The 144179-nt window shown below is 41.0% G+C and overlaps 1 protein-coding gene and 1 long non-coding RNA gene across 4 annotated transcripts; one reads left to right on the top strand and one right to left on the bottom strand.

Moving 5' to 3' along the window:
* Window positions 1-53477: 53477 nt before the first annotated feature.
* On the bottom strand, window positions 53478-106368 carry Eva1a (eva-1 homolog A, regulator of programmed cell death). 2 transcript variants are annotated; one of them, XM_090336601.1, is made up of 4 exons: window positions 106208-106368; window positions 70925-71087; window positions 69504-69682; window positions 53478-54804 (listed from the first exon to the last, which is right to left on the bottom strand). In XM_090336601.1, the coding sequence occupies exons 3-4, from the start codon at window positions 69601-69603 to the stop codon at window positions 54395-54397; spliced, it is 510 nt and encodes a 169-aa protein (XP_090192727.1). In that variant the 5' UTR covers window positions 69604-69682; window positions 70925-71087; window positions 106208-106368; the 3' UTR covers window positions 53478-54394. The 2 variants fall into 2 exon arrangements, with proteins under 2 accessions (XP_090192727.1, XP_090192728.1); XM_090336602.1 differs by lacking the exons at window positions 70925-71087; window positions 106208-106368 and adding an exon at window positions 69966-70265.
* On the top strand, window positions 96819-107851 carry LOC150060503 (uncharacterized). Of its 2 annotated transcripts, none has more exons than XR_016536235.1 (3): window positions 96819-96938; window positions 97637-97867; window positions 107801-107851. It is a non-coding gene; the product is annotated as an uncharacterized LOC150060503 (long non-coding RNA). The 2 variants fall into 2 exon arrangements; XR_016536234.1 differs by lacking the exon at window positions 107801-107851 and adding an exon at window positions 99141-99508.
* The last annotated feature ends 36328 nt before the right edge of the window (window positions 107852-144179 follow it).

Genomic DNA, 144179 nt, shown 5'->3' with positions numbered 1-144179 from the left:
ATGCATGAATTCCTGGGTTTGATTCCTTAGTACCACATAAAGAAATAATAATAATCATAATAGCTTTATTGTTAAGTAGTTGTATAAAGAGGTTACAATTCCATAAGTCAGGTTATAAGTACAATGCTCCTTGATCAATGCCACCCCTTCCATCATTCCTCCCCTTTCACGTCCCCCTTCCTGTTATTACCCTCAAGTTACATAGTTTAGTTTTTACATGATTGCATTTGCTTACCCTCCTTTCCTCCATTCCCAGGCATCCTCTTTCATTCTCCCCCCCCCACCACCATGTACTTCTGTTTCCTGGTGAGAATACAATATATGTTTTACATCATATTTCAAATGTCATGTTTAATAAACAAGTATTCAAGAAGGGAATCTCTTAATTAAAATTAAGCTGAGGATTTGAATGTCATAGATACATATCAATGTATATAACATTATATCTATAGAGTATATGTCCCATCATAGATTTTTATGTCTATGTAGTTATGTTTATATCTCCAAGACCATGTCCATAATCTTGGGTACCCAAATACTGAGTCATCGCTCTTGTACTGTTTGGATCTAATATCCTCATATCAAGGAGACCATGTGTTTTTTGTTCTTTTCATCTTGCCTTATCTTATTCAACATGATTTGCTCTAGTTTCATCCACTTCCCAGCAAATGATATTATTTTATTTTGCCTGTTGGCTATGTAGAATTCTGTTGTTTATGTGTACCACATTTTTGTATCCATTCATCTGCAGTAGGGCATCTGGGTTGTTTCCATCGCTTGGCTATTGTGAATAATGTAGAGATGAACATGGCTGTGCAGGTGTCTTCATCATATCTTGGGTTATGATGCTCAGGTAGATGCCCAGGAGTGTATGGAGGGATTGTAGGGGAGGTTTATTTTCAGTTTTTTTTCATATATTTTTATTGTAATTAATAGAAGGGTTACATGCTATTTGCCAGATAGGACGTGCATTAATTCACATACATTGATACCCTTTCACATGTCTTGATCCCCATTTCCCTCCCCCCCACCCCTACCCCGCATCTTGTTTTCCCCCCTTCCCTATCCAATTTCAAATAACCAAATACAAATATATCCAATATATCAGGTAACAAAATGGAATACTGTAACAATATGAGATAACCAAGGGACAGCAAAAGAGATGAGAGATAACATAGTACATTAAGGACAACAATCATTCCTTATATGGCTTTTGTTTCTATATACTAGAGGTCCTTTCATTTAGTGTCATACTATATGGCCTTATGTATCAAGGTTTTGCTCTGTGGCAAATCTCTGCTAGTAGAGCCCAAGGTTTCTACTGATTATGACAAATGAGGGAAACCATTGAGCCTAAGTTCCTTTGAGTCTGGCTTACTTCACTTAATATGATTTTTTCTAAGTCTTTCCATTTCCTAACAAATGGGGCAATATCGTTCTTTCTGACAGCAGCATAGAATTCCATTGTGTACAAATACCACATCTTGTTGATCCATTCATTAACTGAGGGACATCTAGGTTGGTTCCATGTCTTTGCTATGGTAAATAGTGCTGCAATGAACATTGTTGTGCTAGTGGATTTTTTAAGGAACCTCCACACTGCTTTCCAGAGTGGCTGAACTAGTTTACATTCCCACCAGCAGTGCAGCAGGGTTCCTCTTTCTCCACAACCCTGCCAGCATTTGTTGTTATCTGAGTTCAGAATATTGGCCATTCTAGTTGGGGTAAGGTGATATCTTAGGGTTGTTTTTATTTGCATTTCCTTTATGATCATGGATGATGAGCATTTTCTCATATGTTTTTTTTTGCCATTTTAATCTCTTCTATTGATAACTCTCTTTAGTTCCCTTGCCCAATTAGTGATTTGTGTTTTGGGTCTGGGGGGGATTAGTTTCTTGAGTTCCCTGTAGATATCAGATATTAAGTGAGAATACAATATTTTTTTAAAACACCAGGAGCAGCAGTAAATTTACTCCAATGTATAAGTCAATATTTACAAGGTAGGAATTATAGCAAGAAATGTTTTTACGTGATGGTACTTTCTTTACTTAAAAAAAATTGTAGCTGCTGTATGGGATGGTTCATGTCTAGCTACTCAAGAGGCTGAGATCTGAGGCTGGTGGTTTAAAATCAGCTCAGGCACTAAAGTCCATGATACTCATCTCCAGAAATCACCAAAAAACTGGAAGTTGTGTTGTTGCTTAAGGGGTAAGGCAGTAGTCTGGAGCTGAAGACTTCAGGGACAGGGCCCAGACCACAGTTCAAGTTCATGACCAACAGGAAGTAGGGGGGTGGGGGCAGAAATGTAGAGATAGCCTGGGAATTTTCTGAATAATTTAGTAATCATTGGTTTTCCATCCTATTTTAAGAATGAAGTGTTACATACCGTATTGGATGCTCCCTAACCAGGAGAAGGGCTAGTTGATGAATTTCACAATGGGTGCTGGGAACTCGGGCTTTTCTAGTAGGAGACATCCTAAATATTGATGTGTTCAACGGTTACGATATCAGCCAATTTCCTAGTGAGAAAACTTCTAGTATCCTCTCTGGAATGAGGAGAGGAGAGACAACACCTGAGGGATAAACTTGGCACCCAGACTTTTGGGAGCTAAATAGGGTCTCATTACTACTGAGTTGACTATAGTTGATCCTGTGTATCTAGTATAACCAAGCTCTGAGTTCAAGCCTCAAGACTAGCCAGAGAAGAAGAAGAAGAAGAAGAAGAAGAAGAAGAAGAAGAAGAAGAAGAAGAAGAAGAAGAAGGAGGAGGAGGAGGAGGAGGAGAAGGAGGAGAAGGAGGAGGAGAAGAAGACTGTTCTATTTTCCTTCCAAATATTATCATCCAAGACAAGTCCTCTTTTTTTGTTTTCTAACATAATCATTATTTGTTTAACTCTTTGTTGGCTTCTTCAGAAACAGAAATAAATATTTGTTCGATTATATCTATTTAACCAAAAGTTCCTACTTAATACTTTAATAAATCTCTAATGTATATTTGAAGGCAAGATTTCATTAATAGGTCACATCTCGATGGCAGGTTCTACTTACAACACCTAATAGAGCATTGCAGCACTATTTACTGTAATGAAGATATGGAGTCAACCCAGATTCCCCTTGGTAGATTAATGGATCAAAAAAATGTGGTGCATATGTACAATGAAATTCTATGCTTCCATCAGAAGGAATGACATTGCCCTATTTGCAAGGAAATGAAAAGACAGAAAAAAATATGCAAAGTAAGCTAGACCCAAAGAATCATAGAGTGCATGGTTTCCCTCATTTATAATAATTAGACTGTACCTATAAATCTACAAGTAATAATTAGAATGTGCCTATAAATCTACAAGTAAATCCAATGGATAGTAAAGAGACAAATACACTTGGGTGTGATTCATTAAACAGCCCTCCAAGCATTCACACAGTGAGAACAAAGGAAGATACCCTTTGGAAAGGATTGCAAGGGCTCAATAGCTATATAAATATGATCATATAAAATGATGTTCATTGAAACAAACTCCAAGAAATTGAAGCAAGAGGTTTTTTATTTACTATTTGTAGTTATTTTTACCCTTTCAGTGTATTCCCTTTTGTCGCTGTCTTTTATTTCTACATCCTTTGTCTTGTATATGTTTCTCTGATTTGGGGTGGGTCAAAGGAAGAAACAATTCAGCAGTAATGCTCACTAGACATTATGCTGAAAATGAACTATACAATTTGCAATAGCTGGGGGAGCATGGAGGGGATTCGGCAGGGAAAAATCGGGAGAAAATGAGGGAGAGAGCGATACTGTTCAAAAAGAAATGTACTCCTTACCTGACTTATGTAACTGTAGCCCCTTTGCATGTCACTTTTACAAAACAAACAAATAAATAAAAAGAACCCTCAATGGTCCGCCTGTCCAAATAGCATCTTGTGCTCTCTCTCATTTATTTTAATTGGTTATTTATAAAAATAAAAGTGATTTTTCTTATTTCATACTGTAGTTTTTACCATTTAATGAGATAATGCATGTGACAATACTTAACACACTGGGATCAGGTAATGGTTGTTTCACTAAATCTCTAGAAGCTTTTGGGTTAAATAAAGTCTAGGCCTGAAAGATATCCACTTCCACATAGCATGCTGGGGACAGCTTATTTTATCTGTATCTCTGACTGTTGGAAAGGTAGATCTTTGTGCTGTAGCTTATTTTATTACCCATTCATGCTTTAGTTAGCTGAGTTTATCAGTGATGGAGAAGGGCTCTATCTCTTTGTGGAACTCATAATCAATGCTATTTTTATTCTTGCTCGAATCTCTGATTTCTTTATCTCATCATTTTCCTTAGCCTCCACATAAACAATCCTATCAGGTATGAGGCAGGAACACCTCCTTTCTGAAGGTTTTAGGCTAGAATAAGCATCCTAGATTTTTTTCTGTATCTAAAAGCAACTTGCATTCCTTGGCTCATAGCTTCTTTCTCTGTCATCAAAGTCAGAATAGCATGGTAAAATTCTCCCTACTTCCATCTGAGCAATCTTGCAACATTATGTCTCCTAAGAACTCTGACATTCTCCATCACTTTCTAAGATCCTTGTGACTATACTGAGTCTTTCCAGATAATCCTGGATAATCTTTTAGGAAAGATTATCCTAATGTCAGTTGATTAGCAACCTTTGTTTCCCTTTGTTTTGGACACTTAACAGATTCTAGAACTTAGAGTGAGACTATCTGTAAAAGACCTACCCTAAAAAAGCAAGACTTTGAGAATACTGGCAAAGAGATAAGTTGAGGATCATAGCCTCAGGGAAAATAGATTAGTTTGTGTTAGAGCTCTCAATGCAGTGAGAAATTAGAAATGTAATTTTAGAGCCAATATTCAGTGGCTTAAGAACCTACAGAAAGTTTTGGGAGAGATTTATGTTGGGTAAAAATAGTAATAGGCTAGTTTCTGCTCATTCCTGGCTCCATTGTTCCAATTCAAAAGCAAGCAAAGTCAATCAGCCTTTTAGGGTGAAAAAAACAATAAAGGAGTTGCAAAAACAGCATTTTGCTATCCATCTCAAGGATGAAACTCATGGGTCACAAAAAGTCACCTTAGAAATTGATGAGAAGCAACAGGCCTATTTCAAGCTCTGAAATAGAAATGGCAATTAGAGAACTTCCACCTAAGAAAAGCCCAGGGCCAGATGGATTCACAGCTGAATTCTATAAGGTCTTCAAAGCAGAGCTCACACCAATACTCCTCAAGCTCTTCAACGAAATTGAAAATGAAGGTTCTTTACCAAACTCATTCTATGAAGCCAGTATAACCCTGATCCCCAAACCAGACAGAGATTCATCAAAGAAAGAGAACTATAGACCTATATCTTTGATGAACATCGATGCAAAACTTCTCAACAAAATACTGGCCAACCGTCTACAACAACTCATCAAAAAAATTATACACTATGATCAAACTGGATTCATCACAGGGAGGCAAAGCTGGTTCAACATAAGCAAATCAATTAATATAATTCAACACATCAACAGGAGCAAGGACAAAAATCACATGATTGTCTCAATAGACGCGGAAAAGGCATTTGACAAGATCCAACACCCCTTTATGTTAAAAGCTCTGGAGAAACTAGGAATCCATGGAACATTCCTCAATGTAATAAAGGCTGTGTATGAGAAACGTACTGCTAGCATTACACTTAATGGTGAAAAACTAAAGCCATTCCCTCTAAAATCAGGAATGAGACAAGGATGCCCACTGTCTCCACTACTCTTTAACATAGTACTAGAATTCCTAGCCAGTGCAATAAGGCAAGAAGCAAGCATAAAGGGGATCCAAGTAGGGAAAGAGGAAATAAAACTATCCCTCTTTGCAGATGACATGATTCTGTATTTAAAGAATCCTATAGACTCTACTCCCAAGCTCCTTGAGCTGATTCAAAACTTTGGAAGAGTACCAGGCTATAAAATCAACCCTCAAAAATCAACTGCCTTCCTTTACGCCAACAGTGAGAGGAACGAGGCAATAATCAGGAAAGCAACTCCTTTCACAATAGCCTCAAAGAAAATAAAGTACCTAGGAATTAGCTTAACTAAGAATGTAAAGGACCTTTTTGACGAAAACTTTAAAACCCTAAAAAAGGAAATTAAAGCAGAACTAAGGAAATGGAAAAACCTCCCATGCTCCTGGATTGGAAGAATCAACATTGTGAAAATGACAATCTTGCCAAGAGCTATCTACAAATTCAATGCAATACCCATCAACATCCCAATGTCATTCTTTAAAGAAATAGAAGAGGCAATCTAAAATTTCATATGGAATAATAAAAGACCCCGTATAGCAAAAACACTTCTTAGCAGAAAGAACAGCCCTGGAGGAATTTCAATTCCAAACTTTAGACTCTATTACAGATCTATAATTCTCAAAACAGCTTGTTACTGGCACAGGAACAGGCCTGAAGACCAATGGAATAGAACTGAGGACCCAGATATTAAACCACAGATCTATGGCCACCTAATCTTTGACAAGGGAGCCAAAAAAATAGAATGGAAGAAAGACAGCCTCTTCAACAAGTTGTGCTGGCAGAACTGGTAAAGCACCTGCAGAAAACTAAAGCTGGATCCTTCTTTGTCACCTTGCACTAGAATTAACTCCAAATGGATCAAAGACCTGGAGGTAAAAGCTGACACACTGAAAACTCTACAGGAAGGAATAGGAGATACACTAGGCCTCCTTGGCACAGGTCGAAACTTTCTTAATAAGGACCAAGAATCACAACAAATCAGAGAAAGTCTGCATAAGTGGGACTGCATTAAACTGCAGAGCTTTTGTATGGCAAAGGACATAGCTAGTAAACTAATCAGGAAGCCTACAGAGTGGGAGAAGATCTTCACCAACCGAACAACGGACAAAGGCCTCATATCTAAAATATATCAACAACTCAAAAAATTGAATCACTCCAAAACTAACCTCCAAAGTAACAACCATCCCATTAAAAAATGGGCCAAAGACTTAAAGAGAGTCTTCTCTGAAGAAGAAACAAAAATGGCCTATAGACACATGAAGAAATGCTCAACATCTCTGGTCATAAAAGAAATGCAAATCAAAACAACTCTAAGATTCCACCTCACTCCAGCTAGAATGGCCAGGATAAGGAAAACGAATGACAACAGATGCTGGAGGGGATGTGGCCAGGAGGGATCACTACTACACTGTTGGTGGGAGTGCAAACTCGTCCAACCACTATGGAAAGCAGTGTGGCAGTGCCTCAAAAGGCTAAACATAGAACTCCCCTATGACCTAGCAATTCCACTACTCGGCATTTACCCAACCATCCAGAAACAAGGACATACTAAACCCACTAGCACAACAATGTTCATTGCAGCACTATTCACCATAGCAAAGATATGGAACCAACCTAGATGTCCCTCAGTTGATGAGTGGATCAACAAGTTGTGGTATTTGTACACAATGGAATTCTATGCTGCTGTCAGAAAGAATGACATTGCCCCATTTGTTAGGAAATGGAAAGACTTAGAAAAAATCATATTAAGTGAAGTAAGCCAGACTCAAAGGAACTTAGGCTCAATGGTTTCCCTCATTCGTCATAATCAGTAGAAACCTTGGGCTCTAGTAGCAGAGATTTGCAATAGAGCAAAATCTTGATACATTAGGACATATAATGTGAAGCTAATTGAAAGGACCTCCAGGATATTGAAACAAAAGCCATCTAATGAATGATTGTTGTCCTTAATGTACTATGTTGTCTCTCATCTCCTTTGCTGTCCCTTGGTTATCTCATATTGGTATAGTATCTCACTTTGTTATCTGATATATTGAATTTATTTGTATTTGGATATTTGAAATTTGATAGGGAAGGGGGGAAAACTAAGACGGGTGTGGGGTGTGGGGGGGGAGGGAAACGGGTACCAAGACATGTGAAAGGGTATCAATGTATGTGAATTAATGCACCTTCTATCTGGCAAATATCATGTAACCCTTTTACTAATTACAATAAAAAAAAAAGAAATTGATGAGAAGGCCAGGAGTTTGGCCTAGTGGTAGAGTGATTGCCTAGCATGCACAAAGACCAGGGTTTGATTCTTCAGTATCACATACGTAGAAAAAAGCTGGAAGTGGCGCTGTGGCTCAAGTGGGAGAGCTCTAGCCTTAAGAAAGCCCAAGGACAGTGCTCAGGCCCTGCATTCAAGGCCCAGGACTGACTAAATAAATAGAAAAAGAAAAAGAAATTAGTGACAATTGAGTAGCATATCCCTAATATTATTCCACCCTTTACATTTTTGGGGGGTACAGGAAAGTAGGGGAGAGCAGCCTTCTCACTTTACCCCTACCTATTTCAAACAATTTCTACTCAATCTTACTGGTAATTTCAGGCAAATGACTCCAAATTATTGACTGAATATTCTTGTCACTATTCAATAGTGACACTTCTCAATAACACAAAAATGTTAACCTTCACTTTCTCATCACCAGTTACATTCTTCCTTAGATCCTAAAAAATGCTGAAATTGAACTAGAGATTCAGTTCATTCAGTTGGGATGCATTTTCAGAGGCTTACTGTATTTTTCTCTTCAAAAGCTCAGGGCCTGAGCTTTTTTTTTTTTTTTGCTTAAGTCTGGCACTCTATCACTTGAGCTACAACTCCACTTCTGCCTTTTTGGTGATTAATTGGAAATAACAACCACAAACTGTCTTGCCTTGGCTGGCTTTGAGATGGGATCCTCAGATCTCAGTCTTCTGAATAGCTTGTGTTAAAGGCATGGGCCACATGCCCATAGCCAGAAGAGAAGTTTTGACTGCAAATCCATCTACCCACTGATGAGGCTAATTCAACCATAGAGCTAATACTTGGAAGGAATTTGGCACTGGCCCTTCCTGAGCTGTGTTCCATCACATACTGGAATTGCAAATATGGGGAATGGACAACCTTTCTTGTCAGAACCTAAAAGTGCATGGCACACTCTTCCTTGGAAGTAAGTGGACCGTAGGAGAAATGCTTGTAAAAGTGCCAAGAAATAAAGCTGATTAGAAGCTGACTTGCTACTGATCTCATTAAGGAGCTAATTTTTCAAAGCAACACAGTCTATTTTTTTTTAATCTCCTATTATTCAGGAGGCTGAGATTTGAGGATCAGGGTTTAAAAGCCAGTCCAGCCACTAAAGTCTGAGAGACTGGAAGTGGTGCTATGGATCAGAGGTAAGGCGGTAGCCTTGAGCTCAAGAGCAGCAATGCCCAAGCCCAGGTGTAGGACCGTAAACTTGAGCTGAAGAACTCAGGGACAGCGCCCAGGCTCAGAGGTCAAGCCCTGTGATCAGAAAAAAAAATCTATTATAAATTGTGTATAATTTATACAATTATAATATTCTATATCCTAAATGAGATTTCACAGCCCTTCATCCAAGAGAAACAAACCCTGATATAATTTTACTCTGAAGTCCCTAACTAGTATAAAATCACATTATTACTGGGAGAATCAATAACTTTTTTCCCCAATAAATGAGTTTAAGGAAAATTTTTAATTTAATCTACAACTTTATGAGGATAATTCTTGCTTGTTTTCTGCAACTATTACCATACTTCTTTTAGGTTAACTGTGTGAATAGTATCACTAAACTGTTTCTAATGATTGATCTGTATAATTCTTTTAAATCCTGCATATGCTATTCTTTGGATGAAATTAAAGAACTTTGTTGGCATTAGTCAAAATCTCACAATCTGTACTGTGAAATGCTCAGAGCAGTGGGTTCTGGATTCCATGAGAATGGAGTCTCGATAAAGTTCCAGTGCTCCAGTGATAGACAGCAGGCAGGATTTTCAGTGGAATGTTTTCACTTCTCTTCCCCTTGTGCAGTCCCCATCTCTCAGTGCTCTATGGCTCTCCTCCCAGGATTCTCTACCTTCTTCCCTTTTCTCCTAGTCATCCTCCAACAGGATTTACTGCTACCCCTCACTGTCTCTTGTCCTGCACCATTATTGTATGGGAAGACAATGTTTTGAGGCGCCAACTTTCTCCTCTAGCAGAATTGCTAAGGAAAAATTAAGGAGGATCTCCATGATTCCAAGATCAGCATTTTTGAAGAAACTACTCTTTGACTAAAAATAAACACTCAAAAAGCAAAGTATAAGAATTTTCTGTAATTGTCATTTCTGTAATTGTTTATAGACTCTCCTGGGTGAATGTGCAGCATGCCCAAAGCTAAATGCACTTAAGGTTATGTCGTCTTCCTGGCTAAGAAGTTGTAAGAGGGCATGGGCCCCCCCACACCCCCACCAGGGGAACTGCAGAGCCTAAGGTTATATAGATAACAATACTGACATCTTTTATTGTTCACTTTTTGATATCACTGCCTGTGGCTGTGAAAGAAAAGTGGCTGCAATTTTTAAACTCTTCCCCTAAACATTAACCAAATCAAACACTCTCAAAGCAGAAATAAGCCACTCTCAAAGAAAAAATAAGATAGCAAGCTCCAGGTCTCAAGTATTGGGAAGACAAAACTATTTAACTTACTAGACTTGAATAACTGTCCTGTATTACTAAAAGCAAACAATCATTTATTCTCCTGACAGATATAAAGTTTTGACATTTGGAGAATGAATTGAGTTTCTGTTTCCTCCAGTAGAGATATTATGCTCATGGGAATGTTTAAAACGAGTCGGTGCCTTGGCAATCTCAAACGGACTCTTATTATTGTGACAATATATCATCTGATTTTAGATTTTGAAGCAAATCTTTCAGAAAAAAATAATGGCTTCCCCTTCCCTACATTTATCTTGTAATTGAAAGATATGAGATTCTCCAACACTCAAAAACATTTAGTGACCCCTATGTGTTACAACTGAGATGACAGAGCCAAAAGAATCGAGTAAATGTAGATCCTAAAAGAACCTATTTGACGCAGTATTGTGTATCTACTAGTATTTCCATGAAACAGCCTTCCTTTTTGGTAGGAAGTCTTAGCAGAAAGAGGCACTTGGCATATGTTAATGACAGTCCATCTGTCAGTGAAAGTTCTGCTATTTGTGTGTTTTGTTCCTTCCACCTTTTCATTAAAGCATTTCTATGTTTCAGGTCTTTTCTGTGGACAGAGGAATAACAGGGTTTGAACTCAGGCTCAGACTTGGTAAGCAGGTGTTCTATCATTTGAGCCATTCTTTTTATGTTGATATTTTTTGTCAGTTCTGAGGCTTGAACTCAGGGTCTTGGCACCGTCCTTGAGTTTCTCAAGGCTAGCACTCTACCATTTGAGCCACAATAACACTTCTGGCATTTTCTGAGTATGTGGTACCAAGAAATTGAACCCAGGGCTTTGTGCATGCTAGGTAAGTGCTCTACTACTAGGCCAAACCTCTGGCCCCACATGTTGATTTAAGATAGGGTCTCAATTTATGCCCAGGCCAGCTGGAACTACAATCTTCCTGTTTCTGCTTCTTTTGTAGCCTTGACAACAAACCCATACCATCATTCCTAGTGATTGGTTGAGATGGAGTCTTGTGAACTTGTTTGCCCCAACTGGCTTCAAACTAACATCCTCCATTTGCCACCTCTTAAGCAGCCATGCTTGAGCCATTATACCCTGACTTCAAATCTGAGCCTGAGTTCAAACCCCAGTACTCTCCACCAAAGACCTGAAACATAGAAATGATTTAATGAAAAGACTGAAGAAGAAAACCATACAAATGTCAGTGCCTTTCACTGATAGATGGACAGCTATTACCATACACTAAATGCTCCTTTCTCTTAAGCTTCCTACTAAGAAGCAAGTCTTTCATTGTTACATAAGAGTGGTAAGATTTAGCTTTCAAATTTTGAAATTCCTCTATGGCTTCATTTTGCTCACTCAGTCATTCATACAATACAGCTTTGAATGTGAACGGCATATGCTGGTTGCTATGCCAGGATGGAAAGACAGACATCTGATGAAATAATCACCATTATGGACTACAGGTTACTGGGGATTACGTATATGGAATTCGGTGGACTAACTATAATTAAGGTAGTTCTCTGTCTTTCTCATTCTTCAGAGTTGTTATTGGAACTCTCTTCAAAGTCACTGTGTAAAATATAAGCAGATGGACTACTATGGTGATAAGGGATTTTTTTTGTGGGTGGAGTAGAGCTCTGTGTTTTCAGCTGGATAACCTTTGTAGTCCTATTAAGATATTTTAATGTATAAAATGTGGTGCAAATACAGCTATTATAAGAAACAGTACCACTGATAATTTTCCATATGTAGTTTTGAAGACTAGTTTATTGCCAGTTTGAAAACTAGGAATGAATATGAAATTCATCAACATGATTTTTAAGCTATTCGTCTTTGTGGTGACACATTCAGAGCACTTCTGTCAAAATGAGCAGCAAACAAATTACCTACACCGTCAATAGTGCTGAGTTATGTGATACTCCTGTAGAAGTTATGGCTAATTCAATAAGACATAAAGCAAAAGCATTCAATAAATAGTGAATTATGTAATTAGTTGTCACCTCCCCTGTGAAAAATACAAGCTCAGGAAAATGGTAAAGTAGGTTTATACTATTAAAGAACACCATTGCTCTGCCAAATGCCTCTTAGCAAGAAAAAAAAAACCTGCTATTTATTGAATGCATGAAACAAGACTTCAGGGTATTTCCAAAAAAAAAAAAACCAACCAACTATAAAACTGGACAAGAATGACAGAGAAATCATCTCCATGCTCTTGGAATCTTCCCCCCAAACAAACCACAATTTGAGAACATGAGTTCTGGAACAACTGCAGAATCTAATGACAATTGGGAGACTATGGTGGTCTTTGTTGAAGCAGTTCCATTCTCCCTCCTACTCTGTTGACATAGATACTTTACCAGAACAGAACACACTGAGATGGCTAGCAGTTTTGCAATTGTCGTCCTGTTAAATGTGCTTAGCTTGGACAGGTGGCCATGCTTGTGGCCCTAAGCCGGCAGAAGTGACAATCTCAGCAGAGGCCCAGTAGTGGCTGGAATTTCCCACATATGTCTCATCAGCATGGGGGAAGAAATGTAAAACAAAGAAACAAAAAACGGTGGAAAGAAAAATCTGAAGAAAATTCTAAAATCTCCTAAACTTTGAATGTAGTCACATTGTCCTCTGAAACCTTATCAACAAAGAAAAGAAGCCTGCCTGAGTCCAGAGTTTTAAGTGCATCTTTTGCCCAAATTGACCAACCATTAGGCCCTACAGAAAGAAGAATGACTCTTAGAACAGTCAGAGTCACAAAGAAAAACAGCAATGGTTATTTTGAAAAGTAACAGAGACACAAGAAGTCCTTAATGAGACTAACATTTCACAGATTTAGCTCAAACAAGTTACAAAAAGAAAAGGTTAGAAAAAAAAGAATAGGAAACATGACCTGGAGTTGCCACAATATATCATCTAAAATGGTCTAGTTTTCAACAACAATGAAAAATTAAAAACAAAACAAAACAAAACAAAGAAATTTACAAAGAAATAGAAAAATGTGACCCCTATTCAGGGAAAGCTTCAGTCAATAGAGATGATGTTGTAATGTCTCTCTTCTCTGCCATCCCCCAAGCTTTTCTTGGTCTGACTCTTGCAAATCACAGCTTCCTTGTTGGTTGGTTTCAGTTGGGTTCAGCCAAGGATAGACTTACTTACTAAGACAGAAGACAGAGAAGAGCCTGCCCTTTCCTTTCAGCTTCAGTTTATGTCTCTGGCTACATACTCTAAAAGGATCTAGGCCCATTCTGCCTTTGCCCTTTGTCCTCTCCTGGCAGGGATGATAGTGGTTGCCTATTATTGACTACTGTGGTGTTTCTCAACCCTCCACATCCCCGTTGCCCTTTAATTAATCTTATACCCTTTTTCATTTTCCTACAACAAATTCTCCCTCAGTAGTGAACATGTCATCTGCTAATGGACATTTCTGTTATTTTATCTTTTCCCATTTACAATGTACTATAAAACATAGCCTTGTGTATGTGTGTGTGGTGTGTGTTCTTAATTATTTTTCAGTTGCATATTTGCAGGGTCGAGATTGTTGATTCTGAGGAAATAAATGCATAAAGAAGCATGTTGTTTCAAGCCAAAGAGTCATCTAAAAAGTATCAATTATTTTAAAATTTAGAAGAAAAAAAACTAAAGTAACTTTGATAGAGGAACAACTTTTATAGTATTTCCCTTTAGAGAGAAGAAAACGTTGGCATGTAGAGGAGATGCACATTTGAATCCCCACGGAAGCTCATTTCCCACAAAGTTTCTTCCAAACCAGGTTTTAGATCTGAGTACATACGTACAATCAATCGATCTCACACCAGCAGAGGACCCACGCCAGGCTAAAGGAGATTGCGAGTCAGAGGGTGGTAAGAGGATGTGCTTGCCTCTGATGTGCTGGGATCAGAACTACTCCCATGTCCACCGCTACACAGCAAAAGAGAGGTACACCGCTGTATGCCTACCCAGAAGAGATGGACGAGAAGCCTTTCCCCGCTGTGCTGGCACTCTGTACCTTTAGGATCATTCCAGCCAAATTTCTTCCAACACCTGCCCAGAAGAAGCTGGAAGTGAAGGTATGGAAAGTAGGATTGGCTTGCTCCTGCAGCCCAGTGTTAAACTCACGTAGGGCATCACATACTCCTGACGTGAACTAGGGGTGGGTGTCTTTTGGTACACTTGTGTAACCTGATCTGCCAAGTGCTTGCTGGTCAGTCACTGAACCCATTCAAGGTGAAAAGGGAATACTCAATGAATGCTTAATTCCTGTTGCATAAAGGCAAGTTATGCCTTTTCTGATCCAACCTGTAAAATTTAGGGAGTGGTTCCAGAGATTTGAACACTAACAGTAGCGGGAGGATAGGCAGAAAAGACAAGAAAGGAGGAGGTGAGCCAGCAGGATTTCCCTGATTTTCTACTGATCCCTGCACGGAGGAACTGCCACAACCCCATAGATGTTATTAAGGTAGATGGGTTTGTTTTCTCCGCCCATTCAAGAATTGAAAGGTAAACGGTGTCTGAAGCATAAAGGGAAAGTTGATTTGGAAGTGAAAAGGAAATCTGCGAAATCAGGGAGCTATTCCACAGAGGGAATACTCCCAAGAGAAGTCCAAAGGCGTCCCCTAGAAGGGTAGATTTTATAGTGTAGCCTTCCTCTCATATTTCCTTTTTAGGGCTTTGTGCCGATTGTTTGATGGCTGCCCCGGCGTTTTTCATGATTTGAACACCCAGGTCATTATGGGAAGATGGGTTTGTGCAGGCACCTGAAGCACGGTGGGAACAAATGCATCATGATGAACCATGAGTTACCTCCCACATGTTAAGTCCATTGCTTTTTATCCCCAGCTACCTAACAATTCTCCTTTCTTCCCTCTTAGTATCACATTTTGGGGCAACAAGAGGAAGGAGAGGAAGCTGGGTGGACTTGGGGAACTAGAGGGAAAACATGGGTGCAGTAGTCTGTCCTTTTTCTGCTTTCCCCTACCCAGAGGATGGCTCCTGGAAAGACGTGAAATCTGGAGGCTACTGGGAGGGTAATGTCAGTGAAGGGAGCTTTCAAGGGGGTAAAAAGTCTTGGTGTTGAAATAATCTGCTAATTTTAGTTTCTCTGTTTCCCACTTTATTTTTTTTCTCTGCTTGAGAATTGTGGTTATTTTTCTTCCAGTACATAAAATATGTTTCCATTACCTTCTACTTGCCTTGGCAGCTTGCCAGTGCCCTCCAATGAATGGAGTTTTGTGTTTTATCTGGCATTTCTAATTGTCTTGGCAAGAGCCGTGGTATATAGCAAGCTAGGCCATCAGAGCTGCATGCCAAAGCTTCCGTGCTTACTTATTGGAAATGTATAGGCTTTCATAGTTATTTTGTAGATCTCCTATAACAGAACCAGTTTTCAAGTTTTGGAAATTATCATTACCTATTACAGTTGCATACTCACTTTAGAATCTCTAAGTGTTATATTTCTATAGCTCAACTTATTAATTTTACCAAAAGTATAGATTTATTTGGAAATCATTTTCAATATTCTCTATCATGGTTCCCTCATTTATTAAGCCGTTTCATTTTTTAAAAAAAATTGTATCTTTTTGTGTGTTACTTTTTTGGAACTTTATTTTAATCAATCCCAAATATTCAAAATAGACTTAAAGGCTATACTCATTTTTTAAACAATTTTTCTGCTCTTCATTGCTTCATATGTACAAAAGAATTTAATTTTGTGGGTACTTTCTAGGCCGGTTTTCTTAGTAAACTTTTATTAGTTTATGTCCTTTGGTTATATAGGCCTTCCCTTGGAATGCCTAACTTCCTTGCGCCATTTTCAATAATTGTTGTAAAGAACTTGTTTTTGTTAACTTTTAGGGGAGTGATAAAAAATAGTGGTCAGGGTGGTTCTTCCATGCTTCCCTGAAATAGGAATAGTTTAGAGGTGTTTTGTTCTTGTAGTGTGTATGGGGGGAGGGGTGCCTCTCATGTTAGCAATCAAATAGAGCTATCATCCTATTCAAAAAAGAATTTAGCCAGAAATTAATGTTAAATTATACAATTTGCCCATTCAATGCCTGCTTAAACAATGGTTTTCCCACAGTCAATTATCATCTCAACCCTGATACAAAACCCGTCACTTTAAAAAGTGAAGATAATAAGTATTAGTGAGGATGGAGAGAAAAGGCAACTCTGACATGCTGGTGATGAGAGTGTATACTGATGTAACTGTTAATGAAAACAACTATGAAGGATTCTCAAAAAAAATGATCCAGGCTACTTGGAAATCCAAAGTAACTAAAACTGAGATAATAGTTCACTGTGACATTCTTCAAAGTAGCCAAGACACAGCAGCAACCTTAATATCTATTAATAGGATAACTAAAAGGTCATGTACAAATGTACCTACAGTGATACTATGATCTGATATTGAAATCCTACTTTCCAGTGTGCTTATATTAGGACTGGTTAGATCCCAAAGGGAGGCCTTCTAATGGGATCAGTGAGTACCGTTATAATGCCAATTCCAGAGAGATCTCTCAGGCTTCCACCCTGTATAACTACAATGAATAAACAGACTTTCCCATACTCTAAATCTGATCATTGCTTGATTTGGGGCTTCCCCAATCTACAAATGTGATAAATAATTCCCTGTTGTAGTTGTAGATTTTGTTATAACAGCCCAAGTAGATTAACATGGGAAATACTCAAAAAGAAAGAAATCCTATCATTAGCAACAGCATCCATGACCCTGGAGGGCATGATAGTAAGTGAAATAAAGCCATACACGAAGGTGCAACTACATAGGCTCACTACACAAGGAATCTAAGGGTCAAGCCCACAAAAACAAAGAGCAGAACAAATGGTGGTTTCTAGAGACTAGGAGGAGAGGGAAATAGGGATATTAGGCAGAGTAGCAAGTTCCAATAGCACAACTTGTATGAGTTTGAAAAGTGTACTGTACAACACATGGCCTATAGTTAACAATACTACATTATATAGTCAAAATTTGTACAGAAGGTAGATCTTTTTTTTTTCTATGTACGTGGTACTGAGGAATCGATCCTGGGTCTTCATGCATGCTAGGCAAGCACTTTAACCACTAGGCCAAACTCCCGGCCCCCCAGAAGGTAGATCTTATGCTGAGTGTTCTTACCTAGATAAGGAAATGGAGGTGAAGCATATATTTATGCCATAGATTGTAATCTTGGTTTAATGTAAGCTATAACTCAATGACATTGTTTTACAATATGACTTTTTCTTTGATCTAATATGTGACAAAATATATTTGTAAAATTCCTTCTATTGGGCTATTCTGGAATAAAGCCAGCTTGCTTATGGCATATTATTCTTATATTATACTTCCAGGTTTGATTTATTACCATTCTACCAAGTTATTTCTACTTTTACAATTCTTAATTATATAGGCCTAGAGGTTTTCTTCTTTATCAGTATTTACAGAACATGGAGTTGGCAACATTGAATACCGCTTGTAACTTTTGTTCTTTTGTCTAACTCAGCTTTGGACACTGCAAATTTCAACAATTTCCCAGACTTCTTTGAGACTAGAATTCAGTGCATAGCCTACTTGTGATTTTTAACTCATATAAAAAGTAAATGACTTCGATATCTTGTACATGTACTCCTTATTCTTGATTCCTTCACTTTTCTTCTTCTATCTGGGCAGATTCCAGCCTGGAATGTAAAATCTGGATGGGTAGAGGCTGTCACAGGACCATGTGGTAAATTTTTAAGCTCATTAATGAAGTGTGAGGTAGAACACAAAATTAGATGCTATGGATTGGAGGTCTGACATGTTTGGAAGTTGAATTTGATCATTAGAAATTTGATGTTGATGTTTGTTATGGAGCAATGCCAGCCCAGGATCCAGTGACCAGCCAGAAGTGAATAGAGACGGGTATTGACTACATGCACATTTTTCTTTTAATTATCAAGAGTCTCAGCCATGTTCATCTCTGCACTATTCACAATAGCCAAGTGATGGAAACAACCCAGATGCCCTACTGCAGATGATGGATACAAAAAATATGGTACAATGGAATTGTACCATATATATACAATGGAATTCTACATAGCCAATAGACAAGATAAAATAATGGCATTCAAGGTGAAGTGGATAAAATTAGAGCAAATCATGTTGAATGAGATAAGTCAAGACTAAAGGAACAAAAGGTGCATGATATCCTTGATATGTGGCTATTAGATCCAAACAGTACAAGAGCGATGACTCAATATTTTCATACCCAATGCTATGGACATGGTATTGGATATATAAACACAACTACATAGACATAAAAATTTATGACTCTATAGACATAATGTTTTATTACATAGATTAATATATATCTATGACAAACAAACCCTCAGCCTAATTTTAATTATGTTCTAAAACCTAAGTGGCAGTGATTGCATATAGAGACTCCCTTCTTGAATACTTGTTTAAGATGTCATTTTAAATATGATGTAAAAATCAATGTTAATGAATTCTTTAATTAAAAAAAAGAGTCAGAAAGGGAACAGAGAGAGTGGTAGCTAGATTTTTTTAAAAACTTCAAATTTTAAAACAATGTCTTAAATTATAATAAATTGAAGCATCACCATACACTATGTGAGAGGAGATGTCTGTCACTAGCTGGCATGGGATGAAATTTGTTTCCTTGTTTGTTAGCAAAATATCAGTCATAGCATTGTAAAGGCACAATTGACTACAAATAATCTATCTCCTATTCAAAGGAAACAAAAAATTGGCACCAAGACTCGAGTATGTGCGTAAATGCAAAAGCCTTGGATTTCTAAGCTTTTTATAAAACTCAAGGCTTTTTTTTAAACTACTAAAGGCACCTCCCATTCTCCAAAATAACCAATTCCATTTAGCTGTGCTCTAGAATCCATAAAATGGGTTTACATAAATAGACAAACTAAATAGAACAAGGCTGTATTTTGGAAGTTACATATAAGTCTTTTAGTTTAGCCTGTAATGTGGCTAGCAAGCCTATATGCAGCTTTTGTTTTTCAACTTTACACTAAAATACCTAAAGATACAGGAAGAAAAACAAAAACAATTAATCAACTAGAAGTGAAAATCAATCTATCACAGACATGTAGAGGAATAGAACTTGAAGAGTCAGCCCATTTGAGCTTTGTTATTAGAAATAGTACAGACCTACAGACCTGCTAGAAAATGTGGTGTGTGTGTGTGTGTGTGTGTGTGTGTGTGTGTGTGTGTGTGTATAAAAGAGAAGGGGGGGAGGAGGGGGAGGGGGCAGAGGGAGAAAGAGAGGAGGGAGGGGGAGGGGGAGGGGGGAGAGGGAAGGGAGGGAAAGAGAGAGAGAGAGAGCGAGAGAGAGAGAGAGAGAGAGAGAGAGAGAGAGAGAGAGAGAGAGAGAGAGAGAGGGAGAGAGAGAGAGGGAGAGAGAAGGGGGAAAGGGGAAGAGGGGGAGAATGGAATGGAGAGGGAGAAAGAAGAGGAAGAAGAGGGAAAGGAAGAAAAAGAGAGAATAAAACATAGCTTTTCAGTCCCCACTGTCAATATCTTGATGGAAAGGCCCTAGATCAGAACTCCCAAATCCAAGCTAGCTGCCTCATTTCTATAGACTTAGGACTGATTTCAGAACCACTGGTAATGCAGTCCCTCTTTCATTTCAACACCTTCACCTATCCCTGAACAATTCCTCTTTAAATGAATTCAGAGTCCATGATCTGCCTAGAAAAAAAAATGCTATACCCATGGTAAGATCTAATTGTGGAGACGAAATTCTCCCTGGGTAGATCCATAAACACAAACCACAAACTGAAAATGTAATAGTCTGATAAAAGTTCATGCTATTAAAGCATCGTTACACAATTGTTTTCCCTGTTCCCCAGAGACATGCTGAGTAGATTAATAAGACTGGGAGCCGGCACCTTAAAGTGCTCTCCAGTTGTTGCTTTTAGAGTGCCCTGAAGATGACAGATCAAATAGCAAAAACAGCCACAGACTCAAAGCTCCCTGCCTAGGGTGTGTAGTTGCTTGGAAGAGATGATGTGGAAATTTCAGGTTGAAGAAGAAAGTTCTGCTGTGCTGCAGTCGGTGGTCATCCTCAAAGGCTGTAGAAATGGGAGTAGTGGGAACAGGACAAAATTAGAAAGCCTAAAGCAGTACTTGTGCCTATGGTAGAGGAGTCTGGCTGGGCTAAAGTGAACAGGCACTCCAGATCTAAATTGTGCATACTTTCCTGCTGCACACCAGGATGAACTACCCACCAGGATGAACTTACTTCCTCCCTATGTATGTGTTACAATGCCCATTCTCCTCCAAGATTCTGGCCAATGGTTGCAGCTCCCTTTGATAATATGAAGAGCGCCTGCTGATGACATTGTTGATCTTAGAAAGCAAAGCCATTCAGCAGTACTGGCAGTGAGCCTAGCTAGGAATCTGACCAAATGGTGCCCAGCAACCTGGGAGCAGCACATTCATGTAGGCAGGAGGAGGACATGGTCCCCTGGTTTTGTCCAGTCGGCCTACATGCTTAAAGTAAGCACTGTCAGCTAGAGCCATCCTGTCTGTCCCACTGGGAAGGCCATTTTGAATGCAGAGGCTGTTTGTGCTACAGGTAAAACAGCAAGTGATGGACGAGAGTGCTAACTTTTTTAGTGAATGTGAGATTTCATCTGTAAATGCATGACAAGGAAGCACCAGAAAGCACCAACAAACTGTGGATAGGAAAATCCACCACAGTCCATCTTTCCATTTGTCATGCCTCTTTATGCCTCCAGTGGAAGAATCAAGAGGAATTCATTTTCCCCAGGCAATCTGATGTGTAAATATCTACACATCTAAAATTCTTAAAATTTCTGCCACTTTACATGTCAAAACCCAGGAGGGAAGATAAAAAAAAGACTTAGAAAAAATCATATTAAGTGAAGTAAGCCAGACTCAAAGGAACTTAGGCTCAATGGTTTCCCTCATTTGTCATAATCAGTAGAAACCTTGGGCTCTACTAGCAGAGATTTGCAATAGAGCAAAACCTTGATACAAAAGGCCATATAGTATGACGCTAAATGAAAGGACCTCTAGAATATAGAAACATAAGCCATATAATGAATGATTGTTTTTCTTAAGGTACTATGTTATCTCTCATCTCTTTTGCTGTCCCTTGGTTATCTCATATTGTTACAGTATCTCACTTTGTTACCTGATTTATCAGATATATTTGTATTTGATTATTTCAAATTGGATAGGGAAGGGGGGAGAACAAGATGGGGGTGTGGGGGGGAGGGTAATGGGTACCAAGACATGTGAAAGGGTATCAATGTATGTGAATTAATGCACCTTCTATCTGGCAAATATCACGTAACCCTTCTATTAATTACAATAAAAAATATCAAAAAAATAAGGAAATTGAGGATGAGATATCAAAGAAAAGCTGGAGTGTCAGGAGAACTCTAGCTTCCACTTGATCCTGCAGTACATGCACCAGAATAAATAGTGATAATGTTTCCCTAATTTTAAGTGAGGACCACAGATTATATTCCCTTCAAAGTCAGTAAGTCATTGATTACAGCACAGCTATAAGCAGTAACCTATGTTCGCAAAAAAAAGATTGACTAAACATGTAAAAACTCCCATCAATAAAGAAGAGATAACATAAGACTCCAGAATCTGAAAGGGAGTTTTCCATTGGCATGTAGAAGAAAGCTCCAGAAAAGGAATTGTTTTCCCCAAATGGCAAAAACCATATTTAATCCATCTAACATGCCATCACATGGAAGACTTGCTTTTATCACAAATATAGATTAAAAAAGTCTACCAGGATGCAGGGTTTTTTCTAAGAATGTTTATCTTATTAAGTGAGCTTTTACAAACATGTTATTCAGATACTTTTATCAGCTGTCATCCGTATGTATTTTTCTAATAGTACTATGGCCTTGTTTAAAATAAATCTGCAGGAAATGCTGAAGAAAATATGGGGGAAATGTAAATGGTTTATGCCCCAAATAGTAGAGCTTCCCTGCCTCCCCATATTGACATTTTGGGCTAATTGATTCTTTGTAGATCATTACTGGTCTCTACCCACTAGATGCCAGTAGCATACCATTTCATTCATGTAACAATGTCTCCAGAGATTGTCAGATGTCCTCTGGGGGTATTCTAGTTAAGAACCATTGTCCTAGGGCTGGAGATGTAGCTCCGTGGTCTAGCACTTGACGAACATGCACAAATCTCTGGGTTCAACCCAGCACCACTAAAGCATTGTCCTAGAATATAAATGATGTTACAGGTTATTTGCTGCTGGTTTTGATCTCTTCATAATAACAAGTTTGAATCTGAGGCTCAGTTCAGTACCTGCTCTGATTCCCTAGCAGTATAGCAGGAATAACTTCGATATTCCTATAGATAAATAACAGCTTATTGAACCATCTCTCAGTGCTGGAAATGAAGATTGTTCCCAATTTTTACATCATTTTAAGTAATGTCATGATGACCACCTTGCACACAAAATACATTTGTAACACTGGTGATTTCTCTAGGCTAGATGTCTCATGATAGAATTAACAGATTGAACAGAGCTAAGTGTGCATGCACAGTTTGATAACCGTCTGGGGACATGGTGCCCCATGCTGCCTCTTAAAATATACTCTCCAAGATGGACTGTATTTCTTGAGCTACATGTAATCATAAAAACAACCTTTACGCAATTAATAAAAGATTTAAGGGATAAAATTTCCCATTCAAATGTTTTATCCAGTAAGTCTTTCTCTTTCTTAGGCACTTGCCTTTGCTTGCTAACAGTAAGTCCTCACAAAAGTCAAATGAAGAAGGAAGAAACTAGCATTCAAGGAGAGGGAAGAGAAAATGTGTTTTCATTGACTATATACATACATGTCTTGCTGACCTTTCACTGCTCAAAGCTAAGTGATCTTGTACTTTAATCAAATTGTCCAAGAAGCAGATGTGAAGGCAGATCTAGAATACAGGGGATTCCTGCCCTGCCCCCGCCAAGAAATCCTAAAAGGACAGACCAACCATCAATTACCTATGATGAGGAGGCTTCAATCTGGAGCAGGAATCACTATCTCTTGGAGACCAGATCATTCCCCTCAAGTGATAATAGTGATATCAACTGGCCAATAACCCTTGGTGAGGACCTCTGGCTGAACCAAGCCACAACTGCATAAATTTGGTACCAATTCTTCCTCTGTCTAAAGATAAGACTCATGTCAATATCCCATATGTTTGAAATATTTGTTATGCCTCTTCCTACATTATACCTAGGTGCCATAATAAATCTCCTTTCTCTGCTCTTTGCCACTATTTGTGCTTTATTTGGCTATTGGGTAACAAGTGGAATCTCTGGCCTAGGAATCTAGTCACACTCACAGGACTGCTGTAGACATCAAGTGAGCCAAAGACTGAACACTTAGCACTGTGATTGCTAGATATAAAAACTAAGGGATTGGGGCTGGGAGTTTGGCCTAGTGGTAGAGTGCTTGCCTAGCATGCATGAAGACCCAGGCTCGATTCCTCGGTACCACGTACATAGAAAAAAGCCAGAAATAGTGCTGAGGCCCAAGTGGTAGAGCTCTAGCCTTGAGGAAGTCCAAGGATAGTGTTCAGGCCCTGAGCTCAAGCCCAAGACTGGCAAAAAAACAAAAACAAACAAACAAAAACCTGAGGGATTGCTGCTGGTGCAAATACTACTATTACATTCCCATGTAAAATTCAGATTATCAAAGGCACCAGCCAGATTACAAATATTTCTGATTCAGTAAACTATGATTACAAGTATTTTTGATTAAGGATGGATGTGAGACAATATTTCCTTTTAATTTGTCCCTTAGTTATTTGTTAGTTTATATCTATCTGTCTGTCTGTCTGTCTGTTTGTCTGTCTGTCTGTCTGCCTTCTCTGTCTATCTATCATCTATCTAGTGCCAGTACTGTGCTCCAAAGGCTGGTTGGTCCTAGCATTCTTGTTTGGCTTTTTTGCTCAAGGCTGGTGCTCTACCACATGATCCAGAGACCAATGTGTGGCTATTTGGTGGTTAATTTGAGATAAAACTCACAGGCTTATCTGCCAGGACTGGTTTTGAACCACTTCTCAGCCTCCTGAGTAGCTAGGATTGTAGATTACATCTATATCACTATCCATCTTCTCTTCATTGAATCTTCCCTCCTTACTACTTAGCCGTTGCTGATCATTTATCTAATTATGTCTACAAGGAAGGACCACAACATGGATGAAGAGGACAAACCTTGTCAGGTACACTTTTAGCCCAGAGAAAGCTATGGAGGAAAAAGCTAAGCAATCCAAGGTACAGTCTCATCATGATGTGATCCAAACCAACTCAAAGTTACCTCATATCTGGGCAAGACAGCAGTGCAAGTAGATGAACGAAGATCACATGCTAAAGCAGGTGCTACTGTAGTCCCATGGATAGCACTCTCGATCTGTGTGCTTCTCCTGCTCCTGATCCGACTCTGAAACATCCTAGAGAATGCAATCACTCAGCTATTCATAGTTTTCAGGATCACAACAAAGACTGAGCTTTATAAGCGGCACCTTCCTTTCTCACATGGAGATACTTCACATACCTGGCTATAAAACTTCTGGCAGCACATGCCCAGCATACACTTGCCTAGAGCTTTGAAATCTATCATCCTCGAGATGACAGTCTGTGAGAAGCACACTGGGATGTTTTCAATAGAGACTCATGAAGGACAATCACTGCTGATTGGAATGCCATCCCACCCAACTCAGGAAGGGGCTGTAGCATAATCAACTCAACATTACTTGATAGTACCCCTCCATGATGATATCATGCTCTGAAGAAATCTGTTGAATATTGGAAACAGAAGCTAGAGAAACCTAAATGTTCTAACTGGATCTCAAAATGAGACTGAAGTTAAAATGGAAAGGCATGTTAAACACAGCCCAGAGTATGAATTACTGGGGTAGAAAACACACCTCCATCTGGCCATCTGTTCTAAGTATGACTGCACATTCAGTAGAGATCCTTCTGCTACAGTATGATCACCTGTCACTCAGCTCTGCAAAGTACTGCAGATAGAGAACTTGTCTCAAAAACAAAACAACAACCAACAAACTACTAAAGAAATTCTTAAATATCTATCTGGGAACAAAATACTTAAAATGTGATGTTCAAAAAAGAATGCAAATCGACAGCAAAAGTTGGATCCCAGGAGCTACCATTCTGTTTTAAGTAACTAGTAAATTATTTTGAAAGCTAAACATGGCAATACATGCCTTAATCACAGATACTCTGAAGATAGAGGTCAAGATCTGATGCCACCCTGAGCAAAAGCATAAGATTTTTATCTGAAAAAAATCAAAGCAAAAAAGACTAGAGGATGATTTGAGTGGTAGAATGCTTGACTGTTCTTCAAGCCTTAATTTTAATCCTAGAGTTAAATCCAATTGACAACACACACACACACACACACACACACACACACACACACACACACACACACACACACACGGCTGGTAATTAAATTCATCTTGCCTGCTTTACCATGAATATTTGACCAGTTTTTATAGCCCTAATAACTTACATTCTCTAAGTACTTTAATACGTTTTATAGCCCTATCAGCAGCCACAGCCATCACTTCTGCAGTTTACCACTTTTTACTTCTATGTTGGTAACTAGCACCCATGGAGGAAAGAACTCTTATGTGCACATTTATAATTGAGATAATTCTCTTAGCCAATGCATCCAACTTGTAATTCAAATCAGAGTATGAGCTTTCAGTAAGTTTGGAAGAGAGACACTTCCTCATTTCCTGGACTTTATTTCAAGCTGAAATCTGCTCTGCTCTCGAATATCTTCCAAAGTGCTGCAGGGAGCTCTGTTATTAGTGATGTTTCTACTTTATGAATTACCTTTTCCAGTGTTCAAGTCAATAATTTAAGAGCGGTGGGCAATAAGTTAAAATTAATTTAGTTTGGTTACTCAACAGAGTTCCTCCCATAGAAGCACCATGAGGGTGTAATGCTGAGTAAAAGGCAAGGCAAACCATACTAATGATTCAACTCAGATCTCCTATTTGCAAGTCAGTCACTGTATGACACAAGCCACCCCTCCAGTTCTTTTATGCACTGGTTATTTTCAAGGTAGGATCTGGCTCAACCTTTAAAGTAAACAAGAATTTGATCTAAGGACCAAGTCCGACCAAAGAATTGCCATCAAGTTCTTTACTTAAAAAAAATTAGAGTTGGGCTCCAGTGTCTCATGCCTGTCATCCTAGCTACTCAGGAGGCAGAGGTCTAAGGACGGTGGTTTGAAGCCAGCCTTGCCAAGAAAGTCCTTGAGACTCTTATCTCCAATAAACTACTCTAAAAAAGCCAAAAGTAGAGCTGTGATTCAAGTGATAGGAGTGCTAGCCTTGAGTAAAAATGCTTAAACATAGCACCAGGGCCCTGAGTTCAGACCCCAGAATTGGACAAATAATAGTAATAGATAAATAAATTTTTTTCAAATGGAATTAGGAAACTTGAGTGGATGATTGGGGTTGGAATGAGTGAGATGGGGGGATGAAGTTGGAATGTGTGATACTGGTAAACATGCATTGTGCTAATAAATTGACATGTTCAATTAAAACTTCTGCATGCAACTATTTAAAGATAATAAAATTTAAAATCTGACTTCATCAGAGATTCTGTTTAAATGGATCTGAAGATCTTTAGGTGCTTTTTCTATGCATTCTGAGAGTTAAATTTCCTAGAAGAAGAAAATATACACACCTGTACAATAAGTTCTTACAACTCATGCCGTAAATTCTATCATCAAAGCACCTATGAAGTGCAATGTGACTATCCGTGAGTATTGATTAAGGAGACGACATCACAAATCTACCAAGTAGAGACATGCCATTTAGACTGGGCAGTGATGGATGAATGGAACACATTTGCTAGCTCAGGAACTGGCAAGAAGGGAGGTACAAGAGCTTGAGTACAGATGCTAAAGAGGAAGATTTAGTATGTTCAGTGGCCAAGTTTCCACATGCTGTGATTTGAACATAGACAAGTAGGAAACTGAGGGTACGTGGACTGAGAAGAGCAAACTAGGAGAGATGTCAAGAAGCCTTAAGATAAGCAATGCACTAAGGAAAGAATGCATTAAGTTCCTAACAAAAGGTTTTCATTTGTTTGGTCATTCAACATCTGTTTATTGAGCAAACACCACTCATTAATTCATTGCACTTACTCAGTGAATAAATCGTTCACTCAAATAGTTAACAAAGTAGAGGACAGAGCAGGAGAAAATTGTGTCTTCAAGCACAGAAGGTGATCCTTTTTAATGTTTCAGTTCAAGTATTTGAATACCTTGGGTGAGAGTCCCAGGACAAGAGATTCTTGAAATGAAGCTAATTTATACCTGAGTACAGGAACTAGAATTAGATAATATCATAAGCTAATCATTTGTGATAATCATAAATGTTCTGACTGTTATATGGTCATAAAATATAATGTGTAGAATATGAAGGGGGTCTGGGCCTCGGGACAGATCATTTACTAGAGTGTGGTTTCATTCCTGGCAGGTAGCTTATAACCATGAACTTTAGAAGCAGGAGTTGACAGGACATGCCTGAAGAGGAAGATGTTTTAAGATCGGACTTTTGATCCTTTAACTCTCTTATCATTAAATTTCCCATTGGAGTCTCTGGGCTACAGATAGTGAATCTGCTCAGGAAAATCTCATTCATTCCCAAATGACAGATTGAAAGCAGAGAATTTATGTGTTCTTTCTTGCTTTCGGTTATGCTCTGACCTCCAGTTTGCACTGATTGCAGGTACACTGGGGAATTTTCTCTTCTGTTGCTTTGCTCTGGCTATGAGTGCTGCTGTTTTAATTGCTTTAGGTGACTTTCTGTTCTGGAGAGGCGCGATTTGGACTCTGCTAATGACCAGTGAGGCGAGGACAAGGAGGCTGTCAATATCGCTCAGCCAGCATTGCAGTTGTGCTCCCTGAGGCTCAGGCACTCAGATCTGTTTATCTTGACCTTCACCCCCACAGGCAGATGGTCAACTGGCACAACATCGGAGGCACGGGTGTGTGCTGAGTAGGAGGGGGCTTTTCTAAGAAGGCAAGAAGACAGAATTAATGCATCTGCCTCATCCTTACTTTCCCCCCCTTTCATTGAAAGAACCAAAGAGGAAATCCTCTGTGTTAACACTGGAACCCAGAGGTGGCTCAAATGCATGGAAGAACTTTGTAGGCATACAGTAGAAAAAGAAAAAGAACCATTTGGGCCTCAGAGTGAACACAGAAGACAAAGTCATGCCAAGGGAGGCCCCTGGGCTAGAGGCTCTGTCCCATGGTGCATTGCAGGAGTGTTTTACTTGCCTAATGATGTCATTGAAAGGTTTCAATCCTTGTAGTAATATAGTAGACTTCTTCACAGGTTAATCCAGCTACTGTAAGGAGCAGAGTCTGTGAACATACAGCAGTGCCAATGATGTGCTTGTTAAGACACCTGGGCAAGGATAGCAGAAGATAAAAAAGCAACTAAATGGACAGACATTCTGTGTTTTGAAGGTACAATGGTAAGGATGTAGTGTTGGATATCACCTGTTTCAGGTGGTGTGATTAGAGTTTCTTTTATGTTATATACAATGAACATTAATATTACATTAATATTTCTAAACTCAACAACTAATAATAAAACCTTCAAATATATATATACATATATATATATATATAAATACATCAGACAGCTACACACAAGCCAGGTGTGATGGCTCACACCTGTGATCCTAGCTACTCTGGAGGCTTAGATCTGAGAATCGAGGTTCAAAGCCAGCACAGGCTCTAAAGAATATGAGACTTGGATCTCCAATTAATCACTAGAAAACAGGAAGTGGGTCTGTGGCTTGAGGGGTAGGGTGGTAGCCTTGAGCTGAAGAGCACAGGGACAATGCCCACACCCAGAGTTCAAGCCCCATAACACACACAAAAACATGCCACACACACACACACACACACACACACACACACACACACACACACACACACACATATCATGTAGATCCTGGGGAAATAACTTCCTCATAAGAAGAAAAGGTTTTGAAAAAGATGATGACATTTTTGTGTCTGTATTTGGCTGGGGTAGTGCTTGTCAGATTGTTTTCCTGCAGCATTGAAATTCTTTCTTTAAAAAGAATCTACAGTGGAGCCCTGTGTGTAGTGGAGATCACTGGGGGGGAGGGGAACAGGTGGGCATTGCGCTAGTTGAAAGAATTGACAGCTTGAGCCCTACCTGCTCCACTGATACCTAAGGTTATCCCCCCTCAAATCCCCTTTCCCAGAAACAAAGGCCAAGATATCTCAAAGAGAACCTCAACAATGTTCTCTTTTTCTTCTCTGTTTGCTTGGCTTTAGGGATTTTTGGCAGAAGCAGCTCCCTTTGATGCATATGATGTGTGAGTGACAGATGGCGCTCAGAGGAAGCCTGGCTTCAGTCCTTAGTTGGTCTCAGCCATTACTGTACACTGGCTAGAAAAAAATGTTCTGCCAAGGCAGGACTGCACTGATTAGAAAGGTGTCACAGAGACACGTTCAGACAAACAAAATTTGGTGAGAAAACAAGAAAAACAAGCATTTTTCATTCCTACTTTCAAGGTAAGAAAAGACAAATGAGAAATGCAAACATGACTGGAAAGCAAAATGCCTGCCTTAGTTTGAACTCCATGTCAGTGATCTTCTGTTTGAATCCTGGTTATTACTAAGGACCCTAAGTAGGCCATAGCACTGAGGGAACCCCTGGCCCCATAAGCCCACTACCCCTTAAGTGTAATCAGTCAGACAATGGAGGATGTGATTGCACCTGCAACAATCACTTTCCAGCACAGATTTAAGAGTCTATGCACTAAGGTGGAAACTACACCTTTTAAGCTGGAAAGTACTTAGTCTAGAAAGGAGTTTGATGAGGAGCAGGTACCTGCTCATTCTTTCTCCACCTTATACTCCTCTTCCAGCCTTACTGTTTCCATGGTAACTGTTCTGTTCTCACTTGACTTTACCCTCCTGGCCACAGGTGATGTGCAGGGCTGAGCACATTCCCAACGTGGATCCGTCCTAATACCTCATCCCCACTAGCCTAGCTGATTTCTCCAAGGAGGGAAACCTAATCCCCGGTGAGCCTCCAAGCAACTTGCCAAGGTTTCTGGATTTGAAACCATAAAGCTAACCTTTCTCTGGAAATGAAAGAAGCAAGCCTATAAATTCCATCTCCTCCTTCCATAGGTGAATAGATAAACAAAGCTTGGCAAATCTACATAGTAGAACATTGTCCAGCTATTGAAACAAAAGACACCAGCACCAGATACAAGTATCTCACGCCTGTAATCTTCATTACCTGGAAAGCTGAGTTTGGGAGGATCATAAATCAAGAACAGCCCAGACAGAAAAGTTCATGAGGTTCCATTTCCATGGCAGAAACTGGGCCTGGTGGTACATAACTACCATCACAGCTCTGTTTCAGGTGCATTTTAGAAAATTCATTAATCTTTTTAAAAAATATGTTTAATTATTGTAAAAGTGACATAAAGAGGATTTATGATTACATAAATCAGATAATGAGTACATCATCCCTTCCCTCACTCCCACATTTTCCCTCCATCCACACCCACACATGATATAGTTCATTTCACATAGTGTCTGGTGAGTAGCATTGCTGCATTTTTTTTCTACCCTTTATCCCTCCATTTCTGGGTCTCTCTGCTTTATCCTCCCAAAGAAAAAAAAGTTTCTTAAGGCAAAAACACAAAAAAGATCTATTTTACTGTATGATATCAAACAAAGGAAGACTATTTAGTAAAAAAAAAAAATAAGCCTTTCCGAACTTCCAACGAGAAAAAAAGATGGCAATTTGCAAGAGAAAGTAGCCAATGAAGGCTTCAGCGGGGTGAGAAGGTCTGAGGATGAGCCACGGTCCTGAAGTGTCCAGCTGTGCCAGGATGGACTACAGGCTCATTCGTGGATTCTGTCAGATGCTCTTACTGTCTTCTAATAACTTTGCCCTGTGTTTTTACAAAGGTCAGCCAGGCTGTTTCACTTGTCCTCTAGAATCTTGACTCAAGAGAAAGAAGCAACTGGTTGTATCATGTACTAGTTCGTCTAGGCATGAGATCTCACATTTCCAGTGATCACATCGTGAAAAGACAGCTCTTCACGACACTGTCACTTGAGCATTTACAAGTCTGACCATATGGATATTGAAAATTCACATTCCAAACTCCTGACCACAAAGTCCTAACCATTACCAGGAAGTCTGCTGTTGCCACATAACACTGTTAGTGTTCACTAAATCTAAATTCCTAAGTGGCATTTATTGTCATACATAGTTTTTTTTTTTTTTACTACCCTTATGGGGTAGTTTCCACAGAATTTGCCAGGAACAGTCCTCTGTTATAGGCTGCTGTTAAGTTTCCCTCTTGGGTGGGGCTGGGGGTAGAGAGAGATCTAGAATGGAGACTAGTCTTTCTTGTTTAGAAAATGTTATTAGATTGACAAATCATATTTGTATATATTACTTATGGAGTAGCTAGTAATATGCACATATGCAAATGTGATCACATGAATTAAAAATGGCCATCATCTCATTTACCTTTAACTCTACACATTTGAAATATATTAGTTAATTTGAAATATATGATAGTTTATTATTGACTATCCCATAACGTTTGTGCATGCAGTACATGTCCAAGCCTACTCCCTCTGTTGGTCTGGAACTTTCTGCCCTTCCACCAAACACTCCCCATTTCTCCCCCCTACATGTAATCTTGTGAACTACCATTTTATTCTCTATTCCTATGATCTCAGCTGCTTTAGACCGACCACACATTTTAGTGAGATGAGGCAGAATCTGTTTTTCTGTGTCTACCTTATTTTACTTTGCATGATGCCCTGATGATGTGTCTTTTTGTTAGACATAGGTGGCAGAATTTCCTTTTCCATCCATCCACTATTGGACACAACTTGATTTGGTTTCTTGGTTGTTATGAACAAGGCTGCAGTGAAAATGGGGTGCAGATATCTCCTTGACATTATTGATTTCAGTCCTTTTGGATGGATACCTGTTCGTAAATTGGATTACGGAGTCACATGATTGATCTATTCATCTCTTGAGGGAGCGTCATGTTGTTTTCCACAATGGCTATACGAATGTACATTCCCTTCCTCTACATCCTTGTTAACACTTTTTATTGTTTATCTATTTGTTAAATCCTTTGCATCTAGAGAAAGGTGACATTTCATTGTGGTTTTAATTTGCAGATTTCTGGAGAAATATATATATATATATGTATCTCAAGTATGTGGTGTGTCCAGTAGGCTTGGCTTATTTTTCATGGAGCTTTAGTCTATCAGGATGAAGTGCTGGCAACATCTCATTTATTGAGGGCTGTAGTTTTCCCCACTAGCATCAAGGATTAGATGAAGGCATTTATTCTTGTGCTTATTTATTTACATGCCAAAACTTCTCATTTTGTCCAGTACAGCTACATTTGCTAAGAAACCAAGATGAGTGAAGCTTTGGTTAAGGAGTTCACAGCCACTTAAAGGAAAGGGATTTTCCAATAAACATCTATTCATCAGAGGCAGAAATAACACTGAATGAAGGACAGATGGCATGAGGCAACTACTTGGAGGACATGCGACACATAGGCTTTACAGGAGAAGGAATTTGCCATGTTTCCAACCAGGGAAGACCCATCAAGACTGGTGCTGCACATACAATGGTGAGAGGGAATTCAGCTGTATATCGGACCTGGGGAACTCAAAAGAGTCTCATGCAATCAGCAGCAAGGCAAAGCTCAAACTTTGTTTGGAAGGGGTTGAGAATAGACAAAGGACACAAATTCACATTTCAGAAATATCACTGTAGTGACAATATCTGATTACCAGTGGGTGCAATCTAAAGACAGGGAGACAAGGAGTAGTGCAGGCTGGCCTCAAACTCATGATCCTCCTACTTCCACAGAGCTGGAATTACAGGTATGTGCCAGCATGATTGGCTCCTTCCTTCATTAATTTTATGTGAACTAGAAGAGATAAGTGCAAGATGATGCAGATAATAAAAAATTATTATGATGCAGATAATAAATGACATATTATGAATTATGATGCAGAGAATAAATTACAAATGTGAACAGCATCCTGGTCGCTTCTTTCTTCCAACCCCATGTCAAATTTATTAGCACATATAAGCTAACAAAAAGCAAATGTTTTTCTGATGTGGACAGCTGCTCTGTGTCACAAGACTTGGTATTACATTAAGATCACTGTTTGACTAGGAAGTTTTTTTTTCTTGTTTTTAATTTGAAAAAGAAGGTAGATGCCAGAAAGCTTTATGGCAACCTAGAATAAGCCAAAAAAACAAGTACAGAGTAAAAACAATTATGTGATGGTACCAAAGTAAACTGCCATAGTACTGTGGGGGGAAAAAAAACCCAACAAGTACTGAAATTCTGATTTTGATGTAGAGGTAAACATGTTTTAAAATTTCATTCTGCATAGCAGTAGGTAGAATTTAAAATGAAAAAATCACCACATTCATATTATAGAAGTTTTCTCAAACAGTCCCATCATCTGATTGGCCAACAGATCTCATGTTCTATAAAAAATTCCTTGCCTAGTCTCGGGCTGTTTGATTATTCTGCAGAATGCCCAGCTATTTGCACCCATTAGTTAACTTGTATAGCTACCAAAATCCTGTTTCTCATCAAACTCCACTTGTTATTTTATATGCATCTTAAGTAATACTCCATACTGATAGAATACGATTTCAAAAAGAATTGAATGCTATAGAAGACTCCATAAAAATCCAATAGCTTAAAATGTTAAATTGAGACAACTAGACAACTATCAATAACCAGAAGGAAAGCAGAAATCATAGCTAAACTTTCCTACATGTAATCTGAACAATAAAAGCCAAACTCCAATTGTGGAAACACACATATATTTTAAAATAATTATATTTTTATATATTAGTTGTATATATGAATTGATTCATGCTTTAAGTTAGCATAAAGTATTTTACCTCAAAATGTTCTCTTTTTGTCTTTAATCTCAACTAGCATTTGGAAACCCTTCTATTTTCTGGTCCTCATGAAATTAGGTGAGAGCTCAGGTACTTCACCTATCCACTCAAAGTGCTTCAGTTATTTAAATACTATATCTCTTAAGACAGATAGCTTTCCTAACCTGAGATCAGACTGCTTATTGATTATTTTCATTTGTAAAAAATAGAAACTTCTGGGGCTGGGAGTTTGGTCTAGTGGTAGAGTGCTTGCCTAGCATGCACAAAGACCCGGGTTCAATTCCTTAGTACCCCACATACATAGCAAAAAGCCGGAAGTGGTGCTGAGGCTCAAGTGGTAGAGTGCTAGCCTTGAGAAAGTCCAAGGACAGTGCTCAAGCCCTGAGCTCAAGCCCAGAACTGGCAAAAAAATAAAAATAAAAAAATAAAAACATCTAAATTCAACACTCCAAACCACATCCAGGTCTCTATGCCCAATTTTAAGCCTTCATCCTATTTTTCATTTCTTATCTCAATGGGTCCACCCTGATTTTGAATCCACAGGGAGGATGGTAAGTGAATGCTAAAAACAGTGTGGACCTCTCCTAAGAGTCCTTCCTATCTCCATAGGCTCCCTAACTGTGCTGCTGTCTTTTACTTTCACCCTTCAAGGATTCTGGATTACCACAACAAGCTCCTAATTGATCCCTCTGCTTTAAGCTTATTCCAATTGAAGCATGCTTCTTCAACAAATTGACTTCTCAAAAATGTGCAATCCTGTAAGCCCTCGATGAGTTTCTTGATTACAATTCTATGGTTTCCCTTAGTCTTGTAACAACTGCCAAATCCCTTCACATGAATTACGAGGCTCTGCAGTATCTACTCTCTAATTATGGCTTTTATCATTTTTCTTTTATGCTCTTTCCTAACATACCTCACGAAAGTGGTTAAACTGAGGTTTGGGGTTTTTTTAATCAATTGTCAGAAGTTTTCATGTATAGATTGAAATGAAACTGCATCTAAAAAATGTCACAGCCGTCCCTGTACCTGGCCAGATGAATGGGTCTGTTTTTACAGTCCTCCTAGTACCTCTTCAAGAGATAGGAGCTGTCTACCTGGCTCCAATGCCTAGAGGTGAGACAAGCCATCCTTTGAGTCACAGATGCCTGGCTCAGAGGCAGGAGGACCCTGCTTTGGAGAATATGTAAATGTATAGAGTTTTTAGCCCCAGGAGTGCCCTGTTCCTTGTGCTATGTTTATGTATAATGCTTTGCTGCAGGCCTTTGTAGTACTTGGCTGCCTGCAGACCACTAGTTCTCCAATAAAGATTCCAAAATTCAACCACTCAACATGTGGCTTCTCTATTTTCTCGTGACTAGATTTGTATTTGATTTAAGGTATAACAAGATCTGTGTGTGTGTGTGTGTGTGTGTGTGTGTGTGTGTGTGTGTTTGCACATGGTAAACATTGGCTGAGTACAATTGTGGTTGCTCATTTTGCATAGGTTAAATTCTCTCCTTTCTCTACCCAGCTGTTTCAGTCTCTTATGTTCCACTTTTCCCCTGGCCATTTTTAATATTGTGATGCTGTGTAACAATAGATCTGGCATGGAATGCCTATTCAATCTGTGCCCTACTCATCTCTCTCTGCAGCATCCCAATGGTCTGGTTACTCTGATTTGATAGGAAATGGGCACCATAAGGCTGGCTGGGTTTTTTTTCAGGCAGAAAAGAGTTTATTTGGGGGAGAGCAAACTGAAAGCCTGCACGAGATGAAGGTATGCAGAGAAAGAAGGGGGAAGGAAAAGAGGAGGGGAATTATGTTGAGCGAGATTATATAGGGAAAGGCAGGAGGTGGCAGTGATCTCAGAACCTGGGGAATCTCTCACTGTCTGAGGGAAGTGTGACCAGGGTAGGTCAGGATGTGACCTCAGAGAAGGGGGAGGTAACTGCCCCCAGATGTGCCAGTCACCTGGGTGACACAGGTGCTAGGCAGAGTCTTCTAGAAGGACATGTGAAGTCCTGAAATTTCTCAAGAATAAATACTGCAGGGGTTATTTTTCCCTCTGTGGGTCTGACTCAAAATGACAGAAGATAGAATCAGACACAGAGAGGAAGGAAGATATTTGCTCAACATAGAGAGGAGATGGTGTGGTGGGTGTATAGCCAGTAACAGTAAAGGCAAGAAGTCCTCCAACATTATGTCTGCAGCATCCCAATGGTCTAGTTACTCTGAATTAATGGAAACTGGGCACCATAAGCCTGGCTTCTTCCGATTTCTTAACCCATAAACATGATCTTTCACTCTCCTGCCAAGATTTACTTCTGAAGGATATTTAAAAGCCCTGATGGGAAAGAAACAAGCTATAGACAGAATAGAATTACCTACCTGTTCAGGCAATAGATCTCTCTTCACTGGGACTTCAGAGAAATTGACACCCATCTGTGCTGAGCCCATGCATAGCTTGAATCTACCATGGCAATTGTTTTAGAATAAATGACTCCGTATTTTTAGCCTTGTCTGTTGGCTCTTCACTGATCTTTCCCATCCCTGCAATGGAAAAGCTGGCAAGGTACACAGGCTGGGGCATATCTATAATCTCAGGAGAACTGGGCCCAAAGACAGTGGTGGCAAAGGCAGTGAGACTATCCCAAGAACAAAGCTCAAAGCAAAATGATGAGGAGTGTGGCTTGAATGGTGGAGTAAGGAAAAGCAAAGGCTGACCACAGCCTGATGTCATATTGGCTATTCCTGTGACAGGTCACATGGTAATACCTGGCTCACCTCTTTGGCAATGAAGGAAAGGAAAAGAAGTGGTCAATACTTCTGACAAATAAGCATTTAAAATTAGCTGTACTATAAAGGTGCTTTTGAACGAAAGACGTATATAATTATTTTCTTTGATTTCCAATGTTTAAACTATGATTATTTACCCAAAGTATGAGCAGCAGTTGTATGTCTGTCCAGTAGAGGGAAGTCTCTCACTTGCTTTGAAAGAAAACGTCTGTGCACAGTAATGCTGTTTTTACGAGAGGAAAATAAGACCTTGATTATATGAAACTCATGCCAAATAGGGTTACTGATGGCTAGAAATCTACCTAAGATAATAGAAAACACAAATAGCACCAGATAGTGAAATTCCTGGAGTTCGGTGCTGTTTTCTTCAGTCCAGACTGCCTAGGTTGGATGCAGCCCAGTGCTAGAGTAGAATGTCTACTGAGGACCTGGTTTCTCCCTCTCATAAAGTTTGAGCTAGGGAATACAAAAAGATTTCTATCTTTGAGGACTGGGATAGCCAATAACCACATTTTGCAGTAGAATGTCTTAGGAAAAAGCATTTTGAAGTTGGATGCTGGTAGCTTACCCTTTTAATCTTAGCTACTCAAGAGGCCAAGATCTGTGGATCATAGTTCAAAGTCAGCCAACCCAGGAAGGAAAGTTCATGAGACTCTTATATCCAATTATACTCCCTCCCCCACACCAAAAAAAAAAGCAGGAAGTGGAGCTGTGGCCCAACTGATAGAACACTAGCTTAGAGTCCAAAAGCTCAGGGCCAGCAGCCAGGCTCTGAGTTCAAGCCCTAGAACCAGCACAGCCCAAGAAATAGGAGGCGGGGGAGGGGTATCATACTCTGAAGTTTTGTCATTCTTGCTTCTAAGATGGTGATTGGAGATGAGAAGAAAGAAAGGAAAACCCACGCCTAAAATAACAGAAAAATCATCGTCTCCTACGAGTACAGCAGGGATTGTCTAAGCTACTAGGAACAACAGCCACTGTGCTTGAGGCCTAATGGACTTTTCAAAAATTTACATAAAAGCATTTTGAAGATCAAATTAGAAAAACCTTCAGGCCTCTAAATGGGAATAGAAACTGGGCACTGGTGGCTCACTTCTGTAATTCTAGCTGTTTCAGAGGCTGAGATCTGAGGATCACAACGTGATGCCTTGTCCAGACAGGAAAGTGTATAGATGAACTAGTAAGGGAGGGAAGTTTCAGGCTGTGGGAACTTTCATGTGAATTTCCTTTGAGTAGGAATCCAGATGTCACAAGCCTTTTCCCATGTGTGGAAAGATTGGTGGAACTGCCTGGAATTCAACAAATATGACCCAAGTAAGCCTACCTTGAAGGTCTGTGTTTTGGAGGTCCGCCTTCTTGGAGAGAGTACAAAGCTCATTCTGGAAATAGTGCTGGATGTGATAAGCTATATTTCCTGACTTGGTGTCATATGCCAGACTCTATATTTTATTTTCCTGTGTGTTAACTCATTTGACTCCCGAAACAGCCAGTCAAAACACACCTCATTTGATCATAGGAAGCTGAAGGACACAAGAGAAAACAGATTGCCTAGAGCTGCCATCAGGAAGTGGAGAAGCCCAAGGTTTGACTCCAAGCAGCTCTTGACTTCTCGAGCTCCTGGCTCTTTTCAGACCTTTGCCTCAGCAGCAGGGTATACCTGGGAATGAACTGAGGCAGGTTGGCCAAATTGCTTAATGCTTGAAACATTGGCTGGGGGGTTGGGAGGGTGAGGGCACAGGGGAGGAGGTTGACAGTACTGGGTCATAATGAGCAGTGGTTCATAGAAATGCCAATCTGTTTGTACATATTGGTGTCCCATATATTAGAAGAAAGAAGTTGAATTTCTCTAGATTGGCACATAGCTTCAACGAAGATGGGGCTCTGATGGGAGGATGAGAATGCTTATTAATCAGCAGTGAGAGACTTGGAAAACACCAATCCCGCGTGCTGGGTTTTGTATGACTTGGGGGAGGAGGCTGCCTCTAACCCCAGGAGCTGCAGAAAGAAGGGCATCAGAATGAGAAGTGGGGGTTCCACTACTATAGGATGTGGAGGAGACCCCAGGAAAGAGAAGGAGAATTGTTTATACCTTGATAATGGGAACGCTGTGTCCCCACCTGGTAGAATGTGGTAGAGCAAAGAGTCACATGCTGGGTGGAGTTTCTTTGGCAAAGGCCTTCATCCATCAAGAAGTGGGCCTTCATGGATGAACCTCTTAAAGAGATGGGGAAACTTTTTTTCTGCCAAGGACCCTTTGGATATTATGTTTATTGTATATCTTATGATTCACCAACTATACAAAATCATCAGTTCAGGCAGACGGCTGTGAACAGGTGACCAGAAGCATACATGGCATGTATCAAATGATTTTGAGGGCTTTTTACTATCCTTGGATCACACATTTCTCACTTCTGCCTCGCCTCTTAAAACCATCCCATTGGCAGTGGCTGTATTTGTACATGGGCCACATTCAAATTATAGCACTTTGGAAGTAAGAGAAATAAGAAGAGCATAGCAAGGAGTGTGTGGCGTGGGACTAAGAGGTCAGGAGAGGACAGGTCATGAGAGGACTTGCACTGTAAAACCTGTGATGGGGTGGAGATTAATCACCCCTCTAATTCCTCTGGAACTCTGGGCCACAGCTTTCTCTGAATACCACTGAGATGCTCAAAGTAATAGGACCAAGGAAATGGTTCTGCAACTAAAGTCCTAGGCCCTAGAGTCCTAGAGACCCAACTCTAAGCATTTCAAATCAGCTCTGGCCTCTAGCCCCCAATATATCAAGTAAAAAGACAAGTGCTGGTGAAGGGAAAGAAGAGAAAGAAGCCCAGGGACTCCTCAGAAAGACACCAAGTAAGCACTTCCACCCATCTTCTGGGTATTGACACGAGTTTTAGGCTTAAATAGAGTAGGGAGGATATACACAATTCATTAGTTCTAGTCAACTTGTGGCCTGGTTTGTAATTTCCCTAGGTCTGGATATGCAAAGAGCTCTAGAGTGGTTGTCAGTGATGTCCTTGCTAGGGGGAAACAATCTGCTGACATGCCACAGCTCAGTCTTGTCCTTCCTAGAACCTAAGTGGACCAGAGAGAGCCAACAAGGAAGGGAGGTGTCAAAACTGAGTTAGGGATGCCAAGCTTTTATTCTGCCTTCAGTTAACTCATAGGCCAAGTAGAGTTAATTTTAACTAAGGCAGTTTCTAAGAACTTCTAAGTCCTCTCCCTGATTCCATCTTTCTAATAATTTTCACAGGGCATTGAAGGGAAGACAAGAAAATTATATGGGGAAAATGGTATCTTTCTTTTCTTCATCCCACTCCTCACTCAAATCCCCAGTGGGAACAGCAGGAAGACAAATTGGCTCTTTCTCCACCCTCATCTTGATGAGGATAGCTAATAGAAGATTTGAAGTAGTTTGAACAAGCTTCACTCCTCTCCATAGGCACAAGGCTTTTTCTTGGTCTCCCCAGAGGCCTGTCTGAAAACCAGGTGCTTTTGTCAACATTGGTGGGCAGCCTAGTGGCAGAAGTCTCCCAGGGGCTTAGGATAGGGGAGCCAGAGACTTTCCCTCATGATTAAAGCAGTCTTACCTGCTTTTGTTGTATTTTTTAAGTGTTTTCACAACTCTTAGCTCTGTAGGTCACCTTCTTTTCTTTGACCTGAAAATGAAACATGAGCCCATGCAACAACATCCTCCTCTCCAGCTCCCCAACCCCCACCAGTAGCCAAGGCAGAGAGTGCTGGTGGGCAGTTTCTTCACTGTGGTCTGTGGACCACCCACGGTGGGGAGACCCCCATCCCATGCCTTGCATTTCTCAATCTCCTTGAAATGTTTTAAGGCACATTCCAATCTGAGAAGCACTAGCAGAGTGCTTTGTCCCTTCTCCTTGTTTCACAATTGATTTCCTCATGACCTTTCATCCTTCCCTAACAGAAAAACCCACGGGAAAGTAAGATGGACAAGGACATGGGATTTGCTTTGTGGTTTACTCGTGTATTCCAAGTGCTTTGAATTGGTAGTTGCTTCATAAACACTGGTACTAGGATGAAGTACTGAGGAGGTCACAGCACACTAGTCAGACAAAGGTAACTTCCGTGTATGGTTTCTGATGCTTAGGGAAAGAGAGAGAATCAACAGAAGGTCAGACTTCAGGAGCAATGACATTACAGCATAAAGAAGTTTCTAAGAACGTATGGTAGCAATAATACCAGGTTTTGCAAATATGATTTGGGAGGCCACTGAAAAGAGGGACAAGTTCAACACCCCTGCCTTTTACCACTCCGGGGCAGGTAACGTCTCCTGTGGGATCCTTACAGTCTCTCAGATGACAGGGAAAGCGAGAAACAAGATGAGATTCACTCACTGGGCTGAAAGGAAGTGAGACAGTATCTAGAAATGCTCAGCTACCCACAGGCTAGGAAGATAGGAAGGGAAGGTTGAAACGATTCATGTTTCAACCTCACAAAGACACAAAACGTTCCTGGTTTTGATTATTTTATCCAGACTAATATTCAGTAAAAGCCAGAAAGTTAAGTAATAGCACTACCACCACCACCAACAACAACAACAACAAAAACAGTGCAAATAGAGGTTTACAAGCCACTGTGAAGCCAGTAGCTAGGCCAGTGGAAAGAAGAGAGACAGAGGATGAACATTTTATGGTCAGAGTTGAAGATGCGTGATGAGCCACCTTCAGGAAGAGAAAGAGCCAGGCTTTCCCCTTTGCCTTCTTCATGCTTACACTTCCCTTTTAGCCTGGTTCTTCATTTCCTCCTACAGGCAAATTCTGTTCTCTTTATTTTGATTGACCAAGAGAAGTGTAATCCTGCTGCTTTCTTTACTTAGTCAGCGAGATGTCAAAATTCGCCTCATTTTCCACATGGCTACTAGCAAATTAATTCAGAGCTAAAGTTAAAATAATGAGATTTTCCTAGGTATTGGAGTCTGCTTCCTGCTCTAGTTTTTGTTGTTGTTGTTGTCATTTGTTTTGTTGTTTTAAGGGTTACTTCTGTTTTAACAGCTGCGCTACAATTGTTTCTGTTCTTAAGAACTGTCATAACTTTGGAGGAAGTTTTGATACAGACATGAGTTGTGATGACATAAAACACACATGTCCATTCTTTTTACCCTCTATCCCTTTAACTCAAAAACCTTGCCCTGGGATTGCCTCTTCCTATGGCCTTACTGCTACCTTTGTAAGAATCTTTTCTTCCTGCACCCTACTGACACCAACACACCTATGGAGCCTTTCTAGTCTTCATTTCTACTTGCTAACCTAACTGTGGTCCCAGTCCTGCTTGCTACTTAAAGTGCAGCATTCATTTCTTTTCCCTCCTCACTGTGATACCTCTGGTCCCCAGAGTTTGGGCCACCATATCAACCATGCCACTTGAGTGCAATTAGTGTCAACTTTCTTTCCAGGAAGAGAAAGCATTCCACGCTCAGGAACTCAAGCATTCATTGGGGGTGAGCTGGGGTGTGAGAGGGAGAGGAAGAACTAAGAGGAACTTTGCTCAGAGATTTTGTGGGGGGGGGGGGTGTAGGACTTGAACTTGGCCTGGGCACTGTTCCTGAGCTCTTCAGCTCAAGGCTACCCGCCCCACCCATGAGCCCAGCCCTACTTCCCATTTTCTAGAGGTTAACTGGAGATAAGAGTCTCAGGTCCTTTTGTGCCCGGGCTGGCTTTGAACCTTGACCCTCAGATCTCAGCCTCCAGAGTAGCTAGGGTTGTAGGCATGAGCCACCATGCCCAGCTTAGCTCAGAGATTCTTGCACCCTACCCTGCAAATCCTGAGCACTGAAATAAACCTGGCCAAGACCAAGATGTCTTCTTTTGTGTACTTGCGTCCTGCTGCTTGGTGAAATGCATGCTCCCCCATTCATAAGTAAAGCTTCTAAGCCCAGCATCACTCATCTTGCTGTTTGACAGTCTTGTCTCCACAACTCTTTGAATCTTAAATTACTGTCCCTACAATGTTTTGATTCATTGCTTTCTCTCTCTCAAGACTGTGGCTATTTCTGTTAAACAACTCTTCCATTAAAGTGGAGGAGCCAGCCCAGAACATACACACATGTCACAAGTCGCCTCAAACCTCCTACTCTGTGGGTGGTCCACATTTTGTTCTAAGGATAGCCTCTGAGGAAGAGGAAAGGAGAGTGAGGCTTGCTTGTTCCTCAGATTCTATTTTCAGTGAACATAGGTGCTTCCATACATGGGTTATACAGGTTCTGACTTCCTTTCCTTTATATATAATGAATGCTTTCTAAAGGAATGTAATATATCTTTTAGGTTCTCCACTCTCAAAGCTGAACTTCAACTTATCTCAGTTTGGTTAATACAGAGCATGAAAAACATTCATTCAAAAATGTGGTGAGGAGGCTCAGTTTCAGAACTGGGAATATAGCAGTGACATCTTTACAGAGTTTTTATCCCAGCAGAGAGAAGACAAATAATCAAATCTGTACATTAGGTATAATTCTGATAATACTTTGTGTTATGAAGAAAAAGCAGGGAAGTAACCTTAGATTAAGGGCTAGGAAAGGCCTCTCTCAGGAATATGACCTGAGCAGACATCTAAATAAAGTGAGAAATCCTCCTATCTCCCCTTGTTCATGAAGATATCAATAATCAATTGGTGCCACTAACTTTTGTTTGTGGTTAACAGAGTTGTGCAGTACTCCTGAACTGTTGTGTTAGGTCTATTTTCCATCTTGATTTAAAAATGCCTTCCTCTCCTAAAGGAAAGCAGAAATTGTGAAGTGGAAAATTATGTAGTGAGCAGCTTTTACCTGTTTACAAAATCAGTGATGTAGGCTCAGTGTCTTCTTTCTCTTGTAATAAATACGAGGTGTTTCCCTCCTTTTAGGGGACAATTGCTTTATATACTTGTGCTTATAACTGAGCTTCTGAACAGCTTAAGATCCATCCAGTCATAATCTCAGGATGTGGTAGTTACCTGAGCTAATCAGTCTCAACTACCAGCTTTAAATTGTGGGTGTAGTCATATGATGGGGATATTCTCAAACTTCACTGTGAACTCTCTATAACTAGGAGGTTTTTCTTGATAAAATACATATTTACAACTTTAAAGTTTACCTCTTCCTTCTTCTTATTTTTACTCCTGTCTCTTTTTCCCTCCTTTTTCTTCCCCCTCTTCCTCCTCCTTTTTCTATTTCCACTTCCTTCTTCTGGGAGTCTTGGGTGCTCTGTCACTTGAGCTACATCCCTATCCTTTTAAAATTATTATTATCTTGGCTTTAGTTATGTTTTAGATAGGGGCTCATATTTTTGCCCAAAGCCTCCAGTTCAGCTTCAGACCATGATTCTCTTACCTTTGCCTTCTGTGTAACTGGGATTACAGAAGTGTACCACTGCACTCAACTTGTTTGTTGAGATAGGAATCTCATTAAATTTTCCCCTTGGCTGGCGTCAAACTGTGGTCTTTCTGATCTCCACCTGCTGAGCAGGCATGAGCCACTGTGACTTTCCCTCAACTTTTTCTTTCCTTCATTTATTTAGTGTCTACTGAGTGTCAGAGTTCAAAATGAATAAGATCTATGGGTACTTGCATAAGTCTCATATAAATGCCAATGGTGGATAAGCTAAAATTATATAAATGGAATTATTAATATTATTGTATTATAAATTGTAATACATAATATATTCTACAACATATAATAATTATTTTTAAAGCCATATGACTCTACCAGTTATGATCACCATGGTCATCAGTGATTTCCAGTCTGCAACCCAATGTAACTCTTCATTCTGCTTAATTCCTACTTACCCTCCAAAATTGTCGCTTTCTTCTCTATTACTTAGATGAGGTATTACTTTACTCTGCTCTCTTCCACCATTCTAGACATTCTTTCTTGTGGGGATCCGCCTCATTGCCAGAGATTCAGTCTTACTTTCATGTAGCTGAGTCTTCTGAACATGTCCCAAGTTACCAACTCTCTTCTGCACAACAGGCCACTTTCCTTGGAGATCACATTCTGGAACTTGTGACCTCTCCCCCCAGTTCATGTTCAGTCAAATGTGTCACCATTGCATTCATCACTTTTTTTTTTTTGCTAGCAAATTACAGAAATAGAGCTTCAATTGGCTTAAATGGAAAGAAAAGAGGATTCCATTTTCCCCCAAAAGGAGCTTAGATACCAGGACACAAATACTCATTTTCACAAAATCAAAATTCCCTTCTCTTTTCTTCTCTGTTCCTTCCTCCTCCTCTTTCCCTTCTCTTCTTTCTCTTTCTCTTCCTCCTCCTCTTTTTCCTCCTCTTCTCTTCCTCCTCCTCTCCTTTTCTTCCTCCTCCTCATCCTTCTTGTCTCCTTATCTCAGACCGTCTATTACAGTGTTCATGTTATATTCCTATAAGCACAAGGTTTAGTAAACCTAGGGGGAGAAAACTTGTCTTTTCCAAGAATCCTATCAAAATCCCACAACTGACTTGCACTGGACTAACCTGGAACACGGATCATCTTGTTACTTGGGACACTAACCAGCCTGTTAACATCATATGAATGAAAGGTGGAAAAATGTTGATGGCTGAAGTTCAAGTCCTTGGAAACATTGGATACTATTCAGTCACATGAATAGAAAGCCAACAGGCTTAGACCTTCATAGAAAAAATTAAGTGAAAAGGAAAGGCATGCTGACTAGACAACAAGAAAAAATATTAACTCTAATCTTCCTCCCACCAACTTGCTTGCTTCAGTTAGGCAAGATAATACATCAAAAAATGTTATGTACACTGAATTATATCCCTCTGATGTCACTGACTGAATTACTATACTTTCATTCCTGTTATAGATGTAAATAACACAGGTTTCAGCCTTCACAGCTTTAAAGACTGCAGGCTCTTCTCCCTTTCTTCACCCTAATTCCAATGTCAATCTGCATTTCCACTTAAATTCCACCAAAGTCTGAGGACCATTTCTTTTTTCTCTCCAACTGCGCTATTCTTCTTGTTAGAGCTTCCTGAACCAATCATTTGCCAGTCTTCAATCTAAATCCCTGTCTACCAGTTTTTTTCTAAACCAGGAAGACTATTTGATGCACAGATAGAGTTGACCATATCTTGGTTCACAAACTTTCCATATCTCTAGGTCTAATGACTTATTGCTTCTGAAATTTTAACTCTTCAGGCACTAGCTCCAATCTACCTTTCCAAATTTTTTCTCCTCCAATACTATTACAGACATCCCATGCACCTAGCCAATGGGAATTCCTCCTTGTTCCCACATCTCTCCACCTCTGTAGGTTTCTCCACAGCCAGGATCTATATACTTGACTTTCCTCTCTTTGAGCCCAACTCCAGGACCTCCTGTGGCTATTTCATACATGGATTGCTTTGTAGTTGTTTAAAATCAAACTGAATGAAGTGAATGACCGCATCAGAGAGGCATTTTCTTCTGATCTTAGTATATTTCTTATGAGTTTATCTTATATGTGAGTATCTATTACTCACAAAGGGCTTTGGTAAATAAGAAATAGCCTGATGTTCTGGGAATAAAATGTTCAGCCAGGAGTAGTAGCTCACGCCTGTAATCCTACCTACTCAGGAGGCTGAGATCTGAGGATCAAGGTTCAAAGCCAGCGTGGGCAGTAAAGACCAAGAGATTCTTATCTCTAGTTAACCACTAGAAAACAGGAAGTGTTACTGTAGCTCAAGGGGTAGGGCAGTAGCCTTGAGCTGAAGAGCTCAGAGACAGGGCCTGAGACCAGAGTTCAAGCCCCATGAATGGGGGAAAAAAAAAAAAAAGGCTATTCCCAGAAAAGAAAGAAAATACCATGAATATATGTTGTTCCCAAACCAGTCCTGGAGGAATTTTAATTTAAGGGACAATATGGCTAATGGATGCATAATTAGTTTAAATGCATTTATTTGGACTTTCTTCGTGTCACAGTCTTCATTCTTTTCCTGAAGCTCAATACTTCAAATAGAGGCAGCTCCCTTGCCCATCCCCCAGATGCCAGTTCCCTCCCCCCACCGTCAAAGTTCTAGAATTTTGTATCATTGTCTTATTATTATTGTATTAAATTTTGTAATACAGGTGCACACTGGGGCATCAATGTTTGGGACGTCCCAACACAGGAAGTTCTCAGTAAACACTTATTGAAATGATGTCAGTAGAAATTCCTAAAATCTATGCCAAGGGATCTTGGGGATAAAGAAAAAAAATTCTTTTTTTTTTTTTTTTTTTTTTTGGTCTTGTGGGACTTGAACTCTGGGCCTGGGCATTATCCCTGAACTTTTCAGCTCAAGGGGACCACCTTACCCCTTGAACCACAGCACCACTTCCAATTTTCTGGTGTTTAACTGGAGATGAGTCTCACAGGCTTTAGTGTCCGGGCTGGCTTTGAACCACAGGCCTCTTGTGCAGCTAGGATTACAGGTATGTGCCACCACACCCTGCAAGAAAAATTTTAAATCCTTTATAAGCATTCTACTTTTTCATGGGCTTTTCTAGAATTAAACTATAGAGTCTCTAAACTATAGCTATAGTCAGATGTTATCTGGTTTCTTTTCACCAAAAGAAGGCATATTTCACTGTGAGCAACTTGAAATTGCCTTGCAGAAAATCATTACCCATATTGCAATTAGCCTCACCTCTTTGCATAGCAAGAGCAGTAACTCCAAAATTGCCTGCAAATTTCAAAATAGCTTTGGGACATTCAAAACTAACATTTGGTCATTCTGTCAACACGTTTGCTAGGCAGGAACTGAAGCATGATGTTGTGGGTTGAGTGCTGAGTAAGACAAATTCATTGACCTTATCCAGCTTACAATCGGGTGGAAGAGACAGACAATTTAAAAAGTTTCTTATCTGAACAGCCGTTAGGCAGGGAAGCTCAATTTGAAAAATAGTCTGCTTTTTCGTGTGCAAAATGTCAAGCCTAATAATCAAGGCTGTTTCATATTCATCCAGGAAACACCAGCAGTTGTATAACTGTTCCCCTTTCAGAGACAGGCAAAGGGGAAGAATTTACATTTGGCTTGTCAAAAAGTCCTTTAAAGACACTTGCTCACTCCCTGGTCCCTAAAGGAAGCTAGGACCCCCATATCTAACAGGAATTGCTGATGACACTGAGAAAAGAGTCATGGGTCAATGCATTCATTCCCAGGTTAATACACAAAGTTAGCAAAAACATTTTGAGAGAACTTCTGGAAGAAGCTTTTGGTTTTGGTGCTTTTAAACCATATTGCTCATAAATAATTTAAAGACCACTGGTACAGATTTCTAAGAAAACTTCAGGGATTCTATGCACTGGAATCTTTTCAAGGTCTCAAGCACAGGTATACATTAATTTCAGATTTGTTTAAATGGGTAGGGGAGGCAGTTCTCAAACTTTGTCCTATAGACCCTCATTTCCAATGGGTGGTAACCAGTGATCTGTAGAATGGAATTTGAGGGAAGTTTTCTTAAGAGACACTAGTCAGCATAGTAAACAATTTCTGGGGATAAAGAATATTCTTTAGAATTTTGTATCTGTAGCAAATAATTGGTTGTTAGAGAAACCAGTTTGTACAAATTGCAGAAAATATAATGAGCAGATGGATTTTTGGTGGGGGGAATAAAATTAATAAGAACTTAAGAGGAAGGTAGGGATAAATATTCTGATTGCAAAGAAATCCACATGGCTTGACTAAACACATATTCATAATATCATGAGACCTCTCATGTCTGCCTTTCTGCCTATAGAAATGTCATTCATGGGGCCGGGAGTTTGGCCTAGTGGTACAGTGCTTGCCTAGCAGGCACGAAGACCCGGGTTCGATTCCTCGGTACCACATACTTAGAAAAAGCCGGAAGTGGTGCTATGGCTCAAGTGGTAGAGCTCTAGCCTTGAGAAAGTCCAAGGACAGTGCTCAGGCCCTGAGCTCAACCCCAGGACTGGCAAAAAAAAAAAAAAAAAGAAATGTCATTCATTTCCTGTTAGATACCTGGGTGGATATCATTATAAGCCTGAGATTAGCTAAAGTAACCATGTCTGATCACCCAGATTTTTCAGTCATCCACTTTCGCTTGACTTTCATCTACAGTCCACTTTGCAGTGTTCAATACTACTGACCTTATAAACAAGTTCTTCCTTGGGGCCATTCCCAAGTACTATCTAAAACTACAATCTTCTAATTAGCTATATGTTCTATCCTGAGATTCCTCTCCATCTTACCTCTTCCTCTTACCCATAGAGATGACGGTATTTTTGAGACTTGTAGTAAGGTTTGTGATTCTTCTACAATCCTAGGAACACAGATAATACAAGTATTCATTTCCTATTACTGCTATAATAAATGAACATTCATTGAGCAACTTAAAACTATTACTAGTGTTCAAGATTTGAGATTAGGATCTGAAATAGGTATTAGATCACCAGAGTTTTATAGTTCCCCCTCTCATTTCCCCCCACTCCCTATCGTCTCTAGAGTTGCTAGACAAGGATCTCTTTTCTTGCCTTTTATAGCTTCTAGAGTCTGCCTGCATTCCCTAGCTCTTCTTTATATCACTCCATCCTCTGCTTCTGTTATCATGAGTTCTCTGACCATGACTCTCCTACAAGCTTCTTTTAAGGACCTTGTGATTGCAATGAGCCAACTGAGAAAACCCAGGATCATCTCCACATCTCAAGATCCTCAATAATATCTGCAAAGCACCTTCTTTTGTTCCTGTAAGGCAATACACTCACAAATTTTAAGAATTTTAATCTGGGATAAGGGCATTCTTCTGCAGGCCTCATTTTCAAGGAGAAGATAAGAGTTCTGAATCCTTCATATTTTCCTGTTGAATTCTCTAGCTCATTACTTAGCAGCAGGTAGCAGAGAAGAGCATTTGGGTCCTTGATAGGCAAGAAAAAAAACCCATCACATGCATCTCCTTTCTACCCAAAGTTCCTGATTCACAAATGCACAAAAAAATTCACTTGGAAATATCCAGATACTTTCTTGAGTGTTTGCACTTTTCCTTCCAAAACACATGTCAGGTGATGTGACATTTAGAGTATATGGCATCAGATCCTTCCTGTGAAAATTGTAGACACAATGGCTACAAACACTGACTTTTTGCATTATGAAGGAAAGTTTTTTAGTTAATCCCCTCAGTCATTCTTGACTATAAAACTGGTTTTATAATTCTGAGTTTCAATAGACACCTTAATATGAACCCAGCCTCAGGCCCAGAGAAATCTTTCTTTTTTCTCTTTTCTATATATTCTTTTTTATTGTAATTAATAGAAGAGTTACATTATATTCACCAGATGGAAGGTGCATTACTTCACAAACATTGATACCCCTTCATGTTTTTGTCCCCATTTCCCTCCCCCCACCCACTGAGAAATCTTTTTTTTAGAGCCTCAGAGGTTCCTTGTAATTTTCAAATGAAAGCTGGAAGCAAAGGTTATGTTTGATTTTCCTGTCATTACCATTACTGCCAAGTCTCTGCCTACTATAGAAGGTAATAAAACAAAAAGAGAGCAGATGGTTAGAAAAAGAAGGTTTTATACCGTACTTTCTTCTCTCAGATACTGAATGATTCCCAACATGTCTGAGGTCAAATTTCTTAGATGAGTGAAACAAATTTTCTTGGGAGACAGGAGTAACAAGGGTTTCAAAAGTAACTGGTTGGAGACATACAAGGCACACTCCCAGATGTTAAGTTTTAGAACTTTTATTTGTTCAACCCTTAAATGACTAGAAATTGATAATCAGTGAGATCAAGAATAACCACTGTAGATCAAGAAGAAATACCCATTGCTTTTAACCCTATAATATAACTTAAAAACTCCATAGGCCAAATTGAAATTAGAAGATGAAATGAAAACTCTACCGGGTGGTCATATCATAGTTCATAATAGAAGAGTAGAAAGAAACTATGTATTACAGAGACATGGAAATGGTTAGCAGTAGAAGGAAGCACAGAGATAAGTAAAAGAGATGTTCATAGACTTAAGAAATTATCCCTGAAGCAGAGAAGTGGTGGCTCATGCCTGTAATCCTAGCTACTCAGGAAGTAGAAATATGAGTATTACAGTTCAAAGCCAGCCAGGGCAGGAAAGACTCTTATCTCCAATCTTGGAGATTCTTATCTCCAATTAAGCACCAAGACAACTGGGAGCGGAACTGTAGCTCAAGTGGTAGAGTGGCAATCTGGAGTAAAAAACAAAAACAAAAACAAAAAACCTCAGGGACAGCACCCAGGCCCTGATTTCAAGTCTATGCACTAAATACATAAGTAAATACATGAATGAATGAATGAAATGTCTTTGTTACAAATAATCAATGTTTGGGAGTCTGTGGAATAGTACACTGCAAAGGCCCTTGTATAGACTCTGAGTCTTTATTCATTATTTTATTGGTACTGATGTTTGAACTAAGGGTCTTGTACTTGGTAAGCACATACTTTATTATTTGATACATACATCTAGCTATCTATTAGTAGCTTTGTTCATAATCAAGAATTAGCTTTTATTAGCTTATAAAAAAATCTTCAGGGCCGGGAGTTTGGCCTAGTGGTTAAAGTGCTTGCCTAGCATGCACAAAGACCTGGGTTCGATTCCTCGGTACCACATACATAGAAAAAAGCTGGAAGTGGTGCTGAGGCTCAAGCGGTAGAGCTCTAGCCTTGAGAAAGCCCAAGGACAGTGCTCAGATCATGAGCTCAAGCCCAGGACTGGCAAAAAAAAAAAAATCTTCAGCTAGGTGCAGTGGCATGTATTGAGTTCCCACTTGGGAAAATGAGGCAGACAAAAGTTGGTAGACTATCTCAAAAGCTTAAAAAAAGATAAAAAGAAAATGAGAGAGGGCGGGGAGTGTGGACGAGTGGTAGAGTGCTTGCCTAGCATGAACGAAGACCCAAGTTCGATTTCTCGGTACCACATACATAGAAAAAAGCCAAAGTGGTGCCATGGTTCAAGTGGTAGAACTCTAGCCTTGAGAAAACCCAAGGACAGTGCTCAGGCCCTGAGCCCAAGCCCAGGCAGGACTGGCAGAAAGAAAGAAAGAAGAAGAAAGAAAGGAAGAAAGGAAGAAAGGAAGAAAGAAAGAAAGAAAGAAAGAAGGAAGAAAGAAAGAAAGGAAGAAAAAAGAAAGAAAGAAAGAAAGAAAGAAGGAAGGAAGAAAGAAAGAAGAGAAAGAAAAGAAAAAGAAAGAGGTAGAAACAGAAAAAGAGAAAGGAAGGAAGAAAAGAAGACTCATGCCTATAATTTTATCTCCTCAGGAGGTTTGAGAATCATAGTTCAAAACCAAGCCAGGCAGGAAAGTCTGTGAGACTCTTATCTCCAATTAACTACCAGAAAGCTGGAAGTGGTGCTATGTCTCAAAACAGTGGAGTGTGAGCCTTGAGCAAAAGAGCTTAGGGAAAACCACAGGCCCTGAGTCCAAGCCCCACTACTGACAGAGAGAGAGGGAGAGAGCGGGCTGGGGAAGAAACAGACAGAGAAACAGACAGACAGACAGACAGAGACAGAAAGATAGAGACAGACCAAGAGAGACGGAGAGTCAGAAATAGAGACAGAGACAGAGAGAGACAGAGACAGAGAGACAGAGAGAAAGATATATAGAGAGAGAGACAGAAAGGGAGGAAGAAGAAAGAGAAAGAGGCAAGGAGAGGAGGGGAGGAGAAAAGAAGGGAGGAAAGAATGGACAGGAAATAGGACAGCGGGATAGAAATAACGAAAGGAAGGAAGAAAACAAAACTCGCTCATATGCTACTTACTATCAGGCACATCTTACACGCACACTGATAACATTGAGAAAACAAAAGTGAGTAAAATATATTTTAGGTTCCTGTGGCTCAGAGACTAGAGCCAAAAGAGAGATACAGAAGAAATAGTGGGGATATAATAGAAGTGTTTGATTACTTAAGGCACAGGTCCTGTTTCAGCTTTTCTTTGGTAGTTACCTGGAGGTAAAAGTCTCACGGACATTCCTGCGGCTGGATTTGAATAGTGATCCTCAGATCTCATCTTCTTGAGTAGCTAGAATTACATGCATGAGCCACCAGCACCTGACTCTATTCCTCTTCTTAACAATAATTCAGTGACTTTGCAACCATGACATGTAACCTACAGAAAATGAGATGCCCCCAGAATCACACAGTGACCATTTTCTCATTCTTATCTGTGCAAAGGTCATCTCCACCCATGTATAAGGTTTTCTGTATAAAACAGACAGATACAGATATTAAACAAATATTTTTATGAAACATTTATTTTTTTATTCATCCTAATTTGGACTTTAATTCTTACCTCCCATTTCCACTCTTTCCTTGGAAATCAAGACTTTAAAAAAACGCAAAAATGGTTAAAACTCATGATTATCTGGAATCATAATATACTTTTCTTCTCTCCAAAGAAGGAGGGCACACGTTTTAAATTTTTATGCAGCATTTTAAATATGCATGTCCACATATATTTTATAAACTATCTAAAATAAAAACACTTCATCCTTAGAGGTTATTGACATTGTCTGGCCCACTGACACATTGCCCTAAATACAATAATTCTATTCATTTTCACGAATGTGGTGGGAACTATATTTTAAAAAAAAAAAGAGGATTTTAATCCCTGAGGTGCCAGTTAAAATGAAGAGGTCGCCATTGCAACGTGAGATCTTAAAAAAAAAAATAGTTTTAAATAATAAGCACAGGCCATTGCTATCTGAATCAGAATCACCTCCATAGCACAGAGTCCTTTAGAAAACCGCATCTCCTGGGCTCAGGTCACCCCAGTCACCCCCGTTTTCATGTTGAGAGTCGTCCCTTTTGTTAAGGGATACCATGGCAAGGAAGTCTGCACCAACTTCCCAGATCCTCAGAAATGAGAACCAACGTCCCGGTTCTCACATCATCTGCATCCACAGGGCTGGCAATGGAAGCAGAGCCTCCTGCTCCCCAGTCCTGAAATGGTTGATGAGCCAACTTGGGTTTCTTCATTCATGATTTATGTAGCCCCTCTCCCCTCCCACAGACAACACCCCACAGTCCTCCTTCCTACCACCCCCGCCTCATCCAGAGACCTGGCTCCAGCTCCTGGTACCCCCACCCCATCCCTGTGGGGGCTCTCCCTTCCCCGCAGCTTCCAGGGGGTTCCTGGGTTCCCGTGGCTCCTCTAGTAGTAGCGGTTCAGGCTCCTGGTGCCGGGCACCTCGGGCTGGCCATTCATCCAGATCTCCCTGAGGATGCGCTCGCGCTCCTCCAGGCGCTGGGCGCGCTCCAGCTCCTCGGCAGAGGTGAACACGTTCTTGTTCAAAGTCCTCTCAAAGCGCCGGTGCCTGCGCACCGACAGGTCCGACGCCGTGTCCTCGCTGCCATCCCCGCTGTCGCTGCTGCTGCTGCTGCTGTCACTGCCCTCTCCTCCTCCATCCTGCTGCGCAAACCTCCTCCTCCTCCTCCCTGGAGGCCGCCGCCTTCGCTGGCAGTCAGTGTGGCAAGAAATCCGCACCACCAAGGCAGCCAAGGTGAGGACCAGGCCGATGCACACGCCGGAGACGAAGTACAGAGCTGCGCTCTCAGGGTGTTCTGCAGGGGACGGGAGGAAGGAGAGAAGATTGCAGACATGGTCCGCCTCACCTGCGCAGACCGCCTGGGGCTGCGGCCCGAGGCCTCGCTCTCCTTCCCACAGGGAAAACTCCCAGGTTCTCAATTCCCCCAAGATTGGGAAACTACCATTCTGCAACAGGGGATTCTTTTATGTTTTTCAGCTTTTAAAATTATTTCCAAATTAGTTCAAAGAAACAACAACAAAAAGCCCCATAGTAATTAGCACCTGCCAGTTCAAAGGAAAAAAAAACAACAACACAGTAATTACCACCTGCCATCTGCAAACAAGGGTGCTTAGATACACCTCATGTTTAAGATGCATCTACCTAAAGACTCTTCACCTACATCAACTTTTTTTTCTTCAGGGGGAGAGGGCTTGTGAATTTCTCATACAACACTTGAATTACATTACCTTTAATCACTGTGATAGTCAGCTTCTACAAAATCCCTACCTTCTGGTATTTGTCCCCTTCTCTTAAGGACTGCATCTAATGACTTATTTTTGAGAAACAAAATATAGGAAACACATTGGGTGAATCTAAGATTAGTTTGTGTAAGGTTATATGAATTCATCTTGCTTGTCCTCCCTCCCTCCCTCCCTCCCTCCCTCCCTCCCTCCCTCCCTCCCTCCCTCCCTCCCTCCCTCTCTCTCTGTTTTCCTCTAGCTCTGCTTCTTACATGTCCATTCAGAAGAAACTAACTGCCATGTGAAAACTGCTCAACAGGGAGGTCCAAGTGTCAAGGAGCTATAAGGATGGCTTCCAGCCAACAACCTCTAAGGACCTGAGTGGTACCAGCAGTATGGGTGAGCTTGGAAGTGAATCATCCCTTGGTGACGCATGGGGTGACCACAGGCCCAACTTTGCAGTTAGCAGCCTTGTGGGAGATATTACTGCCTTGTGAGAGTCCTTGAACCAGAGAAGCCAGCTTAGCCACAGCTAGGTTTCTGAACCACAGAAACAGAGATGTAAGCGTATGTTGTTTTAAGCCTCTACAGGTTTGGAGTCGTTTGTATACAGCAATACAGAATTTAAACCATCAATCACATCTAAATCCAGTATTGCATTTAGGGATGACCTCATCAAGCTATCTGAAAGAAGAGTAAGTATGGGAGCTTTGCCCTGGTGAGAAAAGAATCTAATTAGCCTGATGATGAGCAATATGCTTAGCAGGCCCAGTGATGGCTTCTGAGAGTGACAGCCTTTTGGGTAACAGGTCTGACTAAAGTTGAGAGGATCAAGATGGAGTTGAAGAAATTAACATTCCATACTTGTGAGTATGAATCACAATAATACTGTTTTGTAGCTTAGAATGATACAAGTAGAATCAGAGGTGATATATATCTGCTTTCTGAATTTAAGAATAATACTTAAGGTGTTGGGAATGTGTCTTGGTGGTAGCGTGCTTGCCTAGCATGCATGAAGCCCTGTGTTCGGTTCCTCAGTACCATATAAACAGAAAAAGCTTGAAGTAGCACTATGGCTCAAGTGGTAGAGTGCTAGCCTTGAGCAAAATAAGCTCAGGCCCTAGTTCAAGCCCCAGGACTGGCAATGAAAGGAAGGAAGGAAGGAAGGAAGGAAGGAAGGAAGGAAGGAAGGAATGAAGGAAGGAAGGAAGGAAGGAAGGAAAAGAAAAGGACTTAAACTTTTCTGTGTATTTGTCAGCAACATTTTTAAAAATTGCTATTACACAGTTTTGTAGCAGAGGTTTACTGAAGTATTTCTTCTCATTCTTCTCATGATTGCTCTATTTACAGCTCCAGAGTAAAAAAGGTGATATGTGTGCATCACCATTCACACCTATTTATTGGTTGAGATTTTTTTTTGGACACTGTTTTCCTAGGCTGATCTTGAACACTGATAGATCTTGGCCTTACAAATAGCCAGGATTAAAGGTATCAGCCAGTATGCCTAGCTTCCAATCATTTTCTTATCAATAATACTGTACAAATGGTTTCTAATTCTTCACACGTATTAGTACTGTTGACAATGTACTAATATCTGTATGTACTTGGTAGAATCACTTAGGTAGGTTCATTTTTAGAAAGGAATCACTGCGTCAAAAACCATAGGCATTTTGAAGTTTATATATTCTAAACTGTACAAAATCAAAGACTTAGGCCAGGAGTTTAGCCTAGTGGTAGAGTGCTTGCCTCACATACACAAAGACCTGGGTTTGATTCCTCGGTACCACATACATACCAGAAGTGGTGCTGTGGTTCAATTGGTAGAACTCTAGCCTTGAGAAAGTCCAAGGACAGTACTCAGGCCCTGAGTTCAAGCCCCAGAACTGTCAAAAAAAAAAAAAAAAGAATAAAACCAAAGGCTCTATCAGTCTAAATAGTACTCCTTTTTCTGAAACCTCATGAAAATAACAGTCATGTAAATAAACAGATAAATTATAGGAATAAAGAGTTCAGTAGAGAAGAAAGCAGAAGACAAGCATGCTAGGTGAAACAGTCAACACTGGACACCAGTGCAGGGTGTGGCTGGATTTTATCCAGATAATACCAGTAAACGCTGAGCGAATGGAGGGAACACAGGCCTTAAGACACCAATGGTTCAGCAGGATGGTGAGCCCCCTGCGTCCCCCTATTCCACTGCAAAGAATTGAAACGGGAGCTCTGGAAACGCATGGTTATGGCGAAGCTCTGATCTGTGGTGGTCAGTCTTGATGGCCAATTTGAGTGGACTGGGGAGTGCCTAGGTAATATTAGTAAAGCACACATCTGGTTTGCTGTGCAGGAATATCTAAAAATCATTAAGTAAGGGAGACAGGCACAGCCTGAATGTTGCAGCAGCTGTTTATCAAGACAAAATCTTTCCCACGCACACGTCTTGGCTTGTCCGCTTTGTCCTAGGGTCTCTGGGAGGAGTCCTTTCACTCTAAAACAGGCTTGGCTTGTCCTCTCAATTGCTAAAAGAGCTGATTTTTTGCAGCGTGTGTGTGTGTGTGTGTGTGTGTGTGTGTGTGTGTGTGTGTAAGAGAGAGGGAATGCCAGTACTGGGGCTTCAATTCAGAACCTTGTGCTCTGCCTTAGCTTTTTTCTTTGCTCAAGGCTGATGTTTTACCACCTAAGACACAGCACATTTCTAGTGTTTTGCTGGTTAATTAAAGATAAGACTTTCTCAGATTTGTCTTCTAGGGGTGGCTTTGGATTTCCACTCTCAGATCTCAGTCTCCAAAGTAGCTAGGACTACAGGCATAACTCACTGGCGCCTGGCTTGCCAACACCTTTCTCAAGCAGGAATAAGTTCATTGTATTTAGCATGACAGTTATCCAGGGAGCCCAGGTCCTCCTTTCTGTCTACATTCCCAGAGCCCCATAAGCTACTGATTCTCCTGAATCTCTGGGTCTGGAAAGGCCTGAGCATTACATCACTTTTGTGTGCTTTTCTGTAGACAGGCTGTGTTCACAGTGGCAACACCTACCCATGTGGGAACATGAACATTAAGAACTAGATATCTGTGGAACCAACTTTCAATGGGCAGAGTCTTCGATGTTTCCTACTGGGTCATGTGTAGAGATAGCTATGGCAGAGAGATGTGCTCACCTGTTCCAGACCTTGCAACTTCCCCCATGTCATGAGAAGCAGATTAACCTCTCACACTTGAACCTGAACTTGTTTTTCCCCCAAAGTACAAAAATAGCTACCAAACAAAATAACTCAGCATATGTTATCGACGTCAGGAAACTAAAGCCTCTGAAGATTGGGTAACACATCCTCTTCTAAGTCTTTTTCCAGTTCTTGGTTGTCAACAGAACAGAAACAAGGCCTAATCAAGTTGTCAGCTGATGTATAATTAAAAATAATTTTTGATGACAGGTCAGTTTTGCTTTTGGCATAGAACACAAATTTTAATTCAAAGTCTTGACTAACATTATTATAACAAAACTTTTTGTTCTTTTCTATATATTTATCAGAACCAACTATCTCAACAACTATATGCAAGACATGAAAACTAGGAATAACATTTTCATTATTATTGAGCCTCATCTTGCAATAAGTCACTCCCACACACATTTATATATACAGAGAGAGAGAGAGAGAGACAGAGACACACAGAGAGTGAGCCTTACTCTGTAGCTTAGGTCAGCATGGAACTCATATAATCCTTCTGCTTTTGCCTCCCAAATGCTGGGATTATATACCCCCAAACCCAATGAATATTTACCCATGAATATATGAGCTAAGGCATTCATTCAGCCCTTGAGGAGATCTAATTCCTATAAACTTTAATTTTGTGTTTCAAAATTCATTTTTTACCTTGAAGCTTCAAATAAAGCATCTTACACTGATAATCTTTTACTTCAAGTCATCCTCTTTCTCCTTCTTTCCTTTCTCCTCCTCCACTTCCTCCAATATGAGAACGTGTATAGCATAAATAGGAGAATTTCAGTCCAGGAGGGCCCATGGCCACAAATATAAAAACCTGTTCAAAAATAAAGAACTAGAGCAAAAGGAATGGGAGGGTTTGGCTCAAGTGGTTGAGCATCTGCCTTACAATTACAGGGCTCTGAGTTCAAATCCTAGTGTTACCACCACCTGCTAACAAAAAGAAAGTGAAAAGAAGAAAAGAAAAAGGAGAACCAAAACAAGAAAAAGCAAAGGCAAAACTGAGCCCTCCTTTCTTACATATTATTAATGTAGTGTTGCTTAAAGTGATAGGCTCTGAGCTTCACAAAATATTTAATTTTCCATTTTGATGGTATGAAATATTCTAACAAGTTTTCTTAGAATTCTATTAAGACCACTTCATTAACATTCTACAGAAGGCTATTACGAAACTTCGCCCTTATGAAAAGAAGAATTTTAAATCATCCTGAATGAGCTGGTTTAGGAAGCATGATTTTGAGCATATAAATGAGAGATAAGTTTGTATTATTCAGTAGAGCTTGGCGATAAAAAGATTTTGATTCCTGGCATTGCGTAAATTTGCCTTCTTCATCAAGCTAAAGAGGTTGAGCCAATTATAATTAAGCCATGGCTTTTCTAAACGCATAAAAGAGAGTCCCATTTTGAATGTACCACCCTTGAAGGAAAGCTGGCTCTGCTCCCATGGACAGGGGAAGCAGGAGGGCTCGGCTAGAGGAGTGACCAGAAATCAGCAGGCGGGGACACTGGCATTTTGCGTCCATTTCCTGTGGATGAGCTGAGAGACCCAGTTCTTAATTTCTAGTATTTTGGCGGAGGGCTGGGGGAGGGGAGGTGGCGTGGGCTTGTGGGGCTTGAACTCAGGGCCTGAGTCCTGTCCCTGAGCTTTTTGCTCAAGGCTAGTACTCTTCCACTTTGGGCTACAGTTCCACTTCTGGTTTTAAGCGGTGAACTGGAGACTTTTCTGTGTGAGTTGGCTTTGAATTGCAATCTTCAGATCTCAGCCTCCTGAGGAGCATTACAGGCATGAGCCACCAGTTCCTGGCTGTGTTCTTAGCTTTTTTCTCCCCTGGACCCAGAGAGAATGTAAGCTATAATAGTTCAGAAGGAGACACTAACACAGCCAACCCTAGGTAGCAGCAAGTATATGGCTCTAAGGAGATGACAAATCAAGGGAAAAACTGGGATGTTCAGGATTCAGAGAGTTCTAAAATTGCACACTTTAACCTATACCATACTTTAGTTAGGATTAGGCAGCCATACTTGGAACTTTATGGAAGTATGCTTTATGGAAGTATTCATTTTTCCCATAACCACTCTCCACCTTCTACTAATGACACTCTGCCTTAAAATGAATCTAAAATTTTCAATTTTTTCATTTAAATTAAGCACAATAACTTTTACCTTGCTTTGGAAGGCATCATTTTCTTTTGGGTAGGATATATTCACACAAAGTAAGGGTGAAGGAATTCTCAACAGATCACATGGTTTAAACCATGAAACTGACCAAGAGCTTCTCTAGGCCAACTGAGCTGTGCAATGCATGCTGTGAGTTTAAAATCTTTTGGTTTTTAATTTCTCAAGAGTTCAGGTATCTACTCAGGCAACAAACAATACTTCTTCTCTAGTGGAACATAAGCTTGGAGTGCCATAATTCTGCCTGATTTTCTTACAGATTTACCTGTATTTACTATTACAGTTTTCAGATCAGGAAATTTCCAGTCTAATCACTATATAGCCGAAGTGGGCCTGGAACCCTCAATCCTTTTGTCTCAGCCTCCTGAATGCTTATAAACATATGTGACTCCACCTGGCTCATGGGCCTGACTTGGAAATCATTTCTGAGCTCTAGTTTGAAAACTGCTATTCTTATTCTAGCTTAACTAGAATCCTATTCCTGTCTCCTCAATGAGAAAACATTCACTCATTCACATAGCATTCTAGACCCAGATTCCTACAGATGCCCAACCACACAGGGCAAGGGATTTTCTCTGGCTTCACTGGGTCCTTGGCTGAGGCCTTGGTACAGCTATCATAACTGATGTTATTTGTACCATGCTTCTTCATCATGTTTATGAAGCTATCAAAACTGGAGCCCTGTGGTGGTTGTTTTTGCTTTCCTTTAATCCTTTCTGCTCCAGGTCACTTCCTCTTGGCCGGTGATCTACCCTGGTCTTGACCAAATCCAGACAGCTGTTAATTACCCAGGAAACAAGAATGGGGAGGGCTATTGTTGGTTTTTTTCCCTTCATAAATAAAAATAAATGTATTACTGTATCTCGTTTCCTGCAGGGTCATTGTTTTCAAGGGCAGGAAGAGGCCCTATGTGGAGGGCCCCAAGCTAATTTCATTTTCACTCATGGAGGTTAGATGTAGCCCAGCAGCTTCTATAGGAAAGGACAGCAGCAACCAGGCCAGGCTGGGTCAGCTGGTCTCCATGAAAGGGTAACTTTTTCCCTTTCTGCCTATCTTGCTGACCCTGAAGCTTTCCATCATTAAAGTGGAGGGATTAAGGTTTTGTTTTTGTTTGTATTTTTTCAATAATAGGGCTTCAGTGGAGTGATGGAGGATTGTGTTATGCTTTCGCTGAACTCTTAGGATATTATAAGGTTGTCTCTTTATATGTGCCTCACTCTTTAGAACAGAAAGGCTCTCACTCATACTTCTGTTCTCTCTGAAGTGCTGGAGAAAAACTTTCCTCGTCCTTCCATCATGGACTTGCTACACATCAGGAAAAGTACTAGAAAAACTACCTCTACCAACACAGCCCTGGGGTGATCCTTTGATTCATCCCATTTCAAAATCTCCCTACCCACTATGCAATAAGCACAAGAAAGCTTCCAGTCCCCTAGGCTTCTTCTTAATCTGCTCCTGAGGATGTCCAGCAAAAAGGATTGTCCAAGACCCTGGCAAAGACTCAGTCAAAGATGCTTTCTCTTCTATCTATTCACTCTGTTTTCTCTCTCCCCTATCTCTCTTCCTCACCTTCTCTCCCTCTTTCTTCTTTTCCCTTCTTTTCTTCCTTCTTTCCTGCCCTACTTCTGGCCTAGCCTTCACTCAAATCTATTTGCACTGAGAAAAGGCTTGAGTTCCACAACCTGGGACACAGATGTAGAAGGGAGAGAGAAGACTCTTGCCAATTTTCGAATCTGGCTTTCTCATTGCTGAAGTTCATGCAGTTTGATGTTTTCTGAGCTTCAAGGTGGAAAGGAAAGACGAGCATAATAAATTGGTCCCTCAAACCTTGTTAACACTTTATGAAATTTTGTTATAATTAGTGATAACTTATCTTTTCCACATGTCATTGAGAACATTTTAGGGCAGAGCCCATGTGACTCACTCACAGTGGACATTCAGAGCCCAGCATGCTGCATTGTTCTTGGTGGGTTTCTCCCAAATTGTTATTAACTCATGAGTATATAATTCTTAAGATTTCAATTGAAGATTTGTTCACTTAGTATGTGCATTATAATTTCTACAACAGACTTGCAAATATTTATAAATGCTCCTGAATATTTATTACATTCTGGTATTAGATTAATTACAGTTAATACAATTCTAGTTAATTGATAGGAAGCCTGTGTAAGTACATGCTTGTGTGCATGTATGCGTGTACATGCTTGAATGTGTGTTCTGTATGTATAAATATAATGTATATATAAAACACTAAACGTAAAAACAATAGAAAATTATATTAATTCACATAATCTCACAACTTGAACACAACTATACAAAATGTAGAGTACTGAAGTGACTTTTATTATTCTCTTGTCATACAAATAGGTATATACATAAAATTATATCTACTTGGCCAGAGTCAGTCTCTGTATAATTATTAACTTTTTTCTGGACATACCTTTCATATAACACGCATTTATGTTCTGGATTGCTCCAGTCTTCCCGCAGTCACCCATCATAGTGGTGATACAGTGTTCTATGCTGTGAATTACAGTTCATAAAAATGATTCCTACCTTTAGCTATTCAGGTTGTTGGGAAAAAATTCAAAAAAAAAAATGAGTGAAGGATATTTTGTGCTTAATGACATACTAAAGCCACGAGCACAACGATGTTCATTGCAGCACTATTTACCATAGCAAAGATATGGAACCAACCCAGATGCCCCTCAGTTGGTGAGTGGATCAACAAGATGTATTTATACACAATGGAATTCTGTGCTGCTGTCAGAAAGAACAACATCGCCCCATTTGTAAGGAAATGGAAAGACTTAGAAAAAGATCATATTAAGTGAAGTAAGCCAGATTAAAAGGAGCATAGGCTCAATGGTTTCCCTCTTTTGTAATAATTAATACACATCTAGGACTCTCCTAGCAAAGGATTACAACAGCGCAAAACTTAGGTACATAAGGTCATGTAAGATGAGACTAAATGAAAGGATCTCTAGGATATGAAAACAAGAGCTTTATCTTGTGTGATTGTTGTTCTTAATATACTATGTTATTTCTCTTTCTTTTTCTCTTTTTTTGTTCTTTGGTTAATCTCATATTGTTACTGTATCTGACCTTGTTACCTGGTGTATTGTATATACGTTTATTTGAAAGAGTAAAGGGGAAAGAGAAGGGGGGAAAACAAGATGATTAGGAGGGGGTAGGGGGAGGAAAATGGAGACAAACATATGAGAAGGGGCATCAATGTGTGAAAAGTAATGTACCTACTATCTGGCGAATTTAACTGTAACCCCTCCATACATTACCCTGACAATAAAAAATAAAACTTTAAAAAAAGAGTATTTTGTGCTTAATACTATTTCCTTTTTAACTTGTATGTTCCTTGTTATCTTCAATGGGTTATCGAAAAATAATCTGTCAAACAGGATATACATTATGGGAGCTCTTGATCTGCATTTCCCAGTGGTCTTTAATATTCTCACTGTCAGCCTCCCCTAAGAAAGTACTATTTTCACCAAACTCTTTTTCAGATACTTTCCTCTAGCAAAGAATATTCCAATTGTTAAAATGCTTTCAAATAATGAAGTTCAATTATTTGTGGAATAATTTACTCCACAAATGTTACCTGGAAGTAATAGTGCTGTGGGCATTACTTAGGCCTGGAGACATGAAAGTCCTCCGAACTTCACAAGAATAAATAACAAACTCAAACTTTCTCAATGGTCCAAATTTGTGACTAGCATCAGTGAAGTTGTGGAGAATTCAGCTCTCCTGAGAGAATCTCTCCCTCATATTATGCTTGTAAGCAAAGTGATTCAAATTCTGGCTGAATGTTATGCAGTTAGCACACTCTAAGAATAGTTGTTAAATGAAAAACATGTATACAACTTATCCTCTAAACTTTTGAAATTGAAAAAAAAATACTACAAGCAAAGTCAAAAGACAAGAGACATATCCATAAAATGTAATACAAAGGGCTACTAACAAAGAGCACCTACAAGGAGCACCAAGAAAAAGGCCAATAATGGAAAAGGAAAACAATCAAGACATATGAGCAGGTCACAAAACCAGCCCTAAAATGGCTCTTCAAAAAGGAAGACGTATTCAAAGCTTTCAGTTGGGCTAGTGGGCTCATACCTGTAATCCTTGCTACTCAGGAGGGTGAGATGTGAGAATTATGGTTCAAAGCCAGCCCCAGTAGGGAAGTCTGCTCAGGGCCTGGTACTGTGTCTGAGCTCAAGGCACATGACTGGCAAAACACATACACATACACAAACACAGTTTGGCAGGCATGTTTTACAAGCTAAATTTGGTCATACTCTTGTTCTCATAGAGTTGTATTGGAACCTAGCCACATGCATGCATTCACGTATACATTGTCTGTATCTGTTTTTAGGCTGAGAAAGAGCTGCGTCATTAGAATGATTTATTCTCTGGCCCTTTACAGGAAAAGCAGCTGACTCTTTACCCACAGAAACAGAAATTAAATGACATTTAGGTGTCATTTTTTTAATTCATCAGATTGTGAAAATTCTAAAATGATTGAAAACACTGGTAAAGGCATTTTTATATATATTTAAAGAGTATATTAGTAAAACACTTTGAATATCAATTTGTTGATATTTTCCCCTAAGAGTTTGTATGTACTTTAATCCAGCAATGTTGCTTTTGAAAATTCTGCCAATGCATTTGAACAGTCATATGACTGCAGTAGTTACAGATCTACTTGTTCACAGAAAATACGTGTCATTCAATTTTTGTTTCTGTAGATCATGATCCGCAATCTAAGTCTATAAAGAGCTAGTCTGTTTTAACAACTCAGCTCTAATGCAATGTAAAAGCAGGTGCACAAAATACATATATGAATATGGTTTTATTTCAATAAAATGTTATTAGAACAGGAGCTGGCCAACTTTGGCTTGTGAACCATAGTATAATAATCCCCATTGGAAAAGATCTTACTCATTCCTACTGTTCTTCTGTAAACAGCTGGTTAAACTGTGGGTGGTCCTACAACTGAAAAGTATACAGTTGTCTAAAAGAATGATGAATATTTCTGTAGAGTGACCTAAAATAGCTCCAGAATAGGTTGCTCAGTGAAAACAAAAAAGCACAAAACAATTTACTAGAAAAGGTAGAAAAAAGTAGATAAAAATGTCCAATGGTTGATGCACTATGTGTGCACAACATAGGTAAGTTGGAGATTGTGAATTTATATTAATTTTTATCCTTTGTTAACTCTTATTTTAGAATAGTTTTATGTAAATTTGTAAATGCTGTTATGTTATTAACTTTAACAATGCATGGTTAATGTGACTTTTCTTCATTTATTTTTATTATAAAGGTGATGTACAGAGGGGTTATAGTTATATAAATCAGGTAATGAGTACATTTCTTTTTTCTTTTCTTTTTGCCAGTCCTGAGGCTTGAACGCAGGACCTGGGCACTGTCCTTGAGCCACAGCACCACTTCCAGCCTTTTCTGTGCATGTGGTGACAAGGATTCTCACCAAGGCTTCATTCATGCTAGGCAAGCCTCAGCCCTACAGTTTCACTTCTTCCCTTGTTTTTGCCCAGTTTTTCTTTTTTGGTCCCTCTGCCATATTTCTTTTTTTAAATGTAAAAAAATAAATAAATAAAAAGTTTACATTGTTTTCAGCATTGTGGATTAATTCCAAGCACTTGTGCTTGCTAAGTAAATATTGTTAATTACTGGAAAAATTAGTGATTGAAATGGCTACTGTGAAGAATGGGAACAAGATGTATCCAGAAGCAAACAAAAGACTATGTGAAGGGCTTGGCAGAAATTAGAGGTCATGAGTTTCTACTGGTTTCAACCTGCAAATGCAACTACATCTGGTAGCTTGTGTTTTGTTTTGTTTGGTTTTGCTTTGTTTTGTTTTTTGTCATGGGACTTGAACTCTGGGCCTGGGCACTGTCCCTGAGCTCTTCAGCTTGAGGCTATTGCCCTACCCCTTGAGTCACAGAGCCATTACTGATGGTCATCTTTCTTAGGTGGCTGCATACCTAGAGAGATATCCAGAGACGTTAAGCAAAACAAAAGAATCAAAACATTAAAAAGTCTTGTAAGCAGCATAAGTACAATTTAGGGATCCAAAACATAGAATGAATACTTAAATGGGTCCTTTGATATGAATAGCTTCTGGCCACTAGAAATAATCTTTAAGGAGGAAGTCAGCTATCTTAACAGAGAATCAACTTTGAATCAAGAAAGAGGCAAAGACCTGACTGTCTCAGACTTACGTACCTCTAGTTCCCTCTCTCCCAGTGAAAAATACCTCAGGTAGCCCCCAAACATAATGCATGCAAACACAAGCACACACACACACACACACACACACACACACACAGAGTCAAGATTTAGTCTGCTGGTTCAATGAAAAGCTGGACAAAAGAAGAAGACAGTTTTGTGTATTAGCAGGTTTGTTGCTTCCATAGAACAAGAGTCAACTTGTATTACTTAGGCTTCTCAGAAGAACAGAGCCAATAAATTTCATACATAATTATAAGAAGGAATTTATTAGATTGGCCTATACAATCAGATCTGGACTATTCCAGAATGGCTATCCAAAGGCTAGAGAGCCAGTCCAAGAAGCTGGGAGCCTTAGAACTAGAGGAACCAGGATGCAGTGCCAGCCAGAAACTGAAGGCCTGAAAAGCCCTGGTTCAAATCTACATTCAAAGGCCAAACATAAGAAAAGTCAGAAGCAAAAAAATGCACCTGCTTAAGAAGTGCGGAGCATGCCCGTGCACCAACTTCCCACAGGAAAGCACAAGCTTTCTTCTGCATTTTTGTTCCATCTGGGCCCCCGACCGATTGAGTGTTACCATCCATGTTCAGTAAGTCTTTTTCCTCACTTAGAGCATACAGACACATGCCATTCCTCATTCCTGAAGACAGACCCAGATGTTTACTTTGCCCATTTCAGTTGACAGTCTAGTGGACAACCAAGAAGAACCATCACACAATACAATGAGAGAAAAGTGAAAGTGTGAGACACTCTTCCACAACTGAAGACCAGATACAGCAAAGTGAGATTATATGAAAACTACAAGATAGGGCCATTTCCTACTATTTATAATATGGTACTTTGTACCATTAGCTAACCATTTACTATATTTTCTTGTTTACTTTACAATCAGGGTATTCCCTGTTTCACAATCAATATTCCATCATCACGTCTATTTTTTAGATATAAAAAAAAGTTACTTTAGCTGCTCTACTTACCATGGCCTGGCGCATTCTTCTCATCTTAGCCCACAATTTACTTAAAGGAAACATAATCGTCCAGCATCACAAGCAGCATTTTAATTCCATAGTATGGCATGAAAAGATAGAAAGTAGGAAGGGACAAACAGGGCCATGTACCCTTTCAACCCTGACAAGATAGCAAAGCACTTGGTAAAACACCAGCCCATTCGATGAGCTCCACATTCAGTAGTCACATTCCAGGGTCATGCAGGCTGACATGGAAAACTGCCAGAGACCTCTCGTGCTAAGCAGAGCTCCAAAGTCCAGTCTGCTGCTTGCTCTCACCAGAAATATTCTCTTCCAACAGTTAATATACAGATATATTTTGAGACCTTGCAACCCCCCAGACCCTCTCCCATCCTCCATTTTATTTGGAGGATATCAGGAAGCCATTATCCAAACCACTTGTGAAGACAAGATGCTAGTTTCAAAGATGCCGGTTTCAAGATGCCAGAGTCCACATCCTTAATACAGACTCAAGGAAATACCAGAAATGAAATTCCTCAGATGTGTGAGTCTGCAGGAAAGGAGTTACCTGACACCAGACTTTTTACAGTTAGGTGTAGAGCTGACCTACGGCCTAGACTTTGAAGGTAGGACCCAGATTGGGAGGTGCATTTGAGCTATATTCTGTATGTTACTAACCACAAAAGGTAATCCTTTCTCAGGATTACCCCCTGAGAATCCACACTCCTCCACCTGAGCCAGGTAGAATGTCATCAACATTCCCCTCACAAAGCAAAGTCATAAGCTTCCCTTATTCTCAACATTGGCTCAATATGCGATGGTAAACAGAAATACCAGTTTTTACATTTCAACAACAGAGGGGGAAAAGTCATAGAAAATCAGAAAGCACAAAAACAGCCCTCCCCAAGGGAAATCAAATCAGAATCCCAGTTTCTTTTCTTTCCATTCAATATGCAGAGTCAGAAGGCAGAACAAAAAGCAAACTGAAAAATTTAAAACATGCAAGCAGCATCACAGCAATTTGGGCATCTAAAGCATAGAGAGTATTTCCATGTAAAGATTAGCTGCTTCTTTGATACGAACAGCATTTATTTTTCAGAAATAATCTTGAGGAGAAAGTCAACTATCTCAGTAGTGTCAACTTTCAGTCAAGGAAAAAGCAAATGCCAGACTGTCCCTGACTCCCATAAGGTCTGTGGCTCCTCTCTTCCAGAAAGTTGACCAAAACCTCAAACAGTCCCCAAACACAACACACACACACACACACACACACACACACACACACACACAGAGTGAAGCAACCTGTGTGGGACTGAAACCCACACAGAAATCCCCAAGCTGCAGTCTACAGTCAGCCACTTTCCTCAACAGAGTTGATGCATTAAGACAGCAGCCACCGGTAGCCTCAGGCTACTTCAATCACCCGCTTGTCTGAAAAGAAACCAAACATTTCCATCAAGATAAAGCTCTCATAACCCTTCATCTGCCAAATTCCAGAGAATGCCAAGCTTAACTCTTAAGCAGAAGACCTTTTTATCTCAAAATGCAGCGGAGCAGAACTCTTACTGTGATTACATAGCATTCTCTCCTAGTACAAGACCAGGACACAGCCCTGGACCCTGCCCACCCCTGGCCCAACCAAGGCCAGGTACTTACCTGAGACAAAGGAATAGGCAGCTAGGATATTGCTGAGCAAACTCATGTCTGCCGGCTGTGTGATCCCTGACTCCTTGTGGGGCATGACGGGAAGCCTCATGTGGCATCCAGAGAAAAGCTCCCGAATATTTCAGCCAAGTCCACCTGGCCACTCTCTCTCTCTCTCCCTCTCTTCTCTCCTGTTTGGAGACAAAGAATGGCTTTTGACAAACATTCTCCTTCCTAGGGGTTTTATTCCAGGTATCCTACACTCAAACCCAAATTCAGTCTCCTGAATGACATCTACCTTTCCCAGCTGGGAGCCACTGAGATCCCAGAATAAAGATGGTGTCCTCTTTGTTCACAGGAATGTCCTCATATTCAGAGAGGCAGCAGGGCCTTACATCTGATTTTCCTAGTCTTTCTCTTTTCTCTTCCCTGTCTCCTCCCAGCTCCCAACTTCAACATGCCTTCCCCTCTTACCTTTCCTGAGACTCACTCTACTGTATTCTCTCAGGTTCACCTTCCTGATCTATCAGGTCCGAATCGTCATCACCACCATCACTGCATTTTAACCCCATATCACAATTTGCTCCTCTTCTGCTTTCCCGGGAGCCTGTACTGATACCATTTATGTACTTTGTTCAGTTTGCCTTGCCTATCAGGTCAAAAGCTGCCGCTTTGGCAATGGGTCAGAGCCGGCTCTTCTAGAACTATAAATGTGGCAACAGTTCTAAAAATCCCTGTAAGAATTTGTAAGCTTGGCCTGTTTTCATCCCCCCAGTTCCATGACCCATGTGGAACAGAGTTGAGGCACACACACACACACACACACACACACACACACACACACACACAGACTTCCCTCTAGTAGCACCATTTTTCTATTGGGCAAGACAGATGCAAATCTATTTCACTGTGAAGGGATGGAACATTTGCACAGATGTGTGCAGCACATTCCTTGTCTAGCATCTTCCTGAGACCCAACACTCAGAAGATAATTTACAGAGAGGCCCTGAAGATAAAACAGGTGAACTCAGAACTAAGATAGACACAGCCCAGAGGCTCTTAGGGCAGCCAGTGGCAGTGTGTGGGTATGTAGGGAACGAACCACCTGGTACCGGGCTTTCTACAATAGACGAATTGCTGATTAAAGGCCTGGACTTCACCGAACTTCAAAGATAGCATCCAGGATGTGTGGCCTGTGTGGATACATTCTAAATGGCTAAATAGATAAGCTGTTGTAATCGGCTTTCATTTTACTAGCTCATTGACTTTTCTTTTTTTGCAGGCTTCCGTCATCTATTTATACTGACTGTGATCGCTGGGTGAAAGGTGTGAGAGGGAATGTGCCTGATAATGGTACATTTTCCTCTTATATTTCAGTAGCAGGAATGAGCACCTTCTGATACCTAAGTGCCAGGTCAGTAGCTGTGCATTACCTAGTGTGTAGAGGGTAGTAATCTCCTCATTCCTTAGCTATCTGGGAGGAGATGTACTGTCAGGGACACAGCAGTGTCTGGTAAAGATGGATCATCTCTGATGATACTCGTTTCACTCAGCAAAAATTCTGAACTTGGGTGGTGCCAGTTGGTTTCTCAGGCTCTGAAAGAAAAAAAGAGGTGACACAAAAACCATCACATACCCAAGAGATCACATTTTCATACCACAGGAACACAGCAGAGAGCATGGTTGGTGTGAACCTGGATCCTCTAAGAGACAAAGTCCACTCAGAGACACAGTCCATGCTAGAGAAACATGGACCAGACTGCCAGAAAAACCAGCCTCCCAAGGTCACAGCAGAAAGGAAGCAAGAGGTAAAAGAACAAAGACATGGTGCTTCCTCTTCCTTCCCATCAGCCAAAACCCACAAATGCAGCTAGAGTGGGATGTGCCGGTCTGGCCCCTCATCAATGAAGTTTGTAGGCCAACCGCTCTGGAACAGGAAGGGAGGGGATTCAGTTCCCAGATAGCATTGCTCTGATGGACTATGAGAAAACGTCTCACGCAGCTTTGTGTGGGCACAGAACCCCTGGAAATGCTGACATGTGCTTTCCCACAACCTGCTCCTTCTATACAGATGAACTCTCTTTCACCCAGCCAAGGTGGCTCTTTTCTGCCCCCTGCCCCCACCAACTTTATTGAGGAGTAGGTAGGAAAAACAGGATGGATCTCAGAGCTCCTGGAGCACAAAGCACCCCTGCTCTGTTGGAACAGACTCATCCGTTGTCACCACACCATCTTGCCTACCCTATGGTATTTAACTCCTAACTGTTGATACATCTTTGATACTATTGTATCACAAAGGATTTACAGTACCTTTCTATCTCCACCTTTCCTGTCAAGAAATTCAGGACAAAAACAGAAAAGAAACTCAAGGCACAGGATCAGTAGTTCTTTATAGGTTCATGCACTAACAAGGGAAATCACATCTCTGAAATGCAAACTATCGTAGAAATAGTCAAGGACTGCCTTGGGGATGTCACCTTGAAGAGCAAACAGCTCCCATATATAGGCTAAGCAGGAGATGCTCATGGTACTCTAGAAATGACTGTGCAACTGGGAACCCCAACTTTTACTAGAGAACTGAAAAACACCACAGATTTCAGATACATGCAATATGCTTGCTAAGAATAAGCTGGCTTCCATTCTGTCAATGCACTACAGCTAATCATCTCCAAGGACACATTGTAGAGCCTGTCTTTACCTAAAAATTCTACCTCACCTATGGGGGCTGGACTGAGAACCTCTTATAGGTAAGGATTGCTTTAATTTCCCTCTTCATTCCAAATGTCCCACCATAAGTGTCAGAGCTGACACCCAGCACCTTTCAGAGAAAGGACTCACACTCAGAAATCCCAGTTTAATCAGAACCTTCTGCCCAAATTTCTCACACACCTAGAATGCAAGCAAACATGCCTCCATCTTCTCCATGACTTCTCAACCTCTTAGCTCACTCAAAATTATCAGTTCACTTCCTCTCCCCTCCCTGTACATAACCTGGCTATTGCAAGTGCAGTTCTCCCTATTTTCACTAGAACACTTCTCTTATCTCCAAAACAAAACAAAATAGAGGCTATCTACTGGAACTCTTTCATATTATCTTGGCCTTTGTCCATCTTGTCTCTAAGGCATTGTCACGTGTGTTCTTCACCAAATCCTTTCCTTTAACTTTTACAGGATGTAGTTCCATCAGTGATTCATCTTTCCTTCCTTTTCTTTGTTTATATTGATTTCCATCTCCTATATAAAATATTAAGTGGAAAGATGGACACATGCGTAGAGAGATTATATGCATACATAATTTCTTTTTTTTTTTTTGCCAGTCCTGAGGCTTGTTCTCAGGGGCTGGGCATTGTCTTTGGCCACTTTTTTTGCTCAAGTAGCACTCTGCCACTTGAGCCACAGCATCATTTCTGGCTTTGTGTGCGTGTGTGTGTGTGTGTGTGTGTGTGTGTGTGTGTGTGTGTGTGTATGTGGTACCAAGGAATTGAACCTAGGGCTTCATGCAGGCTAGACAAGCATTCGACCTCTAGGCTATACTCCCGGCCCCTGCATATATAATTTTTTTCAACCATTCAGTCTTTTTCTTCATATTTCTCCCCCACCATATATACAGAATATACAGATGTATGAGTATACTCATATACACAGATATAAATAAAGATATGTAGGTACATGTTTTTCTTGATCAAATATTTTCTTACTCTTTTTTGAACAACATTCCATTGTGATCATTTTATCTACTACAAACATTATTAATTTCCTCCTCTTTAGTTTCTTGTCACTCACTCTCCTTTCCTTTACAGACAGACATGAAAACTTACTTTTTCTTTCCATTGCTCTTGCCCTGAGGCCTTGCAGCCCGGAAGCAGACTGCTTTCATATCCCAAGGCAGAACCCACTTTTCTTAAGTCAATAAATACTCATTAAATTTCATTAGTTCTAATTTATTTAGTTTATCTAACTGCTGCTAACAAGGGACTGAGAATGCCCTGAAAGAAGGTCCACATTTTATTCACTTATGTGCCCACTGCACATAGCATTCATTCCATTGAATGAGTGAATCTAGAAATGACTAGAGTTGTCAGTGAGATTTGCAGTCCAGCTTCCTACAATGAAAAGAGAACGAAGCAATGTAAATGAAGTGGTGCAGGAGAAGTTGGGAAAGAGTAATTAACTCTAATAATGGAGCAGCAATGGGGAGAACTCATAAAGATTCCATAGACAGAGATAACATTCAACCTGAGAGTTGAACTACTGAGTACTAAATTCATGACTAATTATGTTAACAGTTCACATTTACTGAAGCCTTCTTTTGCAATAATGTAGTTTGCTGAATGCTTTGTGAGGAATATTTAAGTCTCACAATAAGCTTGGTATTGCTCTTATTTTTCAGATGAGACAACTAAGATACAAAGACCTGTAGTTATTCAGCTATAAAATACTGGAACTGTGATTTAAACATAAGCAGCATAACTTCACTGTTTTAACTTCTAACCTGTCTCTACCCAGAGTAAGAAAGGACTCAAGTATCTATGGCACCAATGGAGGGAAAACTGGGGTAGACTCAATGACTCAAAAAAAGCTGAAGATGACATTGGAAGTGGACACTGGAGGATCTACAGTCCCTTAAATAATTTTAACTTTATTTTACAGACACTAAAGAGTATTACCAGGAGGATGATACAGTCTCTTCTGCTTTCTATGAAGAAAATGCTGGCCTAAGTGTGGAAGATTTGCTGGAGAAGTCACAGATGGCCTGAAATGTTTGTTAGGGGGCCAACAAATCCAAGTAAAGAATGATGAGCACCAGAAACTAAGGGGATCGAGTAGCTAAAGAAGTTAGTAACCCAGGAACCTCACAAGAGCATACCAACATCCAATGAAGGCCTGTTTCCTAGCCAAAAAAATGAGCAAAGGATAAGCCTATTAAGATAAAACACTTTTAGACAACTATTCTACTACAGCCAAACATCACAGGAAAAAAAAAATATGTCCATACCCATACCTGCACCTATAGGAGCAAAGCTGAAGTGAAGAGCCTAGACTTCTACCCTTAGAAGATGATAAACAAGACCTAGCATCCCTGCCAGACTGATGTCACAGAAAGCCAAGCAGGCAAATGAAACTCATCCCAGGTAGCTGGTAATGAGCCATCATCGATGCCATTATCAGTGAAGGCTAGGAGGAAACACTTGGTCAGCTTTTAAAGGTTTGCGTTGCTACCACAGAATATCACAAGACCGGATAATTTATAAGGAACAATAATTCGCCTTATAGTTCTTGAGGCTAATAAGGAAAATATGAAGGCACCAGCACCTTGGGGAAGGTCTTTGTGTTATATCACCCCATGGAATTAGGTGGAAGCTCATGAAAGAGTAAGAGACTAGCCTAAACCCATTTTTATCGCAAATCCACAAGCTCTAGAAATAATGCTGACATAGAATCCTTAAGATCTAAGCAACTCTTGGTAGACCCCACCTTCTGATGCTAACACATGAATTATGGCGATATATTCAACCCACAATGTACCCTGAACAAAAAATAACAAGATACTTCTCCATTTTGGGGCAAACTCTGAGGTAGCTCTTCTGGAGAGTCAGGGTACTCACAAGCACAATGGTTACAAGCCTCGCCTCAGTGGATTCAGAGCTTCTGTTCTCATCCAAAAGCAATGAGAAGCCCACCAACAGAAGACAGAAGCCAACACCACAATGACAGAAAACAAAACGGACAGGATTTTTAAACATCCATAGTAAAACATTTTGGTGAGCACCTTTGAAGATGTTTGAAATAAATGAAAACTACTAAAAGTCTCAGTAAAGATACAGTCTCAGAAAAACAAACTAGAAGATATAAAGAAAATAGTGAAATTACAGAATTTTTAAAATATGACAATTAATAGAAAACACTGTGTAAAAGAACTCAGCAGAATGGATTGGGCATAGGAAACAATCAGCAACCTGAAAGACAGAACTGAAATTATCAACAGAAAAACCAACTGAAAAGAAAACAAATAAACTTAGAGACTTTTAGAATGATGAACACCCCCACACACACACAGAGGAAAAAACCTACATTAAACTAAAGGTGTATCACCAGAGTCCAGAAGGAGAGGAACAAGTGGGAGGAACTAAAAGAGTAACAAAGAATAAGCTTTAAAAAAAATTCCGAAGTTAAGAAAGCAGTGACATTGATCAATCTGCATTGCACTCATAAACTGACATGTTAAACAGAAACCCCCTTCTGCTCTTTTTTATAACTTCTTAGTAAAAAGTAATGAAATACAAAACTTTCCAAAAGTACCCACTGATGTAGTAAGCCTTAGGTAGGGTAAATACAAAGAATTCAATGCCAAGACTTGAAAACTAGAAACTGAAGAAACATATTGAAATCAGTCTGAGAATAATGACAGTTTAACTATAGGGAAAAGCCAATCTGATAAGAAAATTTCTTATCGGATACCTGGGAGACCAACACATAAAAGATGCATTTCAAGTGATGAAAGAAAAGAGTTATCAATCAGCAATACATACTCAGCAAAAGCCATCTTTCAGGAATAAAGGTGAAATATATCCCCAATTAAGGAACCCTAAGAAAACTATCACAAGAATAACAGAAAGAAGTCTAAACAGACTGAAAAGGGGGAAAATAAATTATAAGGAAGGATATATGAAAGAAAATCTACAGTTAAATAGAACAGGCTTTCCTTTTCTTCATGCGTTTTCTAAACTGTATTTAACAGTTGGAGAAAAAAAATGATCATTTTCTGATGTGGTTCTAATTGTAATGGACAGAAATATCTATAGCAATTAGATTATAATTGGAGATCAAGAAAACATTTAAAAGAAGGAAAATTTCTTATACTTTATTCAGAGTGGTGAAAAAGCATCAATAGGCTGTGCTACATTTGCATTTATAATGTAAACCTATAATAACCACTAAGAAAACTAGATGAAAGAAATACACTCAAAAATACTACAGACAGGGGCTAGCAGTTTAGCCTAGTGGTAGAGTGCTTGCATAGCATGCATGAAGACCCGGGTTCAATTCCTCAGTATCACATACATAGGGGAAAAAAAGCCAGAAATGGTGCTGTGGCTCAAGTGGTAGAGCTCTAGCCTTGAGAAAGCCCAAAATCCCAAGGACAGTGCCGAAGCCATGAGTTCAAGGCCCAGGACTGCCAAAAAATAAAAAAAAAGTACTACAGACAAATCAAAATGAAATTGTGATAAGTGTGAAAGTAATCCAAGGAAGGCCAGAAATAGAAAACAGGGAAAGACAAAAATGAAATGAACAGAAACAGAGGTGGCTATCTAAATGAACCAATTAAAGATATTGTTGGCATAGTAGATTAAAAAACTTTGCCCAACTATATGCTGTCTACAAGAAACTAACTTCAAATCTAATAATATGAACAAGTTTCAATAAAAAGGATGAAAATTTTGTATCATGCAAAAATTAATCAAAGTAATGCATGATGATAAAGTGAACTTCAAAACAATGACAACTATGAGAGTATTCTTTCAAAAATACTTATAAAATTAATAAAACTGTAGTAAGACTAACAAAAAAAGATGAAAAGACAAATTATCAAAACTGAAAATGTTTTAGTGATTTGCAGATGTATAATTGACAATAAGAAATACCAGGAGAAAATGTTATATAAATTTGATGATTTTGATCAATTACATAAAAAAATAAAGTATCACCATAACTCACCCAATATAATAAAGATGATTCAATTAATAGTATAACTACTAAGAAACTGAATTCCCAGTTGAGCTAATCCCTCATCTCTAGACCAAACTGTTTTGTTAGAAAACTCTACTAAATACTTAAAACATTTGCAATCTCTTCCAGAGAATTAATTTATTTTAGGAATCTAGTATGACCCTGATACCCCTCTCACCCCAAACAATGACAGTAGAAAAACCAGAAAACTCAAAATCCTCAGGAACACAGACATGAAAATCCCTAACACAGCATCAGCAAACAGGATCTGACAGCATATTAAAAAAACATTTTATGACATGAAGGTGGTAGGACTTATCCCAAGAATGCAAGGCTTATTCATTATTCAAAAACCCATCAATGTAATCAACCATATTAATAGATAAAAGAAGAAAAAGTCATATTAATTGATGCTCGCAGCTTTGAAGACTAAGTCCAAAGAGCACAACTCTGCCAAGGGTCCTCTTGGCTGAAACACATCGTGGAAGATACTCATCACATAAACCAGAGGGATGGCATGGCAGACTGGACACCAAAGAGTAACTGGGGATTAACTGGAGTCCCTAGAGAACTGCATTAATCCTTTCTATGGTTGTGTCCCGAAAGGACCTCCTATTATGCCAACCTTTTAAAGTTATTCCATCACCTCCCACATCGACACACTGGCGACTACGCCTCCAACACACGAACCCTTGGGAGACAAACCACATCCAAACCATGGCGGTGTTCAATTCATGTAATTATAATTTTTATGTGCCAGTGTTACATGGATAGCACTCAGAAGTGTATTTTCACACCGTTTTATATCTGAATAGACAGAAACACAAGCTGAGGCTCATGCCACCTGAACTTGGCCAAGAATGCTCATTTTATTTATTTATTTTTTCCCCAAATGAGCAGGGTATCTGAAAATGTGAATTGCAACCCCATCCTAACGTTTCATTGTACAAAGCAAAATGTTGAGTTTCCACAGCTGCTGGCTTCAGCTTACCCAGAGGAATAGTTTGAGTGAAATATTAATCTCTGAGAAAGCCACAACGGGATAAGATTGCACAGTAATTCAAGCAGCATGTGCAAAATTTATTTAGTGTTTGGCTGGGAATGGTTTTAATTATGTGAAGTTTTTAGAATGAGAAGAAAGTGATGGAAGATGTTTGACTAAATCTGTGATGGAGGCCCTACATGCCCCCACACTTCTCTCCAGTTTCAGTTTATTTCTGCAGTCCCCAAACCATAAACACAAAGGGAGCTCTCGTGGAACTGGATGAGAACACTGTCAGAGCCAAGGTACAGCCATTAACAAAAAGGAGTCAGGACAGGAGACACAAACATCTGCTATTCAAAGCCCCCAAGTGTGGCACACAGGTCAGGTGTCCTGTCACAAGTTCCTACTACCTGGGTAGAGACAGAAGGGTGACAATCCAAAGGAATGTTGAAAACCCAAGAGGTAGAATGTAAGATGTTTTCATCCAAAGTCTCAAGTGAATGGAAAGTGCCTGGTGTGTGTGTGCTTTGCTCCTGCTGCTCCACTGGGTCTGGAGCTCTTTGACAATATGACCTTACCTCAGATTCTCCTTCATGGAGGAGGCACAAGGAGATCCAAGAACACTGAGTTTGGATAGTTTGTAAGAAATACAAAGAATTTATAGGGAATGACTTTAAATCCCATTGTGACTCTGAAGTGATACCTAAAAATGTTTGGGAGCTATCCACACAAATATGGATATAGATGAAATCATCTGAGAATGAATATCAGGTGTGAGGAGAAAGCTTGTGGCCTTGGGAACCCCAACCTAAAGTATCCATTGGAAACTAAAGAAACCGTTGTGAAAACTGGTAGGTAACAGTTGTACAGAGTGGAAGACAGGCACGACCTTCAAATCACACCAGACACAAGAAGAATTGGCACATTGGCACGTGCCTGAAAAACTTTCACTAAACCCTATGTGATTTTCCTCCTAGAATTGAGGTAGTGTAGGACATGCTAGCAGACAATGCGAATCCTTGGTTGAAGACAATAAAGGCCATCCACTTGCTGTACATTTTTCCTAACCAGACTTCCTTGAGAAAAGGCACCATCTACTACCAAAGGTCTCCCAAGCCTGATATCTCTGAGACATCTACAGATGTGGAGAACAAACAGATTTCTGAAGATACAAATGGGAAAAGGAAGCATCAAATTTGTTTCTGTGTTGGCCTTCCAGTTCCAGAAATGTCCTGTAGGGACACTGCAATGATTAAAATTGATTAAAATTAGAATCTAAGCAAGGAGAGCCTAAGAAACTGGGGGGAGGGGGAGGGTCGCGGGGAGGGCTCAAAACTCCTGAGTACAGACAGCCTGCTGGCCCAGGACAGTCCTCCAAATAGATTCTGAACCAGAGATGTGACATAGACAGGGATGGTGTGGAAGCCAACAGCTCCCACCTGAGACCCTTCCTGATCATTCTTCACCAAAGGGAGCTAGTCCCCCAGCCAGGTAAAACTTGCTCTGTCTGGTTCAATTCAATAGAATACAAGCAAATTGTTGCATACCCAGGAGATGGAAAGCCCTGAGCTGGGCAGACATTTATCTAATTGTAACAATGAGGTCTTTCCACACCAGGCCTGGCTGAATATCCCAGCTAGGACTACAACTGTCTTATACCTTTCTCCCAGACAAGGGAGGTCAAGCTATTTTGTTTCAAGGGCTCTCCAAATATTTGATTCAAGTTACATTTTAAAACATTTTAAAAACTATAAATAGACATACTGGATGAAAATGTAACTAATCACAGACACCATAGGTCTGATTAAGAGACTTACATCCACCTCGGAATAAAGATTCTATTACTCAAGCCATGAATATGTTAGAAAACATGTAGCTGTGCCATGAATTAGGAAATTTGTAGATGCATAAAGATCTTTCAACAGCTTGGATCCAGGCAAGTCTTTTCATGCTGTAAAACTCTACAAGCAAGAACATCATCACCACTTAGGCTTCCAAGTGTCATGTTCAATTAAAATGCCAGGTGAGGCTCAGTGTCTCTCACTGAATGCATGCTTTATAAAGATATAAACATCTTATATCACCATGTACAATGATAGTTGTACTCTACAATAATGGGTGATAGCTGTGACTGTTGCTTTTGTTTTAATGTGAGATTGTTCAGCAGACTTTCAAAGAACAGATTCTAATGCAGGCCTACCCTATTATGTCTCCTATGACCCACAGTGTTAGATGTCTGGGCTCAATGTTCCCAATTAATCAATATTTGCTATATTAAAAACTTGAAGTGGTAACTAAAGAGGAACAAGCATTGAAATTGCTCATTAATTTTTTTTTTAATTAGATTGCTGGGAGCTAATGGCTCATGCCCTAATCCTTGCTACTCAGATGGCTGGGATCTGAGGATCATGATTCAAAGGTAGCTCAGGCAGGAAAGGTCCTGAGACTTTATTTTTGGCCTTTCCTGGGGCTTGAACTCAGGGCCTGGGCACTGTTCTTAGACTTTCTTTTTTTTCTTTTTTGCCAGTCCTGGGCTTGAGCTCAGGGCCTGAGCACTGTCCTTGGACTTTCTCAAGGCTAGAGCTCTACCACTTGAGCCTCAGCACCACTTCCGGCTTTTTTCTATATATGTGGTACCGAGGAATCGAACCCGGGTCTTCATGCATGCTAGGCAAGCACTTTAACCACTAGGCCAAACTCTTGGCCCCTGTTCTTAGACTTTCTCAAGGCTAGGGCTCTATCATTTGAACCAAAGAGCCATTTCCGGCTTTTTCTATGTATGTGGTACCAAGGAATCAAACCCAGGTCTTTAAGCATGCTAGGCAAGCACTCTACCACCTGGCTATACTCTTGGCCCTAGCCCTGAGACTCTTTAGCTCCAACAAACAACTCAGAAAAAGCTGGAAGTAGCACTGCGGCGCAAATGGTAGAGCACTAGCCTTGAGCAAAAGCTCAGGGATATTTCCAAGGCCTTAAGCGCAAGCCCCGGGACTGGTGCAAAAAGAAATAGTGTAAAGCTGAAAGCCTGGCTCAAGTTCTAGCACATGACAAGCAAGCATGTGGTCCTAAGTTCAAATTACTTTGTCAATAAAGAATGACAACATCTTATAATGACGTAAGCCAGAAGTATATTCTGCCAAAAAAAGTTATAACTTGGTAAGGGAACTTGTTTATCCACTCCTTTTGTTTACATCTCTTAAAATTAAGGAATGCAAATATTATTACGTGGCAGGAGTCAAAATCAAAACCAATTTTCCTAAATTCCTTCAAGTCGTGGGACTGTTTGAATGAGAATAGCTTGAATCTGCAAGGTACCCTGTTGAAAGCACTATTAGTCTCAATGTTTAGTTGTCAATTTTCTCTAAGCAAAATAGCCAACACACAATAGAGGAGCACACATGACAGCAAGAGTGCACCAGGCTATATTCCAACTTTCATATGCAAATCAACACCCATTGTTCTCATTAATGAACTATACGTAATCACCTAGAACTGCCAAGCAAATAATATGCATAACAAAATGCCAGTTTCTTCCATTCCACTGACTAATATTCTGTATAATATTTCATTGAGTTCCAATGCTAACATGTCTTTGAAAGTCACTATGCCGCTGAATACATGACTGAATTCATGGGTGAAAATCAATATACTAAGCAGTTGAGAAACATGTCTTTTGGCTAAACTACGAAAGTGTAAGTATGCTTCAAGTATATAAAATCATGCTTGTTGAATTCACTTAGAAAGGAAGATTTGGGTGCAAATGAAGTTTGGAAATAGGAAAAAGGAGAAAGCAGCGATGGAAGTTCTGCCTTCCTAGGAAGATTCTGTTCCTACAGAACAGCTAGCAGTGCAGATCAACGAGGTGAAGGTCAGTGGAAGCCATGTGTGACCAGTGGCCATCAAAAACAGCTTAGCTGAGTAAATGGTAGCAGTGAGGTCTGTAGAGCTGGTCATGTGATTCAGGGGAGGGAGGCCCAGGGGAACGGTGTAGCCTGGAATGCTTAGTAAAGCCAGGCACACAGGACTCATTTGTCCACTGGAGGGAAAGAAGACATCTACTGTACTCTAGGACTGGAATAATCGGGAAAACAAGCCAGACACAAGTCTCTAGAGAAGGAGAGGCTGTTAACAGAGGCAGCTAAGAGGCAGCCAGGGGAAAGGAGCTATAGTTGGCATCCTGGAAAGAAGTGGCCACAGAAATGACTCTTAAAGAAGGAGTAGGAGGGGGCTGGGAGTTTAGCCTAGTAGTAGAGTGCTTGCTTACATGCACAAAGACCCTGGTTCAATTCCTTGGTACCACATAGAAAAAAGCCAGAAGTGGTGCTGTGGCTCAAATGGTAGAGCTCTAGCCTTGAGAAAGCCCAAGGACAGTGCTCAGGCCCTGAGTTCAAGCCCTAGGACTGGCAAAAAAAAAAAGGAGTAGGAGTGAATCAAGTAGGTGACAGTTGAGGGGTAAGGGAGGAGAGAATATCTCAGCTGATCACATTCCTCAGACAGACACATGATGTCAGAGAACTAGATATTTGGAAACTAGTGGCTCAACCTGGGTGCAACACACAAGAAAGGCACAGTAAAGATGGAACTGTTAGGGGAATGGGCCCAGTCACGACAGGGCCCAATGTAAGAGAGCTCAGATGCTGTCCTGTCAGCTATGGTGGGTGTTAGGCTGGGAGAAGCACAGTTGAGACTTGCACACAATACTTCTTGATTCAATTCCTTTACATTATTTGTGTGGAACCCTCATAAGAACACTCCAAGAACAGAAACTGCCTTTTTCATCTTTTAGCCTTTATGTTCTTGGAGTTTAAGACAGTACTTGGAATGAACTGGAAGTCAACATGTTAAAATAAATGGGGGATATGAAAAGCACGGAAACGAGAGCCCACCAGGCAGATGCAGCAAGCATCTGAAGCAAAGGCTGATTGATTAGGACAGGAAACCATCTGACAGAGAAAAATTAAATGATGAGCAAATACAAACAAAATCTCTACATCCCAAGAATCACAAACAAAAAGTGGCAGTAAAATAACCACAGATGAAGCAGAAACTAGGCTGAGACCCACTCAGGAACCTCAGTTTGAGGAACTTCTTGGATTCCTCTTGGAAAAGGGCTCTGTTTACAGGTTGAATTATCTTTTCCTCTCCCTACCCCCAAACAATAAGGTAAAATCTTCATCTCTAATACCTCCAAACATGACAATATTTGGAAGGCCATCTTTGAAAATTTTAGTTAAGTCATAACACAATGCCATGATGCCTTGTCTATACTGTAACACACACACACACACACACACACACACTCACCATGAGTAAGTGCAAGTGTGAGTTTTTCTATATTTCCTAGGAAACCTCTAACAGTTTTGCAGTTAAACCCAAGTCCAGTCTTGTTCCATTAGAGGCTAATTGAGATCCTTAATATCTTAGAAGTGACAAGAGCTGGACAACCTTGGACAACTGTAATCCTCACTACTTAGGAAGCTGGGATCTGAGGATCATAATTCAAAGCCAGCCTAAGCAGGAAAGTTCATGAGATTCTCATTTCCAGTTAAACACCACAAAGCCAGAAGTAGAGCTGTGGCTCAAGTGGTAGAATATTACCCTTGAGCAAAAGAATCCAGAGGCAGCACCCAGACTATGAGGATCATCACAAAGAGCGGGGAAAGACAAGAGGAAAAGGAGAAGGAAGATAGTGCTCAGTCTCAGAGATGATTATCCATGCTACCTACACCCAGGAGAAATGGTCCAGACTGTGACACCAGATTCCATTTAAGTATCCATTTACCAGCCATGTGGTTTGGGACAAATGAGTTATTCCTAAACTTAAGTTTTGGAAAATAGATATATCTTAATATTCTTATGGATTCTTGTGAATTATGTCTACTGATAAAGACATAAACTCTGACATGTACCAAGCACAGTCTCTGGTGACAAAAAAAAAGTGATTTGAAAAGTGCATGTTATTCTGAGTTCAGGCCCCAAGTGTCCAGAATTGTTTATCCTTTCACTAAAAAGACCCAACCACAAAGAATTAAAGGAAGAACAGGAATAATTCCACAACCCTGGTCATTCTTATCCGGAAAGCATCACAGATCATTTCTCCCCACTGTCTGTTTCTAACTTCCCATGAAACAATATGTATGTGTAGGTGCATGTTTGTGTGTGTGTGTGCATGTTTGTGTGTGTGTGTGTGTGTGTGTGTGTGTGTGTGTGCATGAGCACGAGCATGCCAGTATTGAAGCCTGGGTGCCACAGCTTGTTTGTGGTTATTTGGAGGTAAGAGTCTCTTGGATTTGTCTGCCCAGGTTGGCTTTGAACAGTGATCCTCAGATCTCAGCCTCCTGCGTAGCTAGAATTATAGGCATGAGCCACATGCACCCAGCTGAGTTCTCCTGAACTAAAACACTAGCTCCTAACTCTCTCCATCTATCCTCTTTCCATCCTGTAATCCAGTCTTCACTGATGCACACGAATTATCATTCTGGAGCAGAGGATGGTCCACCATTCAGCTCGCAGGCAATCTAGCCACTGCTTGTTTTGCATGAGGGTTTATTGGAAACATAGCCAGGCTCATTCATGCAGGTATCATCTATGGCTGCTCTTGCACTACAGTGAAAAAGCTGAGTAGATAAAAACTATGTGACCCGCAAAGCTTAAAAATGTATTTTCTAGCCCTTTATGGAAAAAGTTTTGTAGTCTGATAGTAAGTTGTCACTCCTTCCAATGACTTGTTTCTAATCCCCAAACTATGAATCATGGTAATTGGCCAAGCTCATCTCTTTCCACTCCTAGTGCAAGATAAGCTCTATCCTTGCTGAGGAGAGTCCTCTCAAACACACTAGGTTCTTGCCACTGTGTATACAATCACAACCTTCCCTACCAGAAAACTTCTACTTAATTGAAGACTCTTCTTAAATGTTCCTGTCAGAAGGGGAAATGGTGAAAAGGGGTGACATCAAGATGCCTTGTATTCATAAACTGACAACTAAAGATGATGAAAGTATAATTTTAAAGACAAAAAGCCCTTCAGAAACTTCCAGAACTGCCCTCTTGGTCTTCTCCAAGATTCAGCACCTACCCTTGAAGCTGCCTTACCACTGTGTATTTTCTATCATTTGAATAAACATTATGTTCCATACACTGACCAGAGGGCTACACATCTGTCTACTTCCCTCAAAACACATAGCCTATTTATCTGATTTGGGGAGGGGAAGGGGAAGCACAGAAGTTGTGGGACAAAGGAGAAATATTCACTAGACACTATACTGGAAATGAACTATACCACTTGGAGGAATGGGAGGGGGAAAACTGGGAGAAAATGAGGGAGCAAGGTGACGTTGTTCAAAAAGAAATGTACCTATTACCTGACTTATTACTGTAATCTCTCTGGACATCAACTTTACAATCAAATTTTAAAACACCACACACACACACACACACACACACACACACACACACACACACACATGTGCGCGTGCGTCCTAAACTGACTTATCTCTTATTGCCTCTGAAACTACCCATTCACATTCATCATAGCCCTTCCTAAAGTTTGCTGTCCAGTGATTATCTGTGTATTTATTTCTCTGATGTCTATCACCCAACATCTTACTTCCAAGAAGGCCAGAACTAAGACTAGCAAATCACCACCACTTTCTCATCATCCAGTCTGGAGCAAGCTATCTAGAAATCGTGCAGATTTTGGAACAACTAAATGACTGGCCAGACTGAAAAACAGAAAACCAAACAACATTACTTTTATAAATGAATCTAATGAAAGGGAATGAATCCAAAGCATCAAGGCTGTTATTTTTTGAGCACACCAGACACTGACTGCTTCCTAGGCCTTCTGGAGCCTCACAGTTCAGGAACCTCCAAGCTTGAAATAGGACTCTTGAAAGACGCCCTGTTCAATTTTCCTCATGTCCCAAACCTTCAGATCAAGCAAATAATTCAGCTGAAGTGGTGAAAACTTACACACACACACACACACACACCCCCCGAGGCCATTTCCTTTGTGGCCTTTCTGATTGAGGACAGTGTCTTACCAGGAGAGCTCCATCCATAAAGGCTCTCTGTGAAGGTGTGTGCATGTCACTGAGATATTTCCAAGATGAGAGAAATTGCCATTTCAAGCAACGCATATTTATGAGGTTGGCAGCCAAACCTAATTCTAGCCCTGAGCCTCAGATGTCAGCACCAGAAATCAAGGCAAAGTTGAATTTCTTCTTTAAGTAATTTTAACCCTCTGTGGTATCTGCCTGTGATCTGAATAAAAGGATTTTAGATATTAGAGCTTAAAAGATTGTCTTTGCAGCTAGTAAAAATAAGTCATCTCAGAGCCTGTTGGACCTGCATTCTCCATGCCTGCTCATAGCATTTGTATTGAAATGCTAATCTTTTTCATTATTACAAACTTAAACAGTGCTGGGCACTGGTGGATCAGTTATGTAATCCTGGCTACTCAGAAAGCTGAGATTTTTTTTTGCGGGGGAGGGGGGGAGGGTAGTTGTGGAGCTTGAACTCTGGGCCTGGACATTGTCCCTGAGCTCTTCAGCTCAAGGCTACCACCCTACTCCTTGAGCCACAGCACCACTTCTGGTTTTCTAGTGGCTAATTGGAGATAAGAGTCTCACAGACTTTAGTGCCGGGGCTGGCTTTGAACCTCAATCCTCAGCCTCCTGAATAGCCTCCTGAGTAGCTAGGATTACAGGTATGAACGACTGTACCTGGCTCAGAAAGCTGAGATTTGAGGACGGGTTGTTGTTCAGAGCCAGCCCAGCTAGGAAAGTCCATGATCCTGTCATTTCTAAGGAACCAAGAACAGTAACAAAAACAAGCAGGGAGTGAAGTCATGGCTCAAATGGTAGAGCATCAACATCTACCACTTGGTAGGAACAGCATAAAGGCCCCGAGTTCAAGCACCAGTATAAGCACTAAAAACAAAAACAAAAGCAAATTAAAAAAAAAAAAACTTAAATAGCAGCAACTACATCATCCATTCAAAGGGGATGGTGATCCCAGCAGATCTGTTTACACCACAGTTTCTATTTCCTATGAGATAACAAGCAACTCTTTTCCTCCCATGCATTTGCTTTCATGCCCACCCCTTTTCCACTGCTCAGCAGACCAGGTACCTTGTGTCTAGGCCAAAGCTGGTGTTTCCTCCCAACAACCTCCAGTACATTCTGGTTCCCCCTTCCTTCTTCTTTAAGACTTGTACCACCCATCATTGTCAGCTCCCTCACACCTACAAAGATGTCAGTTCCAAAGGGTATGAAGACTTAGCACATTATATTGTCCCAGAAACCCTTCTGAAGGCAAATTCTGTGGATAATACATTGTACATGAACCTGATCGAGTCTGGCTTCATCAAATGATGCATCACTGGACATTGCAAAAGTTTCTCTGTTCTACTTATTAACAACAGCTGGAGATTTGAAGCCAGGACCCTTGAATGACGTGCAGCTCTACACATGGCAGCCATGGAGATCAGTGGGATCATGGGAAATATGAAATACGAAATACGAATACGAAATACAAAAGGCCTCTGTGGAAAGGAAAATGAACGTCGTAGGTTTGTGGCAGCTCTCCAGGGCCTGTGTGTACATACAGGCAGACCTTCTCTAAACAGTGTCTCTCTCTAATTCCACTGTTGTCTCTCCCTTCTGACTGCCATTGTCAAGCCCTGGAAATGGACAACCATGCCTGCTATCTCTGCTTCCTCAGGTTCCGTCCGTTGAGGAGCCACTTTTCTCTCAAATTCCCCTCCATAAAGCTTCAAGAACTTCCTAACTTCCACCTCTATGGATATTTCAGAGCACATGGAGTTGCACAGGACCAGTGCTGTTGCTCCATCCCATCTCCCCTCCTCCACTCCTCCCCTCCTCCACTTCCCAGTCCCACTTCCTCCTGCTCTCTGCAAGTCACCTCCCCATGTGGCCTTCACTAAGTCTTCTCCTCTCCTCCCCACCCCCAAGTAAAAAACACTGCCCCCGAGGAACCCACATTCAAAGTCAACTGTCACATGCCCACATTCTGAAGTTGGGCTACACTATAATCATTAGCTATCACTAATCACTGTGGACCTTGAGCCGATTATTTACCACTCATGGGCCTCAGTTTACTCTGCTATAAAATAGGTACACCCACAGTAGTCCCTCTGGTGACGGCTGTGAAGAGGATGAATACACTGGCGTGTTTAGAACACACAGTACACACTCAGGAAGTGTTATCGACTATAATTCTCACATTTCCTAACTCTCCTGATCCAGCTCATCCCACCAAGACTTCCTTATGTCTTGGTAAAAATCTGCCTCATCTTTAGACAGCTGTACTAAATGTCAAACCTATAAAAACATCTGCCCACAGACACCTCTCCCTGACTAGCCTTGAGTCTTCAAACCCAGCATGTCCACAACTGAGCTCATCACCCTCTTGACCAGCTGCTGCCTCCTCCTCCCAGCTTCTCCGGCACCATTGTTTTCTCTAATGAATGGGCCTACTATATCCTTACCTTAGTTATCCAGGCCAAAATGCTGTAGTCCTCATCTTCGTCTCCTGGCCCTCCCTTACTCCCTCACCCAATCAGTCATAAAATCATGTTGACTTTATTGCCGGAGTATTTCTTGAATGTGTGCCCAATTCTCTAGCCCCATCATTTGTGTCTTAATCACAACCTCATTATTTCTCACTTGGATGCTAGTAACATCAGTAAAAGCATACCGGCCTCTATTAACACATGCTAATTATGGACAAAACACTACATTGGACATTTCATTTGCTTCATCATTTATAACCCTGACCAACAGTCACACTGTATCATCCATGTGGGGAGGAATTAAGAGTATCTGTTTTCACAAGAGGTTTATATGTGTGACTGTTGTTCTTAATATACCATATTATTTCTCTTTTCTTTTGTTGCCCTTTGGTTAATCTCATTGTTACTATATCTGACTTTGTTACCTGGTATATTGTACATATGTTTATTAGATTATTTGTAATAGGAAAGGGAAGGGGGAAAACAAGATGATTAGGATGGGAAAAGGAAATGGGGACAAAAACATGAGAAGGGGTATCACTGTGTGAGAAGTAATGCACCTCCTACCTGGCGAATGTAACTATAACCCCTCTATACATTACAATTTTAAAAAAAGAGTATCTGTTTTCAGAGAAGATAGGGCCTTTGAGACATTGACTCTACAACCTAAGTTACACACATGTTACAAAACATAGTCTGAGACACATCTAACTCCAGACCCCAGGCCTTCTCTGCTTCTAACATAACAGGGTCCTGAATGGTCTTGGGTCATCCATCATTTTCTTCAGTCTGGTCAGAGTGCACTATCATTACAATGATACTTGGACCGTGTTTCTTTCCATCTGGAACCTGCAGTGGCTCCCTAATGCCTCCAAAGTTAAGATTTTTCCTAGTATGGTTATTTTGCTTCTTTGCAAACTCACCTCCCTGCTCTCCAGCCACACCTGCCTACCTTCCTTTCTTCCTTGCAAGCCTAAATGGGCTCCCAACTAGCTGTTCTGAATATCTTCTCCTTTTCTCTCTGGTCCAGAAATCCATGTTTCACTCTCTGCCATACATGTCCTCCTAGACCTGTCAGCTAGATAGCTGCGCCGAGCAGAAGTGTGCCTCCTCTGGGCACTCATATCTATCTGTGATTGCCTCTAACACTTTGGGCGTGTTCCTCAGAATGCCTGTGTTGGAAAGTCAATCCCCAGAGTCACAGGGTAATGGTATGTGCAGGTGGGGCCTTTGGAAGATAATTTGGGTTACCTAAGGTCATGACTATAGGACTTCTACACTTGAGTTTGTGGCTTGATAAGAGGAAGAAGAGACTCAAGCTAGCATGCTTGCTCTACCTGGACATATGATGTCCTTTCACATGTTATGATTCAGCAAATAGCGCTAATTAGATGCCACACTGGGCTATCCAAACTATTAACTCTTTTCCTTATAAGGTATCCAATCTGGGTATTCCTTTGTAGCAACAGAAAATAGAGTAAGACAACATTCATTGGCTGGATGCCTGGGAAACACCACAGCTCATGGTAGGCAACCATGACCTGAGAATCAGCCAGGCATACGATCTGCTTCCAGAGAACTTATTTTAGTGAGAGGGATGAACAGAAGAAAACTGTATTAGTCCCTCTGATTCCCTATCTGCCTTGATTACTGAGACCTTTTAGGGGGGGGAACCCACAAAATTTGTTCATCCCTGTTTCCTAGGGCTTAGATATCAGCAAATAGTGACAGGTTAAGCTGAGGAAACACAACACCAAGGATACCGAGCTGTCTCTGTGAACACAAAAGGTCCCCCACAGAGACATTCCTCATTATTTTCATGTGTGTCTTGTTGAGATTAAATGCCTAAGTCATTAGTTTCCAATTTTTCATGAGGTTCTCAGGATGAGCGTTTGGCAGCTAACCATTCCCGCCCACTGGGACTCCCTGCATCATGAGGGCGCCACAAGCAAGTGGCAGCGCCTAGGGTCACTATCCAATTGCAGAGCAAAGAGAGTCACAGTCAAGAGACTGCTCAGGAACTCAGGAAAGAAGCCTCTTGGGCTGTTGTGGTGGTCTGTCCTGTCCTGACAAGACAAGGGTGCAGGAACATAGACAACAGTGCCGGGAGAGGAAAATGAGCATTTTCCAGCCCTCTGAGATCACAGGGCCCAAAGCAGGAACAAGTCTGTACCCAGCAGCAACTGTCCTTCTGAATGACAGGCAGGAGGGCCCAGGGCAAAGGAGAGAGGCCTCCCTTAGAGCAGGTGTTTTGCAGAAAAAAAAAACACCTCATTTTCCTCCTAAGTTTATGATGGCTTCTTGGTGGAGCTGTATTTCCGCCTCCTCTGGCTTTGGAGGACAAAGTGCAGGCTGTCTTGGTGATCAAAGAAGGGGCAAGAGGAGGGAGAGTCACTGAACCTCAGAGCAGAGAGTTTGGAACTACTCAGGTACAGCTGCCAACATTTGGCAGGGCAGAGGCAAAAAAGAACACAGGAGGAAGCGGCCATGCCCACCCAGAACTCAGCAGCCCACCCTCAGTACCTCTTTTTGGAAAATGGGCTTTTCCAGCCTTAGAGGGAGTTTGTGACAATGAATTTGCCAAGGGCATCTAAAGCCCCTAACACAAAGCCTGGCACCTACCAAAGGAGATAACTGCAGGAATCAACTGCTGGGAACCAGTCATGAGACCAATTGTTTGGAGGAAATAAATGGGCCCCAGAAGAGAACATTTTTTTTCCCTTCCTCTACTCCTTCACCTCTTTCTTCTTACTTCTGCTCTCACTTCTGACTGGATTGAGTCCCCTCTTCATGTCTGCTTGCATCTCGATAACATGGCATTGGTCCTCTGTACTGAGCTGTCTTCTTGTGTATCTCCCATTTAGGCTATGACCATCTTGAAGGTGGGGAATTCACTCATACATCTCTCACACAGTATGTCCATGTGCCTTAGGGGTAACAGAGAGTAAAAAGAGTGTCAATAAAGGGTCTATCTGGAGGGCTGGGTTATACGACAGTGGGAACACACTTGTCTGGCATGTGTAAGGTCTCATGTCCCATCCCCAGCATGGGAGTGTGGGTGGGATCAAGTCTGGGGATGACCTGTAGAAACCCCTATGTCAACTGCTCAGTCGGCAAGCACATGTGCCTGCCATCTACATGGATCTCTATACCACAGACATCATAAAAGTCCTTCTCTGAGGAGAAGGATTGTAAATGAGAACACAGTTCTCAGAAAATGTATTGGTCTTCACAGCAGCTGATCTGCTGGGTCACAGGTTGGTTAAGTTAAAAAAAGACTTGAGTACCAAATTTAGTCTTTCATATCTTTCTGTCTACTGCTCTCTCTCTCTCTCCCCCACCCCTCTCTCTCTCTCTCTTTCTGTTCTCCATCTTTTCTCCCCATTCCCCTGCTCTGAAAGTAATTGTTCCAAAACTCAAACTCTGAGAGAGCCCTGGACATAGTTTATCAGCCAGGGTTTTGAAAAAGGAAACAAAACAACCATACATGGCCATCAAGCTTAGCTTTGTTTTGGCTGTGGCTTCTTTGCTTACAGGAGACAATCTACTTCCCACTCTAGTCCATTGCCCTGGGAGGAAACAAAGCCAGCAGAGACAGAAGGCACAGGCACCATTCAAAGACCTCAGCACACCTGCACTGTACAAACCCTCGCTATTGTTTCCCAACAGTACTGAGACAGAAAGCTGGACTGCTGAAAAGCCATTCACCTTCCCAGACTCATATCTAGGCCTCACCACACATCTTCCAGATCTTTCTTTCTTGATTTTTCTACTTCATAATAGTTTTTCCGATTGATCATGCCACACCAGTCCTCACAAACCCAGCAAGCTCCTCCTTATGTATTAAGGCCTAACTGAAATATCACTTCTGAAGCCTCATCCTGATTCACACAGTGGTGTGGTGGCAAGTTCCTTTGAGCACCCAGTTCTCTGCTCAGATTTCTAATTCTACTGATCACGTTGAATGGCCCGTTCACGTGCCCATCATATGCCATGGACTGTGATGTGGATGATGCATGCAATTCCTTCCTCTTTGTGTTTCTGGTACCCCATAGCCAGCTTTCTTTGCACCTGAGTTCCAAGCTAAAGGTAACTTCAAACTTCCACCATTACTCTGCTCTGAGACCTAAGTACCCTTTATTACACCTAGCAGAATTCACATGAAGAACACAGCCCGAGGTCCATCCACGTGCTTCTTAAGAGGAGCTATCCACGGTGGCAGCCAAGAAAGTGTGACAACAATAGAGGTCTGAAGACCAGGCACCAAGCCTGGTACTCTTCCCTGCCACCAGAGCAGTTTATCATATTGGTTAGGCTGTAAAAGCATCAGCATTACATGTATGTAAGTGATGCCCAAGAATCTTGAGTTTGGTTTTTTCATTTTTTTCTTTTTACCCCAGTCTTTAACAGCCTGGAGGGATTAGTTTTTCAGATCAGCCAGTTGGTGATCTAGAAGAGGGGATAAAGCCAGGAGATGCCAGGTTCTGGGGTCTGGAAGGCATAGCTATGGGAAATTTTCAGGGTCCCAGATAGGCCAATGAACAGGAAAGTTTTCACCCTGCTCTACCTTATGAAGCAGTTCTCATGGAATATGTCTGCCACGCTAACCCTTGCACATACCAGGTGACTTCATCCTACTGAAGTTTTAAGAACAATCTGCCAAAAGAAACAAACTCAGGGGGATTACAGCTGTGTAGTACAGCTGTGGAGGAAGCCAGAGTACACAAAAGCACAGGTTGTTGTGCAAGGCAGTCTGACCGATGGACCAAGTGGTCCAGAGGCTAGCAAGGAAGGGGTTCAGCTTTCAAAGCTACGGCTGCTCTGGGGGGAAATTCCAAGATGGTGAAGTGATCAGCTGTAACCTCATATCTGGTGTCATGCATCACTCACATGGGGGGTTCAGTAACTGGTCCCAAACCGGGTTCTCCAATTACACATATGGCCATTAAACTTTCTTAACCAGTGTTACCTTGATAGGGAAATGTTCCTCCAAATTCTTAGAGAATAGTTGTGCTCTACATCTCACCAAGTATAAGGTAAGAGAGACAGCCAGTGTCATTTATTCATCCATCCTCAGTTCATCATTATTCACATGCATGTTGCACAGGACAAAGAACACATGCTCAGGAAAGACAAAACGGGGGTCACAGAGTTCCTGTCTCTATGTCTACAATTATCACTTCCAGGCAGGGGTGTTGACTCCACCCCTGCTTCACTTCCTGTCTTCCCCTTCCAACACCTCTAATCTCTTCTAGCCCTGACTAGCCACACTGATGCCCCATTTAACATCAAGACTAGTGGTGTTGGCCCAGTACAGTGGCTCAGGCCCACCCCAACATCTTGTCCTTCTGTGGACAAGATAAAAGGTGCATCAAGATAAAAGGGAAGAAACAAGAATTGTAAAGAACACCAGCTTAGATCACAGGTGTAGCACAGGTGAAAAACCTCAATGGATTTAGATTTTCACTAATATACTCCATAAATAATCAGTTCATCTTTGCTGGCCACTCAGTATATGCTCCGAACTGGACCAAGACCTTTATCTGTATAGTGTAAAGTACTGATATTCAGATATCTATGTGAATGCCATCCTGTGAAATAATAAGTTGTGTCTTTGGGCAAAGGGCTTAGCCTCTCTGTCAATTAGTCTGGTAAGCAGGGAAATACCAGAGCTAACCTTAAAGAGGCATATAAGTTAAGCAACAACAACAGAAAACTTCACAATATGCTAAGGTTGAATCACATGATAGCTTAAGTTAAGCAATTATTTTCCCATTAGTTTGTCACACTCATGGTTTACCAGGAAGGCAAACTGTTTTCCTTCATATTCTACCAATAGGACATTGAGAGTCTGAGTCTACTCACTCAAGGTCATAGAACTAACAAGTGCCAAAGCTGGGATTTGAAAGCTTTAGCCAACATTGTGAAAACAGAACTATGACAGCTTCTACATAGACAGAAACCACTTGTAAGATTAACAAGGGATCCCCACAGGAGGCAGTAAATAACACAAGGGAGATACTGAAAAAGGAAATGAACACAGGTTGGACAAGAGGGAGCAACAGAGCTGTCTTAGAAATGGAAAAATCTTTCATCCCAAAGGTGCCTTGAATCCTACACTCAAAAGAATGATGGGGGCATTTGCCAACTGAGGAGGAAAGGGGGCCTTCCAAGAAGTAAGGACCCAGAATACAAAAGAGAGAGAGAGAGAGAGAGAGAGAGAGAGAGAGAGAGAGAGAGAGAGAGAGAGAGAGAGAGAGAGAGAGAGGGGGGGGGGGGGAGAGGAAAACAGAGAAGTAAGATAGGGCAAGAACACAGAGAAAGTGGGGAGGTGAGGTTGGGCAGGTGAATTGGAGTTGAGCCAATGAGGGACAGACAGGTCACAGATGAAATTTGGTAGTGTAAAGACTACTTTCCACGCTGACATGTGCAGAGATGGCGCTACCTTCTAAATGTAAACCTGTAGATCCTTGCTCCTTCTTTTAGCCATGGAAGAACCAACAAGGGTTTGAGGCTTCATGGGGACATAATCCATTGTGGATTTAGCAATAGAATTCTGGGTCAGGGCGAGGGTGGGGGGGTCACAGGAGACAGGGGCTGGTCTAAGCAAAGCAGAGAAAAAGATGAGAGAAATAATGGTACTGAGTGTGTGCCACTAAGTTAATTAAGCTAGAGTTTCCAAGCACTATTAACATAACATATGTTGGAATGAGGCTGTCCTTCCAATATGGGATGTTTAACAGCATTCTTAGCTTTTCCCATCAGAAGAGCCTTCCTTCCCACTTACATTGGTGACCAAAAATGGCTCCAGACTTTACCTGATGTCTGTAGGTAGGGAGCAAATTCAAACCCTTTGTTGATTTAAACTTTAAAACCAAACTCTACTTTTAATTTAAAATCTACCATTCCTGGTAGATTAGCTTCCTTTCAGAGAGGAGAGCCTCAAGGCAGCCCTCGGTGACAGAATTACAGGATCTGATGACTGACTACAGGGTGATAAGCGCATGAGGCTTGAAGGTGAAGACATCAGTGTTGGCTATTTAACCGCAGACAGTAGGCACTAGTAAAGAATTTAGATTTGAAGAGGGTCCAGATGCATTTGCCATAAAGCCTTCCCTGTGGAATAAGCAGAAGGTGGCAGATTCTTGCCCAAACTGAACGTAAGAAGCCCAGGGTAGGGCTGGATTGGCGGTGTGAGGCCAGCTGAGATCCAAACCCTGCACTTTCCACCCTGTGTGGCCGCATTACCTCCCGGCCAAGTGAGTTCCAGTCCTTCCCCATTCCCCACCCCTGCCTTCAGGACCCCTCAGGTGAGTGGTGGGCGGGCTGACTGCGCCCCTCTCTAGGAACCAAGCATCGAGGCTTTAGGGGGCGCCAACAGCATTGCCATTCCACAATCCACTGATCTCAGGGTCTTGGGGGGGGGGGGGCGCCAAATGGGCGCAAAGAGCTTAAAGCCCCTGAAACGAGCCGGGTAAACAGTTCGACGTAGGCCAGGGGCTCATCTTGTGCCAGGAGCATTTAGGGCCTATGAGTTCCTGGCCCGAGGTCAAAGCCGGACACTGGCGTGGACCGGCCGCTCAACCTTGAATCTGGAGGAGAGAGGCGCCCAGATGTGGTAGGGACCCATTCTAGAAACCAAGCTGCAGACACCCCGTATCTGAAGTTGTCTGACGCGATAAAAGTAGCTCGTGGAGGGGAGGAAGCAAAGGGAAAATAGGAGGAAATGGAAGTTTTTTTTGTTGTTGTTTTTAAAAAAGTAAAAGAACCCCCTGAGGGAACCCTGGGCAGAAGTTCGGGAACAAAGCAGCGGCTTTCAGGTCAGAAATGCCCTGGGTGTCTCGGAAGAGCCAGGGGACCCGGGTTTGGAAAGCCAGGTGCCCTGCGCCCTGGGCGCGCGCTCCGGGGCTCCGCTTACCTTCGCCGGGTCCCACCGAGCGGCACTTCCGGGGGCTGCGCTCCGGGCGCGCGGGGGGCCGAGCCGGGGAATCCCGAGCCGATCACCCACGGGACCACGAGACCAAGTGCCGATCGCGAGTTGGAGTTGGCACCGACGTCGACGCCTCGGAGAGGAATCCCAGCGGCCTGGCTTGGGGTCAGGACTGAACCGGGGGGTCGCGGGGTCCCGGCCTTGGCGTTCAGGGGCGATCGCTCCGAACCCTCCACACTCTAGAGGAGTCTGCAGGAAGGGTTGTTAAAGGTTGTCTCTTTTCCTCCGGCCTCCCCCACCCCGCTGCTCCTCCACCCCTTCGGCTCGGGACCTGCCCTCCCTCTCTCCCGCCCCCTTCCCCAGCCCCTGTGGGCGCCCTCGAGACGCGAAACCTGAACGGCTGCCTGCGGCGCGGCGCCTCCCTCCGCTCCAGCTCCGGACCGCCTCCCCGCGCTTCCGACTCACCGTCCCTAGGGCCTGGAGGTCCCCAGGTCGTCCTGACCCCACACCCGGGCTTCCAGCCTCACCCCCTGCAGCCAGGACCCCGGCCCTCCCCCTCCCCCCCCCACAGAAAAGCAAAAGGACCCCGGCCCTCCCCCTCCCCCCCCACAGAAAAGCAAACCTCCCGGCCCCAGCCTGCATCCATCCTCTCATTCCTGTCCCGTCCCCGGGTTCCAGCCGGTATTAAAACGCTGGTCCAGACAGGAAATAACCACTTACTTAGTTAAGTTTAATCGACTCCCCCACCCCCGCCCCCAACCCCTCCGGTGAAACGTTTAAAGCTTGATGAGGGTGCATAATCTCGCTGGAATGTACATTTTTATCGGAGAGGAGTCGTCTTTGTTTGGCTTTACTCCCTTGGGTTGGAGGTTTGTGTGTGTTAAATTCGACAAGTGTTTATTGAGCGTCTGATAGGCGCTGAACTGGGTGCTGGGCATGCTGAAGTGAGCCTTCATTTTTGTTCCTAGGCCATCGTCACCTGTGATGAGTGCAGGTGAAGCCGGGGTCCAGAGATGCAGGGAACTCTGAGAGCGGGGCCAAAGAGTGGAAGCGCCTTCTGTGGAATGAACGCACCCTAGGCACAGGCAGGCCAGAAGGAGAAAGCCCCATCAGGAGGCAGTCTAGTAAATTCATAGGATGAGGAGTAACAGTGGGGGACCAGGAAGAGACCAGCCACTCTGCCAGCCCACCAGGAAAAGGTAGGAGCTGCCTGGAGCAGTGGAATGGAATCCATCTAAAGATGGGATTAGTGAAGATGCCTGCCTAGGGTGGAGATGATGAGGAATTACAAGCAAAGATTCCCTCCGGCTTCTGGCCAGAGGGACTTGTGACCAGAGTCTCAGAGCACTTCCGGAGCCGCACCTGCAAGTGTGGTCCGTGGACTGGCAGTACTCAGAGGACCTAATTAGAAATGGACACTTTCCACCCTCCCTTAGCCTGCTGAATCAGAATCTGCACTCTAACAGAATGTGAATTAGGGTTTGGGACTGTGGCTCTCCACAATATGGTCCGTATGTCATATTAATTCTATTAGACCATGTTTCCCAGATTGTATGTTAAAAACACCTGGGAGGCCTTATAAACCAGTAGGAGGTCCCAGCCTCACTCCCCCTACCTCTTGTCCCACAAAAGACTTCCTTTATTGGAATGAGATGGAGATACCATTTTCTGAAATAGTCACCACATCATCTAACCATTGCTAAAGCTGAGAACCACGGTTCTAGACTTATTCAAGAGCTACTTCACTTAGCCATGAGTTTAGCCATAAAACTCTTCACAAAGAAAAATAACACCCATGTGTTACAGAGACACAACTTATCACACTCCTGTGACTGCTGGTTTGGTAGAAAGGGCCTTTGTTTCCAAAACACATCTAGGGACTGAGTCCTAACCTCTAAATGCCCATAGGTTACTATCTAGGGCAAGTATTCCTCTCTCTGGCAGACAGCAGTTTTCCTCTCTCTGGCAGACAGCAGTTTTCCTATCTGTATGAAGTACACACACTTAACTGCCTCTGAGTTCCACACCCCACCTGCTCTCCTCTGAACTCCTGTATCAGCAGGCAGTACTGAGAAGGTCTTCTGATGTAATGTAGTGTGTGTGGCTGCCTGGAATGCAGCACGCATGGATTCCACAGATCACAGGTTTGCATGTGGAGCACAGGGCCACACACATCGCTGGTAGTCAGTAAATGTTTGGGGAATGAAGGAAGAGACGAATGCAATGCAATTGCTGGTAGTTGAGTGTAGACATTCCCATGAAACTACTTGACCCTAGATTGTTTTACAGTGACTAGACGGCCCTCATCCAGAGCCCACTCATTTGCATCCCAGTTTAGAGAAAGGATATAAGATGCACTGTGACCCAGTCAAGCTTTGCATGATTAGTAAGAATGGCAATATTAGTTGAATGATTAGATCATGCCAATAGTCGAGCTGCTTACTGATATTGCCTCATTTCATTAAAACACAGAGACTGTTGGACACCTGCTCTTCAACAGCTTTTAAAAACCATGGATATGAAGAGACTAATGTTGCCATTGCCATCTAGAGCAGCCAGATATAGGCCCATCCACTGACTGCTAAGCAAAGAACCCCCATTGGTATTTCTGTGGGTGAGCCTCCATCCTTGCATGAGAAGATGCTTTGAGGGAAGTGTTTCAGATTCTACAGAAATACAGACTTTCAGGGGCTAAGTCCGAGGGTCTATAGGCTATGTCTTTGCCTAGCATACATTAGGCCCTGGGTTCTTTCCTTATTAGCACTTCAAGAAAACAAAAGATAACAAGCAATCCTGTAAATCCTGAGTTTTAAGCTAGCCTGAGTGATGCAGCAAGACTTTGTGTCAATAAGTAAGTAAATAAATAAATAGATTCCTGAAAGGTCTAGTCACTTCCTGGTAGTATGGATGTACATGTGTGTGACTGCTACATGAACTGCCTTTAATGAGAGCCTTAGATAACAAGCCTGTGCCAGTCCTGTTCACACCTTTTCTTTTAGTCCTCTTAGTCACCTAATATATTATGCACTCCTGATCTTTCATTTTATAAATCTGACCATTGAAGTTAGATGAGATTAAGGTCAATTTGCATCTGAAGGCCAGGTTTTTTTCAAGTGGTTAATTCTCCTGACAATGCTGCGCGCATCATCACCAGCCCATCCTCCATCCCTCCATCCCTCCATGAAGAGAGAATCCTTGTTTCACAGCTCATTCACTGGTTAGAGTTCAAGTTATCAGAATTCTTCAGGCCTAATTCTTTTCCCAAACATATCATTGATTGCACTTTTAATGAGGTCTTAGGTGGTGGTGTGACACTCCATAGCACAACAACACAATAGAATAGACAACCCACAGACTGTTAAAGGACATTGAAAGCACCAGGATGATTTATACAAAGATGGGAGCCCTGCACAGTGGCTCACACCTGTAATCCTAGCTACTCAAGAGGCTGAGATCTGAGGATCGAGATTCAAAGACAGCCAAGGCACTAAAGTTTATGGGATTCTTACCTCCAATTAACCATAGAAAACTGGAAGTGGCACTGTGGCTCAAGGGGTAGGGCAGTAGCCTTTAGCTGAAGAGCTCAGGGACAATGCCCAGGCCCAGAGTTCAAGTCCCATGACCACCCCCCCCCCAAAAAAGATGGGAGAGTCTAGCTGAGTGCTTATGGCTCATATCTATAATCCTAGCTACTCAAGAGGCTGAGATCTGATGACTGTGGTTCAAAGCCAGCCTGAGAAGAAAAGGCCATGGGACTCCTATTTTCAATTAACCACCAGAAAACTGGAAGTGAAGCTGTGGCTCAAAATGGCAGAGCATTAGTCGTGAATGAAATAGCTCAGCACAATGCTCAGGCCCTGAGTTCAAGCCCCATGACCTACTCAAGGGAAAGAAAAGGGACAGATTTTTTTTTTTTTTTTTGCCAGTCCTGGGCTTGAGCTCAGGGCCTGAGCCCTGTCCTTGGACTTTCTCAAGGCTAGAGCTCTACCACTTGAGCCTCAGCACCACTTCGGCTTTTTTCTATGTATGTGGTACCGAGAAATTGAACCTGGGTCTTCGTGCAAGCTAGGCACTGCACACTACCAGTAGGCCAAACTCCCGGCCCCAGAAAGAAATTTTTATTATTAAAATGATAGCATTAACTATCAATAAGACTTACAATTGATTACATGTGAGAAACAGACATTTAGTTCTTGTGCCAGGCCATGGAAGATACTCAGTGGCTTGGTGATAAAGCTTTATTCGAAGGTCCCATAAGATCTTCTGGGCTGGCCTTAAAGGCAGTGGTGGTCTAGAAATAAAAGTTGGGATTGGATGCACCAAAGGAACTCACAGGGCAGAGAAGAGAATCTGTGTGTAACCTGTATAGCTTCACTTCTCACTCAAAGAGAGGAATTGGAAGAGGAAAAGGATTCATCCTAGGAAACCAGTCTGAAGCTCAGGATCTCCAAGTCTGGACTCAGGGTTGTGATCTTGGGCTGTTGGTGTGAGAAGCTTTGCTGATATGGACAGGTGACTCCAGCAGATGGGGCTTCCCTGGTGGAGTGCAAAGATCACGGACAACCTTGTTCACAGTATAGTGAGTCCTTGTCCCAGGAGTGTCCTCATAACAGGGTGAGTTCCAAGCCAAAGAAATTGAGCAATTGAGCCACAATCTCCAATGGTAGACTTTTAGAAAACAACCAGAAAAAAAAACTCTTTTGTTAGTATTTGATGCATACAGTCAGTCTGATCATCAGTTTTATAGGAAATGCAGTCAAAACCCCAGGTCCTTCAAGTTAGGCCTTCTCCCAGTCTGAAGACTAGTGATCTGAATTCTCTTGGGTCAACTCGCAGTAAGGAGTTCAATCCCTACAAATGAACATGGAAATTACGCCCCTCCCTGGTTCCCCATCCCTGGGCTTGATTCTACTTTGGGTGAGTAAATAATCCCAACATGGCGAAGGGTAGGAAGTCTGGTTGCAGCCTAGGAAAGTACAAATGATTGAAACCAGAATCAGTGCTTGCTTCTACTATGGCATTGCTATTTACAAGAAGCCTTCAAACTTCCAGCTCTTATTAATTCCAGAAGTAGTAAATGATCTCCAGGAGTGGTGGGAGCAAGGAAATAATGTAAATGGAATAATGAAACACAAAGGAAATTGCCTCATGGCCCAAGGAAAGGCTAATGGATGTACAGATTGAGACACCAATGTGTCACAAATAATGATGTCACTTTAGGAAAACTAGGTAGCTGAGTTTTTCTTTTCTTTGTCTTCCTTTCCTTTTCTATTTTTTAAAATAATTTGCCCTATGGTCATTTCATTTTTATCCATCTTAACAAAAATAAGCTTGAAAAGAAAATGTATACATGTGTTAAATGTTAGTTTGGAGAAAAGAAAACCAACCTCTCTCTCTCTCTCTCTCTCTCTCTCTCTCTCTCTCTCTCTCTCTCTCTCTCTCTCTCTCTCTCTCTCTCTGTTTATTTTTTAACTCATTGACTCATGTTTGCCATCCCATTTCAGGGCAGAGTAATGAGATTTCTGTTAAATCTCATGGGCAGTCATTAACCAGGTGGCATTTAAAAGCATTCATTCCACACCAGCCTGTGAAAGTGAAGCTGGCGATTTGAGTGTTAGCTACTAACACCATCTAGACAGCAATGGCTGAAGAATACAGCATCTCTGGTTTATAGTTCTTCCATCAACATTTTATAAGGTCTGGGGGATTCCTTTAATCCACAAATAAATCAGTGATGACAATTACCTCTCTGTGATGTTCTAGTTTCCAGATGTACATGACCAAATCCCACCCCCCCAAAAAAAGAAAAACAGAAAAACAATCCATGCTTTTCAACCCCTTGTCTTCCTTTCCCAGATATGAACATTCATCCAAACAGAAAAATAGGAAGAGATGCAGAGAGCACCATTAGTTGTCAAGAAGAATTTTTAGTGAAACTAAAACTTGTGGAGACTAGATAGCTACAAAGCTAAATCTTTAGCCCTGGAGCTTATTTACTGGTAAAGTGCTTGCCTAGCACGCATGAAGCCCTAGGCTCAATTCTTCGGCACCACATACACAGAAAAAACTGGAAGTCATGCTATGGCTCAAGTGGTAGAGCTCTAGCCTTGAGAATGCCCAAGGACAGTGCTCAGACCCTGAGTTCAAGAATTGGGACTGAAAAAACAATCTAAATCTTCACTATATTCTAATCACATTTCTCCTTTTTTAAGCAGCAATGTTCTCCAGAAGGGTGAAATAACATCCATTACACATTGTCTTTATCTGTTCTGTTGCAGAATTCAAGCTTATCTCATTGAATTATTTCCAAGTCAGAAGAGTAGGGATCTGAATTCTCTTGATCCGGTGGCTTTATCTTGAGTGGGATAATAGAATGGAAATAAAAATATTTCTCTAGCCTGCTGTTGACCAATACATTTTTTCTGATTAATGATAGGTCTTAAATCAAAACATACTCATCAGTGAGACCATAAACAGAGTTTTGTATACTTTTTTCCTTCTTTACTTGCTTCTGTATTTTCTATTAGGAAAGTCTCCTACTCTGGGTGACACCTCCTCTACTTTCTTTCATCTTGGCTAACAAGGTTAAATAAGCAGAAGCAGAAGTTTAATAAATCATCCATACAAAACAGACTCTAATAACAGGAACTTGCTATAAAAATGAGAGGATTAAATGATAAATAATGTTATGGTGGAACTATAAAACATCTAGAGAAATTGCTAATACTTATTTTTTTAAAGAAAATACAAGCTAGATCCCTGGTCATAATATGCATTGTCTCATAAAGTTGTCAATAAGATAAATATTTATCTTTATATTGAAAATAACATTGACTCTCATTATAAAATTGAAAAACCCATTGTATTTTCATCCCATGACCTAGGGTTTTTTTTTGTTTGTTTAGATCACCCATCATATGTAGAAAACAATGCAAATCCAGAGCAGAAAGAAACAGTAGAGCTTGGAATAAAGAGTAAATCTGAACTGAAATAGCTCAGTGCAACAACATAACTGACCTAAACATTTGGCCCTAATTCAGAGTTGCATTCCTTCAGGGCTAACTGGAAAGCTCTCAAATTCCTCAAAGATGGATTTTCTATAACTGTGAAAGATACTGGCTGGAGAAAGAAATAAAGATATACATTAAGAGAAGAGAAGATAGTGAAAATTCCACCATGTATGCATGTCATCAGCTTTCTGATCTCATCAAGTTTATATTAGTAATTTTTAGACCCCAGTGTCCTTATGAATGGTGTGCTAGATCTCATGAAATTTCTGCTGTAGCAGAAGTTGACCTTGGTGTTTAAATTGGAAGGATTTCTAGTCCTAAACTGGTATCTGCAACCAGCAACTGGCCAGTCTCCTGTGTATGAAAGTCAAACTGGGTTCTGAGTCTGGGTTCCACATCTACTTGTAGATGTGTTCAGGAATCTGAGATGTTTATCTAAGAGTAGATGAGATCATAAATGAATAGCTGGTTCATTTGATTCACCAAAGGAAAAGCAACCTGGAAATGAGCAAGTTGGATTACTATATTTATAATGCATTACGCAAGGTGACATTTGCTTTATTTGTAGTGGTTTACTCAAATTTCCAACTTGCAATGAGATGTACAGAGAGACAGAGCTTCCACACAGATGAGTAGCTTCAAAGACCCTGTGCACATGGGAATTTGTTCAGGGGATGGAGGGGAGCTTGAGGTAGGGGGAGTCTATCTTCTCTGTGCTTCAGGTCCCTGCTTGCCAGACCTTTCCTTTTCAGCTTCACTTCCTATTTCCTCATCTTTAATCATTCCTCTGCCTCCTTGCCCCCAGCTTTGAACATGCCTGAACATCCCGCATCATTTATAACATGTTTCAGCTACTATGCACAGAAGTTCCCCAAAAGGCTAAAAATAGAATTACCATCTGATCCAGAAATCCTCCTTGGATAAATTAGCCCAAAGGTTTGAAATCAGTTTGTCAAAAAGAATGTGCTTTCTCATGCATATGAAAACAATGGGCACAATAGCCAAGTTATAGAGTCAAGTTAGTTATCAGTCGATGGATATGTAAAGAAATTAGAGTATATATACAAAATGGATTAGTATTTATCCTTAACAAAGAAATAATGTCATTAGTTACAGTATGGCTAGAATTTGAACATTATGCTAAGTGAAATAATCCAGGAAGAAAAAAGTGAAGGATGTGGAGAGCACCATTCATATGTTGCAATGCTCATGACTATGTGGAATCTAAGATAACATAGGCTCAGGAAGGAAGATCATATAATAGTAGCTATAGGGTCTGGAGGCTGGGAAAAATGGAATATGATGGTCAAAGTATTAATAATATTAGGCAAGAGGGTACGATTTTTTTCAAGTTCTATTGCATGATCTGGTGAGTATGACCAAATACAACTAATGATAATTAAAACTGCTGAAAGTAAATTTCAAATATTCTGACAACACACATGCACACACAATATAGATAAATAGACACTGGTGGCTCATGCCTGTAAATATTAGATACTTAAGAGGCTAAGAACTGAGGCTCAAGCTTCAAAATTGGCACTGAGTGGAAAGCTTATGAGATTCTTAACCTCCAAACTGGAAGTGGCTCAAGTGGTAGAGCACTAAGTAGACTTGAGTGAAAAAACTCAGGGACAGGAGCCAGGCCCTGAAGTCAAGCCCCAGAACTGGCATCCTCATACATACACACACAAACTAAAAACAAACAAAAAGATACATATTTGAGGTGCTGGGTATGTTAATTTGTTTGATTTAATTACCCAATTTACCTCACATGCTTCATAAATCATAATGCCTAGAATACCATAATGTATTCATTTCTACAGTAATATAAAAACAAATAAAATGAAAATTAAATAAAATATGACCATAAATTACTAATAGACATTACATTTTCTTAATTCATTATATCTTTTTCTGTGTCTTCGTTTTTTTTGTTTTAGATATTTTTTTATTCAAAGATTCTCAAAAGAAATAAAACAGAAAAAGCTAACGATCTGATCAGATATACAGTTCAAAAATGTCTTTTGGCATTTAACAAGTCCTAGGAAAGAAAACTACAGTTATCTTAACCGGACAAATAAGTTACCACTGGCAAGTTTGGGGTGCTAGTAAAACACAAATAAAAAATGAACTGTCTTGATCATATAGATATCTCTGTGAAAATCTCTTTTTTCAATCTGTTACAAAAGGTCTTTCCTCTGTATATAAAAAAATAAAAAGAAAAAATCAGTTAAACATCACATAGTAGACAGCCATTAAATTATTAAAAATTAATTTATGTGTCTTTGTTTTTTTCAATAACCAGCCTTCTCAGACAAATAGAATTTCACATTATCTTCATTTTATTCATCAATCATCAGTTCTAGATTTTGTCCTTCAAATCTGCTGGAACTGACCTAATTTATGTCACCAATGGGTGCCTCTGTGCTTGTGCTCTGATCTGACTGCAGGTTTGGCACCATGGCCACATGTTTCCTCACACTCTCTCTTCATCTCCACTTCCCCATTTCTGAGATCCCCTCTTACCTTGGCAATCTTCTTGCATCAGCTTGGCTTCACAGCAAATGCTTCAGTTCATATCACTAAAATACCTGCAGGATACTGAGACTTCTTAACCCAGAATGCAAAATCCTTCTGTGCCGGCCCCTACCTGCCTCTCCCAGCCCGCCCATAACAACCTGCCTCATGCTTCAGCCGTGTCAAGTTCTTCATAGTCTCCCAAACATGTCAAGCTATTTCACACTCTGTACCTTTGTACAGAGTGTTCTCGTGACTCCACCCGCGTCCTCCTGAGAAATTCCAGCTCATCTTTCAAGACTCAGAACAAAGGTGAGGAATTCTGAGCAGCCTTCTCTGCCCTGATCCCCACTGTGTCCCCAGTGTCTGACGGATCTTCCTTGTAGAGCTGTGCGCTGTGCCTTCTCTCCTGGATGAAAGCCCTGTGACACTAGTAGGTGCTTATTCATACCTGTGAACCCAGAGATTTGCACCATACCTACGGCGTGATCAAAATATAAGAGACACCTTAACTTCTCTAAATTAATGTCCCCAAAATTAATTTCGACTCTGTAGGGAAAATGGAATTTCAGTCATTATTGGGGAACGCCCTCAAGAGTTGCATAGAAGCCGATGGTGACTCTCAATAACAGAATACTTGAAGAAGTCCTTACGGCTGTGTGTGGATATGAAGAACACATCCAGTTTATTATTCTGGTTCCTGCATGGAGCCACAAAACAAATTCACTTGAAGCTTGAGCTTGGGGAATAATTTGACAGGTACACTCAAGGCTACAGCACTTAACATTAACAAGTGATCATACTTTCTGGATACTCCCTATAGTCTTATTCTTTTATGTGGGATGCTTCTGGCCTGCAAGTCAGGTTATGCATCCTTAGCAATGCACAATGCCCACATCAGAGTGGTCTGATTTCCCTCCATCACACAGCCCACTGAAATGAACAGAAGTGTGGAGAAATATCTCCCATTGGAAATTCAGTTCTCTACAGCCCAGAGAAGAAGAAAATGAATATCCCAATAAGTTATTCTACTGTATAACTACCCACAATGTCATGTAATTACCCCATTAACTGCAGAAGTGTCCCTGAAAAGCATGATTGAAATTCTTCATGTGAAGAAATCTCCATCTAACAGTTCTCCTCACCCTAAGCCTCTTTTTCTCCTTCTGAGCCAGAAGAGAGAGAGGGAGAGGGAGGTAGGGAGGAAGAGGGAGAGAGAGAGAGAGAGAGAGAGAGAGAGAGAGAGAGAGAGAGAGAGAGGGAGGGAGGGAGGGAGGGAGGGAGGGAGGGAGGGAGGGAGGGAGGGGAGGGAGAGGGAGAGGGAGAGGGAGAGGGAGAGGGAGAGGGAGGTAGGGAGGGAGAGGAGAGAGAGAGAGAGAGAGAGAGAGAGAGAGAGACAGAGAGAGAGAGAGAGAGAGAGAGAGAGAGAGAGAGAGAGGTCTGAAATGCCTGGGGTCCTCAGCCTGTAGCCCAGGGACACAGCTCACATGGCAAGTTCATCTGAGCTGCTGACTTGAGTTGCTGACAGAGGGCATTCACAGCAGCTGCGCTAACCTACTTTCTCTCATGGATGATTTTAATCTCATTAATTTTTTTGTCTAGCCTATGAAAACACAGAGAAGCAGGGCTGGGAGAAGGCAGGAGAGAGAAGCTACAGGTCAGGAGCAAAGTGGCAGCTAAATCCCATGGGATGAAGCAAACACCAATGTAATCCTTTCAGGAAAACAAGTATTACTGCAGAAGAGAAAGCTGCCAATGTAACTTTGTTCCAAGAATAAAAAGCCCATTTTCCCTCAGTGTTTGCTTTTCTCTTTTTGATCCCTTCAGAACCCTCTGGAAATGCCTGGCCAGCGATTTTTCTCCCCTCTGAGGCTAGAGGTAAAGGAAGCATTCGCTTGAGAATCTTCAAATGAAGGGAGAAGCAGGGGATTTGGGGCAGTGCTGGAGCCACTAGGCCTGTGGGAGCCCAGAATTCCAGATGTTTTAGTGAAGTTTAATCACCACAAATATGCCACAGTGTTTCCAAACATGCTGTCATGATGCCCAGGAGCTATTTAAAAAGGAATTATAATGGATAGGGTCTATTTGACCAAAGCCACCCGGAGTCCTGGGAGCTGGAAAATGAGAAACAAAAGGCGAAGCTCCAGTGGGTTAATGTTTAGCTTTGGTCCCAGGCGAAGTAAATGCCTGCACACAGCGAGGCCACCGAGAGCATGCCCTCACCAGGGGAGTTTACGGTTCAAGTGCTCTAGAAACCACAAACCCCAGTTACTCACATAGTTTCCCTTCTTTTCCCAGAGAGCTTCATTTCAAGGAGGCGGTGGGTAAGGCAAAGGCAAGAGAAGATATAAAGGTTTTGGCATGAAACAGACCTGCCTTTACTTCTGTTTCTCCTTCTTCCTACAGACTCTAAGAACTCTGCTTTTACATCTGACACAGAATAATACTACTGCCTTTATAAGATGATGATGATGATAGATACATAAACACTTAACATCGTGCTTTTCTCTAAGTTTTTAATAACTGCCAATTCCCCTTAACCACATCTCCTGAAGCACATCACACAAACCAGAAAATACTATGCAATGGTTAGTGGAAAAGCTAATGACCAGGCTGATGTAGAAGTCGAGAAATAGAAAATCTACCCAATGGAATGTGACATTAAAATGAACATACAAGCCTAGTGCGTCAAATAACGGCACATGTAATGCCATTGAATGTCACTAGCCTCATCAATTGTAAAGGTCCCGAAGGGAAGAGGTATCTAAGAAGCTTAGTGGAAAAGGACAAGTTTGTTCTGAATACATAGGCAAGAAAGAACTGGGTGTATTTTGGGGAAAGCCAACAGACTTACTTGTCTTACACAGGAACCTCTTAGGGAAGATACCTGCAGAGAGAATTGCAAAATGAGTTGGATGAAAAATGATGGCCAATTCATTGTCGCTCTTCTCACTGAGAGGAGAGGGGGAGATATCTCTTTCTCAATCTGAGCTGGCTCAATGATGGTGTCACAAAGAGAATGCAGCCAATGTGGGCCTATTCCAATGTCTGAGTCCACTCAGTTTCTAGAAGTGAATTGCACAGAGTAATTCATACTGAGTCATTGTGGTGTATCACACAGGCAGGGTAAAAGCAGAAGGCATAAACAACCTGGGTTTTATAATATAGCCACTCCCATGATAACCCATTAATCTGCTAATCCATGAATGGATTAATCTATTCAACTAGAACACTCATGACGCAGTCCCTGCCAAGGGCTTTTACTTTCAAATATCTTTAACCTAAGGCTTTGAGGATCAGGCTTCTAACTCATGAATTGGGGGGAACATTTTCCAAGCACAGATTCCATCTCTATCTCTACCCCAAACTTATGACCTTCTTACATATGAAAGAATATTCAATCCCAATGGCTTCTAAGCCTTATTCCTGCACCAATTTATAAGTCTTAAAGCTAGACTCTCAGGTATTTGGAGTCCGTTCTCATGACAGGCAAGTTTGTACTGGTTGTTGATGATAAGCCTCAGTTTTTATCAGCTGAGCCTCTGTATATGGCTGGTTTACATGTCCTCATGGTGTTTCCCAGTAACAAGCCTGGCAAAAGGCCAGGCTAAAAGTTACAATACCCTTTTTTTTTACTTAGGGTATATTAATTGTACATGCATATATTTTGGTCATATTCATCACCTCCATATAACGCCTTTTAGATTTAGCCTCAGAAGTCACGCACCAACCCTCTCTCTAGATAGGCTGCAGGGGGCCATCCCTGGATTTGTGTGGGAGAGAATGCCACAAAAATCACAGATACCAGGAGGTAACAGTCACTGGAGGCCATCTTGGAGGCTCTGCCCTCTGCTCCAAATGCAATGTGATTTAAGAGCCTGCCATCCATGTCGTAGGGCTAAGGGACGTCGGAAGGCTGAGAATGAAGAGGCCACTCGTGATGGTCCAGCCTGCACTAGACATAAAGAGGTTCTGAACCACTTGTTTAGCAACTGTTTCAATCATTAAACTTCAGTGAATTCTCACTATGGGTCTTAGCTAGCAGCTCTGAAGAGATTCTTGAGAGTTCACTCCTATATCAGCTGCCTGTAACATAACACGGAGTCCTTCACAAGAGAGTACACTGGAGCACACTGCTATGAATCTTGTATTGACTTTCCTACTGTCTCCAGGTCCTTCTGAAATTATGTCTTCTGCCTTCTACTCTCAGCTAAATGCCTTTCATAGACTAACACCACACTGCAATCGCAGAGAGAAGGGGATTCTGAGGAATATCACTCCTGGCCTTTCATCGGTGGTAAAGAGTCCATGGAATTAGAGATGGTGATGTTGCACTGAGCCTGGATAATACACCATTAAGACTTGAGAGTGTTTTCAAGGAAATTTACACAAATGAAACATGCAAAGTGTTATACATTTTGGTTTGCAATGATCCTTTCTGCTTCAAAGATAATAATGAACTGTAGGAAGAAATAAGGTAAGATGGGACATATTCCTCCACCCCATAAAAAGAAATAGTTCAGTGAATGGGGAATTGAAGTTCTGAAGCTATAGATTTAGACATGAAAGTGGCAATCAGAATTTTGCTCTATTAGGAATTTCAAATGCAGGAAGAAGATGAAACTCAAAAGTATCCTCTATCTGAAAAGATACTAGAGATCACTTCAATCTTTGAATGGTTTCTAAAAATTTAGGATACTGGCTGACCCTGTAGCTTGTTAAGGCCCCTGTGTGTTCTTGTGCCCTATTGTAAGCCTGAAACAGATAAGGGTTTTCCATTTATTATTTTCTCATTAAATCCACTACTTCCTTACTTCTATATTATGGAGACTAAGAAGCACCATACTAGGCAGTCTGTATGCTGAAGACCTTAAGATTCCAGCAGCATTATTCAGTTGAAGTCCATGAATCACAGAATTAAGGGTCACTAGTTCAAGTAAAGGAGGTTCAAGTCTGAATAATTAGTTCTATGATCCAGGTTCAGGAAGAGAGAAGGAAAAGAAGGAGAAGAGAGAGAGGTGGAATACATTCACTTGTCCAAGCCTAAGGAACAGACTTGGAGACGTGGAGTACAATGAAAGTAAGAGTTTTACTAGGAACTGGTGATCTTGCAAGATCAGATGTTTGGTGGACATAGCCAAAGCAGTTACAACAAGCATTTCACCCTGCTGTGTGCAGACCCCCTTCTCGGATTCCTCATTGTACCATTTTTCCCACATGTCACCTAAGAATCATTCTTTTCTATTGGGAAATTTTGACATATGTGCCTCTTCATCCTGCTTTGTTCTGTAATGGTGGAAAGGCTTTTCTGAGTATGTGCCTTTCCATGCATTTCCAGCTTTTAACTTAGTTTCTTAGGACTCTGCTTAGGGATTTCCTAGGTGAACCAACTGTATGTTTGCCATTATGAATTCAGGGTGTTATGAATTCAGGTACCTAGCTCTGAAAATAGACTATCAGTTATCATGTATGTCATATATGTTATGAATTATATATAACTATATATAAATATAGATATATAGAGAGAGACAGAGGGAGACAGAGAGACAGAGACAGAGATAGAGACAGAGAGAGATGAACCAGGAGCAAGAACCTACCCATCTCCTAGTAGTCTATTTAGCTATGAACTCATGAATGATTTAACGTATTTAGGAAGTTAGCTTTCTTATGAGCCATTCTCCTCTAGTAGCTCCACCAGCTGGGGACCAAGCATTCAATACATGAGCCTTTGGGGTCATTTTACATACAACTACAACATAGGTATATTTATTACATAATTCAATAATGGTAGTCTCCTAAGCTTCCATAGAAAAGACTGGGAAGTTGAGATGCATAAATACAACATAGGAAAAGTCACTCTTCTAGAGAATAGATTATTATAAAGAAGTGTGGATGGACCTAAATGAGGAAATGTAAGATATTTGTCACAATATTTTAATTAAATTACGTATAAATTCTATGTATTCCAAATCAAAGTCTCAAGAGAAGTTTTTGTTGAAATGGACAAACTGATTCTAGATTACTTGGGGAAGAACAAAATAAAAACCAGGATAATTATAGAAAAGGAGAACAGAAATGAAGAATTTAACCTAAAATGATATAGTCTTAATATAATATAAATTTCTAAGGACAGGAAGCAAGGAAGAGAGCAACAACCCAGAGATGGAAAAAATTGCAGAGTAGAATAGAATACATAACCCATAAATTGTTCCTGTTATAAGAAAGTAGGTATAAAGCTCATGAGGCCATGAAACTTCTTAGAGGAAAAACAGAGTGTTTGCTAAATAGAACTTCATTTCCATATGAAAATTCTCATAGATGAAAAATACCACTGAATCATCTTCTTACCTCACTTCTTTAAAAAAAAATATTGGCCCTGGAAAGAGAAGGAACTTTTAAACAAGAAACAAAACAGCAGAAATTATAAAGGCTAAAATAGTTTGACAGTATCAAAGCAGAAAAAAACCTCTAAAATTTCAATACAGTAAGGCTCACTAGCTTGTATAAAAAGCTTTTTAGAAAAAAAGACAAGTGGGTTGGGAGGGATAAAGGAGAATGTTGGAAGGGGTGACATTGATCAAGACACATTGTATTTATAAACTGCTTTGTTGAGTGGCCAAAATAAAAAGGGAAAAGACAAGCAACAAAATTGGAAGACATTTTACATTTTGCTATAATTAAATTAATAAAAAATTAGTATCCAGAAAAGACACATCTATAAAACAGGATAATGCATCAAGAGACAAGTGTCCCCACTTACTGCTCACAGAAGATAAATGGATAATTAGCGTACGGAAATACTAGTAGCAGAAAAGATAAATGTAAAATAGCACTGAGTTCCACTTAAAATTTCTCAATAGGACAAAATCTAAAAGTCAAATGTATGCTTTTTAGCCCAGATGAAGGGAAACAAGAGTTGTCAAACACTGCAAAGGGAAGTATGATTCTGCTCTGCTACTTTGGAGGTTTGTATCCTAGTATTTAGAACCCAGAAGTTGGCAACTCAGCAATTCCAAGAGTAGGTGAATTATTCAGAAGTCCTTCATCTACCCTCTAGAAGACTCAGTAATATTCATTTCGGTTCTGTTTATAATCATAGAACAGTGGCCATCCTAATATCTATCAGGAGACCAGGAAGATACATATATATATGCATTTATATACATATATAAGCATGTGTGTATATATACATATGCATATGCATATGCATCACAATTAACATGACTGAGCTATGTTTCTTTATATCAACAAAACACAAATTGTGACAACATATATTGAATGGAAAAATCATCTAATATAAAGTATGTGTGTGTCACATGATAGTATTTACATACTTTGAAAAAAGTATTACTGAGTCTTCTAGAGGGTACATGAAGGGAACATTGGGACCCTTTCTTACTTTCCCCTCTCTTTCTGGCTAGAGTGAGGTGATGGAGCAGGCCTTCCTTGGCATACAGGTCCAGCAGGATACACCAAGAAACAGGGTCAAGCAATTCCAGACTGAAACCTCTGAAACTGTGAGCTGGAATAATCAATGTTTTCCTTCTTGTGAATTGAGTGGTTGTCTCTGGCATTTTGTCATGGTGTTGGAAAATGAACACTGTGCCCTTCTAAAAGACATTCCGGAGCAAGCCCTTGCTCCTCTGCCCTGTGAAGATGTAACGAGAAGTTGGAAGAAGGCCCACACAAGACATCGCCTTGACCACCACATCCATCTTGGACTCCTAGCCTCTAAAACCAGGAGCTTGTTTCCAGTGTTTATAGACCACCTAGTCTATGGAATTTTCTTATGGCATGTGGAACAAAGACAGGGGGCTACATGTACGTTTATAATCCACAGGTCTTTTGTTTCCTTTCCCAAAGAATTATTGACCTTTAGATGAGAGCATATATGTCCATGAAAAAGCTCAATATTTTCTCTTGTTTTAAGATCTGCTAAGAATGACACAGAACAACATCAAACACAGAGGCTGGCGCTGTCTGCAAAGTCCAGGAATTGTAGTAAAAAGCAAGCAAGGTGGATTTGGTGGTTCTGGTTTGGCCAGAAGGCCTCAAGTTCTGCAAATAGAGCATGGGCAAACCTCAAACTGCTATTAGGTCTACTTTCACTCCTCCCTCCCAGAGAGAATCATAGCTTGTGACTGAGTAGATTAAGGAATTTTATTTAAACACATGTGAGTCCACAGAGATACAGCTGTTGGGGAAGTATTAGAGTCATAGGTGATGTCAAAGGCCAAGTGTTGAAGACACATGCCAGATGTTGAAGAGGTAGTGGGAACTCTAATTTGTTTCATGATTATGAGACTTCAGAAGGGCTGTTCAGTTCTAAGAAAAACACCACCAATGAAGTTCTCTTGGGTTGTAAGAAAACAAAGGATTAAATGTCTTAAGGTCATTAAAGATATTTCTGGTTCTAATACTAACATGAAGAAAGGTTAGGCCATAATGTAAAATTTAAAAGTTGGAAATAAATCCAAATTGTAGCCCTAACTGCTATGCTACTTGTGAAGAGAGCAAAAATGAGAACAAAAAAAAATGCCCCTTCAAACCAATACACATTTTTCCATGGATTATCTTTTCCTCTGTTTTCTAATAATTATATAGTACTCTCACAATCAGAAAAAAATCCATTAAATGATATATCATTTCATAAACAGTTTGCAGGTCAAAAACCTTTCCTTTTTCCCTTTAGGCTTTGACTGGCTATGAAAGGCTGAAAATGAAAATATCATAACATTGCACAATATGAAGTAACTCATGAGGTTCTCTCAAGAACACGAGCTATGGCTAAATCCATTAATGCTGGGGAGAAACTGTTTCTGTGTTTTCCAGTCATGGCTTAGAGGCAAGAAGGCCAGCAAGACAGAGGAGTGTGCCAAAGATATCTCAATTGGAGATGAGTGAACTATACACAAAGAAGGAAAACAGCACCAGAATGGGAAGGTTTATTATCTGTCCCAGACCTTGGAAAAATAAACTAAAAGAACATTGCTGTGCAGACAAATGTTCATAAAACAAATGTGGCAATCATCCAAGCTGAAAAGCATATAGTTAAGGATGGCATTTATCCAGATTAAAGATTTAAGTCTCATTACCAAAACTGCTGCGTGCAACCATCAAATGTAGAACAAGAAAATCCGAGTCAGAAAGCTATAATGCCACAGGCTAAACACTGCACACACAGCACTTATGGAAGAGCTTTCATGGGTAAGCCAGTTCATTTCTCCCTACAAGGGGTCCTCACAGGAAACTTTTAAACACAGAGCCTCATGCACAAAGATGAGGGAGAGAGAGGGAGGGAGGGAGGGAGGGAGGGAGGGAGAGAGAGAGAGAGAGAGAGAGAGAGAGAGAGAGAGAGAGAGAGAGAGAGAGAGAGAGAGAGAGAGAGAGAGAGAGAGAGAGAGAGAGAGAGAGAGAGAGAGAAGTGGATTGGCCAAAAGAAGCAACATCTATCTTCCAAGACAGTGGGTACTTAGGAATCTCAATTCCTTGGCAGAGGCCATCCCTGAGGCAAAAGCCTTCCAAAAATACCCCACCCGGCTGGGCATTTTGCTGTTCTCGCCATGGACCACATATGTGTGTTGACTAAATGTAAGCATTACACTTTGTCAGCAAGATATATGGAATTTTTTGTACCATAGCAAATCAAAACACATTTTGCTAAATGTTTCTGCAACACTAGACTTAGCTCAGCTTTCATCTTGTTGTAGAACTGGTCTTGGCGGGCTGTTGTCAAAACTATAGATGCAAAGTTTAGTCTACATATATCAATCCTTGTCTTAGAACTTAAAAGATTATGACTCTTCTTTGTGAATATAGTACAATTTCTACCCAAACATCCATGCTGTTAGAGAAGCTGTTTGACAGTTGTGAATATTCTGGTTTCAACTTTAAAAACAGCTATAGAAACAAAAAAATAATTCCTATACATTAAAAAAATCTGAGACTGTTGTCTCTCTTCTGTGAAATGTCTTCATTTTTAAATTTTATTTTATTGTTGAGATAATGTATAGGGGGTTACAGTTACATTCATCAGGTAATGAGTACATTACTTCTCGAACCTTGATAGTCCTCTCATGTTTTCCCTTTCCCTTCCCCCATCCCCTCCCAATCATCTTGTTTTCCTTCTTTCCTTCCCTAATTCAAATAAACAAATAAATGTATATATAATATACTAGGTGACAAGTCAGATACAGTAACCACATGAGAGTAACCATAAGGGGGAAAAAAGTGAAAAGAAATAACTACACATAGTACATCAAGAGCAATAATCATGAAAAAAAAAACCCTCCTGTTTCCATATCCTAGAGTTCATTTCCTTTAGTCTCATCCTGTATGACCATATGTATGTAAGTCTTGAGCTATTGTGATCCTCTGCTAGGAGAATCCTAGATGTGTACTAATTATTACAAATGAGGGAAACTATTGAGCCTATGTTCCTTTGAGTCTGGCTTACTTCACTAAATAGGATTTTTTTTCCAAGTCTTTCCATTTCCTTACAAATGGGGAAATCTCATTCTTTCTGTATTTTTTTTTTACCAATCTGTACTTCCCAGAGAGCTCAAAGCAGTTGGATAGAGAAATATTTGCTCAGCGTGAACCTGATTAATTACAGTTTTCAAGAAATTAGAGCTTCTCTTGACTTCCCTCCCTATAGTTTCAAGGTTGATATATTTCACTATCATTACCTCACTAAAAACAGAACATTCTTCGAGTCACTGGGAGGCTGATAAGTGTGTTCTCCGACATTGAATTTACTCCTCCAAACTCTTTATCTGAGAGCAAGGTTCAAAAATCTGCTCTGCATGGCATAGTGGGGCACGCCTGTAATCCTAACACTCCAGAGGCTAGTATGGGAGTGTTGTGAGTTCAAGGCTAGGCTATTCTACATAGCCAGACCTTTCTGAAAAAGAAAAAGTAAAAAGAAAAACAGCCACAAACCTCCTCTGACTGCAAAAAATAATAAACTTCTACAAAATAATAATAATCTTCCTCCTCCTCTTCCCCTTCCCCTTCTTCTTCTTCTTCTTCTTCTTCTTCTTCTTCTTCTTCTTCTTCTTCTTCTTCTTCTTCTTCTTCCTCCTCTTCCTCCTCCTCCTCCTCTTCCTCCTCCTCCTCCTCTTCTTCTTCTTCTTCTTCTTCTTCTTCTTCTTCTTCTTCTTCTTCTTCTTCTTCTTCTTCTTCTTCCTCCTCTTCCTCCTCCTCCTCCTCTTCCTCCTCCTCCTCTTCTTCTTCTTCTTCTTCTTCTTCTTCTTCTTCTTCTTCTTCTTCTTCTTCTTCTTCCTCCTCTTCCTCCTCCTCCTCCTCTTCCTCCTCCTCCTCCTCCTCTTCTTCTTCTTCTTCTTCTTCTTCTTCTTCTTCTTCTTCTTCTTCTTCTTATTATTATTATTATTATTATAGCATCTCTACAACCATGAATGGTAATAATAGCAATAACAACAACAACAATAATAATAATAATAAGATCTAGCCATACTCAATTTTATCTAATAGTGTAGACAGCTACAAACTATTCATCACAGGAGAAAATTTTTGGATAGAAGATTAATGATACCTTGTCTTTTCAGTTGACATGAATGTAGATGGCAGTTCTACTTTTAATGTAGTGACTCATCTGTATGCAGTATGTAAATCATTTTTCTAAGGCATAGTGTATATTAGTAGGGTAGAGAATGAAGCTTGGGATCCAAATTAACACATTAACAGAACCTCCCTTACTGACATACGGAGTTGATCTTTTATATGTTCACCCCTCCGCCCCATTTCTTGGTTGGAATCAGAGAATGGAGCTCCAGGTCTCCTTAAAGTGATTAAAAGATAAAGGAGAAATGAATAGCTGCTTGCAGGGCCTATAGCCCAGGAGCAGAATTTGCCTGCCCACCTGTGGTAAGGCCTAGGTAAGAAGTTGCAAGGGCACATATTTGTCATGGGCATGAGCAACTTGCAAAAATATTGCCCCTGAGCCACAAGCCGCAAGTCAAGGCTGCTTTGTGATTTACAATCCGCGTGTTTCCACCAAACCCAGCCAGATTTGTTAAGAGGACAGATTTGTTCCCAGAGGATTCATTAGTGACTTGCTTCTGTAGAAGTGTTACAACTTGAAAATCAACTTGGATAGGAGTATGTAAATTCTATCTAAACACAATGCATACTTGTGGCTCAGAAGCTGGGTTGGGATGGGCTGTGGGGGTGGCTCTGAGGAAATTCCAATAGACAATACTATCGGAGATAGGTTTGAAGATAGATTCCCCTCTCCCTTATATTTATTCTTCTTAGCTTAAATAATGAGCCCAGCACAGATATGGTTAAATGAGAATCCTACATTAATGAAACAAACTCTATAATCTTCCTGTATTCTCTGTTGCTCAAGACAATTATAAGATACATCAAAATGAGGACTGCAATATGAATCAGGTAAGGTGACTTCTGACTGCTGGTGCAAGAGAATCTACAGAGAACTGTAGTTTAACTCAGTAGTAGACCACTTATCTAGCATGAATGAAGTACCAGCTTCAATCCAAATCGCCCTAAAGAAAAAAGATGGTTGACAGATATACATGTCAAGTTTTTCCTTAACCCTAAATTCTTAAAAAAGGAAATCACTTTGGAAAACAAGATGCACCCTGCTCAGCAAACTGCAAATCGTGGAAAAAAATCACTAAAACATGGATCCAGATAAGGTTAGGATGAAGATGAAGCTCACCAACAAAATGCACCCATAAGAGAGAAGCCATAAAACGTGTAGCAAACACAAGGTGCAGCCACCCAGAAAGGAGCCATTGTCTATGGACTGTGGGACAGGGGAATCACTCACAGATCCCTTAATTTATAAGTCTTGTTTGTTAAAATCAGGGTGCAGCTTAAGTGGTAGAGTACTGTAGAATGCTTGCCTAGCAAGAGTGAAATCCTGGGTCTAGTTCTTAGTCACATACACACACACACACACACACACACACACACACACACACACACATACACACACACACACACACAAACACACACACACACACAAGTTCTATTGTTAGAGCCACCAGATGTGTAGAAACCTTCCTTAGCGCTTACCTTTCCATTTCCCCACCCTTCCTCCCACCCACACTTCTTGGATCAGGAAGCAAGGGAGTTTTTTGCACTTAGAGATGAGTAATGGGTGTAAAAGTTTGGTCAGAGAGTAGTTTGTTTCCCTAGTCATTGGTGGACTCCTGCAAATCTGAACATTGACTTAGACTCTTTATTTTTCTTTTTGCAAGTCCTGAGGTTCAAACTGTAGGTGCTGTCCCTGAGGCTAGTACTCAAGGCTAGTGCTCTACCACTTGAGCCACAGTACCACTTCCATCATTTTAAGTAGTTTATTGGAGATGAAAGTTCAGGGACTTTCCTATCCTGGCTGGCTTTGAATCATGACCCTCAAATCTCAGCCTCCTGAGTAGCTAGAATTACAGGTATGAGGCACTAGGTACCTGCTAAGAATTTAACTATCAGGCTGAGATCTGAGGATCAAGGTTCAAAGACAACCTGGGCACAAAAGGACCTGAGATAAGTCTCCAACTAACCCCTAGAAAATGGGAAGTGGAGCTTGGCTCAAAGGTTGAGTGGTAGCCTTGAGCTGAAGAGCTCAGGGACAACACCCAGGCCCAGGGGTAGGGTGGTAGCCTTGAGCTGAAGAGCTTAAGGTCAGTGCCCAGGCCAAGTTAAAGCCCATGACCCACTAAAAAAAAATTAACTATCAAACATGTGAAGAAGGTATCCTCAATTGGCTGCTGCCAAGGTTTACTACACACTCTGTAGTTCAAGTACAGCAGAATGGAATGCCTCTCTCTCCCATGTCTCAGGCCTATCCACAGCATGTTTGCAAGCAAATAAAAAGGATCACTCATCATCATGAGTCATTTAATGTGTTGCAAAAGTATTTTATAAAGCAATCTTACTAATGGAGAAACAAGAGAAGGAGGCAAGTAGAAAAAGAACCACAAGATAAAGTTAAAAGAAATAGAGAAAATATTTGCCAAAATATATACAAAATATTCCTGGTACCTTAGAGGAAGTAGGAAGATCCAGAGTCCAAGCCAGCCTAGATCTACATAGCAAGACCTTGTCTGATAAAAGGAGGAGGAGTGAAAGAGGAGAAAAAGGAGGAGGGTGAAGAGGAGGACGAAGGGTGAGAAAGGAAGAGGGAGAATAGGAGGAGAAAATGTGAATGGGAAGCCATTTTACATCAATAGTTTACAGAAATGAAAATTTTCAACAGTTTAATCTCTCCACCTACACAAATTAAAATATTCTTTTATCATTGAAATAAAAGTTTTTTAAACTGTTGGTTGGAAAAAATGACTGTTCTTATAGATTTCTCACTATTTCAGCCACTTTGGAAGGAGATCATAAAAATGTCTGCTAATGAAGGTCAAATGATAAGAAAGATTGGCAATATATAAAATTTTGCATGATATGTTATTAGGAAAATAAAAGCATTTTTCCAGAAATAAGACATAAAATAAATTGCTTGTGTAAAAATAATAAAAATATAAAACATTACTTAAGTCCAGCTGTGTGTGTACATGCATGCATTCAAAATGTATATAAATGTTTGAGGTAATACATATATGACAACAACTCACCCTAGAGAAGAGCATGATTTAGTGTTCCCTTCAATATTTAAATTATTCCTCAACAGACTGTGTGCATATATATGCATGTATATATACACACATATACAGATATATGGATATGATAAAAATATTTTCAATTCAGAAACTGAATTAAATTGCTGACCTAGCAAGAATGTAATTATAGGACAAATGAATAAACAAAAATCACCACTTAGGGTACCAACAGTGGTGACTGTTTATGTAAAAAAGAGGAAAACAAGCAGGCCCTTAGTTAGCCTTCTTCCTCCAGGAAAATGAACAGTAGTTGGTGAGAAGCTGCCAGATGCACAGACTCAGCCCCACGTGTTGTCTAGGAAATGATTCAGTGCTTCCTTTCTCACTACTGGAAGTTCCACCCCTCAACTACGTATGAGAGAACGTACTCAGTGAAGAGTTTTCATGTGGAGCATGCATCACTTCACTCTCTGGGCAATTACATCACAGTATGAACAGCACAGAGTGGACATCCACAGACCTAGATATCCAGGCTCTGCAGAATAGCCTATATTTATTTTTACCTATTAAATGTGTTTGGGTAAAACAAAGACAGAATATTCATTAGTCCAGGTCTACATAGAATCTTTTTTTTTTTGTGGGTCATGGGGCTTGAACTCGGCCTGGGTACTGTTCCTGAGCTCTAGGCTACTGCCCTGCCCTGAGCCAAGCCCCACTTCCTGTTTTCTAGAAGTTAATAGGAGATAAGAGTCTCAAGACCTTTTGTGCCTGGGCTAACTTTGAACCTTGATCCTCCGATCTCAGCCTCCTGAGTAGCTAGGATTACAGGCATGAGCCACCACACCCAGCAAGTCAGAATCATTTTTATCATCATCTTCTACCTGCACATATAGACTTACTAGAAGCTCCCAAGATACTCACACCTTATTATCTCCTGAGATAATGCCTTCTTGTGGAATCCCACCTGAGAGGCCTATTTGAGGCAGTTTCATAGCATATTTTTTTTTTCAAATTAAGGAGTTTAAACTCAAGATAAGAAGTACAGTGAATACATAGAGCAGTTATTAATTATCATTAGCAAGTAATTCATGCTTTACAAAGATGTATTACTATGCTTTTATATTGTGGGCAGATTTGTTTACAACAGGATCACCACAAACACATGAGTAAGTCATTGAATTCTAGTGGCATGATGGCTACATCACTGGAGGATATCATAATGCTACAATGGTTACACATTATGTATTTTTCACCCAAATGTCCTTGTGGTACAGGATAGATACATCACTCCCTGTCTAAGAGAGGAAAACCTACATGCATTTCACTGACAAAGAGATTATCTCAAACCACTAGCCTTTCAGAAAAATTGTAAAACATGGCTTACAAGCTAGCCCTTTAAAAAGCCATGGCCCAGTAAAAGGACAGTATTTCACAAAGTTTAAAAAAAACACTTGAAGTAGAATTTTCTTTTAGTTTATGCCTCGTATTCATAATTATGAGTTCCAAGTAATAGGTATTATTACTCAAAAAGCCAATATTATTCAACCAGTAACATTGTGTTCTTCATACTTATTGGTTGTTCTGAGAGTTCTGACAGGCTTTTAAGTTTATTCGTGTAAGAATAGGGATAGAATTTTGTGATTAGTAAGATTTTAAAGTAGAAAAATTAAAAAAAAAAGAAGCTGGTGACTTTCAAGTAAAAAACCCATAATCTCTTGACTAGAGAGTCATACTGGACCAGACTGAGGAACTAGACATGTGATCAGTAGTTCGAATTCTCAGGGAGGGAAGAGGGGGCTAGAATTGAGCCTAATCACTGATGGTCAGTGATCGTACCAACATGCCTATGTAATGAAACTTCCAGAAGATTCCTAAGCTCCCAAGTTAGATGGATTCTAATTCCACAGGGACAGAGGCTCCTGTGTTCAAGACTCTTTCAAGTCTTGACAATCTCTGTTTCATCTCACTGTTCATTGATCTCCTGTGTAATACACAAGAACAGATATAGCTTTCCCTGTGCTCTGTACATTGTTGTAGCAAATGATTGACACTTGAGTAGGAAAGAGATGGTGAGTACCATGGCTTTGCAGCCATGTCAACAGGAACTCCGGTAAGTGGAGAATCTAACACTTGTAGCTGGCAGCTGAAATGACAGTCGCTGTTGGGGGTAAGCCCTTAAAGCCAAGGAGTCTGATTTTTGTCTTTGAGAACTGCCAGAACTGGACTGAACTGTAGGATACCCAGTAAATTTTAAAGAATCAGAAAATTAGATAACCAACACAGAAATAAAACCACTAAGCTGACACCCACTGCGGGATTCTCATTATCATAAAGTTCAGCTGTCCTTGTGCAGGAAGGCACCTGCCTTCCAACTACATAGACCATTGAGCCTATTGAGTGACTCAGTGACCCAAAGGGAACCAATGAGCACCAATACAGTAACAATACAAGGGGCTGGGAGTTTGGCCTCGTGGTAGAGTGCTTGCCTAGCATGCATGAAGACCCAGGTTGGATTCCTAGGTACCACATACACAGAAAAACCCGGAAGTGGTGCTGTGGCTCAAGTGGTAGAGTTCTAGCCTTGAGAAAGCCCAAGGACAGTGCTCAGGCCCTGAGTTCAAGCCCCAGGACTGGCAAAAATAAATAAATAAATAGCAATACAACAAAGTAACACCAGTTACATGTTCATTGTTTTGATTCTTTTATACACAGGCACAGATGTACAGATGGAGATGATGGATATGGAGATGGATGATAGAGATGTACAGATGGAGATGATGTACAGAGGAGTTAGAGTTATGTAAGTCAGATAAAGAGAACATTTCTTTTTGGACAATGTCACCCCTTCCTTTGCTCTCTCCCAGTTCTTCCCTTTCATCTCTACCCACACATTGTATAGTTCATTTCCAACATGGTTTGTTCTGCCTTTTTATTACTGTGTGGCAAACTATCGCCAGACTCAGTGACTTAACAGAGCCACAAATATTTAATTTGCTCATAAATCTGCAATTGCCGGAGTCTTCATTTCCATGTGTTTCCAAATGAGAACAGAAGAGGGTTTTGTTGGTTTGTTTCTGTTTCGCTTTCTGAGACAGAATCTTGGTAGTCCATGCTGGCTTTACCCTTGTGATGGATCCTCAGCCTTTCAAGTGCTGTGATGACACCCATGTGCAACCATGCCTGACCCTGGGCGGATCTCACTGGAGCTGAGACTGTATGTGGCAGTGGGTTCCCACATGCGGTCAGCAGAAGTGTTGATCTGCCTGTGTCTCCACAACGCTGTCTGGGCTTCCCTGTGGCATGGTAGCTAGAGGCCAAGCATCCATGTGCTCAGAACAGGAAGCAGAAACTGCCAGGTCCTTGAAGACTGAGGCCAGAAGCTATCTTGTTATCATCTAACACAGGCTAAGCAGTTTCAGAACCTGCCCATATTCAGGACAGAAGTACAGTTCCTACCTCTCCCTGGGAGAAAGGTTAAAGAACTGAGGTCATCTTGAATCAGCTGAATCCCCACTCTTCCTAAGTTTTTCGCTTAGGAAACTGAAGATTCAAATTGGTGTATCTTTGAAGTCTCTGTCAATCCCTGAAGGCTAGTTCTGAGGTATAATTTTATTTATTTTTTTTACAGTAGAGTATTGAACCCAAACTTTGTACATGCTGGGCCAACATTGTACCACTGAGCTATATCTCCATTTCTTTTCTTCTTTTTTGGCCTCCAACTTAGCATCCTCGTGCTTTAGCCTCCTGAGTAGCTGTGAGTAAAGATATGGAGCACCAACTAGCTCTGATGGATAATTTGCTGGCTGACAAAAAAAATCTAGTCTGTGAGGACTTTTTTTTTTTTTTTTGTAGACCACTGAACACAGACAGAGCTCAGGGACAGCCAGGACCTGAGTCACCCAGTCACCTCTGCATCTCACTCTATACTCACAGCTGCTTTTCTCCACAAAGCCAGAGCCTTCTCATTCCTGAAACCTGATGGCAGCCACCCTGAGGGCTTTGTGACTACGCCATTCCTGCCCTATCTCTTGGGTCAGAATTCACACAAGTGGATGAGAAATTTCAATAAGCGCCCAACAAAGCTCACAAGTACAGTGAAGGGGTTCAGGAGTGGACTCTAGACGCAGGCAGTCTGGGCTCAAACATTCCCAACACGACCACACTCTGGTAATGAGGCCTTGGGCAGAATGACTTCATTATTTTAAGTTTCTTTTTTCATTTCCTGCTTACAAAACAATGCAGTAAATAGCGCCTCCCTCATGGAATTGTTGCAAGTGTTACTGGGATACAGAGCCTAATCTATAACAGGCACTTGATAAATATTAATATTAATAATTTTATTGTTATAAAGCAATGGTCAGTCTGGCTATTGCTTCTCCTATGTCTTGCTGGAGCAAGCTGTAAGAGGCTCGGCACTTTCGTTCAGCAATAGGTCTGAACCCTGACCACTGATGTCCTGGTAGGCAAGGGAAGCAGGGGTTACGATGAGTGTCTCTCTCTTCCTGCTCAGCCATTTGATGATCTGTGAGGATGACTGCACATGTACACATCACTGTGTGTGTGCAGGAGTTTTGATGGTGCCCTGAAGTGCTGTTACAAAACTGCCAATCTCCTTCTGAAGAAACAAAGTACAAGCAACTCGTCCTTGTTTTCTTCCTCAGAGCAGTTCTGGAGTGCTGCGTTTAGAGAAGTGGCTGCTCCAACATCTTGTATCAGCCCTGCTCACTTTTCCAAGGGATGCCCACAGGGTGCCAAATCTCTCTACGTTGAGGGAAATAAAAAACAAGCTTTAGGGGGCCGGGAGTTTGGCCTAGTGGTCGAGTGCTTGCCTAGCATGCATGAAGACCTGGATTCGATTCCTCGGTACCATATACATAGAAAAAAGCCAGAAGTGGTGCTGAGGCTCAAGTGGTAGAGCTCTAGCCTTGAGAAAGTCCAAGGACAGTGCTCAGGCCCTGAGCCCAAGCCTAGGACTGGCAAACAAACAAACAAACAAACAAACAAATAAATAAATAAGTAAATAAATAAATAAGTAAGTAAATAAATAAGCAGTGTTGAGAGAAAAGCAGACGTGAAATCATCAGACCTTAACATGGAAAACACAGAGCTTCAGACGAGGGTGGATGAAGGTCAGCTCTCAGGAAAGGGTGGCAAGAAGGTCAGGAAAGAATGCTCACATTGTCACAGGGTGTGCACAGGTTCCTCACAGACAGACACACTTCAGGACTTCCTCTTCAGTCAGCTCCTGTGAGGGATCTCCACATGTGACTTTCTTCAAGGTCACTCACTTTCTTGAGGAGATTGTCCCATACTGTGACTCCGTTTAACTAGCCAGGCCCTACCCAAGCCCCACCTGCCCCTATCCAGAGGCCTCCTGGGTTTCTCTATGTTAAAGTCCCTGATACCTTTCAGAGGCATAGTTCAAAATGGGATGGATTGAGTTGAACTCTTCGTTTTTTAAAGGGATGTTGAAATCTTAACCTTTAGTACCTATAAATGTAGCTGGGTTTGAAAATAATAAAACTAGGGTCAGGTTTACAAAACCAGGCAGGAAGATGTGAGCAAGAGTAAATCTGATATAACCAGCATCCTTTTAAGGAGAGATAGTGGAAGTTAGCAGGAAGAATATCCCTCATGTTCTAGCAGAGACTAGAGTGAAGCTGCCATGAGTCAAAGGCAAGCAAGGATTTTCAGCCCCTCATGGAAGCAAGGAAGAGGCAAGGCAGGAAGAAGACAGGATATTCCTCTACAAGTTGCAGAGTCAGTATGGCCCTGGCAACAGCCTGATTATGAACTTCTGATTCTCAGAACTGTGGAAGAATCATTTCTCCTTGGTTTAAACCAACTAGTTTATACAACTGTGTTTTTTTTTTTCTGGCAGCTTACAAAATGGTAAAACTAAGTTCAATGTTTGTGTTTTTCCCCCAGACTACTTTCTCTTCCAGCATTTCTCATTATAATAAATAAGTCAGCAAACTAAAATTTAAAAATCACTTAATCCCCTCCCCCTCCAGTCCCCTCCCATAGCCCATCAATCACCTAGGCCAGTTAACCTCGCTTATATTTTAATCATCCTTCCTCCACTGAGCCCACTATCTGTCCTGATTCAGCCTGACAGTGTCACTAGTAGATAGTAGTAACCCCCTTTCTGTGGAGCTTCTGGCTAGTCTCCTTTCTCTGACATTGTCTGTTCTATCCTAACCCATCCTTGATCTTCCAGCATTATCTAGAATACCTTAAGCCACATCTCTGTTTTAGATTGTCTTCTGCATTTCCTTCTGGCTACCTTCCAAATAAACTCTAAACTCGTGAGCATCGCCTGTGGTTCTTCATAAATGGTTTGGATTGAGAACAGCTGCCTCTCATTTATAATCTTTCATATACTCCATTCCCCAACCTTCAAATTTATGCTCCAGCAAAAATTAAATGTTTTTGAGGTTTTTAGACTTGTTTCATGAGGCTGTAGCCCTACAAAAGCTGGTCCTTGTGCCAGACACATTACTCCATCCTCTTATTTTCCTGGTAACTGTCTATTCATCCTTCAGGACATTGATTAAATGCTTCCTCACTTGTGAAACCTTCCAGATTTTCCCCAGGCAGCGTTGAGCAAGTTCCTTCTGGCATATGCTAATAATTATCATCTTGTCTTTTTTTTGTCTTCTGTTTTTTTCCATATATTTTTTATTGTAATTAATAGAAGGGTTACATTACATTCGCCAGATGGAAGATGCATTACTTCACATACATTGATACCCTTTCTCATGCCTTGGTCCCCATTTCCCTCCCACCCACCCCCACCCTCATCTTCATCTTGTCTTATTTTTTTTATATATTTTTTATTGTAATTAATAAAAGGGTTACATGATAGTTGCCAGATAGAAGGTGCATTAATTCACATACATTGATACCCTTTCACATGTCTTGGTACCCATTACCCTCCCCCCACCCCCCCATTCATCTTGTCTTATAATGGGGCTGTTCACATGCCTGCCTTAACCACGTACCATTTTGAAGACACAGACTGTACATTCTTCGTATCACTCAAGTTTGGCATTCGTTCATATACTTCTTTTACTTATTGATTTCAACAAATGTGTATTGTTTTGAGCACCTACAATGAGCTAGACAAGGCACTGAGAAACATCACTGCCCTCTTGGAACTTACAGTCAATCCCTCAGGGAAAAGAGCTAAAGTGAATGCAAGGTGGCTTGGGAGAGCAGCAATGCCACTGCAGTGTAAGTAGATGTGCCATAGGAGTGGGTGGCAAGTTGTTTACAGCTACCTCAGAGATTCCTGTGGGAAGTGAGGTCAGGGTGCAGATATATTCTTAAGTCTGAGGCTTTTAGGTCTACCCAAATGAATGCCCAGAGTAGAATTGTTGATCTAATGAATATGCATTTTGAACTTTAATAGACCAATTATTCTTCCCCAGGAGGGGAAGAAATTCATACTCTCACTGCACCAGCACAAAGTTCTCATTCTCCTGTGCTCTCTCTAATACAGAATGTTACCTGCCTTTTAAGATTTGTTAATCTGATGAAAAAAATGACTAAAGTGTCCCTTGCTTTAAATAACCCTTCTCTTTGCCATTTAAATCTTGATTTTTTCATCTGTAAATTGCCTCTTCACATTATTCCCACATATTGTTATTATCTTTTTTTATCATTTATTACTAATTTATGTGATCTTTTGAAACAATCTGTATAATACTCCTTTTTATATATCCTGTAGATGTTTATCTGAGTCTATAGTTATCTTTTGATTTTGCCTATGGTGTTTTCTTTATAATTTCAAAAAATATGGAAATCTGTGGGTCCACCTTTATTGTCTTTTGAGATTCGATATCATTAAAAATGTCCACTCCTTTTGATAGTCATACAAAATTTTCACAGTTTTACTAGTAAAACTTTATTTGTCTGTATTTATAGGCAGAATCAGGGACTGAATCCATAGCCTCATGCATACTAGTCAAGCATTTCACCATTTGAACCATGTCCCCAGCCAAAATGTCTATTTATTTATTTATATTCACATCTTTAACCCAAGTTTATCTGGAATTTCTTTTGACATATAGTCTGAGATGGTGATCCTTCCCACATTTTTGATGGAGAGTCAATAAAGTCAACACCATCTCTTGAATCAATCATAATTTTCCCACTAAGATATCATTATGTCTATATATTATGTATGTAAACACACTATGTTCATTTTAAATTTCTAACATTTAAAACTCAAATGTTATTTATTCATGTGCCAACACATTTTATGATAATCATTATCTTAAATGCTAATATTTGGCAAGACAAATGCCCCCTATTTCCTCATCCAGAACTATATGTGAAAACCTACAAGCCATGTTATAACATCCAACTATAATGACATTTTTACATTAAATGGATGTGGTATTTCAATGAGGAAGTGGTTAAGAGTGTTGTCTATCCTGGCTGCCTGCCTGAATGAATGCTAGGCATCACCCATTATATGCCGAGGCTCACACTCCAATTCTTTTTTTTAAATTTATTTTATTGTCAGAATGATGTATAGAGGGGTTACAGTGAGGTTGTGAGTACATTATTTCTTGAACATTGTTACCCCTCCCCATGTTTTTCTCCCACTTTCCCTCGTCCCTCCCCCAGCCAAGTTGTAGAGTATATTTCCAACATAATGTCTTGTGAATATCACTATTAAAATGGTTCATCCTTTGTATTTTGTCTCATTATCTGTTTTCCCTCCTTCCCTACCCTGATTCAAATAAATAAATGAATGTATATATAATACACCAGGCACCAACGTCAGATAGAGCAACAACAGAGGATAAACCATAAGGGAAAGGAAAAAGAAAAAGAGGGGGAAAAAAGTAAAGAAAAAAGTTAATCTAGTACATTAGAAGCAACAACCACAAGGATGAATCTCTTGTTTCCCTATCCTGGAGTTCATTTTGCTTAGGCTCTTCCTTTATGGTCATATGCTCATAGCTTTTGAGCTATTGTAATCCTCTGCTAGGAAAATCCTAGAAACATACTAATTATTACAAGTGAGAGAAACCATGGAGCCTATGTTCCTTTGGGTCTGGCTTACTTCACTTAATATGATTTTTTTCTAAGTCTTTCCATTTCCTTACAAATGGGGCAATGTTATTTTTTTCTGATGGCAGCATCGAATTCCATTGTGTAAATATACCACATCTTCTTGATCCATTCATCTATTGAGGGGCATCTGGGTTAGTTCCACATTTTCGCTATGATGAATAATATTGCAATGAACATGGTTGTGCTGGTAGGTTTAGTATGGCCTTGTTTCTGGACATTTAGGTAAATGCCAGAGGGATTGCTGGGTCATAGGTGATTTCTATGTTTAGTCTTTTGAGGAACTGCCATATTGCTTTTTAGAGTGGTTGGACAAGTTTACACTCCCACCAACAATCACACTCCAATTCTTGCATCCCAGTTGATGCCAGTTCTCCAGAATCCTCTTTGATTGCAATTCTCTCCTTTCTCTCAAGTCCTGAGAATGGCTTCACCCAGATTCTATAGCTCCTTCTGCCTACTGATTTGCTCTGACAGCTTGTCCTAGGCTCTTCACGGTGCACTCTTGGGGCTTTACTCCTCTTCCTGTCCCTGCTATCTCTGAGCATGATGGAACAGTGGCCCAAATCTCCTCACTATTAACTGTCCCTCTACATTTCTGCAGTTGCAGAAGTCTGTGCAGAGGCTGCTCTCCAGCATGAGCCTTCCTGCCAGCAGATGTTTCCTTTCAGAAACCCTTTGGCTCTTTCCCCTGACTCACCCTCCTGGCCTCCCAGAGGAGAAACTGGCTTTGATTTCCTTCCCCTAGGCAGTGGTGATATGTAGAAGAAGATACAGCCAGGGTCCCTTAAAAATCTATATACTGAAATCTGACTCTCAGGTCCTTAGGGTTTCCCTCTTGTATTATGACAGGTGTCCTTATAAAAGGAGTAAATTCTGCTACAGAGATAGGCACACGAGATGGGCATCATATGAAGATGAAGAAAACCACAGAAGCTCGGGAGAGGCAAAGAACAGAGTCTATCTCAGATCCCTCAGAAGGAATCAACCCTACAGATACCTTAATCTTGGCCCTCCAGCCCTCAGAACTGCAAAGCAATATATTCCTGCTATTCCTCCACATCAGACTTGTGCTATTTTGTTATAGTGGCTCCAGGAAGCTAACACAGCCCATTAAACATGCATGAAGGTAGACTGACACCCCCTTCCCATGTAAACCCCTCTCTCTGATCTCTGCTGACCCCCATTAAGGAAAAGCCTACAACAAACTTCAAAATGGGACTTTTGGCTCCATGAACACTAGTTCTTGAAAATCACCCAGCGCTGCTACTCATGTTTCCTATTGCTAACCACAGGCTGGCTGTCCCTTCCACGTGGGCAAAAGCAGGCTGAGGGTTCTTCCTTGCCGGTGGACAAGATTACACTCAAGCTTCAGAGTTCTGCAGAGTTCTTGCAGGATCTGCAAGCCAAATTTGATAACACAGGTTTCCATGCCTTGTCCTGGACTGGCCCTCCACCACTGGCTGCCACACAGGAGTCCTCACACTCCTGAAATGCAAAGGAATGGCCTGTGGACAGTATTAGGCTACTGTCCAAAACGTCATGCTGAATCCAGTGTTTCCTAGGAAACATTCCATGTCATCTACAGTGGCTCAACATGTCATGAACCCTTCAGACCCACCTGCCCCAGCACCAGACTCATCAAGGTAGCTAGAGGAGTCTTCATTCCACAGAGGAGCATCTAGGAATGGCGTGAGCACTGAGTTGCCATAATCGCTATTCTTCCCACACAGAACATCTTTCTCATTGGATCTTTCTTATTCATTATCTGAGCTCTCTGAATCCCAAGCATCAACCACTACAGCAAGGCTTCCAAGTCTTTTCCCATGGCCTCTCTCTCCTGGCAGCTCTTTACTATTAGCTTCAGAGAAAGAGGTTTAAAGCACCTCTGGCCTGTCTCCCTGAAACTCCCCATCAGATTCGCCTCCCACCCCCACACCTACCAAAGTTTCAAACAGAACTCAAAGGGAAATCCTTCCTGGGTAGATCTCTTCCCTTCATCTTAGAAAGCACCCGGAAACAAGGGTCCCAAGGAAGACATGCAAAAGGTAGGAAAATAGAAAGAGAGAAAGGAAACCTAAGACCTCTGGTCATTATGTTCTAGAAACTTCCATATGTATGTAATACACTGGGGTGGTCAGCTGCCAGAGTCGGGGAGAAGCTTGGAGAAACACTGGGGACTTGAGAGTGGAAATGGCAAGAAAAAATGTCCTGAACTCTGGTCCAACTTGGCTCTTAAAAACAGCCCCACCACTCATTAACAGGCCCTTAAAATCTGCTAAGTGAAAAAGAAAAATAAATGAGCTCATTAAATCCGGAAGAAGGGAAGACCTGGAGGCTTAACCAAGGAAATTCCCAACACCCATTTATAAAAACAAGGGGTTGTTGGGTACAATTAGACTTCCAGCCAAGAGTAGGGGGGTTGGCTCCAAATGAAGGGTTGACTCATCGGTACCGCTTTCAAGGTTTGGCCATTTTCAGCTCTGCAAATAGGCTCTGGAACAGGGAACCAGTGGCCAGGCTGGCTGTGTGGTTGACCAGTTCAAGTGGTCCATGTCTTTCGTCAAACGTGTGGGAGTCCATTGGGAAATGGAGAGGGAAGCTCCAGGAGCATTCGTTCTTGAGAGAATTATGACTTCAACCAGGCTATGGTAGCTAACTACCCGTGACAAATACAGCCTCAGGTTTGGCTTAATAACGGCTGTTCATCATTCTGAATCTGTTCTGCCCTGTCATCCATCACCCAGCCACAGAGGGCCAGCTATGAGTGAGTCTCATGCTTTGTGCTGTCTTGCTAGTGTTCCTCCTTTACTCAACCCAAATTCCTGGCTCCTAGCACTCTCTCATCTGAGTCCTCTTTGGTTTGGGGATCCTATAGACTCTCTTTGGATCTCTTGAATGATGGGAACTCTAATCATGGCAGATATCAGCTCTGGTCATTCCCCTCTCCCTTTTCTTTTGTTTTAATATCAGGGATTAAACTCACATCCTCACACTCTTACTTCACATTCATGCTTACAACTGGAGCTCAACCACTTGAGCCACACTAGTCTGCCAGTTTGCTGGCTAAATTGAGATGGAGTCTCTTGGACTTTTCTGCCTAGGATATAGCTTTGAACTATGATCCTCAAGGTTTCAGCCTCCTGAGTAGCTAGGATTTCACATTACAATGCCCTCCCACTGTGACAGCCCTGGCCTGCAGCATGCTTGTGCCTCTGATAATGAATGAGGCCTTCTGCACTGATGCTTGCTCCAGAACATAGTAAAGACAAAGACAGGGAAGAGAGTGTGTAGGAATCCTTCAGGAATGAAAGCTTTCTTTAGACAAGGTGTGGTGTGTGTGTGCAATAATCTGCTTAATAAAGGAGCCTTAAGGATTAGAAATAATATTTACAAGCCAGGTATTGATAACTCATGCCTATGATCCTTACTACTCAAGAGGTTCAGACCTCAGGGATCACAGTTCAAAATCACCCCAGACAAAAAAGTCTAAAAGTCTCCAGATCCTAAGCAAACAGCAAGAAGCTAGTTTGGAGCTGTGGTTCAAGTGGAGTGCCAGCTGAGCACTCCAGAGGCCCTGAGTTCAAATCCTAGTACTGGTTAAAAAAAAAAAGAATATAACATTTATAAAATGTGTGGTCCATAGCTGTGTCCAGATGAAAGTGAACACCTCACATTGTAATCTGTGTTGTCCTACCTTGGGTGCCGTCTGCTTGGCTCTTCCTTAGTGAGGAGTGGGTAACTTCCTCACTGGCCTAGCAGCCAGGACACTTTGTCACTTCCACAGAAACACAGGTCCCTTGTAGACATCTCCATGGAGTTTACCCTTTGCTCTTGGAAGCTTAAGAAAAAAAGAACAACTAATTGTCATGCATGAACAAGCCCTTGGAATCCAGAGTCACTCCTTCCCAGTCAGAGGGGTCAGGCAGCTACATGGATCTCAAATGTGTTCCCAGAGGCCTGCTCTCAAGGTCAAAGCTATGATTATTCTAGATAGATTTAAGACATGTTCAACACATTTTTTGTTTTGTTTTTACTCTGAGACAAGCTGACTTATAAAAGAGATGCCTGCAAAAGATTTATTTTTAAATTAAGTTTGTTGTTTTCTTCTCTGCTAAGGAAAGTACCAAGGACGTGGCTTTGTTGAACAAGAATGGCAAAACAACTCATCCTTCATAAGGGTGTCAGCCTGAGGTGCACAGCCCTGGGGGGGAAATAGAGCAGCCTGTAGTCCCTCAGTAATCACTAAGGACTTTGCAATGGAAGTCTAATGGACACCACTGTCCACCACCCCAGTCCCCTGTGTCCACTGGCCAGCTGATAACTGGGCCCTTTGTGTGTTGGGTTCAGAACAGGATCCCTGGGATTCCCAGGGGTCTGTGCTGCCCAGACTCCTGGGACCAGCTGGCACCTGGACAGCCACTGTGAAAGGAAATTAGCAATGGAGCTCAGCTGACTGCAACCTCATGAGTCCCCGGGAGTTGGGGGGGGGGATTTGCGGGGGTCACTCCTGGCCAAGGTGAAGGCTGAAGGAATGGGGTCATCCTCCTGGGAGAACTTGAGAGCTGTGAGCAGACACAAGACAAAAGCTGCTTTGTGGAAGTCTGACGGCCCATCCAACATCGCCATCTCGTGGCAGCATGGGACAGCGCAGGCAGCAGGCAAAGCGTCTCTGCTTCAGTCTGGTGTGTGTGTGTGTGTGTGTGTGTGTGTGTGTGTGTGTGTGTGTGTGTGTGTCTGTCTGTCTGTCTGTCTGTCTGTCTGTCTCTGTCTGTGTGCTTGTCTGTCTCCCCTGAACTTAGACTTTCTTCAACAGGTAAGGGGAAAGGTTCAAGAAGAAGCAGATTTTCTAAAATTGTATGGACACTATTTGCCATACAATTGGAAAAGCAAGAGGATATGTCCACACCTGCAGCTCAAGTATGTGAACCACCCCTCACCACTATAGTCCATGATATAAAGGCAATCCAACCTGAACGTCCTATGGACTACTTTTGTACCAGGAATGCCCAGTCCCTGCATTGCCTCCAATTTCCTGGCACTTACTCCTGAAACAGATGTTTTGTGAGTTACCAGTGAGCCAGGAAACGAATAAGTAAATTGAGGACAAGCTGTTAGGAAAGGCCTGCCTCAGTTTCAAGTGAAGGACAGGCATGGCTGAATGCAAGATAGCTCATGATAGGAAGGATTCACAGAGAAACTTTCTAGAGCTAGTTCTGGTTGTGAGTATGGATCATTGCTTGAGAAACTGGAAGGATCTGCATAAATATCCAGGGAAGAGAGAGAGGGGAAGAGCTGTGGAATGATTTCTTAGGAGGGTTTTGTTACCAAGTCCCCCCTTCATCTCTGATGAGTGAGCGGGGGGGGGGGGGGGGGGGGGGAGGAAGGGGGGGCTGCCTCCTTCACAGGAGCCGGGGGAGGGGCTTCTGAGGAAGAGGTCTTTGTGGTAAGACATCTTCTTGTCTTGTGCTCCACAGGCAGGATGAACAGGAAATGGGGGCCTCTCTCACACTGAGCAGCTTGGACAGCAGAGGGAATGGGCCATTTTCCCAGAATTCCTCGAAACAAGGATATGTGTTTCCTAGACCATGATGATGTAGACGAGCCAGGCTAGAGCAGTTTTCAGTCCTTATGAGCATAGAAACAGAGAGATTTGGTGCAAAATGGGACAGCATCAATCTTGAAACTTGAGGTCAAGGATAACAAAAGAACCACAGTGCCCATACCACAGTGATTGTGGTCAAAGGGATTGTCAGGAAATCTCTGAAAAGCTCAGAAATGTAGTCCAGAAGGCAGACAGTTACCGTACAATTGCTATTACTTGAGTGTGAACAGAAAAGGCAAACATTCGGGCAGAGTACTTCTCAGAAGAATGATGGGTGACCAAGACTACAGATGTGTTTCATTCATGACTCATTGGAGTTGGTTTGATTTGAAGGTTTCAATATATACAGATGTTATGAATTGGATCTCAAATGTCTCCCTAAAGGCCATGTGTCAAAGACTTGGTAGCCAGCCTGTAGTAATATCGGGAGCCAGTAAAATCTCTCAGAGATGGGGCCCAGTAGGAAGAAGTTAGGTGACTGGTGTGTGTGTTTTTAAGGGGTGCATTAAAAACCCTCAGTGCTTTGCTTTTATACATGCACTAGTGAATGTGCTTCTCTGGGTGACTGCCTCAAGACATTGTGAATAGGTTCTCGAAGGTAATGGACACATATGTCCTTTAAGTATCCTATGTGCTGACAATGTACCTGACATGACAGAGGCACTTGAAAACCTGGGTGACAGGGTGAGGAAAAAGTTACTGTATGTTTTTTCCAGGGTGGTATTTCTTGCATTCCATGTGACTCAGTCTTAGGTGGATGCAAAGCCCTGCGTCCCCCCATCTCCGCCAGCTCCTGGAGGTGTGTCAATGGCCTCCGAGAGTTCACTGCATCTGGCCCCTTTCTACTTGGCAAAGTTCCACAAGCTACTTCTGCTTATGTGGTTTTCTCACAAAATTCTAAGATTAGCTTTCAGAAAAGCAAATACCTGACAAGAAGGTAAAGGACAGATTGCAGAGTAACCATTACCTGACTTGTCCCCAGCTGCCTCTCCGTTGGTCATATTCTCCAGCTTGGCTTGGTACAACTTCAGAGTCATTCAGGCAGTGGCCTGAATCTCCAGCCTGGAGGCCTCTGCCAAATGAAGTGTGGAATAACCACATGATTTCACACTTGGTGGATGTTACAACCGATGCTGATGGAGCCGGGTCACGGCAGATGAGAAGAGAACATTCATCATGTCTTGTTTCAGGCTGATCTATTCTTGCCATGATAATGCAGCGAGAGGAGCTGCGAAAAATAAACTAAAATGTTTGGGATCATCCTCTCACTCGATAATATTCCAATTTTTATGTAAGGAATTGAAAGCAGTTACAAATTGGTCATTTAAAAGAAGTTTAACCTAAGGGGCTGATTCAACAGTTTATTTTTAGTGACCTTAAGCACTAAAGAAGACGTGTACTGCTGGTTCACTCATGTAATCCTAGCTATACAGGAGGCTGAGATTTAAGGCTCATGATTGGACACCAGCTAGGACAGAAAAGTCCATGACACTCTTATCTCCAATTAACCAGCAAAACAAACAAACAAAAAACACATAGACGTGGAAATGTGGCTCAAGTGGTAGAATGTCAGCCCTGAGTGAAAAACTTAAGGGATAGTAATCAGAACCCTGAGTTCGAGTTTTAGTACCAGGAGGAGGAGGAGGAAGAGAAGGAGGAGGTGTAGGAGGAGGAGAAAAGAAGGAGAAGAGAAGGAAGAGGAGAGAGACAGAGACACAGCAAAGAGACACAGAGAAACAGAGAGACAGAGACAGAGAGAGGCAAAGAGACAGAGAGAGACAGAGACAAAGAAAGACAAAGACACAGAGAAAGAAAAGACAGAGATAAACAGAGTGGACTATGTACATATGATTGCTTTGTTTTGTTATATGAGAATGTGGGGTTGCTCAAACTGCCACTAGTCCTGCTGAGAGGTCCCCTCAGAAGGCTGCCTAACCAGCCATACTTCTGTCTTCCTGATCCCTGTCTTGAGAGGTCACTGAGAACAAACTGGTCCTCTTAGTCGCTGCTCAGTACAGCTTTCACTTACAAAACTTTAATTTTGGGTCTTTTCAGTGGAAAGCTGTCTAAACTGTATGTGTATCTCAGCACCGCATTGTAAAGCTTCAAGCCAATTTCTATCAGGTTAGGAACACTATGTAATTTGAAGTCTTAACTTCAGATACAAATGGTGATGATGGATGATGGTTATTTGGACCTTAATATAATCAAGCATACTTCTGAATATTGTGCTATATTTGCTCATTAAATCTTCACAATACTTATGGAAGATGGCTGTTCTTGTTTCTCCATTTTCCTAGTATGAGACTGAAAGAAGTTAAATGAGGTGTGCAGGGTCACAAAGCACAGCATAGAAGCCCTATTACCATTGTTGTCAATGCCACACATTCATCTCTATACATAAGCAAGAATATAAGGCAGAGAGAAGAACCGGGCATAGACGACAGTCGTTTCCTAACACAGAGAGTTTCCATTATAAAATGAGCACATACAGATTATAGAGCATATTGAAAGTAAAGTAGAAGAGAAGGGAGACCTTAGAGCCACCAACTTGCAGCAGCATTCCTGATTTGCTCATAGTGACTTATAGGAGAAGGTGGAGTTATTATGCAATCAATAAGCTATCACTAGATGTTCCAGTGATAGTAAAATAATTATGTATGCCATGTGCTGGTGACTCACACCTGTGATCTTAGCTTTTCAGAAAGCTGAGATGGCTGCTCAAGATATATTGTTTGGGTAAACTGATTTTTTCAATGACAATTCCTTTGTGCAACTCCTTAAAGAGAACAAAAATAATTTTTAAAAAGACTTAGATCTGAAGATTTAGGTTTGAAGCCAGTCTGAGCAGCAAAAACCCTAGACCCTTGTCTCCAATTAAGTGGCAAAAACACCAGAAGTAGAACTACAACTCAAGTGGTAGAGTCTTGAGTGAAAAAAGTCCAGAATACCCTAGTCCTGAGCTCAAGTCCCAGTATCAGCACATAATAAGCAAACAAATAAATAGAATTCATGACAAGGAGACTGTTGTTGGGTAAAAGTCTACAGCGTCTATTAAGATTGTAGCTAAATTGCACTAAATAAGAATCTGTACTCAGGCTTCCTCTGTCCCTGTTTCCATCCTTACGGTGCTCTGAAGCTCTCTCTGGTTCCTTCTTTCCTTAGAAACACTGAGAATTTTCTCACAGTCCACATGAAGCATTTCTCCTCTGGGATTCTGCTACTTCAAGATGCCTTCAAATATGAATAAGGACTTGTGAAGTCACTAGAAATGGGGTTCTAATATACACAGTACCACTGTCATTCCTTACCACAAAATCCAGACTCCTCATTGTGTTTGCCTTTGGTTCATTCGTCCATTTCTCCACTCTGAGTCATTACTGTGAGATGAGGCCCTTTCCCCTCCAAGGCCTGGTGTCTAATAAATAGAAGAGCTCAACATTAAAAGTTGATATTGTACTATTAAGGAAAAAAATTTTGAAGACCCAACAACAACAAAACATGGCTATTGAAAAGGGGCCTTGTCAAGAAGAGCATCTGAAATAATTGCCAAAGGCAGACATTGTTTGGGGCAAGCATTATCAGGTGGGAGCAGACATTTAGTCCCTGTACAGAATTTGGGATTACTGTCTAACTGTAATGAACAGTCAGTGAAAGGATTTGTGTAAAGAAATAACAGGCAAACACCAGCCTTGCCCTCAAGGAATTCACCATGGTGTAATTAGATTAGGAGCTCCAGGAACTTTAATTAGGCTCCAGTGAAATGATGAGAACACAGAACTCACTCATGCTAATGCTTCCCTAGAGGGCTTGGGAAGACACAACCGTGTTGACACTGACTCCTGAGAATTCCCTGTCCTGTTCTGATGATTGCTTTTCCTGGTGATGACCAGGAGAGAGCTGTCAAGGGAATACTTCCATTCTGGAACAACTGGAGCAGAATAAATAGAATACAGTGTTCAAATGGGGGAAAGGTTCTCTTTAAGTTGAAGTGGACACAGGTTATTTCTTATTATCATAGATTAGTTTCTCGTTTCAGTATTGATTGACCAGGATTAAGAAACTTTAAGAGACAGTCTTTATTTTCTCTTTAATTTATTTTTTACGGTGATGTTTGGTTTTGTTCGCTCCAGCCATGGGGTAAGAAGTCAACAGCCCATGTTTTCATGCAGTCCGTGTGTACTGTCCATTGTCTTGTCTTTTCTATACAGTGATATACTGTGATGGAGGGCTTCAGTGACCCTGAAGGCACTGCCTTTCCATGGCTAACTTTGTTCCTAGACAGAAGCATGCGGTTCCAATACAAACCACCCAAATCCAGAGCCCACAATCCCTGCTACCTCTTCTACTGGACTTTGACCTTTTAGTCCTCTGTCCATTTGCCCCAGCCAAGTATCAGAAACCAGAGAAAGCACTTACCCCTAGAGCACCCTGAAACTATTAGTAGCAGCCATGTGCTAATCCTGCGAACACTAACCTGCCTCGTCTTTTCCATGGAGATCACCATTTCCTTTTCTCCCACGAGCAAACCCTCTGTGTGGTTGGTCTCCTGCAGTATGACATACAGTTCCTTTGGGGAACTGTAACAAGCTATCTTTGTGGTGGCAATCAGCTCCTGATCTGTTGCCTTACTAGACCTTAAATCTTCTATTTACACACAATGTTATAGTGCTTGTTTATTTGTTTGTAAATATATATGTTTGGGGATAAGGTCATGCTTTGCATAGCAGCCTGGCCTTGCACTAAATATGTAGCTCAAATGTATGTCACGTTTATGATTCTCTTATCTTAGTCTTCCAAGTGCTGGGCTTACAGATGGGAGCCACCATGTCATGGACTAGGCATAGTAGTTATATAGTCCTAGCTATTCAAGAAGATGAAGCAGAAGGATGACTTTGGCGTAGGAGTCAAGGCCAGACAGGAAACATAGCAAGGCCCGGTATATATGAAGCCCCATGCACTAAGAATATATTTTATATTCTTAAATCATTGAAAAAAATCCAAAGGAAACAGTTCCTGACAGCTGGAAATTATGTAAAATTCACATTTTGGGGGGAACTTAGTCATACTCATTCTTTTGCAAACATGTGGTATATGGCTGCTTTGGAGCTACAAATACAGAGTTCTCTAGCTGTAGTAGAGAGGTCACAAATCTTCACATATCCATTGCCTTTACAGAAGTAATTTGCTAATCTAATTTCCTAATCTACAGAACATGTGTGTTATTATACTTGCTCATTTAGGTATAAATGTGTAACTATTGCTCTTTGTGTGTATGGTACAGTGTCACTTGAAGCCTGAAAGTTTCCAAAACCCTAGGTCTAGCTGTCTTTCTTGATTCTATCCCAAATAATTGAGCTTCTAGTATTTTGATTCTTCCCTAAATAATAGAGCCTCTATTCAGTTTTCAAAATGGTCATCACTGAGAATATTTTACATGTGACTCAAAACACGCATGTGAGTAACACTGATTTCATGCAACATTACTCATTCATAAAATGTGTGAGTCATTTCGATTGTCTCTGTTTTTTTCAAGTTAATTTTTAAATATACTGGTCAAAATCTACTAATTTTATAGCCCTCCCACTTGCCCATAACAATAATCCAGAATATAATACATACAAATCTAAACAACATGAAATGTTTTATTTTTCTGGACAATGTAGTCAGGACAACAAAGATAGAAATTGATTATAGGAATAAGCATGACAGATAAAAAACAAGTTTTTAAAAAGTACTCTAGAGTGCTTGCCTAGTAGCCACGAAGACCCAGTTTTGGTTCCTTGGTACCATACACATAGAAAAAAAGCCAGAAGTGGTGCTGAGGCTCAAGTGGTAGAGTTCTAGCTTTGAGAAAGCCCAAGGACAGTGTTCAGGCCCTGAGTTCAAGCCCCAGGACTGGCAAAAAATAAAGTACTCTAGAAGCAAAGAGAAAGGGGAGGGTTTTTCTCACATATATAGCAATTTAATCAAAAAAGTATGATAAATTTAGTCATAAGTGAAAGTAATAAAATTCCAGGTAAAAAGCAAGAAAAGGCCATGTGTCACTCATGCCATGTGACATATCAATAGTAAAAAATCCACAAGGCTAGAATCTAGTTCTTACCCAACAGTGCCTTATTTCCATGTCCTAGTATTCTGCTTGTCTAGTTTGGTGTTCAGTAATTTTCAGGGTCCCACATAGTAATTGCCTCAGGACTTGGTTGGACCCAATGCTGCCTCTAAAGGTATAAATGTGATGAAAGTGGCAATATGTTAGAGAACTAGTCTTGAGAGGAAAAAGTCTAGCTAGAGAACAAGTCCCTGAGTTCAAGCCCTGGTACACATGCACACACACACACACACACACACACACACACACACACACACACACACACACACACAAAGCCAGAAATGGTGCCATGGATCTAGTGGTAGAGTACTAGCCTTGAAAAAGCCCAAGGCCCTGAGTTCAAATTCCAGGAATAGCAAAAAAGAAGAAGGAGAAGGAGAAGGAGAGGAGGCAGGGGAGGGGGAGGAGGGGCAGGAGAAGAAGAAGAAAGAGGAAAGAAAGAAAGAAAGAAAGAAAGAAAGAAAGAAAGAAAGAAAGAAAGAAAGAAAGAAAGAGAAAGAAAGAAAGAAAAAAAAAGCAAGCAAGCAAGCAAGCAGACAAAGGAGAAGGAGAACAAGAAATTCTACAGGAGAGAATGGCAAGGAAGGTGTTAGGTCTGCCTAGAAGAAATGACTTCTTCCCTTGGCTCTCTCCCCTGAACCCTGTAAATCCCTGCCAGCACCTATAACCTGGGCAACTGGCATGCCTGGGGGCAGTGGGAGGTCCCCCAGTCTGAGGTATTTCCCCATCTTCTGAGATCACATCCTCTTCCCCTGTGGCCAGACCCCTTCCCCTATATAATCTCTCACTTCCCACCATAAGCACTCTTGCTCTGTCCCACTCCATCTTGGGTGGCAGGTTTGCTCTCTTCTCACACAATAAACCTTCTTCTGAACTGCATGGAATTTCCTTTCCACAGACCTTACAGAGGGCCTTATAGATTTTCTGCAAAAATTAGCTTTAGCCTTGAGAAAGGCCAAGGATAGTGTTCAAGACCAGGACTGGAAAGAAGGAAAAGAAAGAAAGAAAGAGAAAGAAAGAGAAAGAAAGAAAGAAAGAAAGAAAGAAAGAAAGAAAGGAAGAAAGAAAGAAAGAAAGAAAGAAAGAAAGAAAGAAAGAAAGAAAGAAAGGAAGGAGAAGAAGAGGAGGAAGAGGAAGAAGAAGACTGTGACTTTTGGATCAGTAACCTCTGTTTGTTCTTTGGCTAACCACCTTCATTTCATCCTCTTCTCTTTCTATTTTGATACTTCTGACTTTTACTTTAGCATTTCCTTTTACTAGCTAGATGACAACCTCTCTCTTCTCCGTAGGCCCTGCATTCAGGAACCTCCTGGTGTAATGTTAAATGTTCAATCTGAAGATCCATCTTCACATTTATTTTCCCCCCAAAGGTCTCAGTTTTCCAAGCCACTGCAATTTTCTTACCACCTGCATCTTATTTTCCAGGGAACCTGTTAAAACTTCAAATTCCTATGCTCCAGCCCAGACCTAGTCAATCTTATCTCTGAGGGTGGTTTGGTAATCTCAAGGTTAAACAAACACCCAAGTTTAAGATTAGTAAGAGCATGAGAATTGAGAACCACTATTGTAGGCTGAGAACATTTATAATAAACATCTTAACAACACCCCTTATTAAATTCAGTATCAAAAGGCACAAGGCAGATTTCCTTTTCCAGCAAGAACATTTCTTTGTACCCTCAGCCAGATGGTCCATCTATGAAACAGGACCAGTACTGCTCTGGCTGGGATGGAAAGAGTGTTAGTTCCAGGGGCTGACATTTGCCTTTAGCAAACTTTCTTCTCTGCCCTGAAAAAGCACAAATTAGGTGATTTTATAGTTTGGTTTTTGATTTGCTCACTTAGTGGAATGAAAGGGACCTTGAACAAGTTCTGAAACTCAGTGGACTTTCTATAGATTGGGAAGCACAATATCTCACCCAGAGAATCCTCTCGAACATAGTTTTGACTGGAGGACACTTCCTCAGAAGCCCTCAGCTTCTGTCTCTTCTGGAGAGGAGAAGTCAGAGATGTGCTGTGTTAGTCACTTTTGCATCACTGTGATCAAAATTTCTGACGAACCAAGGAGATTTTTTTTTTGGCTGATACTTTCAGAAATTTCAATCTACAGATCTTGGCTGCATTGATTCTGGGGATGGTGGTTGTGATAGAAAACTGTAGGGATGGAGATGTGATGGCTTAGCTTCTTTATTTCATGGTGGCAGAAAGCAGAGACAAGGGGGCAAGTAGAACCTTCAAAGTAGGTGACATCCTTGAAGATCTATTGCTTCCAACTGAGGCACCTCCTAAATTTTCCAGTACCTTCCCAAACAGCATTGCCAGTTGGAGACCTTGCATTCAACATACAATCCCTCTTTTGTCTTCTAACAGTAGCCTTAATGGATTTCTATTTAGATTTTTGCCACTTGAAAAGTTGTTCCAATATATTATTCTATTCCTGCAATCACCAATTTTAGCACTGAGAAAACTTCCTGTGCTGGGATAGGCTGAGGTTCTGAGTCACTCTTCTCTTTTGATTTTGGACAAGTGAGAGACAGAGAACAGAACCTATATCACTGTCTTCTCAGGTTTAGTCTTAGCTTG

Source organism: Megascapheus bottae, chromosome 7 (genome assembly GCF_031878675.1).
Source record: "Megascapheus bottae isolate mThoBot1 chromosome 7, mThoBot2.hap1, whole genome shotgun sequence".
Taxonomy (NCBI): Eukaryota; Metazoa; Chordata; class Mammalia; order Rodentia; family Geomyidae; genus Megascapheus; species Megascapheus bottae.
The sequence above is the reverse complement of the archived record's forward strand: the minus strand, read 5'-3'. Positions and strand labels throughout refer to the sequence as shown.

Coding starts and splice junctions, on each gene's coding strand:
- Eva1a (XM_090336601.1), bottom strand. CDS start 69,603: ATGAGGCTTCCCGTCATGCCCCACAAGGAGTCAGGGATCACACAGCCG. Junction 54,805..69,503: donor TGCCTATTCCTTTGTCTCAG/GTAAGTACCTGG, acceptor CGTCCCCTGCAG/AACACCCTGAGAGCGCAGCT.